General features: G+C 42.8%; 2 protein-coding genes and 1 non-coding gene across 6 annotated transcripts; 1 reads left to right on the forward strand and 2 right to left on the reverse strand.

Annotated features, from left to right (window-relative positions):
* The first annotated feature begins 12,231 nt into the window (after positions 1-12,231).
* Positions 12,232-20,417, forward strand: LOC110509503 (uridine-cytidine kinase 1). The gene is made up of 7 exons (XM_021590403.2): positions 12,232-12,544; positions 12,845-13,004; positions 13,266-13,362; positions 18,674-18,816; positions 18,961-19,055; positions 19,508-19,556; positions 19,649-20,417. The coding sequence occupies exons 1-7, from the start codon at positions 12,458-12,460 to the stop codon at positions 19,834-19,836; spliced, it is 819 nt and encodes a 272-aa protein (XP_021446078.1). The 5' UTR covers positions 12,232-12,457; the 3' UTR covers positions 19,837-20,417.
* On the reverse strand, positions 20,152-114,390 carry LOC110509502 (rap guanine nucleotide exchange factor 1). 4 transcript variants are annotated; one of them, XM_021590399.2, is made up of 28 exons: positions 114,097-114,390; positions 72,049-72,194; positions 58,626-58,804; positions 56,069-56,225; positions 55,523-55,611; positions 55,285-55,437; positions 52,425-52,484; positions 47,947-48,061; positions 47,429-47,615; positions 44,111-44,653; positions 40,956-41,173; positions 38,118-38,285; positions 34,004-34,195; positions 33,570-33,653; positions 31,737-31,822; positions 31,329-31,431; positions 29,916-29,991; positions 29,456-29,540; positions 29,214-29,306; positions 28,836-28,950; positions 28,669-28,739; positions 27,351-27,435; positions 27,133-27,227; positions 23,658-23,736; positions 23,442-23,543; positions 23,190-23,287; positions 22,935-23,063; positions 20,152-21,798 (listed from the first exon to the last, which is right to left on the reverse strand). In XM_021590399.2, the coding sequence occupies exons 1-28, from the start codon at positions 114,122-114,124 to the stop codon at positions 21,648-21,650; spliced, it is 3,687 nt and encodes a 1,228-aa protein (XP_021446074.2). In that variant the 5' UTR covers positions 114,125-114,390; the 3' UTR covers positions 20,152-21,647. The 4 variants fall into 4 exon arrangements, with proteins under 4 accessions (XP_021446074.2, XP_021446075.2, XP_021446076.2 ...); XM_021590400.2 differs by having other exon boundaries at positions 34,004-34,165; positions 114,097-114,389; XM_021590401.2 differs by lacking the exon at positions 52,425-52,484 and having other exon boundaries at positions 114,097-114,389.
* trnaa-ugc lies at positions 90,086-90,161 on the reverse strand. Its single transcript has one exon. It is a non-coding gene; the product is annotated as a tRNA-Ala (tRNA).
* Positions 114,391-144,179: the final 29,789 nt, after the last annotated feature.

Here is a 144,179-nt window from a genome sequence, read left to right on the forward strand (position 1 = left end):
ATATGAGTCTCCAGCTTCAGTGTTTTTTGCAATTCGTTCCAGTCATTGGCAGCAAAGAAGGAAAGGCGGCCAAAGGAGTAATTGGCTTTGGGTGTGACCAGTGAAATATACCTGCTGGAGCGCGTGCTACAGGTGGCTGCTACTATGGTGACCAGTGAGCTGAGATAAGGCGGGGCTTTACCTAGCAAAGACTTATAGATGACCTGGAGCCAGTGGGTTTGGCAACGAATATGAAGCGAGGGCCAGCCAACGAGAGCATACAGGTTGCCGTGGTGAGTAGTATATGGGGCTTTGGTGACAAAACGGATGGCACTGTGATAGACTGCTTCCAATTTGCTGAGTATAGTGTTGGAGGCTATTTTGTAAATGACATCACCGAAGTCGAGGATCAGCAGGATAGTCAGTTTTACGAGAGTATATTTGGCAGCATGAGATTTAATTTTGGAATGGAGATGCTTAATGTGATTCTGGAAGGAGAGTTTAGTCTAACCAGACACCTAGGTATTTGTCTACATATTCTAAGTCACAACTGTCCAGAGTGGTGATGCTGGATGGGCAGGCAGGTGCATGCATTTAGTTTTATTTGCATTTAAGAGCAGTTGGAGGCCACGGAAGGAGAGTTGCATGGCATTGAAGCTTGTCTGGAGGTTAGTTAACACAGTGTCCAAAGAAGCGCCAGAAGTATACAGAATGGTGTCGTCTGCGTAGAGGTGGATCAGAGAATCACCAGCAGCAAGAGCGACATCATTGATGTACACAGAGAAGAGAGTCGGCCTGAGATTTGAACCCTGTGGCACCCCCATGGAGACTGCCAGAGGTCCAGACAACAGGCCCTCCGGTTTGACACACTGAACTCTATCTGAGAAGTAGTTGGTGAACCAGGGGAGGCAGTCATTTGAGAAAACAAGGCTGTTGAGTTTGCTGTTAAGAATGTGGTGATTGACAGAGTCGAAAGCCTTGGCCAGGTCAATGAATACAGCTGCACAGTATTGTCTCTTATCGATGGCAGTTACAGTGCCTTGCGAAAGTATTCGGCCCCCTTGAACTTTGCGACCTTTTGCCACATTTCAGGCTTCAAACATAAAGATATAAAACTGTATTTTTTTGTGAAGAATCAACAACAAATCATGAAGTGGAACGACATTTATTGGATATTTCAAACTTTTTTAACAAATCAAAAACTGAAAAATTGGGCGTGCAAAATTATTCAGCCCCCTTAAGTTAATACTTTGTAGGGCCACCTTTTGCTGCGATTACAGCTGTAAGTCGCTTGGGGTATGTCTCTCAGTTTTGCACATCGAGAGACTGACATTTTTTCCCATTCCTCCTTGCAAAACAGCTCGAGCTCAGTGAGGTTGGATGGAGAGCATTTGTGAACAGCAGTTTTCAGTTCTTTCCACAGATTCTCGATTGGATTCAGGTCTGGACTTTGACTTGGCCATTCTAACACCTGGATATGTTTATTTTTGAACCATTCCATTGTAGATTTTGCTTTATGTTTTGGATCATTGTCTTGTTGGAAGACAAATCTCCGTCCCAGTCTCAGGTCTTTTGCAGACTCCATCAGGTTTTCTTCCAGAATGGTCCTGTATTTGGCTCCATCCATCTTCCCATCAATTTTAACCATCTTCCCTGTCCCTGCTGAAGAAAAGCAGGCCCAAATCATGATGCTGCCACCACCATGTTTGACAGTGGGGATGGTGTGTTCAAGGTGATGAGCTGTGTTGCTTTTACGCCAAACATAACGTTTTGCATTGTTGCCAAAAAGTTCAATTTTGGTTTCATCTGACCAGAGCACCTTCTTCCACATGTTTGGTGTGTCTCCCAGGTGGCTTGTGGCAAACTTTAAACAACACTTTTTATGGATATCTTTAAGAAATGGCTTTCTTCTTGCCACTCTTCCATAAAGGCCAGATTTGTGCAATATACGACTGATTGTTGTCCTATGGACAGAGTCTCCCACCTCAGCTGTAGATCTCTGCAGTTCATCCAGAGTGATCATGGGCCTCTTGGCTGCATCTCTGATCAGTCTTCTCCTTGTATGAGCTGAAAGTTTAGAGGGACGGCCAGGTCTTGGTAGATTTGCAGTGGTCTGATACTCCTTCCATTTCAATATTATCGCTTGCACAGTGCTCCTTGGGATGTTTAAAGCTTGGGAAATCTTTTTGTATCCAAATCCAGCTTTAAACTTCTTCACAACAGTATCTCGGACCTGCCTGGCGTGTTCCTTGTTCTTCATGATGCTCTCTGCGCTTTTAACGGACCTCTGAGACTATCACAGTGCAGGTGCATTTATACGGAGACTTGATTACACACAGGTGGATTGTATTCATCATCATTAGTCATTTAGGTCAACATTGGATCATTCAGAGATCTTCACTGAACTTCTGGAGAGAGTTTGCTGCACTGAAAGTAAAGGGGCTGAATAATTTTGCACGCCCAATTTTTCAGTTTTTGATTTGTTAAAAAAGTTTGAAATATCCAATAAATGTCATTCCACTTCATGATTGTGTCCCACTTGTTGTTGATTCTTCACAAAAAAATACAGTTTTATATCTTTATGTTTGAAGCCTGAAATGTGGCAAAAGGGGGCCGAATACTTTCGCAAGGCACTGTATGATATCGTTTAGGACCTTGAGCGTGGCTGAGGTGCACCCCATGACCAACTCGGGGTGGCCAGGTGGAAAGCATGGCCAGCCGTAGAAAAATGCTTATTGAAATTCTCAATTATAGTGGATTTATCGGTGGTGACAGTGTTTCCTAGCCTCATTGCAGTGGGCAGCTGGGAGGAGGTGCTTCATGGACTTTACAGTGTCCCAGAACTTTTTGGAGTTTGTGCTGCAGGATGCAAATTTCTGTTTGAAAAAGCTAGCCTTTGCTTTCCTAATTGCCTGTGTATATTGGTTCCTAACTTCCCTGAAAGTTGCATATTGTGGGGGCTATTTGATGCTAATGCCGTACGCCACAGGATGTGTTTGTGCTGGTCAAGGGCAGTCAGGTCTGGAGTGAACCACGGGCTATACCGGTTCCTGGTTCTAAATGTTTTCAATGTGGCATGCTTATTTAAGATTTAAAGCACTTTTAAAGAATAATCAGGCTTCTTCTACTGACTGAATGAGGTCAATATCCTTCCAGGATACCGGGGCCAGGTCGATTAGAAAGACCTGCTCACTGAAGTGTTTTAGGGAGCGTTTGACAGTGATGAGGGGTGGTCGTTTGACCGCAGACCCATTACGGATGCAGGCAATGAGGCAGTGATTGCTGAGGTCCTGGTTGAAGAGAGCAGAGGTGTATTTGGAGGGCAGGTTGGTTAAGAGGGTCATCTATGAGGGTGCCCGTGTTTACGGATTTGGGGTTGTACCTGGTGGGTTCATTGATAATTTGTGTGAGATTGAGGGCATCAAGCTTAGATTGTAGGATGGCTGGGGTGTTAAGCATGTTCCCAGTTTAGGTCACCTAACAGCACGAGGCTCTGAAGAAACGCTTGGACAACCCGGTTGGCAGAGTTTGCTAAAGCACTGAATAAAACAAACTTGGGGAAGAGGCTTCTAATGTTAACATGCATGAAACCAAGGCTTTTACAGTTACAGAAGTCAACAAATGAGAAGGCCTGGGGAATGGGAGTGGAGCAAGGCACTGCAGGGCCTGGATTAACCTCTACATCACCAGAGGAGGAGTAGGATAAGGGTACAGCTAAGGGCTATAAGAACTGGTTGTCTAGTACGTTTGGAACAGATAATAAAAGTAGCAGGTTTCTGGGCAAGGTAGAATAGATTCAATAAATAATGTACAGTCTTGGCCAAAAGTTTTAAAAATGACACAAATATTAATTTTCACAAAGTCTGCTGCCTCAGTTTGTATGATGGCAATTTGCATATACTCCAGAATGTTATGAAGAGTGATTAGATGAATTTCAATTAATTGCAAAGTCCATTTTTGCCATGCGAATGAACTGAATCCCCCCAAAATATTTCCACTGCATTTCAGCCCTGCCACAAAAAAGACCAGCTGACATCATGTCAGTGATTATCTCGTTAACACAGGTGTGAGTGTTGATGAGGACAAGGCTGGAGATCACTCTGTCATGCTGATTGAGTTTGAATAACAGACTGGAAGCTTCAAAAGGAGGGTGGTTGGAATCATTGTTCTTCCTCTGTCAACCATGGTTACCTGCAAGGAAACACATGCCGTCATCATTGCTTTGCTTTGCACAAAAAGGGCTTCACAGGCAAGGATATTGCTGCCAGTAAGATTGTACCTAAATCAACCATTTATCGGATCATCAAGAACTTCAAGGAGAGCGGTTCAATTGTTATGAAGAAGGCCTCAGGGCACCCAAGAAAGTCCAGCAAGCGCCAGGACCGTCTCCTAAAGTTGATTCAGCTGCGGGATCGGGGCACCACCAGTACAGAGCTTGATCAGAAATGGCAGCAGGCAGTAGGCGAAGACTTTTGGAGGATGGCCTGGTGTTAAGAAGGGCAGCAAAGAAGCCACTTCTCTCCAGGAAAAACATCAGGGACAGACTGATATTCTGCAAAAGGTACAGGGATTGGACTGCTGAGGATTGGGGTTAAAGTCATTTTCTCTGATGAATCTCCTTTCCGATTGTTTGGGGCAATCGGAAAAAAGCTTGTCCGGATAATACAAGGTGAGCTCTACCATCAGTCCTGTGTCATGCCAACAGTAAAGCATCCTGAGACCATTCATGTGTGGGGTTGCTTCTCAGCCAAGGGAGTGGGCTCACTCACAATTTTGCCTAAGAACACAGCCATGAATAAAATAAATAAATAAAGAATGGTACCAACACATCCTCCGAGAGCAACTTCTCCCAACCATCCAGGAACAGTTTAGTGACGAACAATGCCTTTTCCAGCATGATGGCGCACCTTGCCCTAAGCCAAAAGTGATAACTAAGTGGCTCTGGGAACAAAACATCGATATTTTGGGTCCATGGCCAGGAAACTCCCCAGACCATAATCCCATTGAGAACTTGTGGTCAATCCTCAAGAGGTGGGTGGACAAATTCTGACAAACTCCAAGCATTGATTATGCAAGAATGGGCTGCCATCAGTCAGGATGTGGACCAGATGTGAATTGACAGCATGACAGGGCGGAATGCAGAGGTCTTGAAAAAGGGTCAACACTGCAAATATTGACTGCATCAACTTCATATCATTGTCAATAAAAGCCTTTGACACTTGAAATGCTTGTAATTATACTTCACTATTCCACAGTAACATCTGACAAAAAATATCTAAAGACACTGAAGCAGAAAACTTTGTGGAAATTAATATTTGTGTCATTCAAAATGGCCTCAACTGTACAGGTGTTTAGTCTACATGACAGCTGCATCTCCACACACTGTTGTGGTCTGAGGAGAGGGGTAACTGTGTTTTGGGTTATTACAGCTGTTCACCCACCATTGAACCACAGAGCTAGTAGGTCATGTTCAATTGAAGTGTGTGTGTGTGTGTGTGTGTGTGTGTGTGTGTGTGTGTGTGTGTGTGTGTGTGTAATTACTTCAGTATTCCATAGTAACATCTGACAAAAATATCTAGACACTGAAACAGCAAACTTTGTGAAAATTAATATTTCTGTCATTCTCAAAACTTTTGGACACGACTGTACAGACAAATGTATGGTAGGATGTGAATACAGTTCAGGTAAACCTAGGCATTGAGTGACGATGAGACAGATATGGTATTGTCTCTAGAGACATCAATTTAACCAGGTGAGGTCACCGCATGTGTGGGAGGTGGGACAAGAGGGTTAGTTGAGGCATATTGAGCAGGGCTGGAGGCTCTACAGTGAAATAAGACAATAATCAATAACCAAAACAGCAATGAAGAAGGCATATTGACATTAGGGAGAGGCATGTGTAGCCGAGTGATCATAGGGTCCAATGAGTAGCTGGACGGGCAGGAGACACGGCGATTCAGACAGCTAGCGGGCCGGGGATAGCAGGCTAGCAGAAGGGCCTTAGAGGGACATCGCGACGGAAGAAGGTTGTTGTTGTAGCCCCCTCGTGCAGTTACGCCGGCAGACCAGACGTGATGGATCAGCAGGGGTCCATGTAGTAAAAGGGTCCAGGCCAATTGGCAGAATAGGTATTGTAGTCAGAGACCTGGCCGGGTGGTGCCAGAATAACAACCTATCTCTCAACGTAACCAAGACTACGGAGATTATTGTAGACTACAGGAAAAGGAGGACCGAGCACGCCCCCATTCTCATCGACGGGGCTGTAGTGGAGCAGGTTGAGAGCTGTCCACATCAACAACAAACTAGAATGGTCCAAACACACCAAGACAGTCGTGAAGAGGGCACCACAAAGCCTATTCCCCCACAGGAAACGAAAAAGATTTGGCATGGGTACAGAGATCCTCAAAAGGTTCTACAGCTGCACCATCGAGAGCATGGTTGCATCACTGCCTGGTACGGCAATTGCTCGGCCTCTGACCGCAAGGCACTACAGAGGGTAGTGCATACGGCCCAGTCCATCACTGGGGCTAAGCTGCCTGCCATCCAGGACCTCTACACCAGGCGGTGTCAGAGGAAGGCCCTAAAAATTGTCAAAGACCCCAGCCACCCCAGTCATAGACTGTTCTCTCTACTACCGCATGGCAAGCGGTACCGGAGTGCCAAGTCTAGGACAAAAAGGCTTCTCAACAGTTTTTACCCCCAAGCCATAAGACAGGTAATCAAATGGCTACCTGGACTATTTGCATTGTGTGCCCCCCCAACCCCTCTTTTTACGCTGCTGCTACTCTCTGTTGATCATATATGCATAGTCACTTTAACTATACATTCATGTACATACTACCTCAATAGGGCCGAGCAACCAGTGCTCCCGCACATTGGCTAACCGGGCTATTTGCATTGTGACCCACCCACCCCTCTTTTACGCTACTGCTACTCTCTGTTCATCATATATGCATATGTCACTTTAACCATACCTACATGTACATACTACCTCAATCAGCCTGACTAACCGGTGTCTGTATGTAGCCTTGCTACTTTTATAGCCTCGCTACTGTATAAAGCCTGTCTTTTTACTGTTGTTTATTTCTTTACCTACCTATTGTTCACGTAATACCTTTTTTGCACTATTGGTTAGAGCCTGTAAGTAAGCATTTCACTGTAAGGTCTACACCTGATGTATTCAACGCATGTGACAAATAAACTTTGATTTGATAGTATCCCAAGAAATTGACTGATGGACCACTTCAGCTAACAGTCCGGTATGCTCTAGACAGCTAGCAGACTAGCAGATGGGCATTCAGGGGTCATCGCGACGAAGGAAAAACCCCCTTGGGCAGATTACGTCGGTAGTCCAGGCGGGGCTCCGTATCGGCAATAAAAGGGGTCCAGGCCAATTGGCAAAATAGGTATTGTAGCCCAAGGAATAGCTGATTGACCTCTTCAGCTAGCCGGGAGATGGGCCTAGCATAGGCTAGCTCCAGGCTAATTGGTGCTTGCTTCGGGACAGAGACGTTAGCCAGGAGAAGCCAATCAGATAGTAGCTAGCTAGCTGCGATGATCCAGGTGAATAGGTTCAGAGCTTGCGGTAGGAATCCGGTGATATGGAGATAAAGGAGTCCGATAAGCTCTATACAGACAGAGAAGAGCTCCAACTTTATAATCATTTTGTCCCACACATTGAAATGTAGTTGCGGAGAGTCCCTGTTATCTTAGATTCAGATCATTCAGGTAAGAAAAAACATCACCCAGATAGGCCAGTTGTGTGAGAAACTCGTCATCATGCAAGCGGTCAGACAAGTGAAAATGGTCAATTTTTTAAAAAGTGTCAATACTTTGCCCCTTGATAACCAGTTGTAAAAGCGTTACATGGTCGCTGCCCATATCATTGCATAGTGCAGAAAATACACAAGAGTTCAGGGGCCTTGCTTTAACAACGTTAACTATTTTCACTGTAATGTCCAAAACGTCTTTCAAACTGTCACTAATTCCCTTGGCAGCAAGAGCCTCGGTGGATGCTGCAGTGTACCCAAGTGGCTTCGGGAGCAACTGCTTGCACTCGCTTTACCACTCCACTATGTCTCCCTGTCATGGCTTTTGCTCCATCAGTACAGATACCAACACATCTTGACCACCAAAGTCCATTTAATGTCACATAGCTGTCCAGTACTTTAAAAATATCCTCTCCTGTTGTCCAGTTTCCAGAAGAGGACGTCTTCCTTAATTGACCCCCCATAAACGTAATGGACATATACCAGGAGCTGTGCCAGGCTTGCCACGTCTGTTGACTCATCCAGCTGTTTAGCATAGAATTCACTGGCTTGTATGCGAAGCAGTAATTATTTCAAAACATATCCTGCCATGTCACTGATGCATCCGAGCTGACAAGGTAAAAATCTGTCGATCTGCCCCTGAACAAGGCAGTAACCCACTGTTCCTAGGCCTTCATTGAAATTAAGAATTTGTTCTTAAACTGACTTGCCTAGTTAAATAAAGATAAAATAAATAAAATTGTCTGTATAGTTTTTTTGGCCTTTTCCCTCAGCATTGTCCCAGCCATATCCGCAGCAGCAGGAAGAATTAAGTTCTCCATAATAGTATGGGGCTTGCCTGTCCTAGCCACTCAGTAGGTCACCATATAAGACGCTTCTAGCCCCTTCTTATTAATGGTATCTGTTGCTTTAGTACATCTTACTACTCGAAAGTAGTCTTAATTCTAGCTCAAAAACTCCCGTGGCTTATTTTCCAAATGGGCATGTTTTGTCTCTAAATGTCTGCGCATGAGTGAAGGTTTAATCAAGTTGTGAGATATATGTGCAAAAAGTACTAACACACTGTGGCTGAGGAAAGGCACTACTCCCAATATAAGTGAACCCCAAAACAATGTAGTTCTCATCATATTTATGCCTCTTCGATGGGCCAACATCTCTGTCTGTTGTTCGGTGCTTTCCGGGGTAAGGGGGCAGTAGCTTGGTGCTTTCCGGGGTAAGGGGGCAGTAACTTGGTGCTTTCCGGGGTAAGGGGGCAGTAGCTTGGTGCTTTCCGGGGTAAGGGGGCAGTAGCTCTTCGGCTGCAATCAGATTCACAACTGTCAGTGTCTATGCTAGCTGGGCTAACAACAAATGTAGAATTACTGATGCAAGCATTGGATGTGCTCGTGGAAGCAGAACAACCTGTGTCGTCGACAGGTGAAGGTGTAGTACTGCTAGTAGTAGCAGTACTACCAGTAGTGCTGGTATTTGTCTCTATGGACGTGTGCCTTACTTTTTAAAAAACATTTATACATTTTCGAGCAAACCGAATGAGCAGCAGCTACGTTTGGCTACATACGGACGTTAGTGAAATTCCCGCGAGAGAGTAACGGTTAATGGTTAACAGTTAGTAATGGTTAACGGTTAGTAAAGGTTAACAGATTGGATGTTAATTATTTGACTTTTTATTTGGTGTACCCCCGAGGGTATTGCGCATACCACTGGGGGTTTGGGAATACCTGATATAGAGTATCAAGAAGGTATAATGTTGACACTAGATCAAGCCATAGTTAGTTCAATTGACCATGAATTGTTAGACTGGACCACTTTAGAAAAGGAAGACATATTTAGCATACAGATTGGGACGTTGTGAGAAGTTGTGAGAAGTTGTGAGGCTGGGATGTTGTGAGCCTGGTGAGTTTGGGAATCGTCCCGTGCAGTCTGATTGGCTAGAAAATGAAAATAATGACAAATATGCAGTCAGTAATAAGAGGTTATCATGACACAAGCTGGTCATTTTCAGTCTTAGAAAAGCTCATGTCAAAATTCTGATTTTAAAGTTTTGACTTTATGAAGGTTGTGAGAAAGAAATTAGATTCTAACCATTCTTATGATGAACCTCGGGAAGGAGAACTTTCCCATAGTTCCCTTATTACTGTAATCCTGAAAAATAGACACTATGGCTTATAAATCTTCTTACATTATTTAAATTATCTCAATTAAATTGTTCCACTAAATAAGCCTACTCACACTAAATCACAAGTGGTCACAACTACTTACCACCAAACACTTCAAAATAACCATCCAAGATATAGCAATGATTTTGAACCCGAATTGAACTCTTAAGTGACAATTTGCAGTAAAGTGACAGTAATGCTATGGCCAACCACTTAGGCTGTCAACATCTCTAAACACAGTTTTTTTTATGACGTAAAGATTGTGATGTAATGTGTAGCTCACTTCAGTAACCACGAGCACAACCGTTCCTTGATTTTAACTGGCGGCTTTATTCTGTAGTTTTAGTCAGAATTATCACCTTCCGTGAGAACTATAAAGTAAATGAAAAATACAGTTAAGCACACTCTTACAACCTTATCTTACGAGTGACTTATTAGCTTGGTATAACTCTGAAGTGCTTACATACATAACAGTTTAACCAGCGTTATAACGGGTTCAGATTAAACACATGAATAAAGGAAAAATACCTCATTGGCTGCTTATTACAGAAGGGAGGAAATCAAACTTCACACTTATTATTCCTGGCATGAATTCACACTTCATCCTAACATACACTCTTCAACCTTTATGAACTACACCCGATGACATGAAAACTCAGCTAACGCAGCGCAGGATTGCCTTCCCTCCAAAAGTGTGTTGCTACAATAAGGATCCCCGTTACAACAGTATTAGCTATGTAGTTCCGCTTGTATTATCGTTTCCCCCGCACAGCGGACAGGTAAACAATTCAAACAAAAGACAACGACATAACCTATAAGTCTAACTGTCAGTTACATAATGTAATCATGACACACACCCACCCTGACAGACAACCAATCACCAGACCAGAGCGATATAAGCCTATTTTCATTTTGTTTTTTACAAAAACTATATTTTGTTATTTGTTTCATTAGTCCATTGCAAAATGCATCATACAGGTCAGTTCTGTGTTTTGAAAGTTAAACATCTTGAAAACTCGATTGCTGATGTGCAAAACATTTTGGGACTATATCAACAGTGGACTAATGAAACAGATACCAAAAGATAGTTTTGGGGTGTAGTTTTCCTTTAACCAATTAACCCACTTCTATGCTTGAAATACAATATATCTCATCAAAATAATACAAACCACACTGTAACAATGTGTATAACTGCACAGATACTGTCAATGATACTGTACATATTGAATTTGTGTTTTCTGATAGTCCAAGATACAGTCTGGGAATGTCCACAAAATGGCACCCTATTCCCTACATTATGTACTACTTTTGACCCGGGTCGATTGGGCTTTGGTCAAAAGTAGTGCACATTATGGGGAATAGTGTGCCATTTGGGATGCATTCTAGAACTATGTAAAAATCACTTCAGACCTCTTCCCCTACAGGCTATTTACTAGTGGGGTACCTGTAAAGAGTAGGCTATCTATGTGAATAGGCACTTAAAAAAAAAAAACATCGACCATTCAGTCTACCAGGATATCTTTGTAGGTCTATCTTGTGTTTTGAGGTAGGCTAATAGCCTAAGCTTCTCACAAGTATATTCCTATAGTTTGTCCACACAATCAATTTAGCCCCGATATTAAATCGTTTTTTCCAAGTGGAAATTAAGAAATGTCTATAGAAATTCTGGGACAACTGCAATTAGAAAGAAACATGTATTCATTAGAAAAAAATCTAGGCACCTAATTGGGTACCTATTAGGGCTCCTGAGTGGCACAGCGGTCTAAGGCAAGCGGTCTCAGTGCGAGGCGTCACTACAGACACCCTGGTTCAAATCCAGGCTGTGTCATAATTGTGAGGTCATATGGGGGACACCTGGTGCATTCAAAACAACTGGGAACTTGGAAATGTCAGTGCATTCAAGAAAACTGTGAAAAAACAAGCCCTGACTTTCCTACCTGAAGAGGTCATGATTTGACCCCATATATTTTTTTAAGAGGTCCCAGTTGTTTTGAAAGCACAAACTTTGCCTGAATTTGGAATTTTAGTAGATACTGTGCTGTGTGCAGTTCCCCCCCGCCCCCTTAGACATTTGAGTCTAAAATAGCCTACATGTAGAAAACGAACACTGGAACAACTGTTGAGTGGTTGTTAATCATCATTGTGCATCCCTCCACATAAGCATGGCATTTGATGCAGTTTATGATTGTTTCTATGAAAAGTATATTGGGCTCCTCCTGGTGGTCTCCTGTGTGTATTTTGTCCTTGCTATCTGGGATCCTTGGAACGTCGGTCCGCCCCCACCCCCTCAAGATAACCAGTAGACCTAAGCAATATAACATGATTATAACAGCTGAATGGTGGCCAATTGAATGGCAACATTACAGAGTAAACACATTTAAAGAGTTTCAAATGAGGACTCTTATTTTGACGTTTTTACAAACATTAGTTTTGCCCCAGGAAGTGCTTGGCCGTGTTCTCGCGTATTTACAAATATGAACGGGAACAGATTATTGTTTTGGAAGGCAGCTGACTAGCAACAGAAGCGTGCTGTTTTTCGACAATTGACCCGACATGACTGCTGCCAGACCGCTTGAGATGGAGCGGCCAAGGCACCGTCCGTTTCTGATCGGTGTTAGCGGAGGAACTGCCAGTGGCAAGGTAGGTAACGTTAACTAGCTACATAATAATAGCTATCTAGCTAGCTGTCTGGGTAGCTAGCTAGGTCGATTCAACAATCAGTAAAGTAGCTAGCTAGCGTTAGCTAGTTTTCGTTTTTCCTATGAACTGAAAGCAAAACACTGAAAGCAGACACATCAGGATGTCACTTGACACCAAGCCATCTATTAAATTATTGTCTTGTTTTCTGTCTGACAATTTTGAAATGTGCCAGCTACTTCACTCTGCTATGGCTATGCCCCAACTTTATCAACAAACTGAAATTATGTTTCTTATTTTTAGTCAACAGTATGTGCAAAAATCATGGAGTTGCTGGGCCAGAATAAGGTGGACCATCGTCAGAGGCAAGTGGCCATCATCAGCCAAGACAGCTTCTACAAAGTCTTGACACCTGACCAGAAGGCCAGGGCACTCAAGGGCCAGTACAATTTTGACCACCCAGGTACTACAGGCCTGTAGTATGGATATTGTAATAACATAAGTATAATTGTTGTAATTAACATACACTCTCAGGCACTTATCACTCACTAGATTACATTCATTCAATTAATTCATGCATTTACATCAAGCAATGGCAAATGTTCTTCTAACTAATAGCTACAATGTGAAAACTGTAGGTTAACTTAAGTAATCATTATTATAAACATAAAATAAATGCATATCTGGGTGGAAAAAGTGAATAACGTTGAAATGTTTATTACAGATGCTTTCGACAACGAGTTGATGTACCAAACCCTGAAGCATATTGTGGAGGGGACAGTGGTGGAGGTGCCGACATATGACTTTGTCACGCATTCGAGGTGAGGTAAACATTCCATACGGAAACATACCATTTCAGTTGGAAATGCCCTTTTTGAATTCAGACAGACCGGGTAAAAAGGCCCACCCTACACATTCCAGACCTCAGATTGTTGACTCTTGAACTAAGACATGACCTTTGACCTAAGATGTCTCTAACCCAGCTCATCTGCAAACACACCGAACAAAAATATAAATGCAACATGTAAAGTGTTGGTCCCATGTTTCATGAGCAGAAAAAATGAATTTAAAAAATGAATACGCACATCAAGCTTATTTTTCTAAAATGTTGTGCACAAATTGGTTTTACATCCCTGTTAGTGAGCATTTATCCTTTGTCAAGATAAAGAATCCACTTGACAGGTGTGGCATATCAAGAAGCTGATTAATCAGCATGATCATTACACAAGGGCACTCTAAAATGTGCAGTTTTGTCACACAACAAAATGCCACAGATGTCTCAAGTTGAGGGAGCATGCAATTGGCATGCTGAATGCAGGAATGTCCACCAGAGCTGTTTTTTTGTATTTATTTAACCTTTATTTAGCTAGGCAAGTCAGTTAAGAACAAATTCTTATTTACAATGACAGCCTACCAAAAGGCAAAATACCTCCTGCTGTAACAGGGGCTGGGATTAAAAATAAATAAATAACATATAAATATAGGACAAAACACACATCACAACAAGAGAGACAACACAACATTACAGAGAGAGAGACCTAAGAGAGAGAAAGACCTAAGATGACAACATAGCAAGGCAGCAACACATGAGAACAACAAGGCTTTACGGCAAAAGCACACCATGTGATTATCTGAGGACAGCGCCCCGCATACAAAACCATGAAAAACATACTTCCACCAGGCATCTGTGACACAGCGATATAATAAATGCCTTACCTTTGATGATATTCTTCTGTTGGCACTCCCAGTTACATCACAAATGGTCCTTTTTGTTCGATAATGTCCTTATATCCATAAAAACTCAGTTTAGCTGGCTCGCTTCAGTCAATAATCCACCCAGTTTCCCTCCATCAAAATGCATACAAAATGAATCCCAAACATTACTAATAAACTTTTCCAAACAAGTCAAACAACGTTTATAATCAAACCTTAGGGAATAGTGTGCTAAACACTGAAAACAGACACATCAGGATGTCACTTGACACCAAGCCATCTATTAAATTATTGTCTTGTTTTCTGTCTGTCTGACAATTTTGAAATGTGCCAGTTACTTCACTCTGCTATGGCTATGCCCCAACCTTATCAACAAACTGAAATTATGTTTCTTATTTTTAGTCAACAGTATGTGCAAAAATCATGGAGTTGCTGGGCCAGAACATTTACGTACCCTAATACGTAAATAAACAATCAAATTTAAGATGGAGAATCGTTATTGTCTTTAACCTCTAGTGACACCCCATCCCGTGGACCGTTGTCATCATCTGATACTAATTAGCATAACGCAACGGACATAAATCTTCCTAGAAAATATTCCTATTCATGAAAATCACAAGTGAAATATATTGGAACACAGTTTAGCCTTTTGTTAATCACCCTGTTATCTCAGATTTTCAAAATATGCTTTACAGCCAACGCTAGACAAGCATTTGTGTAAGTTTATCGATAGCCTAGCATAGCATTATGCCTTGCTAGCAGCAGGCAACCTTGTCACGAAAATCAGAAAAGCAATCAAATTAAATTGTTTACCTTTGATGAACTTCGGATGTTTTCACTCACGAGACTCCCAGGTAGATAGCCAAAGTTCATTTTTTCCCAAAATATTATTTTTGTAGGCGAAATAGCTCTGTTTGTTCTTCACGTTTGGCTGAGAAATCGACTGGAAATTGCGGTCACGACAACGCCGAAAAATATTCCAAATTAGCTCCATAATATCAACAGAAACATAGCAAACGTTGTTTATAATCAATCCTCAAGGTGTTTTTCAAATATCTATTAGATAATATATCAACCGGGACAATTGGTTTCTCAGTAGAAGCGATTGGAATAATGGCTACCTCTGTATTTTACGGGAGAATTTCTCTGGGAGCATCAGGTGACCACTTGCGCAATAAAGCCGCCTACGGGTATTCTTCAACGTAAAACTACGTCACAATGCTGTAGACACCTTGGGGAATACGTAGAAAGCGTAATCTGGTTGATAGGGCATTCACAGCTCAATAGGGACGCATCGGAACGCAGGGCTTTCAAAAGATGAGTCACTTCGGGATTGGATTTTTCTCAGGCTTTCGCCTGTAACATCAGTTCTGTTATACCCACAGACAATATTTTTACAGTTTTGGAAACTTTAGAGTGTTTTTTATCCTAAGCTGTCAATTATATGCATATTCTAGCATCTTGTCCTGACAAAATATCCCGTTTAATTTGGGAACGTTATTTTTCCAAAAATGAAAATACTGCCCCCTAGTACCAACAGGTTAACGGAGAAAAATACAGAAGAACGCGCTCTCATTCACGCGCTTGGAAACACTACAGCCAAAATGGGAGCCACCTAGAAAAACTGCAATTTCTGGCTCAGAGCTTCCTACTGCCTGAGCTGTTGTTGATGTAAATTGAGAAGAGCGTAGTGCTTAAGATTGAGCCTTGGAGTACTCCCCAAGGCAGATCCCCTGACTTTATACTTCCTACCTTCTTTGAGGTAGTTAGCAAACCAGGCCAAAGACCCCTCAGAGACACCATTACTCCTTAGCCGGCCCACAATAATGGAATGGTCTACTGTATCAAAAGCTTTGGCCAAGTCAATAAAAATAGCAACACAACATTGCTTATAATCAAGGGCAATGATGACATCGTTGAAGATCTTTAAGGTTTCAGTGACACATCCATACCTGAGCGGAAACCAGATTGCATACCAGAGAGAATACTGTAGACATCAAGAAAGCCAGTCAGTGGATTATTTACAAGTTTTTCAAACACTTTTGATAAACAGGGCAAAATAGAAATAGGCCTAAAACAGTTAGGATCAACTTGATCTCCCCTTTTAAATAAAGGACGAACTGTGGCTGCCTTCCAAGCAATGGGAACCTCCCCAGAAAGGAGAGAGGTTAAAAAGATCGGAGATAGGCTTGGCGATGATAGGGGCTGCAACCTTAAAGAAGAAAGGGTCTAAACCCTCTGACCCAGATGTTTTTTTGGGGTCAAGTTTCAGGAGCTCCTCTAGCACTTCGGACTCAGTGACTGCCTGCAGGGAGAAACTTTGTAGCGGGGCAGGGGAAAAATAGGGAGAAGCGTCGGGGATAGTCGCATTAGAAGGGGTGGGAGATGAGGAAATTTTGGGCGGGCAAGGATGCATGGCTGAGTCAAATAGGAATCCTGTCTTAATGAAGTGGTGATTGAAGAGCTCAGCCATTTGCTTCTTGTCGGTAACAACCACATCATCAACTTTAAGGGACATGGGCAGCTGTGAGGAGGAGGGTCTATTCTCCAGGTCTTTAACTGTTTTCCAGAACTCCTTGGGGTTAGACCCACAGAGAGAGAACTGCTTCTTAAAGTAACTAACTTTGGCCTTCCAGATAGCCCGAGTACACTTATTTCTCATTTGCTTGAACAAGAGCCAGTCAGCCTGAGTATGCGTGTGCCAAGCCTTTCGCCAAATGTAATTGTTGAGGTGGAGTAACTCTGCAAGATCACGGTCGAACCAGGGGCTGAACCTGTTTTTAATTCTCATTTTCTTTATGGGGGCGTGTTTAACAATATCACTCAAAATATCAATAAAGAATGTCCAAGCGTCTTCGACAAGCTGATTCTATACCATTTTACAGAGGTCAGTTCATGAAGGAATGCTTGCTCATTAAAGTTTTTTATCAAGCGTCTATGACAAATCAGGACAGGTCGTTTCACTGAGCAGCCATTACGAACACAGCCTGTAAAACAGTGATCACTAAGGTCATTACAGAAAACACCACACTGATACCTATATCAGGATTATTTGTTAGGATAACAGCAAGAAGAGTAGCCTTTCCTGGGTGTTTGGAGTCATACCTTGTGGGATGGTGCGGTAATAATCTGAGAAAGATTTAGGGAGTCCCATTGCTTTAGGACTTGGGCAGGTGGTTTAAGCAAGTCCCAGTTTAGTTTACCTAGCAGGACAAATTCAGACTTGGTGTAAGGGGCCAGGAAAGAGTTTAGGGCAGGTAGGGTACAGGCCGGTGCTGATGGAGGACGACAGCACCCAGCAGCAGTCAACAAAGAGCTATTTGAAAGTTTAATGCTTAAAACCAGCTAATCAAATGGTTTGGGGACAGACTAGGTGGAGACAACCGAGCACTGAAGGTGATCCTTGGTAAAGATTGACACTCCACCACCTTTGGAAGATCTGTCTTGCATCTCAGTAATGAGCAACACATCTGGATTGGAGCTGTGGACCTACACTTTCAATTGATCCATTTTAGATAATAAGCTTCTAGTGTTAACATGCAGAAAACCCAGGCTTTTACGGGAGCAGAAATCAGTGAGGCAGATATCAGAGCACAAGTCAGAATTGGGGCTAGCAGCTATAGATGGGCCAGGGTGTACATGCACATTTCCAGATATCATCAACAGTAATACAATACATCTGTTCCCAGAATTGAATGTTAATTTCTCTACCATAAGCTGCCTCCAACATTGTTTTAGAGAATTTGGTAGTATGTCCATCCAGCCTAACCCTAACAAATGCAGACCACGTGTATGGTGTCGTGTGGGCGAGCGGTTTACTATTGTCAACGTTGTGAATAGAATGCCCCATGGTGGGGGTGGGGTTATGCTATGGGCAGCCATAAGCTACGGACAACGAACACAATTGCATTTTATCGACTGCAATTTGAATGCACAGAGATACCGTGACGAGATCCTGAGGCCCATTGTTGAGCCCACTGCCGCAATCACCTCACGTTTCAGTATGATAATGCATGGCCCCATGTTGCAAGGAACTGTACACAGTTCATGGAAACTGAAAATGTCCCAGTTCTTCCATTCTTCTTATACTCTTCAGACACCAGTCACCCATTGAGCATGTTTGGGATGCTCTGGACCGATAACATGTTCCAGTTCCCGCCAATATCCAGCAACTTCACACTTCTTGAGGTGTATGGTGGTCACACCTACCTTTTAATTGAAGGTATATGTGACCAATGGCTGAATATCTGTATTCCCAGTCATGTGAAATCCATATATTAGGGCCTAATGAATTTAGCAAATTTTTGCATGTTGCGTTTATATTTTTGTTCAGTAAACATACCAATCATGAAAGTTTGTCTGTGTATAGATTGTGTCTTTGTGTGTACTAAATGTGTTTAGTTTATGTGTGTGTTCCAGGCTGCAGGACAGGATAACAGTGTACCCGGCTGACGTGGTGCTGTTTGAAGGGATCCTGGTTTTCTACTCTCAGGAAGTGAGGGATATGTTTCACATGAAGCTCTTTGTGGACACAGACTCTGATGTCAGACTGTCTCGCAGAGGTACTACTGACACACAAATTAAGAGGATGTACCATCTATAGATTGTCATATGCACTTCCATACCCATACTTCACTCTAGCGTCTTGGATATACATATTTGTCACGTCTTGGTCCTGATCTGCTTGTTGTGGACTTTACCTGCAGTTCTGCGGGATATGAAGAGAGGCAGAGACCTGGAGCAGATCCTCACCCAGTACACCACGTTCGTTAAGCCAGCCTTCGAGGAGTTCTGCCTGCCTGTAAATGTCCAGCGCTGCCACACTTACAATATACAAACAGATAATGGACACTAATTCATTATTAATAGGCCCAATTATGGACACAATATGACACATAACACATATTCAGTCAGCTGATTTACGTCAGTGAGACGTTTAAATGTGACTCAATTACAAGTGTGCGCAAAGCTGTCAAGGCAAAGGTTGGCTACTTTGAAGAATCTAAAATATATCATATATTTGGATTTGTTTAACGTTTTTGGTTACTACATGATTGATTCCATAGTTTTAATGTCTTCACTATTATTCTACAATGTAAAAAATAAAGAAAAACCCTTGAATGAGTAGGTGTGTCCAAACTTTTGACTGGTACTGTATGTATATATATATATATATGTATATTCTGCTCAAAATCCAGTCTTTTCAGAGCATTAGCTACCAAAATGAGATTGATAATGTTTGTTTTTTTCCAGACCAAGAAATATGCAGATGTCATTATTCCTCGAGGAGTTGACAACATGGGTAATAATAACGCTCATGTATCATGAAGAATCTCCATCCCTCTCTTCTTTTCCTTCCCACTCATATTAATCTGCCTTTCTTTCTCTCCGCAGTGGCCATCAACCTCATTGTGCAGCACATCCAGGACATCTTGAATGGGGACCTCTGTAAGTGGCACCGTGGAGGAGCGGTCAACGGGCACAGCCGGGGCTTCAAGCGGGCCGCCTCGGAGCAGGGGGACCTGGCCAACTTCCCCCCAGGGAAGAGGGTCCTACTAGAGCCCAGCAGTCGCCCCCACTGAGACAAAAATCAGTGTTTACTGTCTGTCAGTCTGTCTACTATATATGTGTGTGTGTGTTTTGTAGTATGTATTTAGAATTGAGGGTTGATGCTTTTACTGACTAGGTTTGGGATGGGGAGAGCTGGGGGGGGGGACTAGCTCCTGTAACTCACCTGCAGACTGCAGAGCATCCAATCGGATAGGGAAGCCTTGAGAATACATCCAAGATAATTCATTAATATATCACTGATTTTTTTTAATTACTCGTCTTCCATGTGTACATTTTTAGCCTGCAGTGGTTTGACTACCTCCGGCTGACATAGGAGTGAGATGGTGGAAAAAAAGCTTTTTTTTTTTTTTTTAAATGTCTGTTTTGATTTTGGCTTTGTTTGCTGCTTAAAATGTGTTATATTGTATCTGAACATGTGGAAATCAGATAAGTACAATATTTATCACCTTCTAATGTGTAGGCTGTTTGGATTGTGAAATATTTGCTGGATCATCCCTTGATGCCATGGTAAATTCATGCCTTGTGAGTTTATTTTTTTAAAGCATTTTCCTAATGACCATGATATTTAAGAAATAAAATACGTTCACTATCAGAGGCTTGTGGTTATTTCTTACCCTAATGTGCGAGCACAACAAGCCTCCCATTGACATCAATGCATGATAATGTAAAAGAGTGCAGATCTTGTTGGGATTTGGCCCATAACGAGGAAGTAAGTAGCATAGTATGACAAACCTCTTCCATTCAGCAGACGGTGATGTATAGAAACAGAGCAGTTTTATTGGAGTTGGAAAGCACAGTGTGATGAGTTGGATGACACCATTATTCCAAAGGAATAATGAATAACTACAGCACACAATGGACTGACAAACCCAGACACACACCCCCCCTTTACTGGGACACAGGCCTGGTTGCCTGACAGTTCTCTTACTCAAACATGGCACATGATGATTGAATATGTCAGACATAGATCACAGCATCTTTAGTACTTCTCTTTTTGTGGGTTTAGTTTTTTGCTTTGCTTTTTTGAGTGCACATTTGTATGGCACTTCTCTTAATAGACAATCCTTTTTAAGAACAAAAGGAGCACTGTATATAATAAATCATAACCATATATGATTCATAATATTAATAATAATACACTCTTGTTACAAGTCTAGTCCCTTTGTGGTCCTCCACCTCGCCTAACCCCTTAAATGACCATTTCCAAAACCACATTCCTGCCCAGTCGAGTCTGCATTGTGACAGAGTTCATGGCAGAATATAGTCCAGAATACTGAGGATTCCAAGGATACAAGGAAGTTAAGTCAGGAGAGGGAGCAGTAGGGACTGACCCCAGGATGGCCCACACTCTGTAGGGTGAGGGAGGAGGAGGAGCTTTCACCTCACACACTCGCTGACACACACATTTATACATTCAAATGGGAGAGGACAGGGAGCAGTCTCTTCCGTTGTTCAACATCTCCACCTCCTCTCCTTATATGAAGTTCTCCTCTTCTCCTTGGCACCAGTCTTTCTCCTACCGTTGGTTAGGAATTTGTCTCCTGCCAACTGCAGTTCTGGGTGGAGAGAATCCAATGTAACCCCAATCATAATCTCCCCATAATCTCCCAGTGTATCAGAGCAGCACAGAGTCACTGTAAACCATGGCAGTCTTTTCCCCCCTACTAGCCTACTGTATATCCTCTGGTCTGGTCCAGCCCTAGTCAGTCTTTCTTCCCCTGTTAGTGAGGTCCAGTTGATTGTGTCCATCTGTAGCACAGTGGAGGTCCCTCGGCAAGCCCTGGCTGTGGTCTCGGGGGCCACACCGCTAACCTCCCCCTTCCTAAGTCTTCTCCTCGCGCTCCGTCCGCCGCCGTGTGATGTTACGAGGCTTGATCTTCAGTGAGAGTTCCCACAACGCCTCCTCGGCCAGATGGTCGCTGAAGTCGTTGAAGAAGCAGACTATGTCGTCGTTGCGCTTCAGCTCGTAATGCCTGGGGTGGGTGGGAAAGACAGAACGAGTTGATCAAAGAGATGCCTATGTGTTTCCATGATAGACTGACTAGGTGAAAGCTATGATCCCATATTAATGTCACTTGTTAACTCCACATCAGTCGGTGTAGATGAAGGGGAGGTGACAGGTTAAAGAAGGATTTTAAAGCCTCGAGACAATGGAGACATGGATTGAGTATGTGTGCTATTCAGGTGTGTGCCATGGATGTGTACCATTCCTACGCTGCTGGGTTTTTCACGCTCAACAGTTTCTCGTGTATCAAGAATGGTCCACCACCCAAAGGACATCCAGCCAACTTGACACAACTGTGGGAAGCATTAGAGTCAACATGGGCCAGCATCCCTGTGGAATGCTTTTGACACCTTGTCGAGTCCATGCCCCGACGAATTGAGGCTGTTCTGAGGGCAAAAGGGATGGGGGGGGGGGGTGCAACTCAATATTAGGAAGGTGTTCCTCAGTGTACATGGTCAACCTTCTGTTGTATGGGGGTTAACATGGAGGTTGTAATGTACACTGTGGATCACTGCTTACCTCGTGGGATAATTATTGTAGTCTTATTGAATTACATTAAATATAACATATTCATCTATCATAAAATGAGGTTACCACACTCTCAATCTGTTTGGAGTTTTGTGGATGCTTTTCTCATGGGACAGTTCTACTCACACTTGTCCCCTCATATCAATGGGTCTCAATGGGACTTACCTGCTTAAATAAAGGTTAAATAATATAAATACTCACACTTGTCCCCTCATATCAATGGGTCTCAATGGGACTTACCTGCTTAAATAAAGGTTAAATAATATAAATACTCACACTTGTCCCCTCATATCAATGGGTCTCAATGGGACTTACCTGCTTAAATAAAGGTTAAATAATATAAATACTCACACTTGTCCCCTCATATCAATGGGTCTCAATGGGACTTACCTGCTTAAATAAAGGTTAAATAATATAAATACTCACACTTGTCCCCTCATATCAATGGGTCTCAATGGGACTTACCTGCTTACATAAAGGTTAAATAATATAAATACTCACACTTGTCCCCTCATATCAATGGGTCTCAATGGGACTTACCTGCTTAAATAAAGGTTAAATAATATAAATACTCACACTTGCTGGAAGCGCCTCATACTGTCCAGGATGTTGAACTGCTGCCAGCGCTTGGAGAAGTTGACCTTCCCGTCGATGAGGTCCGGGTTCCCCAGGTGGACGAAGGTCAGGTCCTGCAGGATCAAACCACTGGAAAAGGAGAGAAGAAGAGAAATGGAAGAGAGAGATTAGGCTAAATATAGACAAACAGTCCTAGGAAGAACAGGCAAAACACACAAACACTTTCATTGAACATTACATGAAACACAGACTTACAGGTATGGGATGCACGGAGGCTCCACGTCGGCCAGAGCCGCCCGGTACGCTCTGAAAGACGACGAGCTGTCAATCAACGTACAGTATTCCTCCAATCCCTGTGAGAGAACAAGTGTGTTACAATGTGTTATACCCATAGCACACCACGATACCTGAGTATATTAAAGTGAGACTCCATAGAAATAATTGAAACACAAGTATAAATATCTAGATCTCTCTATGTCAGACTTGATCCACTACTGTCTGACTCACCTCCGAGGTCTGTTTCTGCCACTCTAGCCTGCGGATGGGGGCCGAGTCCAGGGCAGACAGTATTGCCAAGTATGAGTTGAAATTGTTCAACTTCCGTAAGTGCTACATGGGAAAAAGAAAAACAGGACAAGAACAGTTGTCCAGAGAGTTAATCATCAACTAAATATACTAGTTAAGAGGAAGAGCTGTGGTTGTATAAATGCCGAGATTGGTTACCTTCATGATCTTGATGAACTTGAGGAGCAGCTTCTCTCGGTCCTGGCCTTTCTCCTGCTGAATGATTAGAGAGCGCACCCTAGAGGACAAACAAAGTGTTGCGTGTGAGAGAATTGGATCTGGCTGAAAATACTTGGAATCAGTTACAGAACTCATTGCCCTTAACTTCTTGGATATAGGGGGCACTATTTTAATTTTTGGATGAAAAACGTTCCCGTTTTAAACAAGATATTTTGTCACGAAAAGATGCTCGACTATGCATATAATTGACAGCTTTGGAAAGAAAACACTCTGACGTTTCCAGATGTTGTCTGTGAGTGCCACAGAACTGATGTTACAGAAAAAAACCCAGATAAAAATACAATCAGGAAGTGACGCATTTTTTGAAACCGCCTCATGGCAATGACTCCTTATATGGCTGTGAAGGAGCTAGGAGTCAGCTTACCTTTTCCACGTTTTCCCCAAGGTGTCTGCAGCATTGTGACGTATTTGTAGGCATATCATTGGAAGATTGACCATAAGAGACTACATCTACCAGGTGGTCGCTTGGTGTCCTCCGTCGCAATTATTGCGTAATCTCCAGCTGCAGTATTTTTCGTTTTCTTCTGATGAGAAGGCAACTGCCACCACTGATAGATTATCGAATAGATATGTGAAAAACACCTCTGGTTTTTGTGAAAATGTTGCCTGCTGAATGCTAGGCTTAATGCTATGCTAGGATATCAATACTCTTACACAAATGTGTTGTTAACAGAAGGCTAAGCTTGTGTTTGAATATATTTATTTCATTTCATTTGCGATTTTCATGAATAGGAAATGTTGCGTTATGGTAATGAGTTTGAGGCTATGATTACGCTCCTGGATACGTGATTGCTCGACGCTAGAGGGTAATGGTTGTGAGGTCTAGGGTCCGCTCACCAACCAAGAATTCACAAAATGGGACAAACACCAAATTGAGACTCTGCATACAAAATTCTGCAAAAACATTGTGTACAACGCAAAACACCAAATAATGCAGAGCAGAATTAGGCCGATACCCGCTAATTATCCAAATCCAGAACAGAACTGTTAAATTCTACAACCACCTAAAAGGAAGCGATTCCCAAACCTTCCATAACAAAGCCATCACCTACAGAGAAATTAACCTGGAGAAGAGTCCCCTTAGCAAGCTGGTCCTGGGGCTCTGATCACAAACACAAAACAGACCCCACAGAGCAGCAACAGCAACACAATTAGACCCAACCAAATCATGCAAAAACAAAAAGATAATTACTTGACACATTGGAAAGAATTGACCAAAAAACAGAGATAACTGGAATGCTATTTGGCCCTTAACAGAGAGTACACAGTGGCAGAATACCTGACCACTGTGACTGACCCAAAATTAATGAAAGCTTTGACTATGTAAAGACTCAGTGAGCATAGCCTTGCTTTTGAGAAAGGCCACCATAGGCAGACCTGGCTATCAAGAGAATACAGATTATGTGCACACTGCCCACAAAATGAGGTGGAAACTGAGTTGCACTTCCTAACCTCCTGCCAAATGTATGACCATATTAGAGACATATATTTCCCTCAGATTAAACAGACCCCCAAAGAATTTGAAAACAAATCACATTTTGATAAAACTCCCATCTGTTGGGTGAAATTCCACAGTGTGCCATCACAGCAGCAAGATTTGTGACCTGTTGCCACAAGAAAAGGGCAACCAGTGAAGAACAAACACCATTGTAAATACCTATATTTCTGTTTATTTATTTTCCCTTTTGTACTTTAACTATTTGCACATCATTACAACACTGCATATAGACATATGACATTTGAAATGCCTCTAATCCTTTGAAACTTTTGTGAGTGTAATGTTTACTGTTAATTTTTTAATGTTTATTTCAGTTATGTTTATTATCTATTTCACTTGCTTTGGCAAACATACAGTACAGGTCAAAAGTTTGGACACACGTAATTTTTCTTTATTCTCATTTTTAAAAAAAATATATTTTCTACATTGTAGAATAATAGTGAAGACATCAAAACTATGCAATAACACATATGGAATCATGAAGGAGTTCCCATATATCTGCAACTCATCCCAAACCATCTCAATTGGGTTGAGGTCGGGCGATTTTGGAGGCCAGGTCATCTGATGCAACACTCCATCCCTCTCCTTGGTAAAATAGCCCTTACACAGCCTGGAGGTGTGTTGGGTCATTGTCCTGTGGAAAATGAATAAAAGTCCCACTAAGCGCAAACCAGATGGGATGGCGTATCGCTGCAGAATGCTCTGGTAGCCATGCTGGTTAAGTGTGCCTTGAATTCTAAACAAATCACAGACAGTGTCACCAGCAAAGCACCCCCACACCACCACCTCCATGCTTCACGGTGGGAACCACACACATCATCTGTTCACCTACTCTGCGTCTCACAAAGACACAGCGGTTGGAACCAAAAATCTCAAATTTGGACTCGTCAGACCAAAGGACAGATTTCCACCGGTCTAATTTCCATTGCTTTTGTTTCTTGGCCCAAGCAAGTCTCTTCTTATTATTGGTGTCCTTTAGTAGTGGCTTCTTTGCAGTAATTCAACAATGAAGGCCTGATTCCCACAGTCTCCTCTGAACAGTTGATGTTGAGATGTGTCTGTTACTTAAACACTGTGAAGCATTTATTTGGGCTGCAATCTAAGGTGCACTTAACTAATGCACTTATCCTCTGCAGCAGGGGTACCTCTGGGTCTTCCTTTCCTTGTGGCGGTCCTCATGAGAGCTAGTTTCATCATAGTGCTTGGTGGTTTTTGCAAATGCACTAGAATAAACTTTTAACGTTTTTTTTACATTTTCCGGATTGACTGACCTTCATGTCTTAAAGTAATGATGGACTGTCGTTTCTCTTTGCTTATTTGAGCTGTTCCTGCCATAATATGGACTTGGTCTTTTACCAAATAGGGCTATCTTTTGTATTCAACCCCTACCATGTCACAACACAACTGATTGTCTCAAACGCATTAAGAAGTAAATAAATTCCATAAATTAACTGTTAATTGAAATGTGCATTCCAGGTGACTACCTCATAAAGCTGGTTGAGAGAATGCCAAGCGTGTGCAAAGCTGTCATCAAGGCAAAAGGTGGCTACTTTGAAGAATCTAAAATGTATTTTGATTTGTTTAACACTTTTTTGGTTACTACATGATTCTGTGTGTTATTTCATTGTGTTGATGTCTTCACTATTATTCTACAATGTAGAAAATACTAAAAATAAAGAAAAACCCTAGAAGAGTAGGCGTGTTCAAACCTTTGACTGGTACTGTATGTTTCCCATGCGAATAAAGCCCTTTGAATTGAACTGAAAGCGAGATGGTGTGTGTGTGAGAAAGTGAAAATGTGCCATTGTGAGATGTTGAATGGTCATTACAAAGCTAGGTGATTTATATGGTAATGCATAGACAGGCTGTATGTATAGGCTCAGGTCCAGCTCTCACCAATAGCTCATGTTGTTAAAGTGCTCTGTGAACTGAGTCAGATTCGGACTCTTCTCCTCATTCTGCTCCTTGGCCCAAAGCAACACCTCAGGAATCTATCAAAATAGAAAAAATAAGGAGAGAGGAGAGATTGAGTTAAATCCGTCACTGGAGCAGAATGTCAATTTCTCTGCAGCGAAGGTGAAGAAAAGCAGAGATAGTTAGGGGCTCTCTGGTACCTCAATTTTGTAGAACAGTTCTGCATCCAGTAGTGTGAGCTGATCGGCAATCTCATGGCTGCGGAAGTCATGCAGCGTTCCGGGCCTGGAGAAACACACACAAGTTATGTCCTTCTATTCTCGTGGGGACCTAAAATCAATTTCCATTCAAAATCCTATTTTCCCTAACCCCTTACCCTAATTCTAACCCTAAACACTAAGCTTAGAATAGACAATAAAATACAAAAAAACATGGACAACCCTTCAAATTAGTGAATTCGGCTATTTCAGCCACACCCGTTGCTGACAGGTGTATAAAATTGAGCACACCACCATGCAATCTCCATAGACAAACATTGGCAGCAGAATGGCCTTACTGAAGAGCTCAATGACTTTCAACGTGGCACCGTCAGAGGATGCCACCTTTCAAACAAGTCAGTTCGTCAAATTTCTGCCCTGCTCAACTGTAAATGCTGTTATTGAGAAGTGGAAACGTCTAGGAGCAACAACGGCTCAGCCTTCAAGTGGTAGGCCACACAAGCTCACAAAACAGGACTGCCGGGTGCTGAAGCGCGTAAAAATGGTCTTTCCTCGATTGCAACACTCACTACCGAGTTCCAAACTGCCTCTGGAAGGAACATCAGCACAATAACTGTATGTAGGGAGCTTCACAAAATGGGTTTCCATGACTGGGTAGACGCACACAAGCCTAAGATCACAATGTACAATGCCAAGTGTCGACCGGAGTGGTGCAAAGCTAAGGCTCCTTAGTTCCAGGGAAGGGATATCTTAACAATACCCCGTACAATGACATTCTAGACGATTCTGTGCTTCCAATTTTGTGGCAAATAATTGGAAGCACAGAACATTACGAACACCTTTGGGATAAATTAGAACGCCAGGCCTAATAGCCCAACATCAGGACACGACCTCACTAATGCTCTTGTGGCTGAATGGAAGCAAGTCCCTGCAGCAATGTTCCAACATGTAGTGGAAAGCCTTCCCAGAAGAGTGGAGGCTGTTATAGCAGCAAAGGGGGGACCAACTCCATATTAATGCCCATGATTTTGCAAAGAGATGTTCGACAAGCAGGTGTCCACACATATTTTTAGTCATGTAGTATAGCTCTCGTCCTCCATGAGACGTGGGAAATGTCCCCCACGAGGGAGAATGTTCCTTGATTTCCTGTCCTTGTGGATAGCATAACCAACCCACCCACCCACACAAATGCTTCATGATAGAGAAAGCAAACAAATCAATAGCACAAGCAAATGCAAGAAGAGGTTGCTCTAGCCCCCTCCCATACTCTACTGACCCTTGACCCCGTGTTGACCCCTACCTGGCGGACACGCCCCGGGCGGCCAACGGCTTGAGAGAGTTGGTGCAGCGTAGCAGCTTCTTCTGCTCCACCTGGACAACAATATGTTTAGAATGACATTGTATTTGACCTGCAGTAGATAGTACGGTGCCTTTCATGTCCAAAGTAATGTGAAACAGAAAACAGACCTTGTCCAGGATGTTCTTGCGGAGCACGCGGGCCAGGCTCAGCTCGCCGTTACACACCAGCCTGAACACCAGGTCCATCAGCTGCTTCAGGATGTCCTCCGTCAACTCCACCAGACTGGGAGGGAAGAACGAGAGGGAGGAAAAGAGCAGGGGACAAGTGAGTCATCGCCTCCACATCTGGCCATCACCATCAATCACTGTAATATATATGCGTTTAATAATGTGTCAACTAATCCTGTAAGACCAACTTGACAATAAATAAATCATTCAAAATGTCTTCAATCTACAGCTACAGGCCAGAAAAACTGTTGGAGACCCTTGTTGGAGTAAAAAGCCATTTGTGTGGCTCTATGGAGAGAGTGGGTCATCCATACTCACCACAGCTCATCCACCACTCGAACCAGCACAAAGAAGGTGTTCTTGCTGACCCGCTTCTTAAATATGTCTGGACTGTGACAGAACCTGGTATATGTGCTTGGTGGTGAAGGAGAATACGTATTCTCAACTCTTTCTCCTCATAGTAAATGCACACATTTTCCACTGTCTTTCCAACACACACAGTATCTAGCCATCGAGACACTGGTGGCGACCAACACGTCCGGTGAGTTTCAAAAGGATATCTGTAGTGCAGCTTCTTAATGAGGTCCTCTGGGCTAATGAATGTCCTGTATGTGGTCAGGAAGGCTTCACAGTACAACACCAGATCTGTCGGGGAGCAGAGGAGAACACCACCCCTTTAAGTCTGAGGTCCAGAACTAATGATGGATCCTATGAACTTTAGAAAGCATGGAGAGGGGGCATGAATAGATAGGTAATAGGTCATCTCCATTCTGACAGAACGATCTGGAAAACAGGAATGTTCTATCTATCGCGAGATATATCTATTCTAGAACTGTTCACATGTCAGAGTGAAAAGGGAGAATATACTGACATCACAATATACTGACATACAATTTAACAGACAGAAAGTGTAATCGGATCCCGTCCAGTATGAAAACACACATACATAGTCTGTGCCACTGACCCAGAACCACACATTCTAATGGGGGCTGCTGTCAAACGGTGATAAACGCGACCTACCTTTGCGTTCCGTCTCTGTGGCGTGGACTAACAGAATATCCCCTGATCCAGCACGCACGTCAGGACCATCATCATTCTGAGAGAGAGAATGAGAAAGACAGATGGAGGGAGAGATGAATAGATGGAGAAAAAGAGCACGGGGGGCATAGAGGGATAGAGAGGGGGGGTGGGGTAGAGAGAGAGAGAGGGTTAGGTAGAGAATTGATCAGGATTAGGGCAAAAATGCAGTCTAGCCCAAAATGCAGCTCTCTCCTCTCTGTCCATGCTCACCCTCCCTCCCTTCCAGCCCTGCACCAGCTCCACTGACGAGTGAGAGAGGGGGAGAGAGAGAGAGAGAGGGCTGGCATACGCAGGACACAGGCTGATCACACAAGCTGACAGATCCCCAACAAAAATACCCTTGTTTACCGCTACAGCTGTCCTTTGTTGTTTAATCAGACCTCCCTTCTCTTATCCCCTTTCCTCCCTCCCTCCTTTTCTCCCTCCCTTTCCTCCCTCCCTCCCACCCTTTCCTCCCTCCCTCCCTCCCTCCCAACCTTTCCTCCCTCCCTCCTACCCTTTCCTCCCTCCCTCCCACCCTTTCCTCCCTCCCTCCCACCCTTTCCTCCCTCCCTCCCACCCTTTCCTCCCTCCCTCCCTCCCTCCCAACCTTTCCTCCCTCCCTCCCTCCCTCCCAACCTTTCCTCCCTCCCTCCCTCCCAACCTTTCCTCCCTCCCTCCCTCCCAACCTTTCCTCCCTCCCTCCCTCCCAACCTTTCCTCCCTCCCTCCCTCCCAACCTTTCCTCCCTCCCTCCCTCCCAACCTTTCCTCCCTCCCTCCCTCCCAACCTTTCCTCCCTCCCTCTCAACCTTTCCTCCCTCCCTCTCAACCTTTCCTCCCTCCCTCTCAACCTTTCCTCCCTCCCTCTCAACCTTTCCTCCCTCCCTCCCAACCTTTCCTCCCTTTTCTCTCTCCTTCCCTCTTGCTACATCTGACCTTGCAGAGTGGGGACCACCATTTCACACAAATCACACACACACAGACTCTCCTGCCTGTCAGACTGCACCAAACAGAAAAAAGGAAAATACATTTTAATGGAGAAACGTGCCCTGCAGTTCCTGAGAATTTCTTCTAGAGGTCAGTAGTGGACTGAGTTTTCTTATTTGTAGTCTTTGGTTTCAGCGTCTCACTAACATTATGTATCATGAATACCTGGGACCACGCATTTTTAAAAGGCTTAAAACGGATGACGAACTAGTTTTGAATAAAAGTGTCCGCTAAATGGACTATATTATATTGTTATTATGAATAGAATCCCATTGAAAGAAAGCACAGTAGCCAAAGACAACCACATAATTTTCTCTATACAATACTTAGCCAATAGACAGTGGTGGGAATACTGTTAGTGCCGTAGTGAATGAGGGATACGTTACCTCTTGTTTTAGTGTAATCCTGGACATGATCTCTTTGTGGTCAATGAGAGAGAGCTCATCCACTTCCTCGTCACAAGGCGCAGAGTCTGTTGACTTCTGCCTCCTAGACAGACAGACAGACGCGCCATTAGATCAGTGTACCTGGATTTATATACATAGAAATAGAATGACTACCTATAATAGAATAGTCACCCATGAAAAATGTTCCATTCAAATTGATATATGGACTTTGTCTCTTCTAATACCGCAATTCTCTCTATGCTTACATATATAATTGGTCATTAATCAGTATCCATTTAATTCAATTGGCCTTTAATCTTCTAGGATTACCGGATCAAGTAATGCCGTAACGGCTGAACGGGGAGAGTGTTTATGCAATGTAACCCTAGTGGCCACTCAATCCCTTACCTGTCCTTGTCCAGAGCCTCCTTGCTATTGGAAGAGGGCATCTGTGGAGAGGGGTGTTCAAGGACGTCGTCAGCAGAGTTGGGCTCCTGTTGGGGAAGAGTAAGCTCTGTCAAGGTAGGATGAGGAGCAGGACACATGGAACACCAACACATCATGTACACAAATGCAGTCTTCATAAAGTAACTGTTGGCACAGGTAGAATGGAACAGGTAGAGGATATTAACCACTGATACAGGATCAGATCTTTGATCTTCCCCCTAATGGTTACTGTTAGGATTGTGGGTAGAATGATTTGATCCTAGATCTGTGGTGAGGACATAAACTCAGCAAAAAAGGAAACGTCCTCTCGCTATCAACTGTGTTTATTTTCAGCAAACTTAACATGTGTAAATATTTGTATGAACCTAAGATTCAACAACTGAGACATAAACTGAACAAGTTCCACAGACATGTGACTAACAGAAATGCAATAATGTGTCCCTGAACAAAGGGGGGGTCAAAAGTAACAGTCAGTATCTGGTGTGGCCACCAGCTGCATTAAGTACTGCAGTGCATCTCCTCCTCATGGACTGCACCAGATTTGCTAGTTCTTGCTGTGAGATGTTACCCCACTCTTCCACCAAGGCACTGGCAAGTTCCCGGACATTTCTGGGGGGAATGGCCCTAGCCCTCACCTTCTGATCCAACAGGTCCCAGATGTGCTCAATGGGATTGAGGTCTGGGCTCTTCGCTGGCCATGGCAGAACACTGACATTCATGTCCTGCAGGAAATCACGCACAGAACGAGCAGTATGGCTGGTGGCATTGTCATGCTGGAGGGTCATGTCAGGATGAGCCTGCAGGAAGGGTACCACATGAGGGAGGAGGATGTCTTCCCTGTAACGCACAGTGTTGAGATTGCCTGCAATGACAACAAGCTCAGTCCGATGATACTGTGACACATCTCCCCAGACCATGACAGACCCTCCACCTCCAAATCGATCCCGCTCCAGAGTACAAGCCTTGGTGTAACGCTCATTCCTTCGACGATAAATGCGAATCCGACCATCACCCCTGGTGAGACAAAACCCAGACTCGTCAGTGAAGAGCACTTTTTGCCAGTCCTGTCTGGTCCAGCAACGGTGGGTTTGTGCCCATAGGCGACATTGTTGCCGGTGATGTCTGGTGAGGACCTGCCTTACAACATGCCTACAAGCCCTCAGTCCAGCCTCTCTCAGCCTATTGCGGACAGTCTGAGCAGTGACGGAGGGATTGTGTGTTTCTGGTGTAACTCGGGCAGTTGTTGTTGCCATCCTGTAGCTGTCCCGCAGGTGTGATGTTTGGATGTACCAATCCTGTGCAGGTGTTTTTACACGAGGTCTGCCACTGTGAGGACGATCAGCTGTCTGTCCTGTCACCCTGTAGCGCTATCTTAGGCATCTCACAGTACGGACATTGCAATTTATTGCCCTGGCCACATCTGCAGACCTCATGCCTCCTTGCAGCATGCCTAAGGCACGTTCACGCAGATGAGCGGGGGACCCTGGGCACAATTCTTTTGGCGTTTTTCAGAGTCAGTGGAAAGGCCTCTTTAGTGTCCTAGGTTGTCATAACTGTGACCTTAATTGCCTACCGTCTGTAAGCTGTTAGTGTCTTAACGACTGTTCCACAGCTGCATGTTCATTCATTGTTTATGTTTCATTGAACAAGCATGGGAAACAGTGTTTAAACCCTTTACAATGAAGATCTGTGAAGGTATTTGGATTTTTACGAATTACCTTTGAAAGACAGGATCCTGAAAAAGGGCCGTTTCTTTTACTGCTGAGTTTATGATCTAGGTTGAGTGTTACTTACTCTGAGGCAGAGTGGCAGCTCCCCGTTGGCCTGGCTGGATGAGTACAGGTTGACATACTCACCCTCGCCACCCTCGTCCACACTCTACGTGAAGAGAAGAGGGACGACCATGGAATTAAATAGAACACATTTTATCTCTATGGGGACAGCAAGCTCAGAGGTAAGATGAGGCATGGAGAAGCACTTCCACTCAACTACATTGTGTTGTATGGTTTCTACTGGACGTAACTGTCAATAATTGGCCACCAGGTGGCACTGGTGATTAGTGTTTAGTCTGTACAGTATTTCAGTAAAATTTGTGTCTGTTACACATGATAGTGAATAGGAGAATAGTCACACAAGATAGGGTAATAAAATAGCCAAAATATAAGGTCTGGGAGTTATATTTGTCTGTCTGTCTGTCTGTCTGTCTGCCTGCCTGCCTGCAAGCTCACCACTGTCGAGGTGTGGAGGAGAGAGTCAGAGAGAAGAGAAGTGGTCTCAGAGGAAGGAAGACAGACGGCCACAGAGCCCAATAGGTCGGCCAGGGAACAGTCGGGCCCATCCCCGCTGCCAGCCAATAGGGTGGCATTGGCCAAGGCGACCTGGTCCGAGCTCTGCGATTGGTCGAGAGTAGGAAGGGAAACCAGGAAGAAGGAGAAAAGAACAAGGTAAAGACAGCAGATAGGATCAGGTCAAAGCTGAAAAGGAAGTGAAGTTGAAAGTCTCCAGCACCTCCTAAGCTCCTACTAACTTGGACTAATGTAATTCAACATACTATAACAATAAATGGAATGATATCAACCTTTCTATGCCTTTCACATAGCCAAGAACACACCTGAACATACAACACACCTAAAGCAATTATTTCACCACAAACACCACCAGATAAAGGTAGATTTACAATGCACAAATGTGTGTCTGAGATTGTGTGTGTTCGTGTTTGTCTGAGAATGTGTGTGTGTAAAACGTTGTGCATATCAACCCCGTCATGTTCCTGCATACATACCAGCACACAGAGCAGCCAGCACATAGATCACTGATAAACACCACACACACACACACACTGGCATGCATGCTCCCCCCCACACACTAAACCTACAGCACCTAGGAGGGAGAACGAACTATGATGTTTCCACTGAAAACTTAAGGACAGCTTATTTTCTTTCCATCCAACAAATGTTCTCCATACTATTCTCCACAAACGTACAACCATAAAATATACTTGACAACACAGGTCTGCGCGCACACACAGACAGACACAGCAGAGAGACACAGACAGAGAGACACAGACAGAGAGACAGACATACAGAGACACAGACAGACAGAGACACAGACAGACAGATACACAGACAGACAGATACACAGACAGACAGATACACAGACAGACAGAGACACAGACAGACAGAGACACAGACAGACAGAGACACAGACCGAGACACAGACAGACCGAGACACAGACAGACCGAAACACAAACAGACAGACAGAACGAAACACAGACAGACAGACAGACCGAAACACAGACAGACCGAAACACACACAGACAGACCGACCGAGACACAGACAGACCGACAGACCGAAACACAGACAGACAGACCGAAACGCAGACAGACAGACAGACCGAAACGCAGACAGACAGACCGAAACGCAGACAGACAGACCGAAACGCAGACAGACAGACCGAAACGCAGACAGACAGACCGAAACACAGACAGACAGACCGAAACACACACAGACAGACCGACCGAGACAGACAGACAGACAGACCGACCGAGACACAGACAGACAGACACAGCAGAGAGACACAGACAGAGAGACAGCCAGACATACAGAGAGACAGACATACAGTGACACAGACATACAGAGACACACAGAGACAGACAAATAGACAGAGACACAGACAGAGACAGACAGAGACACAGACAGACAGAGACACAGACAGACAGACAGACCGAAACAGACAGACAGACCGAAACACACACAGACAGACCGACCGAGACACAGACAGACCGACCGAGACACAGACAGAGACCGACCGACCGAAACACAGAGACCGACCGACCAACCGAAACACAGACACACACACACACACACACAGACAGACCGACCGAGAGACAGACAGACAGACCGACCGAGAGACAGACCGACCGACCGAGAGACAGACCGACCGACCGAGAGACAGACCGACCGAGAGACAGACCGACCGAGAGACAGACAGACCGAGAGACAGACAGACCGAGAGACAGACAGACCGAGAGACAGACAGACCGAGAGACAGATAAAGACACAGACAGACAGAGATAGACAGGTAGAGACAGACAGGCAGAGACAGACAGGCAGGCAGAGACAGACAGAGACACAGACAGACAGGCAGAGACAGAGAAACAGACAGAGACAGAGAGACAGTGACAGACAGGCAGAGACCGACAGAGACCGACACAGACAGGCAGAGACTGACAGAGACAGTGATCGACAGTGACAGACAGAAATAGACAGAGACAGAGAGAAAAAGAGACAGACAGAGAGAGAGAAAGAAACAGAGAGACAGACAAAGAGACAGAAAGAAACAGAGAGACAGACAGAGACACAGAGACAGACAGAGACACAGAGACAGACGGACAGAGAGACAGGCAGAGACAGACAGTGACAGGCAGGCAGACAGCGACCGACAGAGACAGACAGAAAGAGACAGTGACCGTCAGTGACCGTCAGTGACCGTCAGTGACCGTCAGTGACAGTCCGTGACAGTCCGTGACAGTCCGTGACAGTCCGTGACAGTCCGTGACAGTCCGTGACCGACAGTGATCGACAGTGACCGACAGAAATAGACACAGACAGACAGAAATACACAGACAGACAGAGAGACAGAGAGAAAGAGACAGAGAGAAAAAGAGAGACAGAGACACATAAAGAGACAGGCAGAGACAGGCAGAGACAGGCAGAGACAGGCAGAGACAGGCAGAGACAGAAAGAGACAGAAAGAGACAGAAAGACAGGCAGAGACAGACAGTGACAGGCAGTGACAGACAGAACGACAGACACAGATACAGACACAGACACAGAGACAGGCAGACACAGAGACAGGCAGACACAGAGACAGGCAGACACAGAGACAGGCAGACACAGAGACAGGCAGACACAGAGACAGGCAGACACAGAGACAGGCAGACACAGAGACAGGCAGACACAGAGACAGGCAGACACAGAGACAGGCAGACACAGAGACAGGCAGACACAGAGACAGGCAGACACAGAGACAGACAGACACAGACAGAGACAGACACAGACAGGCAGACACAGAGACAGGCAGACACAGAGACAGGCAGACACAGACACAGGCAGACACAGACACAGGCAGACACAGGCAGACACAGGCAGACACAGAGACAGACACATAGACAGACAGAGAGACAGACAGAGAGACAGACAGAGAGACAGACAGCGAGACAGACAGCGAGACAGACAGCGAGACAGACAGAGAGACAGACAGAGAGACAGACAGAGAGACAGACAGAGAGACAGAGACAGAGTGTAGAATAACAATTTTCCACTGAAATTACATTGTTGGCAATAAATCAATTCCTTTAAATGACTCCCATCTCCATGACATCGCCTCAAAAAATCATGCCCCGAGGACTTGAGGAATGTGAACATTCCACTGGCAAACACACAGGGTGGGGGGAGGCAAGATATGTGTATCAGAGAAAGGAGGAGGGAGATGCTGTGATGTTGAAATTAAACTAGAAATAATGTTGGATTTGATTTAAGGGGCAGAAGAGGGTAGAGGTCAGCAGGAAGGAGAAAGGGGTAGAGTAGGAGGTGGTAGAAGAACGAGAGAGGACGAAGAAGAGAAAGAAGAGTAGGACAGGAGGAGGAATCTGTTTTATATCAGGCCAGGTCCAAATGGCATTGCATTCCTCTAGATTCCACAGGAAGATACACACCACTCCCCCCCCCCCCCCCCCTCCTCAGTGTGCCCCTCACACCCAGGGGTCACACGGGGTCAGGCCACACCCTTAAAACCAACATCATCCGCCTCCTATCGAATAGAGGTTTGAGGTTATGAAATGGAAAACCGTGTCAAGTGTTAACTCAGTCATGAGCTCAGCTACCCACCACAACCCCATTCATCACCAGGTTTCTATCTGCTATAGAGGTCCCTGCTTTTGTAAGATTGTCATTTGCGACTCCTCTTTTGACTCCACTTGTTCCACATAACCACTTTTGTGCCGGTTGTTTTCAGGAAAAATAAAAACATCAGAAATGCATTACTTTGCATCTTATGATGCTAAACTGAAGTATTACAACACACGGCATTAAATGCACACGTCAGTGTGACGATAGCACACCCCTATCGTCATCAATGTCGGAACCATGCCAGAGACGAACAACAAAACACAGGGACCATGTGCCATTCAGGACAATCAGAACCACACCACGTGGATCCAGGGAAATCATACAGGCAGTTCCACACAACACACAAGATCACAGCACCAAACGGAACCAGAACACACAGCACACGGGAGGCCCAGCCTTTGGGCCACAGGGGGCCAATCAGGTAGACTCACCATGGGCGTGGTCAGCGAGGAGTGTCCACTAAGGTAGGAGGAGCTAGAGACCGATAGGCTGAGCCCCAGGCCAGAGCCCACCTCCTCTGCTGCCGCCACCAATGAAGGGTGGAGGTGGCACGGCAGAGAGGAGGATGAGGAAGAAGAGGGGGAGGAAGAGTGGGAGGCCTGAGGAAGAGAGAACGAATGAAAAAAAGGAGAGGGGAGGGGCAGTGAGAATAGAGGGAGAAAAATAAGAATTAAAGAGAAGATGAGAGAAAGGTAGAAGACACAGAAAAAATAAAGACAGAACTTTATCACACTAAGAAGAGAAAGCAGTGTAAGATCAAATCCTGTTTCAGAATCAGAGCGATGAGAAAGAAGAAGGAACCCCCACACTGCTCTCACAGCCTTCGTCAGAGCTATAAAAGACAGAGTTAAAGAGAGTTAAGTTGATAGCATTAGTACAAAATTAAGTCTTGTGAATGGAGACGTGCAGAAACCACAGAAGAAGAAACACACAGAAGACTCCTTGTTGCGGACACTGAACATGAAGCCAGCCACAGGGTCAGAAAAGGTCATTGCTAAGCGTCATCTCTAGGGGTTGGAATAACACAAAAGAGTCGAGACCTGTTTAGCCCATCGCTCAAACAGTGTTTGGATCTGACCATCTTAAACCTGACCAGACGTCTTGCTCTCTGAACTGTGTTGCTTCAAAGAAACCAGGTCAAACTACACACCTCGAAACAGGAGAAATGTGATTTTTGCTTTCTCTCTTGCCATCTTAGATTCCGACTGGCAGACCATCTAAATTGCTTTTATTTTCCCAAAGCCGTGTAAAGTCAGAGTTTTTAAAGCCTGTAACATGTTGGCTTATTGGAAGGCAGGAGGAGGACTAGGAGATAGAAACAGGCTTATCCTACCCTCTTCAAGCCCCCTACACCACCAGCCCAGATTACCAGGAGAGACGGAGGAGGAGGAACAAGGAGAGAAATACAGTTGAACTGTACAGTACAGTAAAGTGTACAACAGAAATCCTCAAACTAAAAGGCTGGGAGTCTTCCAATAGACAGTGGTTGGTGGTTTGCAGAAGGAGAACAGCGGACCAGAGGATTATGACCCCTCTGTCGCTCAGTGGTAGGTTATATATAGTATTGTACTGTAGTGAGGTCTGCAGGAGTGCAATCTCAACGTGAAATCCAGGCATGGAATTGGAATACATACACAAATCTCCCACAGACATCCATGCATGATTTACATAAATATACTCCAGCAGGCTATTTTCATTTTCTGGGTTTCTAGTTGTGGATAAATTTGGCACTAAGCGCAAAATCCACTCAAGGGAGCAGTCCAGTAGCCATCTAGTTTCTACCCATGTGTAGTCTTTAGTAAAATGGCTGACAAACCACATGACACCAGTGTGTAGAATCTAACCTCTTTTATACCTCAAACCACAGCCAAGTTGAACCAATCTCCATTAACCTGAAGAAGGTTGGGCCAATCAAATCTATCTGACCACCCCTGACCTCCTTAGCCCCTCTCCCTGGGTTCCCACCTCCATTGACTGATTGACCGACCGGACTGTCATTCAGACAGACGTCTCAACTAACCTAGGGCAACCAGGACTAAGATAAAATGACTGGATTTGATAGAGAGAATGATATTGAGAAAGGCAAGTCTCAACTTGTCTGGTAGGGGTTACCACCGACATACACCACTTAGAGCGAGAAAGAGAGAGACTGGGCAGACTGAAGAGGACTGGGGGTAGATGGAGAGATAGAACGAGAGACTGATCTGAACAGAAGAGGGGAGAGATAAAGAGAACATTGACGAGGAATGGATTCCTGGAAGCAGGGAGCTCTGGAATACTGTCCTTCCCAGCCAACAACCACTACACTAGCACAAGTTACCTCAGAGTTCTTCTTCTGGGTCGTGTTCATCAGGCCTCAAACTGATGAACAAGGACTGAAACAGGAGAGGGACTACCTAGAATTGTCCAATAAGAAATGCTCTATTTAATTTCACTGTTATATGTTGCGTGCCCTCATGAACACAACCCTGCTTCACATTCACCTCCATAGGGGGTAGTTTTGTTTTATTAGTTGTACGGGATACACATGGTATACACCGTACAACTAGAGGCTTACTTGCAGGTTCCTTCTCAGTGATACAACAACAATAAGAAATGAAACATAAGAATATGAACATAAAAGTAAATGGCTCAGTAGAATAGAATAAACATTTTGGCCTAAATATAACACAGGAAGGCACAATTTGTAGTCCAACATTTACATGTTTTGGGGTAGGGGGATTTGGGGGCAAGTGTTTAAATAGTTTATAGTTGACACATGTTCCACACCACTGGTTGCCAATGACATATAGACAGGGGTCAACTGTCCTCTGGGGTGTTATACAGCATATGACCACCGTGGGAATCGGACCTCTCACCTTTGACCTCCAGGCAATATCTACTGTTGTGATTTCTACAGCATGCAGCACCATGACCTCAATGTTTCACCACAGGGGGCTTAAACTGTCACCTTTTACATTTCCTCATTTAATTGTTGATGTAAAACTAAGTTAAGTGTTAAATCACCTTAAACTCCTACAAGTAAAATATGTCATCATTCAGCACTCAACCATGACTGGATGTCCACCTGGAAAGGAGACCTTTGGATCCAAATTCTCCACGCTTTCCCAGTGTGCTCGCTCCACCATCATAACCAGTGCATCAATCTCTACGGAGGATTGTGAAATTCCACTGGTGAGGTCTGAGGCGGGGTGGTCAGTAAGGGTGAAATAATGTGTGATTGGGTGGTGAGGACTTCAGGAGGAACACACACACAGACAGACACTCACCAGTTGCCTCTGCTTGGGGGGCAAGGCGGGAGGCGGGAAGAGGGGTACGGGCAGGGGCTCGTGGACCGAGTCAGTGCTGCTGAAGGAGTCGTTGAGGCCGTAGACGTCCTGGAAGCGCTTGTTCCTCTGCTCGTAGATGCTCTCGCTCTGCGGCGTCTGGTAGAACACGGAGGGCTGGGGCTCCGAGTAGTCCTCCACAAACTGCATGTACGCCAGGACTGAAGGGGGGGGGGGGGGGGGGGGCACGGCGACACATTAAAAGTTATTTCAAGCGAAATGTTAATATGCACACTACCATGCATCAATCTTATGTGATGCAGGGAATTATAACTGCAAGAATTAGCGTAATCATAGACACGATAACGCCCTTAAACACAATATTAGCTCTGGATGTTCCTAAGATAGGAGTGAGGTCATGTAATGTTAAAAGGGGTCAGTTTGACAAGGAATGGCATAGCTTGACAGGAAGTGGCATCATAGTTCAACAGTCCCGAGTGGATCCGTTGGTAGAGCATGTAGCTTGCAATGCCAGGCTTGTGGGCAATGTTCCCTCAAAAAAAAATTGGGCACTGAGCAAATTTCAGGTTTGCTGAGCGCAAAAACCATCAAAAACTATGGAGAAAATGCCTCCCATAACATTTTAACATGGACATAGCTGTTCTATCATTCCGCCTACAGTAGCAGCCAATGTGTGGTGTTCAATGTAGGCCTACATTCCATGAGACCTTTGGAAAAAACATGTCGGGCTTGGTTTATCCACTTCACCTTCAGACAATGAGGTGACTGAACATGTTATTGCGTTGTTTGATGCAAGAAACTAATTTTACAAAATAAAATGCATTATTATTCCCATATCATTATTACAGAGAATCAGACAAATTATGCTACCCTCTGCCTATTGGCCACTTAGCTTATTGAAGCCTGTCTCAAAATGCAACACTGTCCCTTTAAGGCAAAAAATAAGCTCTTTACCTGATTCGCTTTTCAAATATGTCTAGAATTTTGCGCTTTTGTAAAAACAATCACTCCTCTATTGCTGACTACAAATTATCTATAACTGGACTAATAACTCACTAACTAGCAAAGGATATGAACAAAATGCACACTTGGCTGCATGCAGCTTTCGCTTTGACCTCAAAACAAGCTAATCTACTCACGACCGCTCATGCTGTTAACACAGTCCAGTTCAAAGTAAACGGCAGAGATCCATAATAGATTTTTTATACCACACCGGTCTGTGTAGAGTATGGGCTGAGTAGAGCATGTCAATGCAATAGAATCCTACTCCGATGCATTTTGCAACAAAATCTCTTGCATAGTTAGTTTTGTTTCGGTATGTTGCATTGAAAGTGACTAACATTGCGTTGATTTGATCACAATACCCACAGTAAAGGGAAACGTTAACAGGGAAAACTTTAGAACAGTGGTCACCAACCTTTTCTGGGTCAAGATCACTTGGGATTCAAAATGCAAACAGAGATCTACAGCTCAGATGTATTTTTTTACACGACTTAAACATGTAAACCTATGCAACATTAACCAACTAAAAACAGCAATGAGGTTTGTGCAGTGAGCTATAGGCCCACATTGGCTTTGCTTGAATTGCCCTACCAATGCATTCTTGTTCGGGGACATTTTTAAAAAATGATTTCAAAATTTGACGTATGATCGCACTGGTAATTGATTGGTTCTATTACTTGTGAAGCACAGCTGAGTGAGCATACATTTAAAGAATTTGCTTTTTATTTTATTGGGCTGATGGTGCCTGCATCGAAATGGTCCGTCTCAGAGGAGGGAGAGAGCAGCAGACTGAGGGTCCACCTCTCAACATCCCTCCGCTATACCTTACCAATAAGGGACAGAGTCTTCCAGATGATGGCAAAACTAGAGCATTATTTCTGCCTCATGCACAAATTCATGTTGTTACTCCAATGAACTGAGAAAGTGAAATATTCCTCAGTTTTAAAAAAGACCCTGGCCGCTAATCAAATCAAATGTATTTATATAGCTCTTCGTACATCAGCTGAAATCTCAAAGTGCTGTACAGAAACCCAGCCTAAAACCCCAAACAGCAAGCAATGCAGGTGTAGAATAATAATAACACCACAAGCCTATAGATACACTTTCCTACTCATTCATTACTGCTGCAGTGCTTGTTGTAGCGCTGAGTGGAAATAGGAAGAATACGCATTTTATGGCTTAGAACTGTCAACACTTTTCTGAGTAACAACTTAAACATGAACTCACACATAAAAACAGCATCTCTTTGCTGTATTCGTTGACAGTCTCTCTCCAGCCATGGTTTTAAACGTTTTGAAATATCAGAGTATCAACTTTGCTGTAGCTTTCTTTGATGCCTGCTACATTACTGCAGACATGGTCATCTAAGCCATCTGATTGGCCAGCGGTAGGCCTATAGCGCAGTTGATTTGTACTCTGGGCACGCTAGGAAGGCGGTACGTTCGCCTACCTGGAGTGCAGGGCAGTGGAATCGGGTGCAGAAATCAGCCAACAGAAATCGGATGCATCTACCGTTGTTTACAGAAATGTTTTGCGATCGACTGGAGATCGACCCGTTGGTGACCACTGCTCCAGAAAGTTGAGTGAAACTCAATCTCGTGCTTCTCTCTGTGGGCTAATATTTATGCGGGGCTACTGCGCCCAAACAGCTTAGAGGGAACAATGGTTGTGGGTTCGATTTCCGCTCTGGAGCGTCCACTAAATGACAAAAATGTAAATATAAAAAATGTCAACAGGAAATGACATCATAGCTTGGCAGGAAGTTACATATTTGCGACCTCTGTACCCAACTGCCAGTGGACCAGGAGTCCATTGTGCTTGTCCTGGAGTTACACTTCCTCCCTCTATTCTCTGTGGCAGATTTCTTAAACATGAGTCATGAATGAATGACACTGCAGCTAAGTTAGCACTCTAACCACCTCTCTCCCTCAGTCTCTATCCTTTCCTCCTTCAATCTTCCTCGTTTCATTTCTCTCTCTCTGTGTTTTGCTCAATTATCTCCCTAAACCATCTCCTTCCCTTCCTCAATCATCCTCCTGCTCTTTTTCTTTCCTTCTCTCTCAATTTTCCTGTAATTCTCTCTCTCCACTCCTTCTATCCTTTTCTCCCCCACACCCCATCTCTCCATCACTCACCGTGCTTGTTCCTCTTCTCGGGCAACGGCGGTGGACTAGACGGAACGTCTGCGTTCTCGCTGGCCAGGTACTGGGCCACAAACACTCCCCCATTGCTCTGGGGCATGGGTGAGATGGGCGTGAAGAGGGGGAAGGGGGGCGTGGGGTGCAGCAGCTCCTCTTCCGACAGGTTATCGTACTGCGAGGGGAACCTCTCGTAGAGGGGCCCCCGCGAGGAACCACCCCAGCACCCGTCCGGATAGGGCGACACCTGGGCGCTGCGCCGCTTCTTCTGGGGTAACGCTGGAGGCGCGCTGAGGCGGCAAGGGTGCAAGGGGCTGATGTGAGAACCGGGCTGGGGGGTCCAGTATTCGGAGTGGTGAGGGTGGGGGGCGGGTGGGGAGCTAAAGCGGGTGGGAGGAGGGACGGGGGAGGATGACTCGCTGTGGGACTCAGGGAGGGGCGACAGAGAGGTGACCCCTGAGGGGGCGAGAGGTTCCCCAGTGAAGACTGAGAGGTCCTGGTGGAGGAAGTCATAGTCCGGGTCGTAACTCTCAGTGTTGTCTGAAGAGAAACAGAGGAGAGATCGAGAGAAAGAGAGAGGGGGAAACAGTCTTTGAAATGCAGTATTGGTGGTTACGGTTAAGCTGTTGACATTCGAAGTGAGTATTTTAAAAATAGAGTGCTCTCATGTGTGAGAGAATATGCCTCTGGGTATGATAAGTGTACACGTAAAAAAAATGCCCCGCCCCCAGAATTTGGGCCAACCAATCACAGCTCTCCGTTGGATAATAACTGTCTCTAACCAAGCTCGTGTCCGTCATCCTCAGACAAGCTCTCATTTCAAATGCATGGAAGCCAATGAGGGCTATGGCAAAAACATGATTTTCATGAAAAAATGTATTGTTTAAATGGCTAAATAACTTAAATAAATAACTTAACAGTGCACCAGGGGTACTTGCCATTGATTCCTGAAATGCAGAACCTGTTGACGGAGCATTTATTTTAACCCAAAATGATACTTTTGTTGGCTTGTTTGCTATCCCCGCCCCCTCGGGGGTCACCACCCTGTCTCCCCTCCCTGAGTCCCACAGCGAGTCATCCTCTCCCTCCACCTCACTGAGAGCTAGTCAGCTAGCTCGGTCTCATTGGCAACCATTGAAAACGTTACTAAAGCTAGCTAGTTAGCTAGCAAACATATTAACTGGCTAAGTTAGTTATATAATGAATATAACATCTGCTGTCAACATCAGAATATGATGAGCGCACTAGTTAGCTCCAAAAGGGGTTTGTAGCTTTGACGCCATGCTGACAGTGCATAATTAGAGCCATCCATACTAGCCACGCTACACATTTCATTTTACCAGGTTCCTGTGAACCAATTGTAATGACCACAACATACCCAAGAGTCTCCTGATTAGCAAGGGGTAGTCTGTGTTGAATTTTATTGTGTAGTAAAAAAAACAGTTTGATATCATTGTGAGGGGTTTTCTCCAGTGGTATGAATGGGGAATTGGGCTTCCCGGTTGCAACATTAACCAAGGGGGTGTGGCTTAGTGAAGGGTACATTTTAGTGGGGTGGGGGGGGGGGGTATTTATCTTTCTTGCTACAAAATGTGTGTAAAGGGAGTGACTGAATATAATGAGTATATGAGCATATGTTAACAGTTTGTGTGTGTGTTTACATGGGTGTTTTATATATCTCTATATATATATCAGAAGTTTGCATACACCTTAGACAAGTACATTTAAACTCAGTTTTTCACAATTCCTGACATTTAATCCTAGTAAAAATTCCCTGTCTTTGGTCAGTTAGGATCACCACTTTATGTTAAGAATGTGAAATGTCAGAATAATAGTAGAGAGAGTAATTTATTTCAGCTTTTATTTCTTTCATCACATTCCCAGTGGGTCAGAAGTTTACATACACTCAATTAGGATTTGGTAGCATTGCCTTTTTTTTTTACTTGGGTCAAATGTTTTGAGTAGCCTTCCACAAGCTTCCCACAATAAGTTGGGTGAATTTTGGCCCATTCCTCCTGACAGAGCTGGTGTAACTGAGTCAGGTTTGTAGGCCTCCTTGCTCGCACAAGCGTTTTCAGTTCTGCCCACACATTTTCTATAGGATTGAGGTCAGGGCTTTGTGATGGCTACTCCAATACCTTGACTTGGTTGTCCTTAAGCCATTTTTCCACAACTTTGGAAGTATGCTTGGGGTCATTGTCCATTTGGAAGACCCATTTGTTATCAAGCTTTAACTTCCTGACTGATGTCTTGAGAAGTTGCTTCAATATATCCACATAATTGTCCTCCCTCATGATGCCATCTATTTTGTGAAGTGCACCAGACCCTCCTGCAGCAAAGCACCCCCACAACATGATGCTGCCTCCCCCGTGCTTCACAGTTGGGATGGTGTCTTCGGGTTGCAAGCCTCCCCCTTTTTCCTCCAAACATAACGATGGTCATTCTGGCCAAACAGTACTATTTTTGTTTCATCAGACCAGAGGACATTTCTCCAAAAAGTACGATCTTTGTCCCCATGTGCAATTGCAAACCGTAGTCTGGCTTTTTTATGGCGGTTTTGGAGCAGTGGCTTCTTCCTTGCATATCGGCCTTTCAGGTTACGTCGATATAGGACTCGTTTTACTGTGACTATAGATACTTTTGTACCTGTTTCCTCCAGCATCTTCACAATGTCCTTTGCTGTTGTTCTGGGATTGTTTTGCACTTTTCGCACCAAAGTACGTTCATCTCTAGGAGACAAAATGCGTCTCTTTCCTGAGCGGTATGGCGGCTGTGTGGTCCCATGGTGTTTAAACTTGCGGACTATTGTTTGTACAGATGAACGTGGTACCTTTAGGTGTCTAGAAATTGCTCCCAAGGAAGAACCAGACTTGTGGAGGTCTACAATTTTTTTTCTGAGGTCTTGGCTGATTTCTTTTGATTTTCCCATGATGTCAAGCAAAGAGGCACTGAGATTTACAGTAGGCCTTGAAATACATCCAAAGGTACACCTCCAATTGACTCAAATGATGTCAATTAGCCTATCAGAAGCTTCTAAAGCCATGACATCATTGTCTGGATTTTCCAAGCTGTTTAAAGGCACAGTCAAGTTTGTAAACTTCTGACCAACTGGAATTGTGATACAGTGAATTTGTGGGGTGGTTGAAAAATGAGTTTTAATGAATCCAACCTATGTGTATGTAAACTTCCAACTTCAACTGCATGCATGTGTGTGTATATATATATATATATATATATATATATATATATATATATATATATATATATATATATATATATATCTCTATCTATATATGCGTGTGTGTGCATCCCTACCCAGCGTCTCACAACTAGTATTTTGGGAGCACTGTCCGCTGTCCTGTTCCATGGAGCAGAGATGCTCGTCAGACTTGCTGAGCTTTCCCATGCTGCTGCAGGGCGAGAGGCGCGGGGAGTTGCCCCTGTACGACTGGCTACCGCCTGAGAAACGCCTCTGGAGGAACTCCTGCTCATAGTCCTGCTGCTGCAAAGACACAGAGACAAACAGGCAGGTGGACAGACAAACACAATGAAAAACAGACACAGATGTCAGCAACACAGTTTCAGGAAATAAGAGATACCTTTGTGGAGCTTAGGATCTGTTAATGGCTGGCCTAATCAAGTTTGATCACTAGTCTGTATCGGCCCATTATAATCGCCTGGTAATCCACCCTATTCAACACCATACTCTGACAAAGTTTCTCTAGACCACTGTACTACCATTACCATTGGACAAGTGGAATATGTGGGTGTTACTCAACAATAACCTTACAAAGTACTGGTATGTGTCTCTGGTGAGGTGTGTGTGTTGGTACCCGTCTATGGACGCTGCAGGGCAGGCTGGAGCCACGGCTCATTGGGCTCACCACTGCCACCCGGGTGGGCGACGGGGCCGACTGGCGCTTCTTTGGGGGCAGGGCCGGAGGAGGACTGGAGAGAGCGAAGTAGGATGTAGGACCATCAGTGAGAAAGGACATTTTTCGGCAATGTATGGGGTCAATTTGAATGTCAGTTTACTTTATGAATTGACTGACTTCAATTCAAATTGACCCCAACCCTGTTTTTCGGGCTTCTGATGCCCAACCAGGCTCACAAATACAAGTAGGGGCATTGGTATACACACAAACAGTTTACTGCTCCTTGAGCTGGATGACAGTAGCTACATTTCCATCCAATTGGCGACAGATTTTCATGTGACGATACTACAATCCGCATAAAAACAATATGCACATTTCCCCACCAGAGATGAGTTTCCATTAAATTGACCTGTTGCAGATGAAATGACCTAGTGCACATAAACATTTGAATGGGTTTCCATCGTGTTTTCAACTCCACTGATAGTTTTGTCAAAAATAAATGTTGTGTATATGCCCACTCTGGTCTTGGCTCGTGTGCTCTAGCCAACAGCTGGCAGATACAGTGCAGGTGGGATAGCCTACACGATGACATTATTATGGACAAAAGAGAGAGATTATTTTTATTTGTCTAAAGGCAGCCAAAGCATCGATCATCATTGACACTAGAATAAGACCCTAGATATTTATTGGAAAGCAGCATTAATCACTCCATGCACTTTCACCACCGTGAAGTTCATCATAACTTATTCAATCTATAGCCTAATAAACTGCATTCTTTATCGAGTTGTAGTGGGAGGACCACACAACATATCATCGCGTGAATATAATTTGACTTCTATATGATGGTTATTATATCAATATTGGCGCATAAAGGCATTTCCATTGCCATCTCTCGCGTAATACATTTTACAGACCTTGTCTAGCGTATTTTGTTTTGTCGACATATGGAAAGTTGTGCTGTTTCCAACATGTACTTTGCTCGCATAAAAAGGTTGGATGGAAACCTGGTTACTGAGGGGTTATTATGGTCAAATCCAGAGGTGGGACCAATTCACTATTATTCGAGTCACAAGCAAGTCTCAAGGTCCAAGTCTCAAATCAAGTCCCAAGTCCAGTCTTGAGTAAAGTCCAAGTCTTCCATACAAAGAGCAAGTCAAATTGAGTCAAGTTTTTTCAAGTAAAAAAAAATAATTAAAAAAATTAATACAAAAATATTATATATATATATATATATATACACACACACACACACACAGACAAGGACTTGTTCAACTACCAATCTTTGTTTATTTATTGAGGCTACCAGACAGCCCTTTCATTATTTTGTCTACAACACATTGATTTTTCATTTAAACATATTCCAATTGCAAGTCAATTATACATTTCAAGCAATTTTGACGTACCAGAAGCCCAGTCGGCCGATGCTAGTAATTGTTGCTTGATGCCCCATTGCTGGTTAGCTTGCAAAGTAATGGGTTCATATTCTTGAGCACCTCGTTTATGTGGGGCTGAATATTAATGTATGGCAAGTCTCTCTCCCTACAATTTTACGTTTCCGCCGTACCCGATCCTATAGACAGCTGTACAGAAAATCAGCCATCTGTTCGGTAGTTCAGTGGTTTCCAAACCTTTTGACCTGGGACCCCCAAAAAGCAGTGGTTCAAAGCTTGCGACACCCGCGCATGCACATTGCGCATGCGCGCAATCACTGCCAAATGTAGCCTGTCATTACAGCCATAAACGCAGATGCATATTCAAAATGCAAGACACAGAAATAAACTGCGTTTTACACCTGCATTTTGAGCTTAAAGCCATTCATGTTAGCAGTCAATATCAACTAGGGATATTATGTCACATTGTCACTTCTCTGGAGTCCAGAGTAAGCAAGATGATATGGCCTACCTACATGCGGCAGAGTTTGCAGGACTGAATGGAAAGCATGATCTGTCTGTAGCCTTTTTCTTCCCCACAAAAATGTATTTTCCAGAATATGTTACATCTTCATCCCATAAGTATCGAAGGTAGTGCAATGTTAAAGCTATCTTTAGACTTATAGCCAGTACCACCACTGAGGGATATCATTATAACCCACCCAAATTAGGCCTATCTGAAATATGAAATCACCAGGTAGCCTTTTGTTTTAAGATACATCCGTCTATATGTAGCCGATTAAAATAACCTTCTCAATACGCTAGCTTGTTGATTGACAATTTGCTGGTCAAATTAGAGAGCCAAGTAAGCGTTTCACTAGCCAACACATTTTTCCCCCCCAAGTGTGATACGGTCTCTGGCTGCATGGAGAGTAATCCACGGAGACTCTGTGCACACAAAAAGAGTGACAAACCTGGCCAGATCATTTAAAGCCATCAGTCTCAAGTCAAAGTTGAGTCCCGTGTCTTGTCAAGTCTCAAGTTAGAAAATAAACTATCAGGTCAAGTCATCAAATGTAACTCGAGTCAGACTTGAGTCCAAGTCATGTGACTCGAATCCACACCTCTGGTAAAAATCAGCATTACGTGCTTAATGCCTCGTTTTCAATGACATCCGGAAGTTGGTCCTTCCAGGTTATCACACTGCAATCACCACAAGCCAATGTCAGGTTAAAGGCACAGCATAAAATCAGCAAGCCATGGAGACCATGACAAGGAAAGTAACAGGGTTGGGGTCAGCTTCATTTCAATTCCAGTCAATTCAGGAAGTACACTGAAATTCCATTTGGTGTACCTTTTTAATGTTACACATAGGATTTGTTTGAATTTTTGTATAATAATGTCAGAAAATGTCCAATATACATCTTGTGCCAATTGTGAAATGATAGTGTTTCACAGTATTATTTCCCCACTAGTATTATGGACAATCTCTGAAATGAAGAAAATCCTGTGTTGAACACTTTTAAATGGAATTGACCCCAACCCTAGAAATGGATGACATTCAAGATACCATAGACACATAGATACAGTTGAAGTCGAAAGTTTACATACACTTAGGTAGGAGTCATTAAAACTTGTTTTCAACCACTCCACAAATTTCTTGTTAATAAACTATAGTTTTGGCAAGTTGGGTAGGACATCTACTTGTGCATGACACAAGTCATTTTTCCAACTATTGTTTACAGATTATTTCACTTATTATTCACTGTATCACAATTCCAGTGGGTCAGAAGTTTACATACACTAAGTTGACTGTGCCTTTAAACAGCTTGGACATTTCCAGAAAATGATGTCATGGCTTTAGAAGCTTCTCATAGGCTAATAGTGCATAGTGCAAATCAATATATCGACGTAACCTGAAAGGCCGCTCAGCAAGGAAGAAGCCACTGCTCCAAAACCGCCATAAAAAAATCCAGACTACGGTTTGCAACTGCACATGGGGACAAAGATCGTACTTTTTGGAGAAATGTCCCCTGGTCTGATGAAACAAAAATAGGACTGTTTGGCCAGAATGACCACCGTTATGTTTGGAGGAAAAAGGGGAAGGCTTGTAGGCCGAAGGACACCATCCCAACCGTGAAGCACGGGGGTGGCAGCATCATGTTGTGGGGGTGCTTTGCTGCAGGATGGACTGGTGCACTTCACAAAATAGATGGCATCATGAGGGAGGACAATTATGTGGATATATTGAAGCAATATCTCAAGACATCATTCAGGAAGTTAAAGCTTGGTCGCAAATGGGTCTTCCAAATGGACAATGACCCCAAGCATACTTCCAAAGTTGTGGCAAAATGACTTAAGGACAACAAAGTCAAGGTATTAGAGTAGCCATCACAAAGCCCTGACCTCAATCCTATAGAAAATGTGTGGGCAGAACTGAAAACGCGTGTGCGAGCAAGGAGGCCTACAAACCTGACTCAGTTACACCAGCTCTGTCAGGAGGAATGGGCCAAAATTCACCCAAGTGGGAAGCTTGTGGAAGGCTACCTGAAACATTTGACCCAAGTAAAAAATGTAAAGGCAATGCTACCAAATCCTAATTGAGTGTATGTAAACTTCTGACCCACTGGGAATGTGATGAAAGAAATAAAAGCTGAAATAAATCACTCTCTACTATTATTCTGACACTTCACATTCTTAAAATAAAGTGGTGATCCTAACTGACCTAAGACAGGGATTTTTACTAGGATTAAATGTCAGGAATTGTGAAAGACTGAGTTTAAACGTATTCAGCTAAGGTGTATGTAAACTTCAGACTTCCACTGTATGTATGATTACATAACATCATTGGTACACAATCATGCACCAAGCTTTCCCCTGATTGGACGTGGGCTTCATTGTGCGCCATGAGGCAATGACGCATAATTAGGAACTCAAACGTGCAAGATACAGCACTCCACTAATCAGTTCCTCTAGCAATCAAGACACTTCTGGGATCCGGATTGGATAGTTATAAAGGGGGCAGGATTTCATGATGCAGGGGAATGACCCTATAGGCTAACATACGTGTCAGTCTTTGTGGATCTCCTTTGGGCAGCTACAAAGTGGTCAGTAGCCAAGTGTGCTCTGTTTCCCAACAGACATGGAGAGAGGGATAGAAAGCACAGAAAAAAATATGAAGTGAGAGAGCGGGAGGAAGAGGGAGAAAAAGAGAGACAGCAGTGCAATTCAAAATCCTAGTTGTCATATTATCTGATCTACTGGCTAAGCCCAAGGTCTATGGATTTGTCAAAGCTCTGCTTCCTTAAGCACACAGTGACTGAATAAGTGACTGCCTGCCTATAACCCTCAGTTTCCAACCTCTTATGACTATCCTTTTCAATTTAAGAGAGGAAGATCTTCTAGGCTTAAAAATTCTAGATTATTAGAATTCCCCTTTGAGATGAAATGTTTTAAAAGTCTGAACATTGTCAATGTGGAAAAACCAGACTGTGGATGTCCCAAATGGCACCATATTCCCTAAATAGTGCACTACTTTTAACTAAATCCCTATGGGCACTGTTAAAAAAATATATACTGTACTACATAGCGAATACCTTATATAATGCTCTGATTTTAACTAGAACACTATGGGGCACTGGTCAAAAGTAGTGCACTACATAGGGATTAGGGTGCTATTTGAGACACATCCTTAGTAGCAGATGAGATACTATGAAAGTGAGTTTCACAGACTCAATTAGGCTTAGTTCATAAATAAACCCTCACCTCAAGTCAATAAAAAATGATTCATGTTGACTTAGTCAACGTTTTCAGTTGTATCTTCGCTTCACTTCCTCTTTGGTAGAATTCTATACTGAATAAAAATATAAACGCAACATGCAACAATTTACTGAGTTACAGTTCATATAAGAAAATCAGTCAATTGAAATAAATTCATTAGGCCCTAATCTATGGATTTCACATGACTGGGAATACAGATATGCATCTGTTGGTCACAGAAACCTTTAAAAAAAGTAGGGGCGCGGATCAAAAAACCAGTCAGTATCTGGTGTGACCACCATTTGCCTCGTGCAGCGTGACACATCTCCTTTGCATAGAGTTGATCAGGCTGTCTGTGGCCTGTGGAATGTTGTCCCACTCCTCTTCAATGGCTGTGCGAAGTTGCTGGATATTGGCATGAACTGGAACACGCTGTCGTACATGTCGACCCAGAGCATCCCAAACATGCTCAATGGGTGACATGTCTGGTGAGTATGCAGGCCACGGAAGAACTGGGACATTTTCAGCTTCCAGGAATTTTGTACAGATCCTTGCGACATGGGGCTGTGCATTATCGTGCTGAAACATGAGGTGATGGTGGTGGATGAATGGCACGACAATGGGCCTAAGGATCTCGTCACAGTATCTCTGTGCATTCAAATTGCAAATCGAAAAAATGCAATAGTGTTCGTTGTCAGTAGTTTGGGTTTGGTCTGCCACCATGGGACACTATGTTTACATCAGCAAACCGCTCGCCCACACAACGCCATATACGCTGTCTGCCATCTGCCCGGTACAGTTGAAACCGGGATTCATCTGTGGAGAGCATACTTCTCCAGCGTGTCAGTGGCCATCGACGGTGAGCATTTTCCCACTGAAGTCGGTTACGACGCTGAAACATAGTCAGGACGACGAGCAAGCAGGTAAGCTTCCCTGAGACGGTCTCTGACAGTTTATGCAGAAATTCTTTGGTTGTGCAAACCCACAGTTTCATCAGCTGTCCGGGGTGGTTGGTCTTAAATGATCCCGCAGGTGAAGAAACCGGATGTGGAGGTCCTGGACTGGCGTGGTTACACGTGGTCTGCAGTTGTGAGGTCGGTTGGAAGTAAATTCACTAAAACGACGGAGGTGGCTTATTTCCATTTTCTGGCAACAGTTCTGGTGGACATTCCTGCAGTCAGCATTCCAATTGCACGCTGCCTTAAAACTTAAGACATCTGTGAAGTTGTGTGAATTATATTGTCCCCAGCTCAAGGTGCACCTGTGTAATGATCATGCTATTTAATTAGCTTCTCGATATGCCCCACCTGTCAGGTGGATGGATTATCTTGGCAAAGGAGAAATGCTCACTAACAGGGATGTAAACAAATTTGTACAGAAAATTTGAGAGAAACACTTTTTGTGCGTATGGAAATTTGTTGGGATCTTTTGTTTAAGTTCATGAAACATGGGACTAACACGTTATATTCTTGTTCAGTTTAAAAACAGATTTGCCTACACTGAAGAACAAGTTCAGAAGTTCTAATGCTACAGGATCACAGAAGCAGTCGCTGACACAATGCGGTCTGCAGACCCGCTTCTGCTTTTTCTGACCGCAGACAGTCCAGATTGCAGGACCATGTCCGGTTCCTTCTTATAGACTGTGGGAAGGGGGGGGAACTTCTCTTTCTACATAAGACCGTGGTGGGGGAGGTTGCATGGGTCTACAGTACGCCGATAGATGGCATTATCCAGCCGGACGTTCGAAGGGGGGCGGAATGTTCCGTAATGATGAAAAGTTTTTCATGAGTGAAAAAGTTGATCTACATGAACGCTTAAAGACGAACAGACCACTCTCAAATGGGTGCATCTCAATAGTCTAAAGTAGCTTCCTCGCCTCCAATGTTTTTTTAAATATTTTTTTATATCTCAAAGCAAATTCAATTAATTGCAGATGAAGACAGGTGGATGAGAAGATGAAGCCCTATAAGTTTATTTTAACATTTTGAATACACCATAAATAAGACCCTGAGTTTCTTCTCACCACCTGACTTGACCAGGAAAACTGTGGGCCCTAGCGTTAAAACTAGGCCATAAAAGCAAAAGGCCCAAAGATTCGGTCTAGTGGGACCTGCTGCATACTATTGATGTCGATAACATCTAAAGATGGCCTCCCAATGTTCCTAACCTGAGCGCATCCATCTTCAGGCCAGGGAGGGGGGGTTTGGGCGGGGCTATGTCCTCCTCTGCCATGTCCGTCATAGCCTCGGTGGGCGGGACAGTGGGCGTAGTCTTACTCAGGATCTCCCGCTCCCGTTCCGTCAGGGGCAACTCAGATGTGCTGGAGACATAACAGGAGAATGTGTGAGTGAGAGAAATGGTCAAGTCTGGTGTGTATGTAGGGGTGTTTGTGCACGTCCACTTACCTCTCAGGTGTGGCAATAGGTGGTGGTGGTTTGTTGAGAGTGGTGGGCGAGGGCTGCTCCTGTTTCTCTATGGTGAGTTTGACCAGTTCCTTTAAGAAAAGCACACAACTCCAATCAACAACTATTGATATTCATGTAATGTACATTACACACTACAACTACTGTTGTAAGTGGTGTCAATTTATTATAAGGGACAGAGGTTAAAATAGTGTCCAATACACTATCATATTGAATGACTTGTTAAAGAATTTGACCAGGTTTCACATGGGAAAGAGGTCTTCTGACCTCAATGGGACTACCTGGTTAAACAAAATTACATTTGAGATGCACTTGATTCAGCTTGGCATTTGTACTTTTGGGACTTAAACAATGGTTCCTTTGTACCAGGCAAACTAAATCAACTACAGCTTAAGTATTTGAAAGTAGGCATATTTGACAAATGTATTCAACCCAGGTCTGCAAGGGGGAAACAGGGAATATGACCCTCTGTGAGCCCCGGAGAGCTGAAAACTATCGTTTCACATTCCCACGACCGTCTCTTCTCACCTTGACCCCGTCTAGCACAGCCTTGATAACGGTGGTGACCGCGACCACGTTGTCCTTGTCGTCCAGGTCGATGTCATCCAGCATGACCTGGTCGGACCAGCGGATCAGGTTGGCCAGGCTCTGGTACACACGGTTGTGACACGACGACACCGCCGAACTAAGGAGAGAGAAGGGGGAAGTCACGAGTGATAGGTGGGATAGGGGGTGGGAGGGCGTGGACGACGACATTTCATGTCAGACTCCATAGATTGATAACACAGACAACTAGACTAAAGGACTACTAGGGTCTTTTCAACAGCCAGATGTATCCACACATGGGGTTAACTCAATATTTCCCCTGTGGTGGTATTAAATGCAGAATGTGTTTGTGTGCTGGAGGGAATTGTCTGGTTGGTAACTACAGTATAGTGTCTGTGCTGAATTGAGCATTGAGAAACAGTAGGGTGTGGTGAAGGTTCAGACCAGTTCCAACACGTTGCAGCTGATTCACAACTCTGGAATATCCCTCCACTGCCTCTACAGGAATCAGCTCATAGAAATATAATCTATAGAACGAGCCTCCCCGTGAGTTTACTAGTCAAATTGTCAGGGTTAGTGGTTCCAAGCCCCATCTATAGATTATATTTCTATGACACAGCTACATTTGGGCTGGGGGCTGTATGGGCAAAGTGGAGCCAAAGACTATGGCTAGTAGCCAGGATGAACTAACTACACAGGCAAGAGGAGAATCAAGTAAATAACTCAGCAATAACAACTGGGGTTGTATTCATAAGCATCTCAATCACTTTTTCCTTTTAAATCACAATAATTAAGATTACATGGACAGTGGGGACTTGATCCTAGATCTGACTCTTTATGAAAATGGGCACTGGACCCAGGTTCTTCCAGAAGCAGAGGCGTAGGACTTGAGTCCCTGAGGCTGGGGTGTGATCGGTGATCTAGACCTGTATGGTTATTACGATAGGCATGTTAACTTGGGGAGTGTGAGTTTGACCTGAGGGGCCTGAGAAGTATTATCGGGTTTGGGGTCTGCGGCTGGAAAAGCACAAGGAGGCTGATGTGTGTGTATGTGTGTGTGAGTTGAGGAGGTCAGGCCCCCAGAGACCCATTCCTCAACCACTGTAAGCACTATCTGTCACTCAGCACTAAAAACAGGGTCCGGATACAAAACCTGTCACATCTGACCCCCTTCAACAATGACTGATGGCGCTGTGCTAGCAGTACGCTAGTTCTGGCAAGCACAGCCATTCCAGGGGGGAGAACTACAAGTCTCTCTTTCAAAGAAAGACTGTTCTATAAAATATACTGTTAAGTGAAGGATTTGTTCTTGGCCATATTCATTTGGCACCAAACAGAAGAAAAAGGACTGAAACAGGGGGAGGGACTACCTGAACTTTGTTTTCTGTTACAAAACATTTTGTTACGGTGTGCACTAATGAATGCGACCCGGTTGTCTTTCTAACCAGCTGTAAGTGTTCTGAACAGCTACGGTCGAGTACATTTTTCCACCACAGGGAGTCACATCCCAGATGAAAAGATTAATAGGGACAACATGAACACGATGGTATGAAATACCTGACCGGTCAAGATGTACACTGAATAGTCCAGGAAGGTGATTATGCCTCACTATTAGGCTCGGGCAATATACCATACACCACGATATCTATACATACCTTTGGTATGATTTTCAATACGGGGGTGCATACTATGCCACTGTTTAACTATAAGTTAGCTATCTAAGATGTGCCAAATAAATTAGATTTGCTCAGGGCTCCAGCTATGTATTTGGTTTGCTAACTTGCTAGACGGCAAGATCAAGCTTCTCGCTTACAGCAGAGACAATCAATCTCCTCCTGGAATCAAGACCCTAAATTGTTTTGTGTGCCCAAATGCAGTTTTATTTTTAAAGAAATAGCGCTCCATGTGTGCACTTGAAATACCATATGCCCCGGTATGGTACACATATATGTCAAGTGTAGATCCTGATCATTTTGCAACATCCGTACCTTTTTTAGAGAAATGTTACAACAGGACACATTACTTCTAGCAGCCACAAGCAGCTAGCTAGCAGTTAGCGATCACACCATTGGATTTGTGCCACAAATGCTAAAAATGTTGAATTTGAAACAGTGGCCAGGTAAACAAAACCAAAGCACGGATCGCTGTCATACCTTGTCCATAGACTGCTTACAGGGTAAGGAATCTAATAGATAAAGGGATATCTCACCCAAATCTCAAAATGAAGTTACATCTTGGGGCCACCATTTGTTTCTGTTATTTTGTGGCAAATCTGCAAGAATGCTTTGTGATGTAGCACAAAGCCCATATCACTAAGTTGCAACATGCCTGGGCTACAATATATGAGAAATGACAGACTAAGATCCCACTAACCTATGTTAAATACTCACCTAAGCCCATCTACTTTTACCTGCATACTATTTTGCATGCTAGCCCCCTATACATTGAAGACACGTTGAAAATGCATCTTTTTGATTGAAAAGACATTTTAAACATCTTGTGCTCACTATAAGGCCTTCTACATTCTCAGCCCACATACCTGTGTGTTATCCGGGCCTCCACCTGCACCAGGGGTAGAATGGCCTCCAGGACCTTGCTGGCCGAGCCAGGCAACATCTCCAGCACCTTCTTCTCCACCATAATCTTGTCTACTATGGTCTTGAAGTAACGCAGAGCGCTCACCACCTCCTTCTCCTGCTCCTCCAGCCGACTCACCTTCTACAGAACAGAATGAATGAAAATCATGGCCAAGCTTAGAGGAAATCTAAGTCGTTTTCAGTAGGCAACAAAAGGATGGAAACAGTGAATCGGGGAGGTACTATTCGAACCGGTTGTCATTTTCTATCGCAATAATCTATCGCCATTCGCATCGACTAATAGGGATCCTAATAAATCAAATCAAATAATGGCCCCAATGAACACAATGAAACATGGTAACTTGGAGGAAACTCTCTTCATATGATATAATAATTGATGGATGGAAAAATGAGCATTTTCAAAAGAAGCTTAATCCAGCCCTTAAAGCAGGGGTGTCTAAACTAATTATGCCCAGGGACCGCAGTCGGTATTCAACGAGGTCAGGAGGGCCGCAATGAAAATTAGTTATATTTCCTTGACGTCAAAATTTGCAGAAAATACACAGTTTTGATTTGGTTTTACTCAAACCACCTAGCGGGCCGGATTGGGCAGTAAGTCTGTCACTCCAGCCTTAAAGGGATGGTTTGGGATTTTGGAGTCGGATGAACTCATGGATACCATTTTTATGTACCTGTGTCCAGTATGAAGGACATATTAGGTAGTTTTGCAAGCCCCTGCTAACTAGCATTAGTGCAATGACTGGAATTCTACAGGTACTGCTAGCTGTTCCCATAGACTTGGTGTTATTGCGTTAACGCTGGTAATCAATTGCTCTAACGCAAGTTAGCAAATTCCTTCAAACTGAATGCAGACATAAAAATGGTATCCGTGAGTTCATCTGACTCTGGGGAAGTAGAGAAGGACTTTTTTTGCCCAAATCCCAATCTCTCTCTTTAAAAATGACAGCACACATTGACAAAAACAATATGAAATGTAGCATTGTCCAAAGAGACAGATTCCACACATACACAGTGTTTCCTCCTTTAAAAGTTGTGTCATACTGCAGACACTGCATGCTGCTGCCTGCATTCTGTGGCACGTCATTTAATTCTCTGCCATTTCTTATGTTTCTGCAAGTTATTTCTAGTTTGACCACCAGAGGGCATCTTTGAGAAGCATTTGATAGTATTCCCTATTGGCATTACCAGAGAATTTAAAACCTTTTTTGTAATAACATAGTATATGGGATTGATTTGAAGAAATGTGGCTTAATTCATTTTATTAATATTATGGTGTTTCCATTCAGAGAAAAAATTAAACCCTCAGGGTTTCCGTTAGGATGGAGTGGAAAATATGGCGCTGTACAACGTGACAGTCGGGAGTAGGCTACAGGATTGGAGGATTCTAAATTGTTTGCCTTATTGAGACAACTTTGTTCCAATATTTCTGTAAATCAGCGATATTTATTCCCATAGTAATTCGTTATGGATACATAACTAAATCAACATCTGCATTTTCACCATGCCAGCTCCTATTAGTTCTATTGAGCACTGTAGCACCAACTCGCTTTCCGAACGTTCTATTCCCAGCTTATCGTCAACGTCACAATGCCTGCTTCACTATTGTTGGCAATGAGACCTGCTCACGTTGTTTTATAGTTAAAATGTACACTAAATTAATATTGGAACTCTGTGGTCTTCCCATTGTTGCCTATGGGGGAAATATAGGCATGTCTGTCTATTTTGCCAAATATCTTGAAAAATATCTAAGTCGGATGCCATTTCAAATCATGAGAATATCCTCTTTCTCATTATGTAAGTCTGGGCAGCTAGCTCGGTTGTCATCAAATGCTAACCCCAAAATACTTTTTGCCCTTGGAACGGTGAGCTCCCCCCATTGTTTTCCTATGGAGAGGCATGCCGGTCTATTTCGCCAAATATCTCACTGTGTAGATTTTTTTTCTTTTTTCGAGTCGGGTGTAACCGGTGTGAAATGGCTAACTAGTTAGCGGGATGTGTGCTAATAGCGGTTCGAATCGGTGACGTCACTCGCTCTGAGACCTTGAAGTAGTTGTTCCCCTTGCTCTGCAAGGGCCGTGGCTTTTGTGGAGCGATGGGTAATGATTCTTTGAGGATGGCTGCTGTCTATGTGTGCAGAGGGTCCCTGGTTCGTGCCCAGGTAGGGGCTAGGAGAGGAACGGAAGCAAAACTGTTACATGGGCACCATTTTAAAATCAGGAGAATCTCCTCTTTGTAATTATGTAAATCTGGGCAGCGAGCTCGTTTGTCATTGATCGCTAGACCAGTCAGGTTTTATTTTTTTTATTACGCAGACATAAGCACAGTTGACACCATCGAGGTGCGAATGTTTACTTTCTACACAAGTTATTTTTTTCCAGTTTCGCCCGACGAACATATTGTAGTGGTAAAATAAAGAGATAGAGATTTTTTTAATGGATTTCTAAGCATCACTCCAGTCAAAACAGGCTCTGCAAACGTTTGATTCCATTAATTTGTTCCAGTTTAGCCAACGTTCTTAAGCCGCTTCTCAGCTTTGGGTGAATTTTGACTCATTCTATTGTCGTAAGGACAGCGTAGCTAACAAATTGTCAGCCAACATAACATGTAAGGTAACTTATTTGAAAAGTCATGACTTTATTAAAGTCATTACTTTGGTCGTTAGGGCAAATCTGGTCTGTGATAGGAGGGGGGGGTTCACACCTAGCTCGGCTTCTTTAGTAAAGGTTGAATAGTCTATTGTTCAGCTATTAGCCCTCCTTCCCAACCCATCTAATTTCTTTCCCTCTTCCATGCATCATCATTCTGCACCTGAGTGGCTCACTTGTGGGCGTGCTGGCAGGATTTGGCAGCATCTTCAGTTGTGCGTGAAGAATTCTGCATACAGTAGCAGGTTTGTATGAAGGTGTGGTTATTCACAGGCAAACTGTTATATGCTATGGGGGTACATTTGTGTCTTTTTGTCGAGAGCAAAACTTTATTTTCAAATCAAAAATAATTGTTCTGAAAGCAACTTTTTTCCGACACAAAGGAAGTCAAAGCAGACACCTATGAAGATGGCATCTCAGATAAGCAGCACTGGGCTGTATTGACGTAACCTGAAAATGACATCTGCTGCTTTAGATTGAACGGTCATATTTCAGTTATTGTTTTCATATCTATAAAAAATAAGTTGTTTTCTTTACCTTCAGAGAGCGAGCTGATCAAGGGGTCGAAAATGTAGATATTTCCAGATGTTCACTGTCCGAGGAACAGGCCGGGGAAGCTTTACTTTGGCAAAAGTGTCCATAACCAGAGGTAATTAAAATGTTCTTTGTTATTTTTCTCCATCTCTGCCTGTCTTGTTGTACATGAACCTGTCTCACATGCATTTATTAAAAAAACCTAAAGATGTCAGCTGCTCATTTTCAGATTCACACCACATGAACACAGCCATTTTCACTGGACTATCTGTTACTGCCAAGTCATGATTTCCCTGGGGGTTAGCCTTGCAATAACCAAGTGGTGAGACACATAGCCCTCTATATTTAAATGTTTCAGATACACTCCGATAGGTGTCTGCGTCACATACAGTATCTTCTATTAACATCATCTTCTATTGTTTGTCCTCATGTGTCTGTTTTTCAGCATAACACCAGGTGAGACCACACACACACACAATAAGTCTCTCTTCTTCACTTCATCCCTCTCCGTAAATCCTCTAAATCATATCAGCTGTTTTGGTGAACCCCTCCCGCATCTGAACTGGCTGACAGAGGGCACAGCATGATCATAGTTGAGATGTCACTTGGTTGGGTCAACAGGAAGTATTATTGAAGAGATTCTTTACATTGAAAAAACAAGGCATAATTATGCTCTCTATCCAGCTGTCACTCGTCTGCAGGTATGTTTTGATGTGAGAGAGGAAGCCAGTCCCATCATCGCCACCTCACCCGCACTTAAGATGGCCCGGAGATGGCCCCCCAGTTGGCCCGGAGGTTAGGAGACACAGCAAATGTGATGAACTGAGAGAATATTAGGGTAGCACTGTAATTCAAGAATCATATGCTGTCTGCTACTGTTCTTACCTCTTTCCCTTTCTGTCTTTTACACCTCACCTCGTCATTCTTCCTCATTTTATAAAGTACACCATATGTGCATTGTACAGATTGAACTTGTATTTATAATACAATATTACAATGATCATAATTATAATGCATTTGTAACACCTGGATAATGAACTTCTTTCAATAAAGCATTTCACATTCTCCACTGGTTGAAATTAAGTATTTAATTGAAATACTATCCTGTGTCCTCAGATCAATGAGGATGGAGGGAGTTAGATATGCATAGTTTTTCTTCTTTATATATGAATTACAAATCAATCATGTTTCTAGTCTATTGCATAGTTACAATGTGTAATAATTGATGTCCCAGGAGCAGGAGTGGTAACATGGTTGAAGTGTATAATTGTAATACATACAGTGAGGCAAAAAAGTATTTAGTCAGCTGCCAATTGTGCAAGTTCTCCCGCTTAAAAAGATGAGGCCTGTAATTTTCATCATAGGTACACTTCAACTATGACAGAAACTGAGAGAAAAAAAAATCCAGAAAATAACATTGTAGGATTTTTAATGAATTTATTTTCAAATTATGGTGGAAAATAAGTATTTGGTCACCTACAAACAAGCAAGATTTGTCTCTCACAGACCTGTAACTTCTTCTTTAAGAGGCTCCTCTGTCCTCCACTCGTTACCTGTATTAAATGGCACCTGTTTGAACTTGTTATCAGTATAAAAGACACCTGTCCACAACCTCAAACAGTCACACTCCAAACTCCACTATGGCCAAGACCAAAGAGCTGTCAAAGGACACCAGAAACAAAATTGTAGACCTGCACCAGGCTGGGAAGACTGAATCTGCAATAGGTAAGCAGCTTGGTTTGAAGAAATCAACTGTGGGAGCAATTATTAGGAAATGGAAGACATACAAGACCACTGATAATCTCCCTCGATCTGGAGCTCCACGCAAGATCTCACCCCGTGGGGTCAAAATGATCACAAGAACGGTGAGTAAAACATCATGCTTTGGGGCTGTTTTTCTGCAAAGGGACCAGGACGACTGGTCCGTGTAAAGGAAAGAATGAATGGGGCCATGTATCGTGAGATTTTGAGTGAAAACCTCCTTCCATCAGCAAGGGCATTGAAGATGAAACGTGGCTGGGTCTTTCAGCATGACAATGATCCCAAACACACCGCCCGGGCAACGAAGGAGTTACTTCGTAAGAAGCATTTCAAGGTCCTGGAGTGGCCTAGCCAGTCTCCAGATCTCAACACCATAGAAAATCTTTGGAGGGAGTTGAAAGTCCATGTTGCCCAGCAACAGCCCCAAAACATCACTGCTCTAGAGGAGATCTGCATGGAGGAATGGGCCAAAATACCAGCAACAGTGTGTGAAACCCTTGTGAAAACTTACAGAAAACGTTTGCCATCTGTCGTTGCCAACAAAGGGTACAGTGCCTTGCGAAAGTATTCGGCCCCCTTGAACTTTGCGACCTTTTGCCACATTTCAGGCTTCAAACATAAAGATATACAACTGTATTTTTTTGTGAAGAATCAACAACAAGTGGGACACAATCATGAAGTGGAACATTTATTGGATATTTCAAACTTAACAAAACAAAAACTGAAAAATTGGGCGTGCAAAATTATTCAGCCCCTTTACTTTCAGTGCAGCAAACTCTCTCCAGAAGTTCAGTGAGGATCTCTGAATGATCCAATGTTGACCTAAATGACTAATGATGATAAATACAATCCACCTGTGTGTAATCAAGTCTCCGTATAAATGCACCTGCACTGTGATAGTCTCAGAGGTCCGTTAAAAGCGCAGAGAGCATCATGAAGAACAAGGAACACACCAGGCAGGTCCGAGATACTGTTGTGAAGAAGTTTAAAGCCGGATTTGGATACAAAAAGATTTCCCAAGCTTTAAACATCCCAAGGAGCACTGTGCAAGCGATAATATTGAAATGGAAGGAGTATCAGACCACTGCAAATCTACCAAGACCTGGCCGTCCCTCTAAACTTTCAGCTCATACAAGGAGAAGACTGATCAGAGATGCAGCCAAGAGGCCCATGATCACTCTGGATGAACTGCAGAGATCTACAGCTGAGGTGGGAGACTCTGTCCATAGGACAACAATCAGTCGTATATTGCACAAATCTGGCCTTTATGGAAGAGTGGCAAGAAGAAAGCCATTTCTTAAAGATATCCATAAAAGATAAAAGATTGCCACAAGCCACCTGGGAGACACACCAAACATGTGGAAGAAGGTGCTCTGGTCAGATGATACCAAAATTGAACTTTTTGGCAACAATGCAAAACGTTATGTTTGGCGTAAAAGCAACACAGCTCATCACCCTGAACACACCATCCCCACTGTCAAACATGGTGGTGGCAGCATCATGGTTTGGGCCTGCTTTTCTTCAGCAGGGACAGGGAAGATGGTTAAAATTGATGGGAAGATGGATGGAGCCAAATACAGGACCATTCTGGAAGAGAACCTGATGGAGTCTGCAAAAGACCTGAGACTGGGACGGAGATTTGTCTTCCAACAAGACAATGATCCAAAACATAAAGAAAAATCTACAATGGAATGGTTCAAAAATAAACACATCCAGGTGTTAGAATGGCCAAGTCAAAGTCCAGACCTGAATCCAATCGAGAATCTGTGGAAAGAACTGAAAACTGCTGTTCACAAATGCTCTCCATCCAACCTCACTGAGCTCGAGCTGTTTTGCAAGGAGGAATGGGAAAAAATGTCAGTCTCTCGATGTGCAAAACTGATAGAGACATACCCCAAGCGACTTACAGCTGTAATCGCAGCAAAAGGTGGCGCTACAAAGTATTAACTTAAGGGGGCTGAATAATTTTGCACGCCCAATTTTTCAGTTTTTGATTTGTTAAAAAGTTTGAAATATCCAATAAATGTCGTTCCACTTCATGAGTGTGTCCCACTTGTTGTTGATTCTTCACAAAAAAATACAGTTTTATATCTTTATGTTTGAAGCCTGAAATGTGGCAAAAGGTCGCAAAGTTCAAGGGGGCCGAACACTTTCGCAAGGCACTGTATATAACAAAGTATTGAGATAAACTTTTGTTATTGACCAAATACTTATTTTCCACCATAATTTTAAAATAAATTCATTAAAAATCCTACAATGTGATTTTCTGGATTTTTTTTCTTCTAATTTTGTCTGCCATAGTTGAAGTGTACCTATGATGAAAATTACAGCCCTCTCATCTTAAGTGGGAGAACTTGCACAATTGGTGGCTGACTAAATACTTTTTTGCCCCACTGTACATGCAGACACAGCATCATTCAAATAATGGAGTTTGAAATGACTGAAAAAGAATGTCTCAGATTTATATCTGAACCGCACCTTTATTTGCCAAGGAAAAGTACATGATCAGTGAATATATTCAATGTACAGGCTACAATATGGGAATGTCAAGCATGCGTGGTAATAACTGCAGTACATGTGTAATTAAGGACTTGCATCCTTGGCACAATAAAGCTATTATATTATACTCTATCCATATGTAACAGTATAGCTTCCATCCCTCTCCTCGCCCCTACCTGGGTTCAAACCAGGGACCCTCTGCACACATCGACAACAGCCACCCTCGAATAATAGTTACCCATCGCTCCACAAAAGCCGCTGCTTTTGCAGAGCAAGGGGAACAACTACTTCAAGGTCTCAGAGGGAGTGACGTCATTGATTGAACCGCTATTAGCGCGCACCCCGCTAACTAGCTAACCATTTCACACCTGTTACACATAGGCTTCATTAATGCCATTCAGACTTGAAGTTGATACAACAACTATGATAGCTGAGGTTTACAGATTGGTATTAATATTAGTTCAGAACCTAAAGTTTTAGGTTACATACACAGATTGGCTACATACGTAGCTAGCTACACATCCATAGGCATACAGTTATTTTCATCCTCAAATACACAATAAGCAAGTAAATAGTTAGCTAGCTATGTTACTTCAGCTGCATTGCAAGGCAAGCTTACACAATTGTACATTCAATTTGCAGTAAATGAAGAAGTAGTCCTCCATAGGAACGTATGAAATGCTACAGCATTTAAATTAGAATGATTCAAGGACAAAATTACATGTATACAAGTCTTTTTTTGTTGTAGTGGGAATAGTAATATATGAATGTTAAAAAAAATGATACCTAAAGGAAAATGTTTTATTTGATTTGTTATGAATGGGGTGGCAGGTAGCCTAGTGGTTAGAGCGTTGGGCCAGTAACCGAAAGGATGCTAGATCGAATACCCGAGCTGACAAGGCCGTCATTGTAAATAAGAATTTGTTCTTAATCGACTTCTCGTTAAACAAAGGTAAACATTTTTTTTCTTAAATTAATGTTTATGTTTAGCTCAAATAACATTACTTTAAAGTATGCATTAAGGTGTCTGTAATAGAATAAACCAAAAAAACAATGTAAACATTAATAAATGCATTTCTATAGTTTCCTAAATAAAATAAAAATTACAATGGAGAGGGAATGCCAAGATGGAGACCCGGTGGCTTTAAAACAGCACCTTGTCAGTCAACAAGTGTATATAAATCATTGATTATTGGCCATTTGGTTTTCAACCTCGCAAGGAGGGATTTTCCTTGTTCTCTCTTATTACTAGGGACTGTACATTGTTTATAATGAGGGATATCTGGAGAAATTGGACCCTGGAAATGAAAATGGATGGCCCTTCCTTCAGTAAAAATATATTTTTCCTGAACCGCCCTGAACGCTTGAAAAACATAATGACCCTCCCCTATACCCAAAATAATATTTAAAACATAATGACCCTCCCCTATACCCAAAATAATATTTAAAACATAATGACCCTCCCCTATACCCAAAATAATATTTAAAACATAATGACCCTCCCCTATACCCAAAATAATATTTAACACATAATGACCCTCCCCTATACCCAAAATAATATTTAAAACATAATGACCCTCCCCTATACCCAAAATAATATTTAAAACATAATGACCCTCCCCTATACCCAAAATAATATTTAAAACATAATGACCCTCCCCTATACCCAAAATAATATTTAAAACATAATGACCCTCCCCTATACCCAAAATAATATTTAAAACATAATGACCCTCCCCTATACCCAAAATAATATTTAAAACATAATGACCCTCCCCTATACCCAAAATAATATTTAAAACATAATGACCCTCCCCTATACCCAAAATAATATTTAAAACATAATGACCCTCCCCTATACCCAAAATAATATTTAAAACATAATGACCCTCCCCTATACCCAAAATAATATTTAAAACATAATGACCCTCCCCTATACCCAAAATAATATTTAAAACATAATGACCCTCCCCTATACCCAAAATAATATTTAAAACATAATGACCCTCCCCTATACCCAAAATAATATTTAAAACATAATGACCCTCCCCTATACCCAAAATAATATTTAAAACATAATGACCCTCCCCTATACCCAAAATAATATTTAAAACATAATGACCCTCCCCTATACCCAAAATAATATTTAAAACATAATGACCCTCCCCTATACCCAAAATAATATTTAAAACATAATGACCCTCCCCTATACCCAAAATAATATTTAAAACATAATGACCCTCCCCTATACCCAAAATAATATTTAAAACATAATGTGGATAGCAGAGAACATGATTAAGCTTTTTGTGCTAATTGAACATTTCTGGGATGTTTAATTTTAGCGTATGAAACATGTATATTTTTGTTCAGTGTAGTTGATTTCCTACTAATTACATTTTTTGGGGGATTATTGTTGAATTCCGTTTTAATCTCTGGATTCCGTCCGTATACAAAGCAGATTTTATAGGGCCCTACATTCATTGTTTGATGGTGTGAAACCATGCATAAAACGATGAAGCGCGACTTTCAGTCATATTCATGGACTATAGAATGGCGAGAAGGGAATATAGGCTGTTTTTTTTAATCTTTTTTTTTTAACCTTTATTTAACTTGGCAAGTCAGTTAAGAACAAATTCTTATTTACAATGACGACCTACCCCGGCCAAACCCGGACGATGCTGGGCCAATTGTGCGCCGCCCTATGGGACTCCCAATCCCGGCTGGATGTGATACAGCCTGGGTTCAAACTAGGGACTGTAGTGACGCCTCTTGAACTGAGATGCAGTGCCTTAGACCGCTGCGCCACTCGGGAGCCCAAATGATATAGTCTAATGCTCGACAGAGAGCGAAACAATATTTTCTGACTGGACATCTCGTGCTGCTTTGAAGGAATTCTCTGCTCTGTCTGGCCTACATTCCTCTCTTGCGTTCTGTAGGCTATATAATATATTTATTGAAATAGGATATAGCAAATAGGAACAGGCAAATTACTCAGAATGTCACTTGCTCCCCTGCTGCGAGCTGCAAGACTCAGCTATTCTATGCACTGCGCCAGTCAACCTCAAATAGGCTAAACAATTGTCTGGCACATCACAATGTCGTCACCATCAACGATCGCAGTCAATCATCGTTGATAGACGTTGCTATCGTAATATCACCCAACCCTAAATCAAACCCACAACTCCAGTGTTACAAGCACCACCATGAGAATCCCTCTCTCATATGGCACTAAGCCATATACAACACTGTTGGGGAAGTCAAGTCATTATCCTAATAGCCTTGGGAATGAGTGTTCATTCATGAAACTGGCCAGCTTCAGCTCCATTCATGTCTGTATGGGTACTCCACAACCCTATCCCCTATTTAGTGCACTAGTTTTGACCAGGGCTTTATGGGTAATAGTGCACTATATAGGGTATTGGGTGCCATTTGGGAAGCAGCCTGGGTCTCACGCTTGAGGCTAGCACCAATACCCCAAACAGCCCAGAAACAGAGAACCCACGGGAACCTCTCACACACAAACACACAATATGGCAGAGCAATAGAAAGGCACAGGATGGAAAACGACACACACACACACACACACACACACACACACAGGTAAACAAGAGCATGGGATAGGCGGGAGAGCTTGGTTTCCCACGACATGCGAGTACACACACTAGCACCCCTCCCACTAGAGCTGGAACCATAAACCAAAAATGAAAGACTCCGACATTGCCCTCCACTTACCACAATGTCCTCTTCCTGAAGCAATCTGTAATTTCGGTGATTAGGCTACACAATGTCCTGATGATTATTTGGTTATAAAACAATTATTTGGTCAACAGCAACGTGCATGAACCTGTGTGAAGGGAGAGATGCATTCTGATAAGCGCAAGCATACCATGCTTTCAGAAAGTATTCACACCTCGACTTTTTCCAAATGTTGTTGTGTTACAGCCTGAATTTAAAATGTATTAAAACAATTTTTAAATGTCACTGGCCTACACTACCCATGATGTCAAAGTGGAATTATGTTTTCAGAATTTTTACAAATTCTCAAATGTCTTGAGTCAATAGGTATTCAACCCCTTTGTTATAGCAAGCAAAGTTCAGAAGTAAACATTTGCTTAACACGTAACATAATGAGTTGCATTGACTCACTGTGTGTGCAATAATAGTGTTTAACATGAATTTTTTAATGACTACCTCATCTCTGTACTCCACACATGCAATTATCTGTAAAGTCGCTCAATGCCTCACAAACAAGGATACCTATTGGTAGATGGGTAAACATACAAAACACAGACATTGAATATCCCTTTGAGTATGGTGAAGTCACTAATTACACTTTGTATGGTGATTCAATACACCAAGTCACTACAAAGATGCAGGCGTCCTTCCTAACTCAGTTGCCCGAGAGGAACGAAACCGCTCAGGGATTTCACCATTAGGCCAATGGTGACTTTAAAACAGTTCAAGAGTTTTAATAGCTGTGACAGGAGAAAACTGAGGATGATTCAAAAACATTGTAATTACACCACAATACTAACCTAATTGACAGAGTGAAAAGAAGGAAGCCTGTACAGAATAAAAATATTCCAAAACATGCATCTTGTTTGCAACAAGGCACTTAAGTAAAACTGCAAAAATGTGGCAAAGCAATTGACTTTTGTTCCTGAATAAAAAGTGTTATGTCTGGGGCAAATCAAATACAACACATTACTGAGTAACACACTCCATATTTTCAAGCATAGTGGTGGCAGCATCATGTTATGGGTAGGCTTGTAATTGTTAAGGACTGGGGAGTTTTTCAGGATAAAAATACACGGAATTTAGAAAATTACAGGAAAAATCCTATAGGAAAAACCTGGTTCAGTCTGCTTTCCAGCAGATACTGGGAGATCAATTCACCTTTCAGCAGGCCAAGAAGACAGTGAATGTCCCTGAGTGGTCAGGTTACAGTTTTGACCTAAATCCAATTGAAAATCTATGGCAAGACCTGAAAATGGTTGTCTAGCAATGATCAACAACCAATTTGAAAGAGCTTAAGTAATTTTGAAAGGATAAATGGGCAAATGTTGCAAAATCCAGGTGTGGAAAGCTCTTCGAGACTTACCCAGAAAGACTCACAGTTGTAATCGCTGCCAAAGGTGTTTCTATAAAAGTATTGACTCTGGTATGAATACTTATGTAAATCAGCCATCTGCATTTAATTTTCAATAAATTTGCAAACATTTCTTAAAACACCTTGTCATTATGTGGTATTGTGTGTAGATGGGTGACAAAACATATATTTAATGCATTTAGAATTCAGGCTGTAACAATATAAAGTGGAATTAGTCAAGGGGTATGAGTACTTTCTGAAGGCATTGTAGGTCAGTTGAGCAACATTTCAAAATTGAATTGCTACTGTAACTTCTGTTAAAACATTTGGATAGACTCAGCTTTATGCGAGTATAACAATTGTAAAAAAATTCTCAACTCTCAATATTTAGGAAATAACGGAGTATGTAATTCTGATGACGCGCTGGCGGAACAGAGCAGAGTGTGCCATTTGCGGTGAAATTACTGTTCGATCAATTGCATGACTATCTAGCAACAATATCATACTTAGCCAATGTGTTTTGAGCTCCTACTTCCTCAGGTGGTGAATAATGTAGCATAGCCTAGGCCAAAATGCACTAAAGAGATGCTGGCAAACTCATCCAGAAAGAGCCAAAAAGATCTGATTATTCTGGATCCTATTTTGACATGTTTGCACATCAAAATAGCCATCATGCATTCCCTGATCATGTCAGATGAAATAGTCAACTCCTTTTATGTCCTACTTCGCACTGGAAAAAATCAGTCTAGAGCCCTAATGGAAAGTAACTGTGCCTAAAAAAAGGTCAATTTATCACAATATAATTTTTAGTATTGCCTAGCTCTACCTCCCACCCACCTTGTTGACAGGTTTCTCTTGGCTCTTGACGGCTGGCTCGACCTGCAGCTGCTTGCCCTTCTTCGATGGGGTCCTCTTGATCTTTGGAGAGTGGAACCTGTCCTTCAGCTTCATGGTGAAGGAGGAAAGGTGGGAGCGCTGCGAGTCTGAGGAGGAGGAGAGGAAGACAGGAAAGATACATCAGTCAGAGGAGAAGGAATGGCAGAGAGGGAAGATTGAAGTAGCCTATTAGATATGTAGGACTTCGGAACCATAGTAAATGTCAGAGAAGTAGGCTAAAGCACAGACCAGGGTCGTGTTCAGCAGGCACAAAACTGTCTGAAACTGGGAGTTACGATCTGAACTTGTCCAAGAGAAAACACACCGTTTTTTTTTCTGTTGCAAAGTTTTTTGCTACGGTGCCTTAATGAACACCACCCAGGCTAAAATATAAGGCAGAGAGAAATAATATAATTAGAAGCAGATAAGTGATAGCGCCAATCAATGATCATAGCCTTGACAAAATACCACTGCAGTAGATGTGTATTTGTATCAGTGCAGGGCCCAACAGTAGCAGCAGCCAGGCTGGTGTAGTCCTGTCTGTCTGTGTCCAGCTGAGGGTACAACAGAGATGCTATCAGGTCTAATCATGTTCACATTTCCACGCTGTCCTCAGCGTCCCCTGGTCGATAACACTGCTGCTGGTCGCAGTCTAGTCGACTCACTGCCAGGCTCTGCTCCTATCTTGGAGAAGCCAGGCTGATAGTGAGTGCGCGGACACACGCAGCCACGCACGCATACAGCAGCTCACAGACACACAGGCGCTCAAGCATCTGCACGCACACATGGAAAAAATATGTTGTCCTAGACCAAATGTATGAATAATTGTTAAGCACGAGGCAGGTAATATTATAATAAAATTATGGCTTTTTATCTAGGTTTAGCAAAATTACTGTGAATCTTACTAAAAATATAATAGTGAGACAATTGGTTATAATCATCATTATACAAGGAAATTTATGTTTTTCATTTGAAATGACAGAATATGATTACTGATTTAAAGACAGAATAATGAGTAAAAATGTGGGTATCATTAAAGCTAGACTCAGCGAGTCTCATTTATTCCAAATGGCTATACTAGACCCAATTCAGGAAACTAGGCATATGCCACAAGTCACGACAACACAGGAGAGCCTTTTGAACGTAATTTTTTTTAAATCAAAATGCGTTTGTCAGAAATGCCTTCTCGAACTTTCATGTGCCTTAAAATCAAACTCAAGCATGTTATCTGTAAATACGAATAAAATTGTTAAAATAACGAGCCTAGTTGGTTTAGCCACAAAAAAGTCAGCAACCTTCTGGCTAGCCATGATTGGCTGAGATAATGAGTGGGCTGGACATGCCGAAAGATGAGTTTGGATTGGTCTGCGGTGTTGCATCGTGTCTATAAAATGAGCTGCTGCGTAGATAACTTGACTGCAGTTTTCAAAATATATTTTATCCATGGAGAACTGCAAATATGTTGCTACTGCTCTCAATAACATTGCTGCCCTGAATTTATCAGGAGGTATCGACAAAGGTCAGTGGGAAAAAAGATGTGATGAACTACTTTTCTGGACGATCATCGTGCCATGCAATACGGACTCTCTCATTTAATAACACGTTTTGAAATCAGTGGAACACAACGGGCAAAACAAGCTATGCAAACTAAACGGAAACACAGGATGTCTTATAAAAAGGGGTTGCAGTTGCCGTGAAGCTTTCATCCATGTATACAGGCAAGAATCTAGCTACAGATATCATACATTTCTAATTTGGTCAGAAAGTTGTTTTCATTGCAAGCTAAAGCTTGCTGCCAGCTTTACGTTATTTGGTTAGCAAGCTAGAGTTATGACAATCGGTTTGTATTGCTAGTAACGTTACTCTATGGATTGGGATTATAGTTCATTTTTTAGCTAGCTAGCTAACGTAACGTGACATGTCTAAACAAAAGATCCCAAGTTAAAGCTTGCTGTTAGCTAGCTAATGTTAGCTGAGGTTAGGGGCTGGCTTGCTAGCTAACATTAACGTGTGTGTAACGTTAGTGATGTTCTCAGAATGCCATTTCACATCTATTGTATAATAATGCTAAAATATTTGTATCTGGAATTTGTCTTTCAGCATCAGTAGAACACGCCTGACACTCCTCCACCAGTCACACAAGGAGAATGGTCTAATGCCTCCCTTCAAAAAGAGAGCTGGCCCAAGCAAGCAAAGGCAGCAGCGATGTTATCAACTACATGCACCATTTCTTCACCAACTACGGAGCTGGGAAAACACGTGTGGACCTGAATTGTGATAACTGCAGTGGCCAAAACAAGAAAGAGTTTGTGCTCTGGTATTGTGCCTGGTGGACCATGCACAAACTCGACCACAATCTTGACCTTCACTTCCTGATCACAGACCACACCAAGTTTGGTGCTTCGGGCTCATCAAGCAGCGCTTCAGAAAGACCAGAGTGAACACTTTGTCTGAGATTGCTGGTGTTGTAAAGGACAGCACTGTGACAGGGATCAACATCCCACAGCTGGTTGGACTGGAGGATGGAACGGTGCTGGTGGAAAGCTATGGCTGGCAACAACACCTGACTCCGTACTTCAGGCCGCTGCCAAAGATCAAGCAGTACCAGCACTTTAGGTTAAAAAAAAAAACATTTTCTTTGTATGTGGTTATTCTTATCTAAACTTGGGAGGTGAATTGATGTTGTGCAGGGTTGTAATGTCTTCTGATTTTTTGTTATTCCCTGTTTTACAGCTTCAATGCTCTGGAGCCAGCTCAAGACTAATACAATCATTTTAAAGCCTGCTTACATTTGTATCATATCATGTGTCTTCTATTATGTGTTGGAATACTTGGGAACAGATTTCCAAAATTATAAATCATTGGAGCTGATTTCTTGGTGTTTTACAGTCTTATGTTCAACAATGAAAATGTAACCAAAAAAATGTAATATAGAGCAGGTACTAGGCAGTTGCTGAAATGGGTGCAAGAGGGAAGTTCGTAAGGTGGCTCCAAGAATTTCACGAAGTGCTGAAATCCCCTATTCTCAACCACTGAGAATGGGCGCATATCCGTGGCTATAAACCAAAGCCTGTAAAACATAGCCTACATATTGCTCTTGTAATTTCTTTGGCCCAACCAGAATCAGCAAACAAGGACTGCACCCCCCCCTCCCCCTCCGTGGCGGACGCGAGTAAAACATTTAAATGTGATAACCCTTGCAAGGCTGCTGGCCCAGACAGACGGCATCCCTAGCTGCGCCCTCAGAGCATGTGCAGACCAGCTGGCTGGTGTGTTTACGGACATATTCAATCGCTCCCTATTCCAGTCTGTTGTCCCCACATGCTTCAAGATGGCCACCATTGTTCCTGTACCCAAGAAGGCAAAGAAAACAGAACTAAATGACTACTGCCCCGTAGCACTCACTTCTGTGGTCATGAAGTGCTTAGAGAGGCTAGTCAAGGATTATAAATCACCTCCACCTTACAGGTCACGCTAGACCCACTTCAGTTTGTATACCGCCCCAACAGGTCCCCAAACGAATACCTATGTAAGAATGCTGTTCACTGACTACAGCTCAGCATTCAACACCATAGTACCCTCTAAGCTCATCATCAAGATGGAGGCCCTGAGTCTCAACCCAGCTCTGTGCAATTGGAGTTGAAGGTAGGAAACAACATCCCTTCACTGACCCTCAACACTGGGGCCCCACAAGGGTGCGTGCTCAGCCCTTTCCTGTACTCCCACGACTGCGTGGCCATGTACACCTCCAGCTCAATCATCAAGTTTGCAGAAGACACAACAGTAGTGGGCTTGATTACCAACAACGACGAGACAGCCTACAGGGAGGAGGTGAGGGAGTGTGGTGTCAGGAAAACAACCTCTCACTCGACATCAACAAAACAAAGGAGATGACTGTGGACTTCAGGAAACAGCAGAGGGAGCCCCCTATCCACATCAAAGGGACAGCAGTGGAAAAGGTGGAAAGTTTTAAGTTCCTCTGCATACACATCACAGACAAACTGAAATGGTCCACCCATACAGACAGCATTGTGAAGAAGGCGCAACAGCGCCTCGTCAACCTCAGAAGGCTGAAGAAATTTGGCTTGTCACCCAAAACCCTGAAGGACTTTTACAGATGCACAATCAAGAGCATCCTATCGGGCTGTATCACCGCCTGGTACGGTAACTGCATCGCCCTCAACCGCAAGGCTCTCCAGAGGGTGGTGCGGTCTGCACAATGCATCACCGGGGGCAAACTACCTGCCCTCCAGGACACCTACACCACCCGATGTCACAGGAAGGCCAAAAAGATCATCAAGGACAACAACCACCCGAGCCACTGCCTGTTCACACCGCTACCATCCGAAAGGCGAGGTCAGTACAGGTGCATCAAAGCTGGGACAGAGAGATAGAAGCCATTTTTCATTCTCAAAGCCATCAGACTGCTAAACAGAAATCACTAACTCAGAAAGGCTGCTGCCTACATTGAGGGCCAATCACTGGCCACTTTAATAAATGGATCACTAGTCACTTTAACAATGCCACTTTATTAATGTTTACATGTGATATGAATAATGTAAGACATGTATATACTGTATTTATACCATCCACTGCATCTTGCCTGTGCCGCTCAGCCATCGCTCATCCATATACTTGTATGTACATATTCTCATTCACACCTACAGATTTGTGTGTCTTAGGTAGTTGTTGGGAATTGTTAGATTACTTGTTAGATATTACTGCACCTGTTGGAACTAGAAGCACAAGAATTCCGCTACACTCACATTAACATCTGCTAACTATGTCTATGTGACTAATACATTTTATTTGATATTTTGTTTATTTGCGTTTCGGTCTTCCTCCGGGTATACTAGGGGGATGCCGGTGTAAATGTGCCAACATATTTTAGATGTTGGCAGCTGCATAGGCTATTTTTGTTGAGCGTGGCGATATACCGTTTTATCCACTATGGTCTGTCCATTGCCGTTGTAACCTACAAGGAAGCCAAAATGCTCCCAACCTGGAGAATTAAACAACTATGGCAGATCCTCCAATTCTGGTTTATCGACCCCACCATTCGCCATCGTACAGAACTAGTTCTTGGCTGCACCTCAAAAGGACAGTTTGAAATGAGCCAATTAAGATTTGAATTTTGATTACAACATGCACATAGGCTCTAACAGAATAGCATGACATATTTTTTACAATAAAAAAAAAAACAGTGTAGGAATAGCCTAGTGATATCTTTTTATTTTTTATGTATCCATTTGGGTTCACAGTGCAGACCAAACAGAGGTCCCCTTACGAACGGTCATTACACCCTTACCTTGAAGTGACCCAAATGGCAAATTAATCTTCTGTCTATACATTTTTAGATGATTTAAACCAGAAAAAAAAAGAGAATTTATTTGGGACTGAGTCTGGCTTTAAACCTTTATATTAACATGAATTATGTCATCACACCTGAGGACACATTCAAAGTGTTAATTAATTGGATATCAAATCAAAATTGAAGGTAGCCATATAACATTGATATCAAATCAAAATTGAAGGTAGCCATATAACATTGATATCAAATCAAAATTGAAGGTAGCCATATAACATTGATATCAAATCAAAATTGAAGGTAGCCATATAACATTGATATCAAATCAAAATTGAAGGTAGCCATATAACATTGATATCAAATCAAAATTGAAGGTAGCCATATAACATTGATATCAAATCAAAATTGAAGGTAGCCATATAACATTGATATCAAATCAAAATTGAAGGTAGCCATATAACATTGATATCAAATCAAAATTGAAGGTAGCCATATAACATTGATATCAAATCAAAATTGAAGGTAGCCATATAACATTGATATCAAATCAAAATTGAAGGTAGCCATATAACATTGATATCAAATCAAAATTGAAGGTAGCCATATAACATTGATATCAAATCAAAATTGAAGGTAGCCATATAACATTGATATCAAATCAAAATTGAAGGTAGCCATATAACATTGATATCAAATCAAAATTGAAGGTAGCCATATAACATTGATATCAAATCAAAATTGAAGGTAGCCATATAACATTGATATCAAATCAAAATTGAAGGTAGCCATATAACATTGATATCAAATCAAAATTGAAGGTAGCCATATAACATTGATATCAAATCAAAATTGAAGGTAGCCATATAACATTGATATCAAATCAAAATTGAAGGTAGCCATATAACATTGATATCAAATCAAAATTGAAGGTAGCCATATAACATTGATATCAAATCAAAATTGAAGGTAGCCATATAACATTGATATCAAATCAAAATTGAAGGTAGCCATATAACATTGATATCAAATCAAAATTGAAGGTAGCCATATAACATTGATATCAAATCAAAATTGAAGGTAGCCATATAACATTGATATCAAATCAAAATTGAAGGTAGCCATATAACATTGATATCAAATCAAAATTGAAGGTAGCCATATAACATTGATATCAAATCAAAATTGAAGGTAGCCATATAACATTGATATCAAATCAAAATTGAAGGTAGCCATATAACATTGATATCAAATCAAAATTGAAGGTAGCCATATAACATTGATATCAAATCAAAATTGAAGGTAGCCATATAACATTGATATCAAATCAAAATTGAAGGTAGCCATATAACATTGAGTTGTTTAGACAGTTAATTGCAACTATGTTTTTTTACTTTAATTTTAGCATTAATAATTTTTTGTGTCATAATTTAGCTGAGTTTCCCCAAGCCGCTGAAGTTTGTTAGAGATTTGGGCGAGAGGGGAGTGATCCATGCTCCCCCCCCGGCTGAATTGCCCCCCTCCCCCACAACACACACAGACTGACAGAGGCAGGAGATAAATACTAAACAGCACTATTATAAGCCATCAGGAAAGAGAGGTTAAAGAGAAAGCCAGATACAAATAGATGTCCCCCCTCTTCACAGTATTTATCTGGCCAATATGTCGGTGTATTATGTATGTTTCTAACATTGTGTTATATGTGAAAATGTGATTGTATTATAAATTGTATTTTAATGTTAAAGGACTCTTGGAAGATTAGTCCAAATGGGGACTAAAAGAGATCCTAATAAAATCAAATCCCTCTCTTCCTCCATCTCCTCATTACCAGCACATGAATGCAGCCATAGATCAGCAGGCTTCTAAGTAGAACAAGTAGCACGTGTTTGGTGTGGTTATGAGACATCCATCCAGTATGACTCCTGGACATACCTTCATTACAGTGAGATGACGTCACTCACCCCTAGGAGGAGAGCTAGTAATAATATTGCGATATCCATCCAGTTATAGCCAAACGTGACCTGTATCATCAAAACATTTACATAATGTACTGACAAATCATATTTAAAAAAAAATCCCTAATTTTAACCTTTAATTCAGTCTTTTTCTCAGAATTATGATTGAACAGTGTATTATTATTTGATCCAACATTTAGCCTCAACATGATTGGCTGCCCCCAAACTACAATGCTCAGATAATGTCGGACTCATTTTCACACAGAATCATACTGACTATTTGGATTAGACATTCTTCAATGACTTGACATTCATTCAAGAGATAAAAATTGCATCACTTGTTATCAATTCTAAGGGCAACGAAATTATCTAAAGAATGTTCTATTGCCTGCTCTTTTTGCTTTCTTATACTTGTGGTACCTAATACACATGCAATGGCCTAAAATCACAATGGCTGAAAGACCGTAGAGCTTCAGATAGGCAGCTATGAGCTAGTAGCTAGTGTTCTCTTTAGAGGGGATAGCCTATAAATAGTGTGCGTGTTCGGTCTGTCTGTCCCTTTTAGTGCCAGCAGCAGTAAGTGGAACAGAGAGAGAGGGGGGGGGGGGGGGGGGGGGGGGGCACTGTCTAGACACATGCAGTACAAATCCTGGGGGAAGAGAGACAATGCAACACATTGCTGTTCCTGTCTCTCTCTCTGGCTCGATCAATAGTCTCTTAGACTAGGTGCTCCTTTTAGAGCAGTGGTCACCAACCTTTTTTGAGTCAAGATCACTTTCTGAGTCAAAACGCAAGCTGAGATCTACCATTCAGATTGTATATATATTTTTTAAACATAAGCCTATGTAACATTAACATATTTAAAAACCGTACGGTAGTAATGAAGTTGGTACAGTAGGCTTTAGGCTTAAATCATTATCACTGCATATTGGCTTTGCTTGAATTGCCCTGCCAATGCATTGCTGTTCTTCTCAGACCATTTAAAAAAAATGGTATTTCAACATCTGAGGTAGGCTAAATGATCACACTGGTAACAGATCAGTTTTTGTATTACTTGTGAGGCACAGCAGAGTGAGCATAGCTTTTTATAATTTGCTTTTTATTTTACTGGGCTGATGGAGCCTGGTCAGTCTTAACTTAATATAAAACATCAATAAAATAAATTTAGCCTCAAATAAATAATGAAACGTGTTCAATTTGGATTAAATAATGCAAAAACAAAGTGTTGGAGAAGAAAGTAAAAGTGCAATATGTGCTATGTAAGAAAGCTAACGTTTAAGTTTCTTGCTCAGAACATGAGAACATATGAAAGCTGGAGGTTCATTTTAACATGAGTCTTCAATATTCCCAGGTAAGAAGTTTTGGGTTGTAGTTATTATAGGAATTATAGGACTATTTCCCTCTATACCATTTGTATTTCATTAACCTTTGACTATTGGATGTTCTTATAGGCACTTTAGTATTGCCAGTGTAACAGTATAGCTTCCGTCCCTCTCCTCGCTCCTCCCTGGGCTCGAACCAGGAACACAACAACAACAGCCATCCTCGAAGCAGCGTTACCCATGCAGAGAGTGACGTTTGAAACGCTATTAGCGCGCGCTAACTAGCTAGCCATTTCACTTCGGTTACACCAGCCTAATCTCAGGAGTTGATAGGCTTGAAGTCATAAACAGCGCAATGCTTGACACACAACAAAGAGCTGCTGGCAAAACGCCCAAAAGTGCTGTTTGAATGAATGTTTACGCGCCTGCTTCTGCCTACCACCGCTCAGTCAGATACTTAGGTACTTGTATGCTCAGTCAGATTATATGCAATGCAGGACACGCTAGAGAATATCTAGTAATATCATCAACCATGTGTAGTTAACTAGTGATTATGATTGATTGTTTTTATAAGATAAGTTTAATGCTAGCTAGCAATTTACCTTGGCTTACTGCACTCCTTGTGGAGTGCAACGAGAGAGAGGCAGGTCGTTATTGCGTTGGACTAGTTAACTGTAAGGTTGCAAGATTGGTTCCCCGAGCTGACACGGTGAAAATCTGTCATTCTGCCCTTGAACAAGGCAGTTAACCCACCGTTCCTAGGCCGTCATTGAAAATAAGAATGTGTTCTTAACTGACTTGCCTAGTTAAATAAAAAGGTATACAATTTTTTGATTATTTTTTATTAAAAAAAATGTTTTTTCACTTAGCTAGTGAATGCAGCTAACTAGTTTAGCTTACTCATACACCCGGTTCAAACTGAGAGGGATGTTATGTTCGCTAGCAGGCTATGGATATCCAACACTGGAACTCTTACAAGTCAAGGTAAGCTTTTGGTTTTATGAAATGTATTGCCACAGGGGCCCGCCTGTGTAACTGCTACACTGCTTGCTTATTGAACTGCATGATTGTTGCGGGTTTACTAATGTGTTAGTTCTGGTCGCTATGTCCACAGATACACAGTTGGTGTTTACACTCACTACCAAATATGGTGAAGAGAGGAAGCCCAGTGGCCGGCAGTGGGAGAAGATGGAGCGAGATTATTTTGTCAGACATTATGCAAATTTAGTCATTGGTTAAACATTTTATTTCCATACAGTTTTCTGTTTCCAAAGCTAGAATCTGTAATGTTTTGTAGAGTTCACCCTTTGTTTCTAAAAACTGCATTGTTTAGGAGGGCAAATTGAGTTGTGGCATACGCACACTAAACAGAGTAAGCGTTTCCTAGAGGAAATCGGCAAATAAATATTAGAACGTGCCAATAGGATCTTACAGTCATACTGAATGTACAGTCGTGGCCAAAAGTTGAGAATGACACAAATATACATTTTCACATAGTCTCCTGCCTCAGTTTGTATGATAGCAATTTGCATATACTCCAGAATGTTATGAAGAGTGTTCAGATGAACTGCAATTAATTGCAAAGTCCCTCTGCCATGCAAATGAACTGAATCCCCCAAAAACATTTCCATTGCATTGTAGCCCTGCCACAAAAGGACCAGCTAACATCATGTCAGTGATTCTCTCGTTAACACAGGTGTGAGTGTTGATGAGGACAAGGCTGGACATCACTCTGTCATGCTGATTGGGTTCAAATAACAGAATGTAAGCTTCAAAAGGAGGGTGGTGCTTGGAATCATTGTTCTTCCTCTGTCAAACATGGTTACCTGCAAGGAAACACGTGCCGTCATCATTGCTTTGCACAAAAAGGGCTTCGCAGGCAAGGATATTGCGGCCAGTAAGATTGCACCTAAATCAACCAGCTGCCATCAGTCAGGATGTGGCCCAGAAGTGAATTGACAGCATGACAGGGCAGATTGCAGAGGTCTTGAAAAAGAAGGGTCAACACTGCAAATATTGACTCTTTGCATCAACTTCATGTCATTGTCAATAAAAGCCTTTGACACTTATGAAATGCTTGTAATTTTACTTCAGTATTCCATAGTAAGATCTGACAAAATTATCTAGACACTGAAGCAGCAAACTTTGTGGAAATTAATATTTGTGTCATTCAAAACTTTTGGCCTCAACTGCACAGGTGTTTACTCTACATGACAGCTGCATCTCCACCCACTGGTGTGGTCTGAGGAGAGGGGTCACTGTGTTTTGGGTTATTACAGCTGTTCACCCACCATTGGACCACAGAGCTAGTAGGTCATGTTCAATTGAAGTGTGTGTGTGTGTGTGTGTAATTGGAGGCTGCTAGGCTAAATGATGACAGAGGGAGAAACACAGGTCCCGGTGCCAGATGTTAAGTAATGGGAAGAGTTCAATGTGACCGCCAGTGAGAGCGGGAGAGAGAAAGGGGAACAGAAAGAGGGTGAGAGACACAGATAGAAGAGAGATAGCGAGAGAATATCAGCTAAAAGTAGCGCAGGGATGATTAAATGAGTGAATCATACTCTGAACAAAGCAAGACTCCCCCCATTTCATCAAAGCACATTATCAGAAATTGGTGTGTGGAGAATGACTAAATTAGAGTTAGCAATCACTTCCCTATTCTGTTCTCTTCTCTCCGTAGTGAGATACAGTACAATGGGAGGCTGGGAGCTACGGACTGTGTGTGTGTGTGTGTGTGTGTGCGCGTGCGACACTATGAAAACACCAGTGATGTAGAAACATGTATAGTTAAATGCCCATAATAAGAAGCATTAAAAACAGCTTCACTAAGTGGCTGACATGAAGAGACTAGACACACACCACGCTCACCAGTGCACACAGTCTCAATAGTCTAAAATAACTCAGCTGTTGCAATCGTACCCCCAGATCTGAAACGTTGCATTCGTGACGCCGAAGGAGAGAAAGTTAGTCAGCTGCAAAAAAAACAAGCTAGATGTAATGTGGTTAGGAGAGCAGCTTCTGCAATTACCACAACCATGGTACATACACACGCTAGTCTTCGCATAAATGAATACTTCTATACTGGAATGCTCCACCATCGTGGGTGTACTACATAATGGCAAAATGAATTATAATATAGGATATATATAGTGTATCACTGAAATAGTGCCGTGAGACCTCGTAGAACAGAGGCTAGTGCTAGCAGGGCTCTAAAGTGCAACCAATTAGTTTTTTTCTGTGTGACTAGTTGTTTTATTTTGGTAGCACTGTGCGACTAGGAAAGACATCTCCTAGATAATAATAGCAGTAATAATGAGGCTTCGCTGTACCATAGTTTCCGTTACTACAGCAAAAACGGCTTCCTTATAGCCCAAACAGGTCAAAATATCTGACCCATATTACCAGTGGAACATTTTTATCTTCCTATAGCGGATTGCAGGAACCGCATTTTACATTCATAAACCATTCTAAAACTACTTGCGCATCATTAACCATTTGTTACACTTTGTTCAGTCATGTTACCTCATTGGCTAGCTAACAATGTGGTAACTTTACCAGTATATCCAAACACTTGGGGGCAAAGAAAGGAAAAGGCAGTTTCTTCAGAAGATCAATGATCATAGCAATGAATGAATGACTGCTCTCTTGTATGTTGTCATCACAAACCTGACGTTTTTAAAAGAGACAGTGTACAATTTAATGTAATGCATCTCAATAGGAAAATTGTGCTTTTACACAATGTAGTTAACCTAATATTCCACAAATTACCTTGTAAATACAATGACAGGTATTCGAATCAACATTTAAGCCTTTATAATAAACAAATGTCTTTAGTGTTACATATTAGTTACTAGGGCACAACATTCTAAAGCATCTAGAATTCATATAGCTTAGATGACAATCAATAAAAAAAATACTCATTTTCTGGTGCTCCTAAATTTGATGTTGTTCTCCAAACATTTACAAAAAAAAATTGGGAGCACCATTTAGAGCCCTGAGTGCTAGACTACCTGCAATGCATCTCAAGCAGTCTCAGTCACTTATGAAGACCCCACTAAGTAACAGCTGTTAGCCTTCGTTTTAAACGAAGACCACAGAAACCTGTGAGGCTAAACTAGGTTCAACCACAATGAGGCCGCAACCAAGTATAATCTCTAAGCAAGAGCATGGCTAACGCTGACGTTTTTTACAAGTAGCAAAAAAGAAGGAGCACAATTAAAGTATTTAATTAAGGAATAGTTTTTATGATAAGAAATTACTAAAAGTTCATAAATAAAACATTTCTTGGAGTGTTCCATGCTCAAATCAAGCACTATCTACACTCAAATATTTGAGTCACTTAGGTGAGACCAAAATGTTCTGCTGCCCCTTTAAGGGTGGGATGTAACCATGGTAAAGGGGGAACTCACATGTCTGTCTGTGAGACATGAGATTCTCTTACATCTGTTTACTAGCAGTTGAGCAAGCGCAAACTAAAATGGAAAAAAACTAATCTAGTGTGTGAAAAAAAGTAAATAGCCAAGAAAACACGAGGACAAAGTCACAGACTTCCAGGTCAACTCGACCAAAACTTTAAAAATATATATATATTTCAACACTTCACAAAATGCGCAAGCACTAACGATTAGGGTTCTGGACGATACAGCAGATTTTGAAGGACCAAAGAGTTTGGTCTGCTTCGTGTTTTCATTATTGCCATGGAAATTTTTTTGCGATACTGGTATCATCACAGACTAGGTGGGATTTATGGGACTCTACGTAGTTTGAATGATAAATTACCAGCTCTGAAAACATGGCAGAAATACTTTTGAAAATAGCTACAGCAACAAATTTTTCAAAATCACAACTCGCACATGTGCTCATACTAGGCTTAAGTGTTATACAGTGTATACCAGGGTATTTGGAAATAGCCACGGTATGATTTTAAATACTGTCAATACCAAAATAAATATATATATATACTTATTTTTGAATAAATACCTGCAGACAACTTGTGCACTAGGCTAATAGATACAGAAGATTGTGTTCTTAATTTCACCTATTGCATTATTTTTTCATTACAGGGCCGTTCCTCAAAGCAACTGATTAAGCTAGTCACATGGTATGTTTGTTTACAAAGAGCTCATGGAGAAAACGTAAGCTTTCGTAATGTGCCTATCCACTGTTGTGCAGCGCAAGAGACAAAGTTATACTTGAATTTCACTGCTAATGCTTGATAAACTCAGCAAAAAAATACATGTCCTCTCACTGTCAACTGCGTTTATTTTCAGCAAACTGAAACGTGTAAATATTTGTATGAACATAAGATTCAAAAACAGACATAAACTGAACAAGTTCCACAGACATGGAATGGAATAATGTGTCCCTGAACAAAAAGGGGGGGTTTAAAATCAAAAGTAACAGACAGGTCTCTGGTGTGGCCACCAGCTGCATTAAGTACTGCAGTGCATCTCCTCCTCATGGACTGCACCAGACTTGCTAGTTCTTGCTGTGAGATGTTACCCCACTCTTCCACCAAGGCACCTGCAAGTTCCCAGACATTTCAGGGGGGGGGGATGGCCCTATCCCTCACACTCCGATCCAACAGGTTCCAGATGTGCTCAATGGGATTGAGATCCGGGCTCTTCACTTGCCATGGCAGAACACTGACATTCCTGTCTTGCAGGAAATCAGCAATACTGCTCATTCTGTGCGTGGTGGCATTGTCATGCTGGAGGGTCATGTCAGGATGCGATGGAAGGGTACTACATAAGGGAGGGGGATGTCTTCCCTGTAATGCACAGCGTTGAGATGGCCTGCAATGACAACAAGCTCAGTCCGATGATGCTGTGGACACACCTCAGACAGACCCTCCACCTCCAAATCGATCCCGCTCCGGAGTACAGGCCTCGGTGTAACGCCCATTCCTTCGACGATAAACGCAAATCTGACCATCACCCCTGGTGAGACAAAACCACAACTCGTCAGTGAAGAGCACTTTTTGCCAGTCCTATCTGGTCCAGCAACGATGTTGCCGGTGATGTCTGGTGAGGACCTGCCTTACAACAGGCCTACAAGCCCTCAGTCCAGCCTCTCTCAGCCTATTGCGGACAGTCGGAGCACTGATGTAGGGATTGTGCGTTCCAAGTGTAACTCGGGCAGTTGTTGTTGCCATCCTGTACCTGTCCCGCAGGTGACGTTCGGATGTACCGATCCTGTGCAGGTGTTGTTACACGTGGTCTGCCACTGCGAGGACGATCAGCTGTCCGTCCTGTCTCCCTGTAGCGCTGTCTTAGGCGTCTCACAGTACGGACATTGCAATTTATTGGCCTGGTCACATCTGCAGTCCTCATGCCTCCTTGCAGCATGCCTAAGGCACATTCACACAGATGTTCCGCAGAGGTCTTTTGGTGTTTTTCAGAGTCAGTAGAAAGGCCTCTTTAGTGTCCTAAGTTTTCATAACTGTGACCTTAATTGCCTACTGTCTGTAAGCTGTTAGTGTCTTAACGACTGTTCCACAGCTGCATGTTCATTCATTGTTTATGGTTCATTGAACAAGCATGGGAAACAGTGTTTAAACCCTTTACAATGAAGATCTGTGAAGTTTTGGATTTTTACGAATTATCTTTGAAAGACAGGGTCCTGAAAAGGGGACGTTTCTTTTTTTGCTGAGTTTAGTTACACATCTTAGACCTATAAAAGTTGAACCCTCTAAGATGGGCCGAATAGTTTCTCTCCAGCTCAGGGCTCCAGCTATGCATTTGGTTTGCTAACTTTCATGCTAATTTCGTACTTTGTTAGCCTTATTTAGCATATCCCTAGCTCATAATTTACTTTTTCAGTTCGCACATCTATTTTTAGATGCAAATGTGAGTAAATGGTCACACTGTAGAACACTGAGCAAGAGGCCCACAGAGAAATGGAACGGAGGAATGGAATGCTAGACTACTCTAGGCACGTGAGGTGAGTCATGGAGTCATGGAGGACTGGGTACAGTCCAGCGATTGATGGGGTTGTTCCTGGTGGGTTTCCGGTCTGAGCCGTGCTCCAGAACAATGAGCCACAGGAAGGAGTGCTGGGGCGGAGAGGAAGTCAGACTGTGTAAAGGGGAGCGGTGTCGGTGCACACCCCCTGTGGGACTCCAGTGACCAACCACTCTCCATCTACTCCCATATAGAAGGGTTGACTAGTGTGACTACGCCACATGTTAAGTCAATGACTTGTAGGCATGGGGGGAAGCTTCCTTCCTCTGGTGTGTCTACCCATTCTTCTAGGAAGGAACAGCTCTTTTAGGTGAAAGGGACCAAATCGCATCATTGAGAGTCAATAATTTGGCTCCCTAATGAGCATACTGCTTTTTGGCGATTATATGCAGATAAATTATAAACATTTGATGAAGGTGTTGAATCCTCACTGCAGGAACAATAGGTAGTGGAGAAAGGGTCCAAAATATGCTAAAAGAAAACAGATTGAAGGTTATTAAAGCTAAAAATATGTATATGCTATTATTAAAAGATAGATATAAGCCTACTGATTTGATTAAAGTGTTGACAATGGAGTAGTCAACTGCTGCTTTCTGTGTAGTAAAGCCCACGTTTAACAACTGCTTCATTCTTCAATCATACCTGTAGGACTACTCATGGGCGCATGACTTTGTATAAAAGTGGGGGTGCACAATCTGGCGGGGGGGATTATCTTTATTTTTTTATTTTTTTTGCCACAATAAACTAAAATTGAAAGAGTAGATTAGACTCATTTTTCTGACTAGATTACTAATCTACCGCCTAGGGCTGGGTGATGTCACCATATTTTTGTAATTGCTTATGGTATGACGGTGATGTTTTTTGATGTTTTTTTTTTTAAATAAAAGTTTTAAATATGCTTTATGAGTAGTTAATGACCATAGGGTGGCAACATAAATAAGTGATTTCAATAGGGCTTTCTCCATTTATACTGTTCAATCCAACTCCAAACAAAATTGATCAATTTCCTGCAGTTTTATCACTTCCACACTGTGCCAAGCAGCATGATATGGGCAAAAAATATAGGCCTAGTTAATTGGTGAACTATTGGAATTATGTAAATATAATGATTATTCTAATTCTATAGTTGGAATATAGTGGGCAGCACCTTGAATACATTGTTGTTTGACATGACAACGAATGAATAAACCAAAGTATTACTGACAGGGTAGGAATCAGTGTTTGTCAGTGTTTCCAGGCGACCCTAATTTAGTTGTCACATTACATGTTTTTTTATATCATGTTGCTAGCTAGACAACATATTCATTACTTGTCTATTCCCCTCTGATAACATACCGTTGCAAAAATATGCTTATCTAGGCCTACACCAGCACCAGGCAGTATTAGCTAGCTAACTACGTTTGCTCAGACTCTTAGTACATTAGCTAGCCAGCTAACTAGCGATTAGCATTAGCAGCTAACACAAATTATTTTATCAACACCTTGCTAAGAAAAGACAAAGCAGATAGTAGATAGTAAGACGCAAACTAATAGTGTATAAAACGGTTATGGAAAGCAGCATGTCACCAACAGTTGCATTCACCTGACCATGTAGAGTTAACAGCAAGAAAGTGCGTGTGACTCCGTGGTCAAGCAACTGCTTTCTACTTGAGTGACAGGGGGCAGGGCTTGGTGTGCTTAGCAGTATGCTTGCATTTCACCAGGTTCATATATTAATATGTCGTGTTGATTTGTTATTATGCATGCCTGCATCCTGGGAGTAGGGGAGTGGGTACTTACGTTTTGCCCTGCGTGCTCATGCTCAAATCATTTTGATGCACTGAGAGAGGTAGGCACGCTTTTTCTGTCTTCAGAAAAGTTTGATTCTTTTAAGCACAAAGTTGTACACACAGTGTTCTGTTCATGAATAATGTTGTATATTTAGAGGTTACTAATACGTGGTTTGTCTTGTTAAGATGCAGTTGTAACTGTACTTTTTAGGATGATATCAACATTCTGAATTCAACATGTGGTTAATAGGTATTAGCAGGCTATTGCATGTGTGAACGATGGCTAGCTCCTCGAATGATCCCAGTCCCTCCTATTGTGCATCTGTTGTAGAAAGAGGAGACGATTCTCAGAACATATGTGCTCTACAAATGTTGTGTTTCCTTTTGAATGCAGGTATGTGATTTTATCTATGTTATGTGTTGATGCATAATGAGGAGAGGCTGTACTAATTTTTGTATTCTAAAATCATTTTGATGCACTATGAGGGAAAGAGGCGACGATTCTCAGAACATAATGTGGCTCTATAAATGTTTTATTTCCTTTTGGATGCAGATGCAGAATGCAGAGAGTCAGTTCTGCTTGATTAAAACTACCTGATCTCCAAAGTCCACGTCTATAGTCTCAATCAACCACACACACAACGCAGAGCTACAGCACCGGTTACAAGTGCGAAGATTTTCGGACTGGTCCCCCATGGGAATCAAACCCACAACCCTGGCGTTGCAAGCACCATGCTCTACCAACTGAGCTACACAGGACCCTAGGCCTAGACAATATCTAAAACTACTAACACACTGAATTCATAAATGTTCAGTCCTTTTAATTGTAATGTCTTCCTACTCAATACCACAGCTAACTTTACTTTAAAGTATTCAATCATTTAGCTGTGTATTTTTGGGATGGAAAAATAGCATTTAGATATGTATTAGAGGCCACCAAAATAAAGCTCGTTCTGCATGCCCCCTGGACAAACTCCCAGCCCGGAACTCCCTGCATTTACGGAAAACACTGGAGTTAATGGGAACTGACGGACTGGTGGACCATGTCTAACAGAGCATAGTGAGAATGCAATGCACAGAGGGATCCATATTAGGACTCTATAATAGACAGTACTAGTAGATCTATATTACTATTATAACACACACCCTGGAATGTGTTTTGATTTCCCTCTATGGGTGTGACACCACTATAAAATCTATTTTTGACAAACGTGATATTCGCATAGGCTCTAAACTATTATGTCTACATCTAAGTCTGATGAGGAAGTATGCCTATCATGCCACTATCTGGGGGAAGTCGTATTTATCACTGCCAAATTAGTCAAGATCACACCTTTAGAAAGAGAAGAAAACTAGTCAAAATAACGGCAGCCGTGATGTGGTATACAGCAATCACTGACACAAACTGCGACTCTAAACAGGAAATTAGTAGCTCTTTGGTGAGGAGATGTAAAGATAACTATATGTGGGGGGTATTAAAGCTTATAAAAAGGTAGCCTAACTTAAGACACATGCTGTTGAAACAATACTGAATGAGCCATAGCCCATTAATACCATTCCAATACACTGCGCCAGGACTACAATGATACCACTTAGTCAAAGTCTTCCTTCGAAGAATAGAACTACGAGAAACATGCTCCAACACCTACTCAGAGAAGCCATTGTGTCAAATGTAAGACAGTAGCACTTTGACAGTAAGGAAATGGCTGGGTTAAGGGTTTGTGTGTACATTGTGTGGAGCACACAAACACTGGCCGAGTCTCGTCTCAATGCCCCGCTGTTCAACTAAGTATGGAGCCAAAAAGTCACCATCACACCCTCTCTCATTCTGCCTTGGGGAGTGACATTTCTCACTAATGGCGTGTTGATTATATGGGTGAGTGGTGCAAGGCACAAGCCGTATTAGGCCCGGCGCTAAAACACAATGCTACACCATAAGGGGCCTGAGGAGAGGAAAAAACCAAACACACAAAACCCATTAAATCTATGAGTCTCTCCTGTCACACACACGCTGCATCAAAGAGAATAGCCTAGTGGTACAAACTAAAGGCCTGTGTGTGTCCGATATAGCCTATCCAGCATATTCAAACAGCCCAGCAACTAGCAGAAAGCCTCCTGGGCTTATAACTAATCCATATGCAAAAGGCTGGAAAAAGGCTAGGTCAACTATTTCGATTCCATAGTAAGGCTGAAACTGAAGTACTCCCTCTCCCCTTTCCAGCGTGTTCCCAATAAAGTCTAGTTATTGGATTGAATGTTTCCAAGTGCAGTGGGCGTACCAGGCATGCACATGTGTACACCAACATAAAATTCATGTAAAAACGTTATTTTGACGACGATCTTTTTGAGGGCATGTCACCAGCTCAGGTCAGCCAGTAGGGTAAGATGAGCTCAGGTCAGCCAGTAGGGTAAGATGAGCTCAGGTCAGTCAGTAGGGTAAGATGAGCTCAGGTCAGCCAGTAGGGTAAGATGAGCTCAGGTCAGCCAGTAGGGTAAGATGAGCTCAGGTCAGCCAGTAGGGTAAGATGAGCTCAGGTCAGCCAGTAGGGTAAGATGAGCTCAGGTCAGCCAGTAGGGTAAGATGAGCTCAGGTCAGCCAGTAGGGTAAGATGAGCTCAGGTCAGCCAGTAGGGTAAGATGAGCTCAGGTCAGCCAGTAGGGTAAGATGAGCTCAGGTCAGCCAGGATGAGCGATTTTGTACATTCAGCATCACTCCATCAAGGGAAATATGGTATTCTTTCTAACAAAGATATCTACATGTATTTCAGGATGTTGCTTATCCCTGGAATTTTATCAGAATTCATGTAATCATATATATATTTTTTTTTAAGTGGTTGCCACTACTGTTTTAAAACTATGTCCATCTTCATTTCCCAAACACAATTCAACACAACCACAATCTCTTTTTTTGTATTTTAAGAATCTTTTAACACAGACTTAACACAGAATAAAAACTGTTTGACCCCCCCAAAATGAACCGTTTTTACATAGGGCAGGCCCTGCTGTTACCCCATATCCCAGCGATAATGCCTTGCATTACATTTTGACTATATTAGCCCACACAGCTATACTGATGCACTTCATGTTAGGTTCAGGACCTTATATTGAAGCTTATAGGAGACCCCAACTGATGTATAGAACAGAATAATAAATATAAACTTTGGTTTAGATACAAGCGTCATGAATCCTCTAACATAATAGATTTGTTAGACTTGGTGAAAAAACTTTGGGGATCTGTTTCTTCTTTCCATGAAATGACGACCTCTTCCTAAATATTTGGTCAAATTATTGATTTTGTGTATGTTTTCCTAAAAACAAGGGTGGCTCAAATTACCCCACTCTCCCCTATGGGTGTCCATGGGGGGCAGCACGGTGCCTGGGGGCTGGGTCATTCAATTGTCCTGTATATGCACACACTCATGGAACAAAAACGCAGGCACACACTCATGGAACACACACAGACACGAAGCTTGGGCAGTACCCAGATTGTCATACTGACCTTGTGCCATACCGGGATATTCGGTAACACAGACACTGAACACATGGGACACTACTTTCAAATCCCACTGAGCATGTGCAATCTGTAGGTTAGCAATGCTAATGATCTTTTGTAATCCTTAGGTTAGCAATGCTAACAAGGTAATGTCAAATCCCATAGAGAATGCTCACTAAATGCTGACGAGTGCATTAAGAAAATGTTACAGTCCCTGACCTAAAGCATTTGCAGGAAAGACATATCCTTCCTGTTTGGCCCTGTCCAGGGGTGTCCTCGGATGGGGCCACAGTGTCTCCTGACCCCTCCTGTCTCAGCCTCCAGTATTTATACTGCAGTAGTTTATGTGTCGGGGGGATAGGGTCAGTTTGTTATATCTGGAGGCTCATATCAAACATCTCCAATCTAAAATCAAATCTAGAGTCAGCTTTCTATTCCGCAACAAAGCCTCCTTCACTCACGCCGCCAAACTTACCCTAGTAAAACTGACTATCCTACCGATCCTCGACGTCGGCGATGTCACCTACAAAATAGCTTCCAATACTCTACTCAGCAAACTGGATGCAGTTTATCACAGTGACATCCGTTTTGTTATTAAAGCACCTTATACCACCCACCACTGCAACCTCTATGCTCTAGTCGGCTGGCCCTCGCTACATATTCGTCACCAGACCCACTGGCTCCAGGTCATCTACAAGTCCATGCTAGGTAAAGCTCCGCCTTATCTCAGTTCACTGGTCACGATGGCAACACCCACCCGTAGCACGCACTCCAGCAGGTGTATCTCACTGATCATCCCTAAAGCCAACACCTAATTTGGCCGCCTTTCGTTCCAGTTCTCTGCTGCCTGTGACTGGAACGAATTGCAAAAATCGCTGAAGTTTGAGACTTTTATCTCCCTCACCAACTTCAAACATCTGCTATCTGAGCAGCTAACCGATCGCTGCAGCTGTACATTGTCCATCGGTAAATAGCCCACTCAATTTTACTTACCTCATCCCCATACTGTTTATATTTATTTACTTTTCTGCTCTTTTGCACACCAGTATCTCTACCTGTACATGACCATCTGATCATTTATCACTCCAGTGTTAATCTGCAAAATTGTAATTATTCGCCTACCTCCTCATGCCTTTTGCACACAATGTATATAGACTCTTTTTTGTCTACTGTGTTATTGACTTGTTAATTGTTTACTCCATGTGTAACTCTGTGTTGTCTGTTCACACTGCTATGCTTTATCTTGGCCAGGTCGCAGTTGCAAATGAGAACTTGTTCTCAACTAGCCTACCTGGTTAAATAAAGGTGAAATAAAATAAAAAATATATGCCTTCATTTCTCCCCCCAAAAATACAACTATGTGCTTTCATTTGACGCCAGACTTGACATGCTCCTATGAACTTCACAGTTAGTGCTCATTGGCAAGAATGAACCAACTGCTCTGAATTCAAATGGCTTTTGCCATTGATGCTGTGATCCAAATACTAGTGTAACACTCAATTCACACAGCCTACAGACAGAAACTAAATACGTTCACAAGCAATACAGTGCATTCGAGGTATTCAGACCCCTTGACTTTTTCCACGTTACGTTCCAGCCCAATTCTAAAATGTATAAAAATAAAATCAATTTTAGAATAAGGCTTTCCTCAAATGTACACACAATTCTGTCAAAGCGAAAACAGGTTATACATTTTTGCCCATTTAAAAAAAAATGTTTTTATGAAAGAGATTATTTACTTATTTACGTTAGTACTCAGACCCTTTGCTATGAGACTCGAAATTGAGCTCAGCTGCATCCGGTTTCCATTGACCATCCTTGAGATGTTTCTACAATTCGATGGGAGTCCACTTTTGGTAAATTCAACTGATTGGACATGATTTGGAAAGGCACCAACCTGTCTATATAAAAGGTCCCACAGTTGACAGTGCATGTCAGAGCAAAAACCAAGCCATGAGGTCGAAGGAATTGTCCATAAAGCGCAGAGAGAGGATTGTGTCTAGGCACAGATCTGGGGAAGGGTGCCAAAAATGTTCTGCAGCATTGATGGTCCCCAAGAACACAGTGGCCTCCATCATTCTTAAATGGAAGAAGTTTGGAACCACCAAGACTCTTCCTAGAGCTGGCTGCCCGGCCAAACTAAGCAATCGGGGAGAATGGTGTTCATTTTGCAGAGCTCTAGAATTCGTCTGTGGAGATGGGAGAACCTTCCAGAAGGACAACCATCTCTGCAGCACTCCACCAATCAGGCCTTTATGGAAGTGCCAGATGGAAGCCACTCTTCTGTAAAAGGCACATGACAGCCCACTTGGAGTTTGCCTAAAGGTGCCCATAGGATTCTCAGACCATGAGAAACAATAGTCTCTGGTCTGATGAAACCAAGATTGAACTCTTTGGCATGAATGCCAAACATTACATCTGGAGGAAACCTGGCACCCTCCCTACGATGAGGTGTTTTGGTGGCAGCATCATACTGTGGGGATGTTTTTCAGCGGCAGAGACTGGGAGACTAGTCAGGATCGAGGGAAAGATGAACGGAGCAAAGTACAGAAAGATCCTTGATGAAAACCTGCTCCAGAGTGTTCAGGACCTCAGACTGAGCCGAAGGTTCACCTTCCAACAGGACAACGACCCTAAGCACACAGCCAAGACAACGCAGGAGTGGCTTTGGAACAGGTCTCTGAATGTCCTTGAGTGGCCCAGCCAGAGCCAAGACTTGTGAAGTCAATCGAACAGCTCTGGAGAGACCTGAAAATAGCTGTGCAGCAACGCTCACCATCCCACCCGACAGAGCTTGAGAGGATCTGCAGAGAAGAATGAGATAAACGCCCCAAATACAGGTTTACCAAGCTTGTAGCATCATACCAAAGAAGACTTGATGCTGTAATCGCTGGCAAAGTTGCTTCAACAAAGTACTGACTAAAGGATCTGAATACTTATGTAAATGTGATATTTCCATTTGTTTTGTTTTAATACATTTGCAAAAATGTCTGTTTTAGAATAAGGCTGTAATGTAACAAAATGTGGAAAACGTCAAGGGGTCTGAATACTTTCCGAATGCACTACATCTAGACCTATACACCATTGTGTCCAAACAGCCTATCCTACTACACTATGGATAATGATTTTAAGGGTATTTCTGTCACATCCCCTCCAGTCAGTAAGACCTAAACCTGGTCACAGTAGTCATGTTTTCTACTGTTCTGTGGGAGAGCTAGATGTGCACGCCAGGCTGACAACACACACACACACACCAGCCAGGCCTTTCAAGTGACCTTTTGTGTACAGTTATTGTAGTTTGGTGCATTTCTCAGCATGTATTTTGACCGCCAGCCCTGCTGTGTGTTTCAGCGTATTGTTGTGAGAGGCTGGGCTGGCTGGCTGGCGTGAAACAAGCAGGCTAACTAAATAATCACAAACTGAAATTTGCATCAGTCAGCTACATGCAGTGACAATGAGATGAACTCTGGTCTTTGTCTCTTATACACTGAAATTGTGCAAATTGTTTTGCCATCTTTCCTCCAGTCTTGTCTAGGGCCTTTTCTGTATTGATATAAACACAGTCAATTGCTCAAACACCAGCTGACAGCAGCGAGCCACATAAAATCTGATCCAGGGAGACAAACACTATGGGTCATTTCCATGTAAAAGGACCCATGAGCACCAACGTGAAGTTTATAGGACCATGTCAAATTGGTTGTGACATAAAAGCTGAGAGTCTATATATTTTTTTAGTTAAGGGATGGCTACATGCAAAAGTATGCGGATACCTGCTCCTCGAACATCTCTTTCCAAAATCATGGGTATTAATATGGAGTTGGTTCCCCCCTTTGCGGCTTCAACTGTTCTGAGAAGGCTTTCCACTAAATGTTGGAACGCTGCTGCAGGGACTTGCTTTCATTCAGGCACAAGGGCATTAGTGAGGTCGGACTCTGATGTTGGGCGATTAGGCCTGCATTGCAGTCAGCATTCCAATTCATCCCAAAGGTGTTAGATGGGGTTGAGGTCAGCGCTCTGTGCAGACCAGTCAAGTTCTTCCACACCAATCTCAAACCATTTCTGCATGGACCTCGCTTTCTGCACAGGAGCATTGTCATGCTGAAATAGGAAAGGGCTTCCCCAAACTGTTGCCACAAAGTTGGAAGCACAGAATCGTCTAGAATGTCATTGTCTGCTGTAGCATCAAGATGTCCTTTCACTGGAAAAACACCTTGAGGATTGATTATAAAAAACGTTTGCCATGTTTCTGTCGATATTGTGGATATAATTTGGAATTTCGGCGTTGTCGTGACCGCTATTTCCGGTGGATTTCTCAACATTACGTTAACAACAAACAGAGGTATTTTGGGTATAAAATGATCTTTATGGAACAAAAGGAACATTTGCTGTCTAACTGGGAGTCTCGTGAGTGAAAACATCAGAAGCTCAAAGGTAAACAAATAATTTGTTTGCTTTTCTGATTTGTGTGACCTAGCTTGCTGCTGCTAGCTGGACATAATGCTATGCTAGGGTATCGATAAACTTACAAACGCTTGTCTTGCTTTGACTGTAAAGCATAATTTCAAAATCTGAGATGACAGGGTGATTAACAAAAGGCTAAGCTGTGTTTCACTATATTTCACTTGTGATTTCATGAATCTGAATATTTTCTAGTAATATTTTTTGACCGTTCCGCTATGCTAATTAGTGTAGTTGATGACAATTCTCCCGGATCCGGGATGGGTAGTTCCAAGAGGTTTTAAAAGACTCCTCTATGCAAGTAACCATTTCAATGGAATGTCACTGCAAAACTGTTAATAGACAGCTGGTAAATTCGCTCTGGCTATCTACTCTGATTCCATAACGCTCTCGTCGGAATGCGCAGAATAACTGACAAATTTACGAACGCTCAACACCTGTTGAATATGGCCGGTGTCAGTAAACATTGGCAAAAAAGCATAAAATTGTTGCAAGCAGCACATTTGCATCCGCCAATGCTCTGGATAACATAAAAACAGCCTAAATAGCTCTGCTAGGGTGAGTAAAATGATCAGTGAGCTGTCCTCATGTGTGTCTGGAAGTAGCTAGCAAGCTTGGGTACTTGACTGCTGTTAGAACAGAACGCTGAGATCAATCCTAAAAGAGATGGGTGGGTCTAAAGCTTAAGAGGGTGGGAATGATGCTGAATGGGTGTAGACAAAGAAGAGCTCTCCAGTAGGTACCAAATACATTCAAAGGCCAATTTCTCAAAATTGGAGGATACAAGTTTCTCAACTTTCAAAGCAGAAATACTTTCAAAATTTGCTACATAAGGCCGAATCGAGCCGGTCGGTCACCTATGAACATCCTTTTCTGTCTCAAATAAGATTCCCTCAAGATTTCAACATCAGAACAAAGACTCCAAATTCGAAATGTGATATGTAAATTAAGTTACAAGTATTTGAAACTATCTACAATGGTCAGGAAAAAAAACCCATTTTTTATTCGGTCATGGAAATAAATTAATTTCGTGTTACCAAGTCATTTACTCTATGCCTTTAGTTTTCCATGTGGACCAATTTAAATTTAAAAAAAAGAAATCGGTGAATTCTGAAAAGCTATCCAAGGATTGTTCCATAAGGTTGTTTAAACAAATTCTAATAATAATTGAATTGGCTCCAATCGAAAATCATAGTCACAAACCACAATTGGGTCACCTGCTACTGTCCTCCCTTCCACTGGCATAGTGTTATATTCAGCTGATAACTGTTTTCTTTCACTTTCTGTAGTCTGACCACGACTGCATTTTGTTGCTCCCTGCCTATAGACAGAAACTAAAAGAGGAAACGCCCGTGCTCAGGTCTGTTCAACGCTGGTCCGACCAATCTGATTCCACCCTTCAAGATTGCTTCGATCACGTGGACTGGGATATGTTCCAGAAAGCATCGGACAATAACATTGATGAATACGCTGATTCGGTGAGCGAGTTCATTAGCAAGTGCATCGGTGATGTGGTACCCATGGTGAATATTAAAATCTTCCCCAACCAGAAACCATCGATAGATGGCAGCATTCGTGCAAAACTGAAAGCGCGAACCACTGCTTTTAATCATGGCAAGGTGACCGGAAACATAACCGAATACAAACAGTGTAGCTATTCGCTCCACAAGGCAATCAAACAAGCTAAGCGTCAGTATAGAGACAAAGTAGAGTCGCAATTCAACGGCTCAGACATGAGACGTATGTGGCAGGGTCTACAGTCAATCACGGACTACAAAAAGAAAACCAGCCCTGTCACGGATAGCGATGTCTTGCTCCCAGACCAACTAAACAACTTCTTTGCTCGCTTTGAGGACAATACAGTGCCACTGACACGGCCCGCGTCCTGAGAGCATGCACAGACCAGCTGGCTGGTGTGTTTACGGACATATTCAATCAATCCCTATCCCAGCCTGCTGTTCCCACATGTTTCAAGAGGGCCACTATTGTTCCTGTTCCCAAGAAAGCTAAGGTAACAGAGCTAAACGACTATCGCCCTGTAGCACTCACTTCAGTCATCATGAAGTGCTCCTGGACTTTCTGACAGGCTGTCCCCAGGTGGTGAGGGTAGGAAACATCTCCACCCCGCTGATCCTCAATTGGGTGATGGGGTCCCACAAGGGTGCATTCTCAGCCCTTTCCTGTACTCCCTGTTCACCCATGACTGCGTGGCCATGCACGCCTCAAACTCAATCATCAAGTTTGCAGATGACACTACTGTGGTAGGTTTGATTACCGACAATGACGAGACTTCCTACAGGAAGGAGGTGAGGACCCTCGGAGTATGGTGTCAGGAAAATAACCTCGCACTTAACGTCAACAAAAGGAGATGATCGTGGACTTCAGGAAACAGCAGAGGGAGCACCTACCTATCCACATCGATGGGAGAGTAGTGGAGAAGGTGCAAAGCTAAGTTCCCCGGTGTACACATCACGGACAAACTGAAATGGTCCACCCACACAGACAGCATGGTGAAAAACGCACAACAGAATCTTTTCAACCTCAGGAGGCTGAAGAAATGTGGCTTGTCACCTAAAAACACTCACACTTTTACAGATGCACAATCGAGAGCATCCTATTGGGCTGTATCACCTCCTGGTACGGCAACTGCTCCGCCCAACAACCGTAAGGCTCTCCAGAGGGTAGTGAGGTCTGCACAACGCATCACCGGGGGCATAGTACCTGCCCTCCAGGACACCTACAGCACCCGATGTCACAGGAATGCCAAAAAGATCATCAAGGACAACACCCACCCGAGCCACTGCCTGTTCACCCCGCTATCATCCAGAAGGCGAGGTCAGTACAGGTGCATCAAAGCTGGGACCGAGAGACTGAAAAACAGCTTCTCTCGCTCTATCTCATATGTATATACTGTACTCTATATCATCTACTGTATCTTGCGTATGCCGTTCGGCCATCGCACATCCATATATTTATATGTACATATTCTTATTCATTTCTTTACACTTGTGTGTATAAGGTAGTTGTTGTGAAATTGTTAGATTACTTGTTAGATATTACTGCACAGTCGGAACTAGAAGCACAAGCATTTAGCTACACTCGCATTAACATCTGCTAACCATGTGTATGTAACCAATAAAATGTGATTTGATCAAAGCACGTCTGGACAACCCCTCCCTCTCTCTCTCCAATTAATGTCACCTCTCCTGGCTCTTACTGATACCTACCCATAATCCCCAGCTTTCTATTTACTGTAACCACCCTCCTCACATTGAAAAGTAGCCAAAATTTGGTCAGGCCACCCTGGCCTTGATTTCAATGTCAACATGTCGTTTTTTGGGTCTGCTCCGGACCAGCCTTGATTTCAATGTACACAGACATCTGGACCGGTCTTCATTTGGCCTAAACATAGATGTCCATGATTGGTTAAGATTTAGTCCAGACAAAACCGAACCAATAATGGATGTCTACGTTTCACAAGTTTGGACAGTACAGTAAAGGTAGAGAATAGTACTCTACTGTAGAGCGGAATATAGTTCAGCACAGTACAACACACGAGTTGAGTACACTAATCTCCTGTACTGGGGGGTGGCAGATAGCCTAGACGTTAGAGCATTGGGCCAGTAACCGAACGGTCACTAGTTCAAATCCCTGAGCCGACAAAGTGGGGAAAAAAACAATAATCTATGTGCCCTCGAGCAAGACACACCAGGTGTGAATCCACTTCACTTACTGAGGTTAAATAACCAAAATAGATTTTTGGAAACTGCTCCACAAACAGAGGAGACAGACCAGCTAGAGATAGATGGCTAGAGAAAGGCCGCCAGCCACTGTAAAGCTCTTCAGTCAGACACTCTTGAGCACAAAGTCCCCAGAAGAGCCAATTACACTTAAGCAGTGCTGAAGTGAGCAAGCACTGATGACTATGAGTAAATGGCTTTTAGCACATTAGCGAGAAGAGAGTACCACTCGCCTCTTTCTCGCTCTGCCTCTTTCTCGCTCTGCCTCTCCCTCACGCGCCACACAATCCTCCTGTTCATTCAGCTCTCTCTCTGTGTCAGTGCTGAAAATGATCTCTCATTGCTGGCACTAGGTGAGAACGATGGCGGGAAACATTTCACACACAGGAAAGGCTCTGAGTGGGGCAGGACTTGCAAGGTTAGGTCCCTACCTCGGTCTTGCTTCCAGATGGCCTGTTGCAGGGGGAGAGGAGGGGGAACGTTTTGGGCAATATTACAATAGCATCACCTATCAATGATGATTGACAGCCATCGTCAATGGTGACGACATTGTGATGCGACAATGACAAAAAGCAGTGGAACTGGCTTTGAGGTACAGAGTTGAGTGAGGAGTTTAGCCTATTTGAACTTGATTGGCATGGAGTCTCGCAGCGCACAACAGGGCAGCAAGTGACATTCCGAGTAATTTAACTACTCGCTATAGCCTATTTCAAGAAATATGTGATACAGAATGCAAGAGAGGAATATAGGCCAGACAGAGCGGAAAATTAGACCAAAGCAGCACAAAATGTTCAGTCAGAAAATCTTGTTCTCTGTCGGATGCATGGGCCTGTTCATTTTTTTAATAGAAACAGATATTCCTTAAATATCTTGTGTTTAGCCATTTAAAAAAGACATTGCCTATATTCCCATTTCTCCACATTCGATAGGCTATATAAATATGAAAGCTACGCTTTGTCGTTTTATGCATGACTTTATTTGAATAGGCTAAAAACGTAAAGTAGTCAGAGACTAATAATGAGAGAGAGCAAACAATACCAATAGCCTATAGAAAAATAAAATGACAAGTTTAATCAAGTTTAAGCTTATTAAGAAATGATGCATACAGGCTGGGAAAATCCCTCCAAGCGAGGTTGAAAGTCCAATAACATATCATAAAAGTTATGAACAATAGCTTATTTGCTAAATATTCTAGCCTACGAAGGTGCTGTCCTAAAGTTGGGTCTTTCAAAAATAACAAGAATGAAAGCCTATAGCCTAAGCCTAGGCTATTGTCAATCACAGCTTTATGATAAATGGTTTGTTCTTTCCCCTATAATTTTATGAGGCAAAAAAAGAAATGAGCCAGTTCCTAAGACAGTAGAGTGCTTCTATTTAGCCCATGACGTCACTATGGTATAAGACCGTTTCTCATTAGACAATCACTGCTCCATCACAGCGCGCCACACACATGCTGAATCTCCACCAGAAAGGAATATTAGAAAAGACTTGCATGCACTTCACCTCTGCCCAGGCTTTCAACAACTGTATATTTCACCATGATTTGTCCAATTTCATTCTATTGGAGGGGGGGGAGGGGCAATAGCATTAAATCGAATGCAACTGGGCGAATCATGAGGAAAGATACGGTTTGGATAGCAGGGCTGGGAATTGCCATGGACCTCACGATACTATTATTATTTTATTTTACCTATATTTAACTAGGCAAGTCAGTTAAGAACAAATTCTTATTTTCAATGACGGCCTAGGAACAGTGGGTTAACTGCCTTGTTCAGGGGCAGAACGACAGATTTGTACCTTGTCAGCTCGGGGGTTCCGGTTACTAGTCCAACGCTCTAATCACTAGGCTACCCTGCCGCCACGATGCTTTGGTGCCAATACGCAGAAGTATTGCGATATTGTCAAAATAATATCCAGATATGTAACTATTAGTGGTGCAACAGATCACAAAACTCATGGTTCGGATCACAGTTTTGAGTCAGATGTCTAAGGGATTGGTGAGAGGGCAAACCCTGCCATGGGGTTGGGAAGAGAGGGAATGAGGTATCACACCCCCCTCTCTGCTTCCTATTTCAACTGGGTTCAGAAATGGGAAAATGGTCATGTGATATACTCAGCTGCCATGGAGTGAAGGAATATCCCCCTTCTTTCAAATTCTGTCTTTTGACACAGCTCTGCCCCGCCCGTTTCCCAGCGCGCGCTCTCTCTCTCACATTTACACACCTAAAAAGGGAGCCCTGGAGTTCCACATTCCCCACATGCCTCGTCCCATCCCCTAGTCAGCCTGGGCTGCTGCCATTTATGCTGCCCTGCTCTGCTGAGGCTACAGAAACATAATATTACGCAATACAGCAGAGGTTGAGTCCACATTACATACACAAACTGCTGCAGGACAGACAGTGTGTGTTTCTGTGATGGACCCATATTAAGTATATTATTGATTACCCAATATCCAGAGTGTGCATTTGTGTTGGAGAAGGTCAAGAGTTGGTTCTGTCACGGCACGAAGCAAATAAGTGGACATGACATATCAGCATGACATTTTTAGGCAGGGACCCGCCTCCACTGCCGCGTGGCTCAGCTGTGGTTGCAGTGGCTAACTACTATAGCTAGCTGGCCTTTAGATCTCCCACCAGTCTGCTGCTTGTCGGACACAGAGTCTATTACTCACACACACTGCTCAGCTAAAGTGACGGAACAGGCCACGGTGGACTCACACACACACACACTAGAGGACAACAGATTAATCGGAATGGCCGATTAATTAGGGCTGATTTTAAGTTTTAATAACAATCGGAAATCTGTATTTTTGGATGCCAATTATTAACAAATTGCTGTTACATTGCACAACCTTCAATGTTATGTCATAATTACCTAAAAATCTGGCAAATTATTTCGCAATGAGCCAGGCGGCCCAAACTGTTGCATATGCCCTGACTCTGCGTGCAATGAACGCAAGAGAAGTGACACAATTTCACCTGGTTAATATTGCCTTCTAACCTGGATTTCTTTTAGTTATATATGCAGGTTTAAAAATATATACACTTCTGTGTATTGATTTTAAGAAAAGCATTGATGTTAATGGTTAGGTACACGTTGGGGCAACGACAGTCCTTTTTCGCGAATGCGCACCGCATGAATTATATGCAACGCAGGACACATTAGATAAACTAGTAATATCATCATCCATGTGTAACTAGCGATAATGATTGATCGATTGTTTTTTATAAGATAAGTTTAATGCTAGCTAGCAACTTACCTTGGCTTCTTACTGCATTCGCGTAACAGGCAGGCTCCTCATGAGGCAGGTGGTTAGAGCGTTGTACTAGTTAAACGTAAGGTTGAATTGAATCCCTGAGCTGACAAGGTGAAAATCCCACCGTTCCTGGGCCGTCATTAAAAATAAGAATGTGTTCTTAACTGACTTGCCTAGTTAGACTTAAGGATGCCATCTGTTAGATAAAATACGGAACGGTTCCGTATTTCACTGAAAGAATAAACGTTTTGTTTTCGAAATGATAGTTTCCGTATTCGACCATATTAATGACCTATGGCTCATATTTCTGTGTGTTATGTTATAATTAAGTCTATGATTTGATAGAGCAGTCTGAGCGATAGTAGGCACCAGCAGGCTCGTAAGCATTCATTCAAACAGCACTTTCGTGCGTTTTGCCAGCAGCTCTTCGCTGTGCTTCAAGCATTGCGCTGTTTATGACTTCAAGCATATCAACTCCCGAGATTAGGCTGGTGTAACCGATGTGAAATGGCTAGCTAGTTAGCGTTTCAAACGTCACTCGCTCTGAGACTTGGAGTAGTTGTTCCCCTTGCTCTGCATGGGTAACGCTGCTTCGAGGGTGGCTGTTGTCGATGTGTTCCTGGTTCGAGCCCAGGTAGCGGCGAGGAGAGGGATGGAAGCTATACTGTTACACTGGCAATACTAAAGTGCCTATAAGAACTTCCAATTGTCAAAGGTTAATGAAATACAAATGGTATAGAGAGAAATAGTCCTATAATAACTACAAACTAAAATTCCTTCTTGGAATATTGAAGTCTCATGTTAAAAGGAACCACCAGCTTTCATATGTTCTCATGTTCTGAGCAAGGAACTTAAAGTGTTGGAGAAGAAAGCTAACGTTTGTTTTTGCACTATTTAAACCAAATTGAACATGTTTCATCATTTATTTGAGGCTAAATTGATTTTATTGATGTATTATATTAAGTTAAAATAAGTGTTCATTCAGTATTGTTTTAAATTGTCATTATAAAAAATATATTTTTTAATTTTTATAAAATCGGCCGATTAATCGGTATCTGCTTTTTTTGGTCCTCTAATAATCGGAATCGAAAAATCATAAAATCGGTCAACCTCTAACACACACACACAAAAACAAGGCATTAACCCCATTCTGCGCTGTGTAATTACACAATGATGGACTCAACCACCTCAATTATGGAGCCTCTCTCTCTATGCGAAGCTAGCAGCACACCAGGGTATCTCGGTTCACACACTGCTAACTGGCTGAGCCAAAGAGGCAGTTATTACGAAGTTACAAATTAACAGGGCTAATGAGGCTAATGCTAAATATCGCAAGTAAATGTTGCCGCTACTTTTCACATGGCACAGACAATCAAAGCCACTAACTAGTTTGAAACAAAACTGACCTAGAATGAGTGGAATCAATGTTTTTTCAATTATTTTCTATAATTGAGAATAGCCTGACCAAAGTTAAAGCCTTAACATGCAAACCTCACCGGCCATATTGCACGAACATCTACGTAGTCAAGAGCTAAAATAGAACTTGGTTCTATTTGAGACGCTCCATGCGCTGCAAGTCCCCTCCTTATTGGATATCAGGATGATACAAACCCACGTGGATGCTTGAAGGACAAACGAGGAGAGATTAACTAAAGATAAGAAATTAGATATACAGCACATTTTCAAATCAAACTTTATTTGCCACATGCACCAAATGCAACAAGTGTAGACTTTACTGTGAAATGCTTACTGAAAAGCCCTTAACCAACAGTGTAGACTTTACTGTGAAATGCTGACTTACAAGCCCTTAACCAACAGTGTAGACTTTACTGTGAAATGCTTACTTACAAACAAGCCCTTAACCAACAGTGCAGTTCAAGAAGAAGAAAATATTTACCAAGTAGGCTAAAATAAAAAGTAATAATAGAAAGTAACACAATAAGAATAACGAGGCTATATACTGGGGGCACCGGTACCGAGTCAGTGTGCAGGGGTACAGGCTAGTTGAGATCATTTCTACATGTAGGTGGGGGCGAAGTGACTATGCATAAGTAACAAACAAACAGCGAGTACTAGCAGTGTACAAGAGAGGGGGTGGTCAATGTAAATTGTCCGGTGGCGATTTTTATGAATTGTTCAGAAGTCTAATGGCTTGGGGGTAGAAGTTGTTTAGGAGCCTTTTGGTCCTAGACTTGGCGCTCCAGTACAGCTTGCCGGGTGGTAGCAAAGAAACAGTCTATAACTTGGGTGACTGGAGTCTCTAACAACTGTATGGGCTTTCCTCTGACACCGCCTATTATATAGGTCCTGGATGGCAGGAAGCTTGGCCACAGTGATATACTAGGCCATTTGCACTACCCTCTGTAGTGTCGAGCAGTTGCCATACCAGGCGGTGATGCAACCGGTCAGGATGCTCTTGATGGTGAAGCTGTAGAACTCTGATGATCTGAGGACCCATGTCAAATCTTTTCAGTCTCCTGAGTCTCGTGCCCTCTTCACAACTGTCTTGGTGTGTTTGGACCATGATAGTTCGTTGGTGATGTGGACACCAAGGAACTTGAAACTCTCAACCCACTCCACTACCTGTCGATGTTAATGGGGGCCTGTTTGGCCGCCTTTTCCTGTGGTCCATGATCAGCTCCTTTGTCTTGCTCAAATTAAGGGAGAGGTTGTTGTCCTGGCACCACACTGGCAATTCTCTGACCACCTCCCAATAGGCCGTCTCATCGTTGTCGGTGATCAGGCCTACCACTGTTGTGTCGTCAAACTTAATGATGGTGTTGGAGACGTCGTTTGGCAGTCGTGGGTGAACAAGGAATACAGGAGGGGACAAAGTACACACCCCTGTGGTGCCCCAGTGTTAAGGATCAGCGTGGCAGACGTGTTGTTGCCTACTTTTACCACCTGGGGGCGGTCTGTCAGGAAGTCCAGGATCCAGTTGCAGAGGGACGTGTTTAGTCCCAGAGTCCTTAGCTCAGTGATGAGCTGTGGGCACTGTGGTGTTGAACACTGAGCTGTAGTCAAGGAACAGCATTCTCACATAGATGTTCCCTTTGTCCAGGTGGGAAATTGCCTCATCTGTGGATCTGTTGGGGCGGTATGCAAATTGGAGTGGGTCTAGGGTGTCCAGGAGGATGCTGTTGATGTGAGCCATGACCAGCCTTTCAAAGCACTTCATGGCTACCGACGTAAGTGTCACGGGGCGGTAATCATTTAGGCAGGTTACCTTCGCTTCCTTGGGCACAGGGACTATGGTGGTCTGCTTGAAACATGTAGGTATTACAGACCCGGACAGGGAGAGATTGAATATGTCAGTGAAGCTTTGAGCTTTGAGGACACGTCCTGGTAATCCGTCTGGCCCAGCGTCTTTGTGAATGCTAACCTGTTTAAAGGTCTTGTTCACATCAACTACAGAGAGCGTTATCACAGTCATCCAGAACAGCTGGCGCTCTCGTGCATGCTTCAGTGTTGCTTGCCTCAAAGCAAGCATAAAAAGCATTTAGCTCGTCTGGTAGGCTCGTATCTGGGTTTCCCTTTGTAGTCTAATGGTTTTCAAGCCCTGACACATCCGACGAGCGTCAGTGCTGGTGTAATCTTAATCCTGTATTGACGCTTTGCTTGTTTGATGGTTCGTCTGAGGGCATAGCGGGATTTCTTATAAGTGTCCGGATTAGTCTCCCACTCCTTGAAAGCGGCCAGCTCTAGCCTTTCGCTCGATGTGGATGTTGCCTGTAATCCATGGCTTCTGTTTGGGATATGTACGTACAGTCACTGTGAGGACGTCATCACTTATTGATGAAGCCGATGACTGAGGTGGCGTATTCCTCAATGCCATTGGATGAACCCTGGAACATATTCCAGTCTTTGCTAGCAAAACAGTCCAGTAGAGTAGCATCCGTGTCATCTGATCACTTCCGTATTGAGCGAGTCACTGGTACTTCCTGCTTCAGTTTTTGCTTTCAAGTGGGAATCTGGAGGATAGAATTATGGTCAGATTTGCCAAATGGAGGGCGGGGGAGAGCTTTGTATGAATCTCCGTGTGTGGAGTAAGTGTGGTCCAGGATTTTTTTTTTCTGGTTGCACATGTGACAGGCTGTTAATTTGGTAAAACTGATTTAAGTTTGACTGCATTAAAGTCCCCGGCCACTAGGAGCGCCGCTTCTGGGTGAGCATTTTCTTCTTTGCCTATGGCCTTATAGAGTTGGTTGAGAGCAGTCTTAGTGCCAGCTTCACTTTGTGGTGGTAAATAGACGGCTATGAATAATACAGATGAGAACTCTCTTGGTAGATAGTGTGGTCGACAGCTTATCATAAGGTACTCTACCTCAGGCGAGCAACACCTCGAGAGTTTAATATTAGACATCGCGCACCAGCTGTTAATGACAAAAGACACACACACACACACACACACACCCCTTGTCTTACCAGATGTAGCGTCTCTGTAGGATAATCTTAATAGTAGGTCTTCAATTTTATTTTCCAATGATTGCACGTAAGCAAGGAGAACGGAAGGCATTGGGAGTTTGCGCCTCCGGATTCTCAGAAGGATCCCCGATCTGCAACCCCTTTCCCGGCGTCTTTTCTTCACACATAAGTGATGGATCTGGGCCTGTTCCAATGAAAGCAGGATATCCTTCTCATCAAACTCGTTCAAGGAAAAAAAAATCCAGTCCGCGGTGAGTACTCTCTTTTCTGATGTCCAGAAGTTATTTTGGGTGATAAGATACGGTAGCATCAACATTATGTACACAATAAGTTAAAAAATAAGTTACACAAAAGGCAAAAAAAACCAAACAAAATGTAACAATTGTTTGGGAGAAAACGTCAGCCATGTTCTTCAGCGCCATCTTTTCAGTTGGTCAATTATAATAACAATGTGCAAACACATTTCCTCATTGAGGCTAATAATACTGTTTTCAATCTATCTGAAGCTGGTGGATGAAACGAGATAGATCAGATGGATGAAACAGTGAGACGACTCAGGGTTGAGAGCCCAGGCCCATGCAGTCTACTCTGCACAGGCCAGGCTGTGGAGAGCTGTTGCTAGTGTACTCCTCTGGCTGGCTGGGTCCACCCTAAACTGCAGTACAGCAAATGAGCACCTTTACAAATGCCACAATACACAAAAAGCCCAGGGAGGAATGTCCCCGGTGCTGCATTCCGGCCAGCACTTCTATTTTTCTTTACATAACAGCTATAAAAACAGGATGGCTTTGAATGGCTTGACTTTGAGAAGAAAATAAGGTTTTTCCATCTATCCCAAAAGAAGAACATATTCAAGTGTGGAGGCATTTAGCGCAATAAAAAAATAGGCCTACTGGGGTGCAAGAGTGAAACAAACTAACAAATACTTCCATTGGTCTTCATCTAATCAACAGATCAAGTAAAATAAAACTGTTCAACTAACGACCACTGTAAATAGAAATGCTTCAATATGAAACATGATCAGTGTTTGGGGATCACTATACATCCCCATAGTTGTGCAATTACTGTTGATGTGACCAGGTGTGTGTTGGTTTAAACCACCTGATTGTTCCTCATCTAGTTCTCCGTGTAAAGAATCTGCATCTTCAGAAGAGCCTTGGCTCCTCCAGCTTGTGTTTCCTATCTAGGAGTCCTGCAGTCCTCCATTCAGACACTTGGTCCAGGTTGTCCAATTTGACTCAACCTTTAGTTACTGTCCAACAACTGTTTACAGGGGAATGTAAGCTAGGCTACCTAGATGATCACCAACAAATTCACAGAGAAGAAGTCATTTCACAACTGTTGTTGACAGTCAAGCTGCTGCTGTAAGTGTGATGAACGCCACACTTCACGTAGACAGAAGATTGGCCAATTCAGAGTCTACGTGTGTCCATGTTAGTCACTCACTAAACTGCCGTTCTTAGACCACAAAACATGGGTAGAAAGATCATAGGAATAGAATATCCTTAACGATGAGCTGGCTCAAAACTTTCCCTGAATCACGAGAGGTTGAAGAAGAATCCTGTATAAGTATTGAGAAATGGGCTTCAGGAGTAACATACTCCAGTCTCCTTTAGCAGAGGTTCTTAGTAAACAAGTCCAGGCCAGTCATCAAGGGAAGCAAGTCCATGGCTGTCTGTATCAGTGACATCCAGAGAAGGATTCATTGAATATTGATTGGCATTTAGATCTAAGGGGTGGGAGGTCAGACCCATGATGTAAATACAGGGATCAAATCACTTGGTCCTACTGCATCAAATGACCGAACACCACAGATAACCAGGAATTCATTGGAACCGGGGTGGATGCTGCACAACCCCTGAGAGAATCACTTCAGTGCTAAATGGATCTGTACAAGAGGGGTTTCATAAAAGAGTACAGGGTTGCAACTCCTAGCACAATTTTTACTGGCCTCCCCAACTGATGCCAACAGTGTCCTCAGTAGCTACTGTAAAGCACTCTGACCATGAAAATCTTCTGTTGGAAGAAGATTGCGTTCCTCCAATGTAGTATTCAGCTCTGCATTGCTCTCCTCCATCTATTTGTTTATCCCATCCTTGCTTGGTTCCTCCAGATAGGACAGTACTCCGTCAGTAACTCCATTCCAACCAAGCCTCCAGTCGGTTTCCGCCCTCTCTGGCTCCCCCTCACACTTGTGTGCTCCCAAACACAATTAAAGCACATCTAAGGTCTACAGAGTAAGTGAAAGTCTCTCATTCCAAGGGACCGCTAAAATACTTAAAATTGCAGCACCACGGCTTATAGCTGAGCACTCTTTCAGTCACCAAAACCTACATGAACCCTGTGAGACACCCTGTTGTCATAATAAAAGCTACTTGGTATTGTTTGTTTGTAGCACACTGGAGAAGGGAGACTCTCTAGTCTATACAGTGCAGCAGAGGCAAAATATATTTTTTTTATGCCGCCAGTGTCGCTGTGCTGCCTGCTCATCCAGAAGACTTGTGGTCTGGTCTGTAAGGTGTGTGCACGCATGCACACACAGCTAGGGGTAGGGCAGGCAGAGAGGCTAAAATAAGGAAATGGATGGATCAGTTACGCTGTGACCGGCTGCTCCATTGGCTCTGTCTGGTCAGACAGAAGTCACTGAGCTAATTATAAAGCCTGTGTTTCTACACGGACAATATTACTAACAGTGACATGACATACCACCACTGCCCGCTTACATCAGCTCTCTCTATTAGAGGTCGACCGATTAATCGGAATGGCCGATTAATTAAAATATTATGTAATCCATTTTAGAATAAGGCTGTAACGTAACAAAATGTGGAAAACGTCAAGGGGTCTGAATACTTTCCAAATGCACTGTACATACACAATCCCCCTTTAGTTCAAGTATTGCCCGGTGTCAAGGAATTGGACAAATTCTCTCTTCCTGACCATAAGACCAAGCTCTCTGAAGATTCCTCTTACAGCCCAGACACCCTTTTATCTTTCCTTCATTCCCTCTATTCTCTCTGGGGAACAAAACATGTGCTTTTCTCCAGCTCTCCTACAGTAGCTACACATCCAGTCCTTGTGCCACTGGTGTGCCTCAGCTTAGTTTGTTTCCATGGCGCCCAGGCCGGGCCTAGTCCCTCTTTCCAGCTTACTTGCATCCAACATAGTGTGTCTGTTTGCCCTGCCCTGGGGGGACAGATCTGGAATTGATGGACACATATAGAACAGAGCGGCGAAGACAGCAGACTGAACAGGTGACCTGGTAAACATGCGCAGGCGGACAAACCCCAAGGGACCAGCCAGGCAGCCACACATGGAATTCAGTCGTTCTCATAGCGCAGAAAACATTTACTATATTCGGAAAGTATTCAGACTCCTTGACTTTTTCCACATTTTTCCAACCTTATTCTAAAAAGTGTATTAAATCGTTTTTTTCTCAATCTAAACACAATACCCCACAATGACAAAGTGAAAACAGGTGTTTAGAAACTTTCGCAAATGTATTATAAATAAAAACTGAAATACCTTATTTACATAAGTATTCAGACCCTTTACTATGACACTGAAAACTGAGCTTAGGTGCATTCTGTTTCCATTGATCATCCTTGATGTTTCTAAAACTTGGGAGTCCACCAGTGATAAATGTAATTGATTGGACATGATTTGGAAAGGCACACACCTGTCTATATAAGGTTGACAGTGCATGTCAGCACAAAACCAACCATGAGGTCAAATGAATTGTCTGTAGAGCTCAGAGACAGGATTGGGTGAATCTTTATATGTGGACAAAGTGCAGCCTTTAATGTCATATCACTCTGTCATACCTAGGGCAGCTCGAGCAATCAACCTGGTCTCAGAGCATTTAGTATTATTCTGTACGTAAATCTGTGATGCTCCATTTAGTATGATGTTTTTTCATCGAACGGTATGTTATTTTTTGGATGTCCATCACCCATTTCGAATGATATGTTACAAATTACAATTTGTATTATGTTACGAATTTGCTAAATGTAAATGTCTCGAATTCTAGCTAGGTGGCCACTGTTAGCTAGCTTCCTGACATTAGCGAGGCTAGGGGTTAAGTTTAGGAGTTTTGGAGTTTAAGGTTAGCTAACATGCTAAGTAGTTGCTAAAAAGTAGTATGAAGTTAGGGGCTAAAAAGCTAAAGCTGTTCATAATGAGATTCGAACTGCTACCTTTGGGTTGCTAGATGTTTGTGTTATACACCCACCCAGCCTCAAGTAACCATACCAAACATAACATAGTAAATTCTGTCTTGGATTTACGTACAGAATAATAAGAAATGATCTTAGACCAGGTTGCAACAATCCAATGGCTCTGCTACTGCCATAAGAACTAATAGACATACAGTCGGGAAATGTACGTCTGTTTGGTGGGCCGTCTCTCTGTGGACAACGCACTCCCACCACTGCCCAATGTGTAGTGTGTGCAACCGTGAGCTGCAGGCATCACCGCGGGGGTCAAGAGACGAAACAGAGAGACAGCTGGAGGGGTGGGCTACTAGCGGAGATAGTTCCCTTCACCAGGCGATGAAGTCAGGACTCCCATTGTACTGAACGCCATATTCCTAGATAAGGATGCCTTCACTTTGTATTACACATAGTTCACTTTTGCATCACAGCGTGGACACTGTAAATATTGTATCAGACACTGCTGCAACACATGTCATTGCAAAGCAGATATGCCACGTGCACAATGGAAAGTCAATTTGACAACACAGGGAGGGCGGGTGTGATACATTAGTCCGGTGTGATTGCAACCCCAGTTAAAGCTGGAGGTCAAATTGAGTTACTTAGCCTGCAAATAAGTTGTCTAGCACAGAAGATATGCTTGTTGCTGTGTGGCGTTGCCCCACTGGTTTAAAACTTAGCCAGCACAGCTGATTAAGCTAACATTAACTAGAAAACATCTGCAAAGGAGAAAGGTATCTAGATGAAGTTGAGCGACCTAATACTTAGTTATTTCTTCGAGTACTAGCACCATTTGAACGTTAGTAACGGTACTATCTTACAAGCTAAGGAAAAGTGCTAACGTTAGTTAGCTAGAATGTTGTTGGTCAACATACGCCAACTGGCGAACATTTCTACACCGTTACCCCGACACAGCCATGGTGTGGAAAACCCGTTTACTCTACTGGGTAAGAGAGAAACACGGCTGGCAAAAAAAACGTGTCCTATGGAAAATATGTGAAGAGTCCCGGACGCAACGAGACCCCCAAGCCGGGCCTACCCGTCCCCAATGTGTGTGATATCCCAGTCCCCAGGATAGAGCAGTGGTATGAGGCGCCAGTCGGCTGGACTGCTTACCTTGCTTGCTCTCTATTTTCCCCGACATTTCGTCGCCAGCAGTGATTTCACTCGCAATAAAAACAACAAGAAACTGTCGCGCCGTGTCTCCCTCAATTATCTCCGCATTGTTGTTTCACACGTGTCCGTGAGATGAATTCGCTGGAGGTACGAGACCAGATTTGTGGCACACACATGTACATGAAACGATGTATTAAACTGTTTCTTCTCGGTCTCCAAGCAATTTTCACTGAGTGGAGGAGCTGAGACCAACACAGCACTACTGTGAACCGTGTGTCCTCGACATGGACAGCAGCGCCTCCTTGCGCCTGGAGTTAGCTACGTAATTTGGTCAGCAAGCGGGTGGGTTTCAATTTCAGTGGAAAGTGCCCCCTGTGGCTACGATCTGTGAAGACTTTTGGGCTGCTCAGAGGTAGAGGGAGCAATACAATTAAACCATTTATATAACAATACTCTGACCAAATACTATAGGCCTATATAATTGTTGACAGATATATACTGGATATTTTACAAACTAAGTATTGTATAAGTATTTTATATTATAAGCCGTATAAAGTATAATTCTGTACTAGGTCTCTGTCTGTCAACCCCGGTGGGCCTAACAAACCAGGCTAGCCTACATTATCTTGCTTTAGTGCCAAAATAAATTAACTCACAAAGCAGCATGTCTAGCATGAAAAAGTCAGTGTGTGAGAATGCCCTTATCTTCTTGTTCTGAATAATTGATCTGACTGGCAGAGTGGATCTGCATTCCCTTCTGTCAGTGTTTAGTGATCTGGATCATCCTTTATCCACCCACAGCTATCCAGAGAGGCCAATAATTAGGAATTATAATACCAATACTAGTCATTTAAGAGAAGCATGGGGTGGAATCTTGGACCTCAAGTGAAGAGGTTGACATTGACCTGACTCACACTTTTCTCAAAAATCTAAGCATACCTTTGTTGTATAGTACCTTGTCCTTCAATGTGTGGAGTCAATCTTAATTGCAGCAGAAATATTCATAGTGTGAGTGAGTGTGTAACATGTCACAGGAAGCAGGTCTGCCCTCTGACTTTAGGGAATGTATGTCTCGAGGCTATGGTGAGTGTTGGTGCATGTATGTGTGTGGGTGTGTACACTGTGTGTGTGGAATGCATTTGCTGAGGCTATGGTGAAATCACAGAGAGGAAACACAGAACAATGAGTTCCTGAGCAGAGACAGGCCTGTCAGGACAGGCTAGAGCTCTGCTCACTGACAGAATAACTGGCCTCTAGTTGTAGTTCCTTCTCTATGGGTGCCTCAACATACAGCAAAGCCAATGCCTCTGTCAGTTTCTTCACTGTAGCTGTAAGCTCCGCTGTTTACTCCATATCACTGATTAGGCAATGCAATTTCATAAAAATGTTTCATTGGCTGCACGCTAGTTTTGTTTGATAGTGTCAACCACAATATCCCAAAGCCTAGGACCAAGAGGCATTGAGAGGTAGCCTTTAGTTACTATGCTCCCAGCCTCTGGAATAGCCTGACAGAGAACCTGACGGGGGTCGAAACAGTGGACATATTTAAAAGAGATCTTAAAACACACCTTTTTAGCTCTGCTTTTCCTTGGGGTGGTTTATAGTCTTTCAGTTTTTATTGTTATTCTTTAGTTTTTTTATCCTCTGATGTTTGTTGTCTAGTAGATATTTCTGTTTTAATTTATATTGTTTTTAATGTTTTTTTTCCAGCGCATTGCATCTATGTCTGAATTGTGCTATATAAATAAAGCTTGATTTGAATGTGATGTAGAGAACTTAGTGTACTTTGTACAGTGGTGAGTAAAATGACCAACTTTGCCCAGGGAAAGTTTAGTTGGAAAGTGAGAAAAAAGGAAGAGAAAGTGGAATGTTGATAATGTTGATGCAGCTATCTATTTCTATGAGGGTAGTCAACTCAAGGGTTGGTCACTTTATTGATATGTTACATAGAGCATCCCAATCTTAGTCCTGGGGACCCAAAGGAGTGCATATTTTTGTTTTTGCCCTAGCACTACCACAATTGAACTAATCAACCCATCAGTCCTTTGATTATTTGAATCAGGTGTGTTAGTGCTAGGGCAAAAACAAAAATGTGCACCCCTTTCGGTCCCCAGAACCAGTATTGGGAGGATTGGGAAGAATTTCTCATAGTGCTACAGCCACTGCTCATATTTAATCCAAACAATGACAATGTAACCTATTTCATAATCTTTCTACTATAGTGATTACCTGGAAGTTGTGTTGTTTTGTCACCATTCTTGGTAGAATCCAAGATTGTGCAGTCAGTTTTCCAGTTTCCACTCCTCTGCTCGAATCAGAACCAGGCTAGAATAGCTACTGGCTGACACCTAGAGGCCATACGTTGACAACACACCCTGAGTGCCGAAAAAGAAAAGACAGTGCTGCCATTCATTTCTTTTTCCACCAAGCGTCGCTCACGTGCTGCGTTAGAAATGTTTAGAGCCAAACTGCACTGTCTCCATTGAACAAAATGTGGAATTGGATTGAGTATAAAGGAAGGGAAAGGGGGATACCTAGTCAGTTGTACAACTGAATGTGACTCCGGGATGCTGGCCTTCTAGGCAGAGTTCCTCAGTCCAGTGTCTGTGTTCTATTGCCCATCTTAATCTTAATTATTTTTATTGGCCAATCTGAGATATGTCTTTTTCTTTGCAACTCTGCCTAGAAGGACAGCATCCCGGAGTTGCCTCTTCACTGTTGACATTGAGACGGGTGTTTTGCGGGCACTATTTGATGAAGCTGCCAGTTGAGGACTTGTGAGGCGTCTGTACCTTCACTTTCTCGGTCCCTGTGCCCAAGAAAGTAACCTGCCTAAAATGACTACCGCCCAGTAGCACTCACGTAGGTAGCCACGAAGTGCTTTGAAAGGCTGGTCATGGCTTATATCAACAACATCATCCCGGAAACACTAGACCCACTCCAATTCGCATACCGCCCCAACAGATCCACAGATGATGCAATCTCAAACGCATTCCACACTGCCCTTTCCCACCTGGACAAAAGGAACACCTATGTGAGAATGCTGTTGATTGACTACAGCTCAGCGTTCAACACCATAGTTCCCTCAAAGCTCATCACTAAGCAACTGGATCCTGGACCTCCTGATGGGCCGCCTCCAGTTGGTAAGGGTAGGCAATAACACATCTGCCACGCTGATCCTCAACACGGGAGCCCCTCAGGGATTCGCGCTTAGTCCTCTCCTGTAATCCCTGTTCACCCATGACAGTATGGCCAAGAACGACTAAAAAACCATTGTTAAGTTTGCTAGCAACACAACGGTGGTAGGCCTGATCACTGACAATGATGAGACAGCCTAGAGGGAGGAGGTCAGAAACCTGTCAGTGTGGTGCCAGGTCAACAACCTCTCCCTCAACGTGAGCAAGACAAAGGAGATGATCGTGGACTAAAGAAGAAGTAGGGCCAAATACGCCCCCCATTCACATTGATGGGGCTGTAGTGGAGCGGGTCGAGAGTTTCAAGTTCCTTGGTGTCCACATCACCACCAAAATATCATGGTCCAAACACACCAAGACAGTTGTGAAGACGGCACGACAATGCCTTTTCCCCCTCAGGAGACTTGAGATTTGGCATGGGTCCTCAGATGCTCAAAAAGTTCTACAGCTGCACCATCGAGAGCATCCTGACCGGTTGCATCACCACCAAAATATCATGGTCCAAACACACCAAGACAGTTGTGAAGACGGCACGACAATGCCTTTTCCCCCTCAGGAGACTTGAGATTTGGCATGGGTCCTCAGATGCTCAAAAAGTTCTACAGCTGCACCATCGAGAGCATCCTGACCGGTTGCATCACCACCCAAATATCATGGTCCAAACACACCAAGAAAGTTGTGAAGACGGCACGACAATGCCTTTTCCCCCTCAGGAGACTTGAGATTTGGCATGGGTCCTCAGATGCTCAAAAAGTTCTACAGCTGCACCATCGAGAGCATCCTGACCGGTTGCATCACCACCTGATGTGGCAACTGCTCAGCATCCGAGCGAAAGGCGTTGCAGAGGTTAATGCGTAAAGCCCAGTACATCACTGGGGCCAAGCTTCCTGCCATCTAGGACCTACAGTACCAGTCAAAAGTTTGGAGACACCTACTCATTCAAGCGTTCTTCATTATTTTTTAAAACTATTTTCTACATTGTAGAATAATAGTGAAGACTTCAAAACTATGAAAATATCAGGTTTGAAGGTAAGACCCAGAGGCAGAATGTGTCAAAGTAACAATGTTTATTACAGCAACAGAGGCAGGCAAACAACAGGTCAAGGCAGGCAGGGGTTGATAATCCAGAGGTGGGGCAACGGTACAGGACGGCAGGCAGGGTCAGATCAGGCAGAGGTCATTACTCCAGAGGTTGGTCAAAGGTACAGGACGGCAGGCAGGCTCAGGGTCAGCGGCAGGCAGAGTGGTCAGGCAGGTGGGCTCAGAGACAGGACAGGTAAGGGTCAAAACCAGGAGAGCGAGAAAAAGAGAGACTGGGGAAAAGCAGGAGCTGAGACAAAACGCTTGTTGACTTGTCAAACTGGCAACAGGCAAACAGAGAGCACAGGTATAACTACACAGGGGTAATGGGGAAGATGGGTGACACCTGGAGGGGACTGGAGACAATCCCAAAGACAGGTGAAACAGATCAGGGTGTGACAGAAATAACACATATGGAATCATGTAGTAACCAAAACAGTGTTAAACAAATCAAAATATATTTTATATGTGAGATTCTTCAAAGTAATCACCCTTTACCTTGATGACAACTTTGCACACTCTTGGGATTCTCTCAACCAGCTTCACCTGGAATGCTTTTCCCACAGTCTTGAAGGAGTTCCCACATATGCTGAGCATTTTTTGGCTGCTTTTCCATCACTCTGTGGTCCAAATCAACCCAAACCATTTCAATTGGGCTGAGGCTGGGAGGATTGTGTAGGCCAGGTCATCTGATGCAGGACTCCATCACCCTCCTTCTTGGTCAAACAGCCCTTACGCCTGGAGGTGTGTTGGGTCATTGTACTGTTGAAAAACAAATTATAGTCCCACTAAACGCAAACCAGATGGGATGGCGTATACCCGCAGAATGCTGTGGTGGCCATGCTGGTTAAGTGTGCCTTGAATTCTAAATAAATCACTGACAGTGTCACCAGCAAAGCAGCCCCACACCATCACACCTCCTCCTCCATGCTTCACATTGGGAACCACACATGCGGAGATCATCCGTTCACCTTCTCTGCATCTCACAAAGACATGGCGATTGGAACCAAAAATCCAAAAATTGGACTCATCAGACCAAAGGACATATTTTCACCGGTCTAATGTCCATTGCTCGTGTTTCTTGGCCCATGCTATTCTCTTCTTATTATTGGTGTCCTTTAGTATTGTTTTTTGCAGCAATTCGACCATGAAAGCCTGATTCATGCAGTCTCATCTGAACAGTTGAAATGTGTCTGTTAAGCATTTATTTGGGCTGCAATTTCTGAGGCTGGTAACTCTAATGAGTCCACTCCAGCAGAGGTAACCCTGCATTTTCCTTTCCTGTGGCGGTCCTCATGAGAGCCAGTTTCATCACAGTGCTTGATGATTTTTGCGACTGCACTTGAAGAAACTTTCAAACTCTGAAATGTTCCGTATTGACTGACCTTCATGTCTTAAAGTAATGAAACACTAATTTCTCTTTGCATATTTTGAGCTGTTCTTGCCATAATATGGACTTTGTCTTTTACCAAATAGGGCTATATTCTGTATACCACCCTTACCATGTCACAACACAACTTACTTTTTTGGTTACTACATGATTCATGTGTTATTTCATAGTTTGGATGTCTTCACTATTATTCTGCAATGTAGAAAATATATTTTTTTAAATAATAAAACCCTTAAATGGGTAGGTGTGTCCAAACCTTTGGTCCTCCCTGGTTTTTACACTGTTGCTACTCACTGTTTATTATCTATGCATAGTCACTTTACTCCTACCTACATGTACAAATGACCTTGACTAACCCGTACCCCGCACATTGACTTGGTACCGGTACACCCTATATTTAGCCTCAATGTTGTTATTTTATTGTGTTACTTTCCATTTTATTTTTTACTTTAGTTTATTTAGTAAATATTTTCTTAACTTGATTTCTTAAAACTGCATTGTTGGTTAAGGGCTTGTAAGTAAGCTTTTCACAGTAAGGTCTACTACACCTGTTGTATTCGGCGCATGTGACAAATTAAATTTGATTTGATGATTCCAGAATTTTTCCATACACCAAAAAAAATATTTCTTTCAAATTTTGTACACACATTTGTTTACATCACTGTTACTAAACATGTATCCTTTGCCAATATAATCCATCCACCTGACAGGTGTGGCATATCAAGAAGCTGATTAAACAGCATGTTCATTACACAGGGACATCTTGTGCTGGGGACAATAAAAGGCCACTTTAAAATGTGCAGTTTTGTCACACAACACAATGTCACAGATGTCTCAAGTTTTGAAGGAGCTTGCAATTGGCATGCTGACTGCAAGAATGTCAACCAGAGCTGTTGCCAGATAATTTAATGTTAATTTCTCTACAATAAGCTGCCTCCAATGTCATTTTAAAGAATTTGGCAGTACGTCTAACCAGCCTCACAACCGTAGACCACGTGTAACCACGCCAGCCCAGGACCTCCACACCCGGCTTCTTCACCTGTGGGATTGTCTGAGACCAGCCGATGAAACTAAGGAGTATTTATGTCTGTATTAAAAGCCCTTTTGTGGGGAAAAACTCATTCTGATTGGCTGGGCATGGTTCCCTAGTGGGTAGGCCTATACACTCCCAGGCCCACCTATGGATGCACCCCTGCCTAGTCATGTGAAATACATAGATTAGGGCCTAAAGAATTCATTTCAATTGACTGATTTTCTTATATAAACTGAAACTCTTTAAAATCATTGAAATTGTTGCTTGTTACGTTTATATTTTTGTTCAGTATATTTGACATTTGTGTAATTGAGAAATAATGAATCATTTTTTGTGCTTAAAAGCTACATTTGATGTCATATGACTCTTTACCATTTGCTCTGTAATACGAGTAGTATTTTGATTTCAAAAACCATTTTCTTACCTTCATTTATTCATATTGAAAAATATTGACTAAATAAAAAGTTGATTTGGCTAATGTTATGTCAAACATAATATACCCAATGGGCATATCAAAGTTCCGGAATGGGATCTCTGCTACTTTTAGAGTCATGATCCAATTCAATGAAATGTATAAAAAATGGTCGCCCTCTGCTGGTGATTTGCAGGATAGTTACATTGATGACTACACTAACTTTAATTATGCTTTAAGGTACAATTGTCAAATTTATGTCAACAATCCTTCCTCCAAATGACTCTTCTAAGGATTACATTTCGTGAAAATCACCCAAATCATTTCTTTATTTATTTATTTCACCTTTATTTAACCAGGTAGGCAAGTTGAGAAAAAACAAACATACAGTCAATAATACAGTAGAAAAATAAGTCTATATACAATGTGAGCAAATGGTCTTTTTTAGCTCTCGTTTTGTGAGGAATCACCTGTATGAATCAAATAATCAGCTATAGAGTTGAACTGATTCTGACTGCTGGACTCTGATCTGGTTTAACTTACAGCCTTATTTTAAAATAGATTAAATAGTTTTTTCCCTCATCAATCTACTCAGTACAGAGGGAGCAGAGAGACAACGCCTGTGTTTGATTTCCATAATGGTGGGCTCAGAGCGGAGAGTTCAAACCCAGGCTTCCTTTAACCTTGCGCCGGCCACCGGGCTTCTCTGTCCCTCACACACGTCAGAGAGCCGAGGAGAGAGGGAGGGATCAATGGGGCTTGAATACACTGAATACATTTTAGGAGGACAAAAAAATAGAACAGCCAACAACAAATGAAGTCCTCTGTCTTTGGCCCCCCTGCAATGACACAATCATGGACTGCATTTCTCAGAAGCGTTTTGTTCAATGCCGGAATTAAGATGTGCGGCCCGAGATAGAGTCGAGGTGGGGGTTTGAATCGCGGGCGATAGATTCTGGAGGTCTTAATTCAACGTCTCAGACACAAGAAGTGTGTGGCAGGGACTCCATAAAATCATGGATTATAAAGGGAAAACCAGCCATGTCTTGCTACCTGACAAGATAAACACCTTCTTCGCCCGCTACAAGGAAAACACAGCCCCCGCCGCTCCCGAAGACTGTGAGCTCTCGTGAGTAAGACATTTAAGCAAAGGTAGGCAACAACACCACTACGCTGATCTTCAACACAGGAGATCCACAAGGGTGTGTGCTCAGCCTTCTCCTGTACTCCCTGTTCACGCATGACTGTGGCCACACATGTCTCCGACTTAATCATCAAGTTTGCAGACGACACAACAGTGGTAGGCCTGATTACCAACAACGATGAGACAGCCCACAGAGAGGAAGTGAGGGTCCTAGCAGAGTGGTGCCAGGAAAATAGCCTCTCCCTCAACATCAACAAAATGAAGGAGCTGATCGTGGACTTCAGGAGTCAGCAGAGGGAGCACACCCCCATCCACATCGACAGGGCAGCAGTGGAGAAGGTGAAAAGCTTAAAGTTCCTCGGCGTACACATCACTGACAATCTGAAATGGTCCACCTACACAGGCAATGTGGTGAAGAAGGCGCAACAGCTTCTTCAGGAGGCTGAAGAAATTTGCCATGGATACTCACAAACTTTTACAGATGCACCATTAAGCACATCTTCCTGGGCTGTATTACGTATAACCAACTGATATGGCAACTGCAACGTCCGCAACTGTAGGGCTCTCAAGAGGGTGGTGTGGTCCCAATACATCACTGGGGGCACACTGCCTGCCCTCCAGGACATCTACAGCACCCAGTGTCACAGGAACACCAAGAAAATCATCAAGGACCTCAGCCACCCCAGCCACGGCCTGTTCTCCCATCCAAAAGGTATGGCCAGTACATGTGCATCAAAGGTGGTACCGAGAGACTGAAAAACAGCTTCTATGTCAAGGCCATCAACCTGTTAAATAGTCACCACTAGCCGGCCTCCACCCAGTACCTTGCACTGAACTTTAGTCACTGTCACTAGCCGGCTACCAGCCGGTTACTCAACCTTGCACCTTAGAGGCTAATGCCTATGTACATAGTGTAGACATGCAACACTGGTCAGTTTAATCATGTTTACATCTTGTTTTACCCACTTAATATGTATATACTATAATCTAGTCAAGGCCTAACCTATTTAACTATTGCTGTACATATACATACATTCACAGATACACACGGAGACAAGATCAGGGGACAAGGCGAGCCATAGAACGACACTTACTCAGACCCACACGTATCCACACCCTGTTTCCAATCTAAAATTGTGTTATGTTGTATCTGTCGTTTTTTTTTCAATATTTAGATCATAAAACATTTGATTCTTCCGTTCTCTTAACGTTGGAGTATGATTCTACTTCCAGTATTAAAGTAACAGCTTCGTCAATATAAGTGACAAAAATAATATTGTCCAACCCATTGGGTATCTCACCACACCCCCATATACTATGTCTTCAAATATGCAGATATCCAGATTAAAAGTACATTAACATTGTACAATTTCTGATAGCCAGCTTTCGAACCCTGCCATCACTTTTGGACTTTATAGCACTCCCAGAAGGCATGAATTATTGAGTGTGTAGTATATAATATATACCAGGTTTGCCCCTGGGTGGATATACAGTAGATGGCAGCATAGGCCTCTCTAACCCAGCTACTCTTTAAATATTCTATTTCTCCTTTTGTGAAGTGTAGCTCTTGAAGGAAAACCACATCTGCTGACGATCTCTTTAAATATTCAAGAGCCTTATGCTTATTTTTTTGTCATCATGAAGCACATTCTTTTTGTCTGAATATTTTTGTATTGTTTGAAAAAAAAATCCACACTCCAGATACAAATTTATATCAACAACAATTTACAGACGCACACAAACAACGACTAAATATGTCATAAGGAAGTAGACATCCCATGGATATGGAAGAGTCATAGTATGAATACATAGTTGTCCGTGGCTGTTGGTGCCGTTTAAGATGAGTAAGGACAATTGTTTCATGAGCATGGCCTTATTTCTATTACAGTATATTGGATGATTATCATTCATATTCCATTCAGGTTCAATGTAACAGCGATAGGTTTAGGTTACTACACGATACAAACATTTTCCCTACACCCATCATGAGGTTGCTACAACCTATGAATAAAAGTCTACAACGTACATTAAGTGCACATAGGTTGAGAGAAACATTTGACGTGACAGACAGTAACACATGGACAGAGAGTAACACATTCTATACCACTTTGCACACTCTTGCCTGCATCTAGCTGGTCTAAGCTGTAATCATTAGTCCAACAGTTGCAAATGAGTGTTTCTATGGGACATATTCAGGTATGTTTATCCCCGTTTCGTTACATTTGCTTCCGTTCAAGAAACATTTTCCAACAGAATAGGTGGAATGAATACACCCCTGATCACGCGTAAACACAGTTCACTTTCATAGCAGCCACGTTGTATTCCTTCTCGCATCTATGTACTCTCCTTGACTCACATTTTCCCTTTGCTTGTGGACTTCAATGCACAGTACATCAGCTGTATGTGACCAGGTGAAAAAAATATTCCAAGCCAAACCATATCATAACCACTACACACAGCCTACATCGTTGTCACCATATTAGCTAAAGTAATGTCATAGTCAACATAGAGAATAGAACTAAGGCGTTAGTACACATACAATCATGCAGTAACTTACACCAGCGGGCCCCGGGTGGCAATAAATGTGTAAAACCAAAAGCTTACCTTGACTTGAAATAGTTCCAGTGGTATGTTGGATAGTCAGAGCCAGCTACAATGCATTGCAGAAGTATTCATCCCCCTTGGCATTTTTCCTATTTTGTTGAATTACAACCTGAAATTTAAATGGATTTTTATTTGGATTTCATGTAATGGTCAAAATTGTTGAAGTGAAATTACATTTTTTTATTTTTTCATAAAATTCAAACAAATATAAAATGGAAACGTGGTGCGTGCATATGTATTCCCCCCTTTGCTATGAAGCCCCTAAATAAGATCTGGTGCAACCAATTACCTCCAGAAGACACATAATTAGTTAAATAAAGTCCACCTGTGTGCAATCTAGTTGTCACATGATCTGAGTATATATACACCTATTCTGAAAGGCCCCAGAGTCTGTAACACCACTAAGCAAGCAGCACTATGAAGACCAAGGAGCTCTCCAAACAGGTCAGGGACAAAGTTGTACAGATCAAGAAGTACAGATCAGGGTTGGGTTATAAAAAAATATTAGAAACTTTGAACATCCCACGGAGCACCATTAAATCTATTATTAAAAAATGGAAAGAATATAGCACCACAACAAACCTGCAAAGAGAGGGCCGCTCACCAAAACTCACGGACCAGGCAAGGAGGGAATTAATCAGAGAGGCAACAAAGAGACCAAAGATAACCCTGAAGGAGCTGCAAAGCTCCAGAGTGGAGATTGGAGTATCTGTCCATAAGACCACTTTAAGCCGTACACTCCACAGAGCTGGGGTTTATGGAAGAGTGGCCAGAAAAAAGCCATTGCTTAAAGAAAAAAATGTGCAAACTCGTTTGGTGTTCGCCAAAAGGCATGTGGGAGACTCCCCAAACATATGGAAGAAGGTACTCAAGTCAGATGAGACTAAAATTGAGCTTTTTGGCCATAAAGAAAAACGCTATGCTAGCATAAACCCAACACCTCTCATCAAACCGAGAACACCATCCCAACACCATGTTTTTCATCAGCAGGGACTGGGAAACTGGTCAGAATTGAAGAAATGATGGATAGCGCTAAAAACAGGGAAATTCTTGAGGGAAATCTGTTCCTCTTCCAGAGATTTAAGACTGGGACTTCCAGCAGGACAATGACCCTAAGCATACTGCTAAAGCAACACTCGAGTGGTTCAAATGTCTTGGAATGGCCTAGTCAAAGCCCAGACCTCAATCTGTGGTATGACTTAAAGATTGCTGTACACCAGGGGAAGCCATCCAACTTGAAGGAGCTGGAGCAGTTTTGCCTTGAAGAATGGGAAAAATCCCAGTGGCTAGATGTGCCAAGCTACAGAGACATACCCCAAGAGACTTGCAGCTGTAATTGCTGCAAAAGGTGGCTCTACAAAGTATTAACTTTGGGGGGGTGAATAGTTATGCACGCTCAAGTTTTCAGTTTTTTGTCTTATTTCTTATTTGCTTCACAATAAAACATATTTTGCATCTTCAAAGTGGTAGGCATGTTGTGTAAATCAAATGATACAACCCCACCCAAAATCTATTTTAATTCCCGGTTGTAAGGCAACAAAATAGGAAAAATGCCAAGGGGGGTGAATACTTTCGTAAGCCACTGTAGCTAACATAGCATCCCTCTGTTTGAGCCTGGTATTTGAGTAGGCTAAGCCAGCTAGTTGTCTTTCTTCTCTTTGAGTCAACTACTCACCACATTTTATGCACTGCAGTGGTAGCTAGCTGTAGCTTATGGTTTCAGTACTATATTCATTCTCTGATCCTTTGATTGGGTGGACAACATGTCAGTTCATGCTGCAAGAGCTCTGATAAGTTAGAACATGCTGTCATAATTACTGTATTTTTTTGTGAAGAATCAACAACAAGTGGGACACAATCATGAAGTGGAACGACATTTATTGGATATTTCAAACTTTTTTAACAAATGCTAAATTATTCAGCCCCTTTACTTTCAGTGCAGCAAACTCTCTCCAGAAGTTCAGTGAGGATCTCTGAATGATCCAATGTTGACCTAAATGACTAATGATGTTAAATACAATCCACCTGTGTGTAATCAAGTCTCAGTATAAATGCACCTGTACTGTGATAGTCTCAGAGGTCCGTTAAAAGCGCAGAGAGCATCATGAAGAACAAGGAACACACCAGGCAGGTCCGAGATACTGTTGTGAAGAAGTTTAAAGCCGGATTTGGATACAAAAAGATTTCCCAAGCTTTAAACATCCCAAGGAGCACTGTGCAAGCGATAATATTGAAATGGAAGGAGTATCAGACCACTGCAAATCTACCAAGACCTGGCCGTCCCTCTAAACTTTCAGCTCAAACAAGGAGAAGACTGATCAGAGATGCAGCCAAGAGGCCCATGATCATTCTGGATGAACTGCAGAGATCTACAGCTGAGGTGGGAGACTCTGTCCATAGGACAACAATCAGTCGTATATTGCACAAATCTGGCCTTTATGGAAGAGTGGCAAGAAGAAAGCCATTTCTTAAAGATATCCATAAAAGATAAAAGATTGCCACAAGCCACCTGGGAGACACACCAAACATGTGGAAGAAGGTGCTCTGGTCAGATGATACCAAAATTGAACTTTTTGGCAACAATGCAAAACGTTATGTTTGGCGTAAAAGCAACACAACTGAACACACCATCCCCACTGTCAAACATGGTGGTGGCAGCATCATGGTTTGGGCCTGCTTTTCTTCAGCAGGGACAGGGAAGATGGTTAAAATTGATGGGAAGATGGATGGAGCCAAATACAGGACCATTCTGGAAGAAAACCTGATGGAGTCTGCAAAAGACCTGAGACTGGGACGGAGATTTGTCTTCCAACAAGACAATGATCCAAAACATAAAGCAAAATCTACAATGGAATGGTTCAAAAATAAACATATCCAGGTGTTAGAAGGGCCAAGTCAAAGTCCAGACCTGAATCCAATCGAGAATCTGTGGAAAGAACTGAAAACTGCTGTTCACAAATGCTCTCCATCCAACCTCACTGAGCTCGAGCTGTTTTGCAAGGAGGAATGGGAAAAACTTTTCAGTCTCTCGATGTGCAAAACTGATAGAGACATACCCCAAGCGACTTACAGCTGTAATCGCAGCAAAAGGTGGCGCTACAAAGTATTACCTTAAGGGGGCTGAATAATTTTGCACGCCCAATTTTTCAGTTTTTGATTTGTTAAAAAAGTTTGAAATATCCAATAAATGTCGTTCCACTTTATGATTGTGTCCCACTTGTTGTTGATTTTTCACAAAAAAATACAGTTTTATATCTTTATGTTTGAAGCCTGAAATGTGGCAAAAGGTCGCAAAGTTCAAGGGGGCCGAACACTTTCGCAAGGCACTGTATACACACACACACACACACACACAGGAATGATTTATGTGCTCAGCCAGGCATTATTGTGCTGCTAATCTTTACAGCGCTACGGGGCGGTGGCCCTGGCTGGCTTTTGGAGAGCAGAGTTGTCTTTTCAGGATCTCTCTGTCCTATCGCTTTGTCAGTGGGGGATTCTCTCCCTCCCTCCCTCCCTTCCCAACTCTTTTTTCAAGAAGGGTTCAAACAGAGGGGTTCACCTGCACTCTTTATCTCTCTGTCTTTCTCTCTCTGTGGAAGGTTCAAATGGTGGGGTCAACCTCACCAGAGACCTGACCATCTCACATCTTCAGCCAGGCCAAGCCCCTGGGCCCCATGGGAACCCTCAGTCTCAGAGGGTAATAGGGTGGGATACAGACAAAGAGGCAGAGGTGAATAGGCCATGGCAAAAGAATGGCAATGGCCCCAAGACACATCCCTGTGTTACACCCCCACTTACAGTGGGGCAAAACAGTATTTAGTCAGCCACCAATTGTGCAAGTTCTCCCACTTAAAAAGATGAGAGAGGCCTGTAATTTTCATCATAGGTACACTTCAAATATGACAGACAAAATGAGAAGAAAAAAATCCAGAAAATCACATTGTAGGATTTTTTATTAATTTATTTGCAAATTCTAATGGAAAATAAGTATTTGGTCAATAACAAAAGTTTATCTCAATACTTTGTTAAATACCCTTTGTTGGCAATGACAGAGGTCAAACGTTTTCTGTAAGTCTTCACAAGGTTTTCACACACTGTTGCTGGTATTTTGGCCCATTCCTCCATGCAGATCTCCTCTAGGGCAGTGATGTTTTGGGGCTGTTGCTGGGCAACACGGACTTTCAACTCCCTCCAAAGATTTTCTATGGGGTTGAGATCTGGAGACTGGCTAGGCCACTCCAGGACCTTGAAATGCTTCTTACGAAGCCACTCCTTCGTTGCCCGGGCGGTGTGTTTGGGATCATTGTCATGCTGAAAGACTCAGCCACATTTCATCTTCAATGCCCTTGCTGATGGAAGGAGGTTTTCACTCAAAATCTCACGATACATGGCCCCATTCATTCTTTTCTTTACATGGATCAGTCGACCTGGTCCCTTTGCAGAAAAACAGTTTCCACCCCCATGCTTCACAGTAGGTATGGTGTTCTTTGGATGCAACTCAGCATTCTTTGTCCTCCAAACACGACGAGTTGAGTTTTTACCAAAAAGTGATATTTTGGTTTGATATGACCATATGACATTCTCCCAATCTTCTTCTGGATCATCCAAATGCTCTCTAACAAACTTCAGACGGGCCTGGACATGTACTGGCTTAAGCAGGGGGACACGTTTGGCCCTGCAGGATTTGAGTCCCTGGCGGCGTAGTGTGTTATTAATGGTAGGCTTTGTTACTTTGGTCCCAGCTCTCTGCAGGTCATTCACTAGGTCCCCCGTGTGGTTCTGGGATTTTTGCTCACCGTTCTTGTGATCATTTTGACCCCACGGGGTGAGATCTTGCGTGGAGCCCCAGATCGAGGGAGATTATCAGTGGTCTTGTATGTCTTCCATTTCCTAATAATTGCTCCCACAGTTGATTTCTTCAAACCAAGCTGCTTACCTATTGCAGATTCAGTCTTCCCATTCTGGTGCAGGTCTACAATTTTGTTTCTGGTGTCCTTTGACAGCTCTTTGGTCTTGGCCATAGTGGAGTTTGGAGTGTGACTGTTTGAGGTTGTGGACAGGTGTATTTTATACTGATAACAAGTTCAAACAGGTGCCATTAATACAGGTGGCACCTGTACGAGTGGAGGACAGAGGAGCCTCTTAAAGAAGAAGTTACAGGTTTGTGTTGCTTGTTTGTAGGTAAATGTTGTAAATGTTGCTTGTTTGTAGGTGACCAAATACTTATTTTCCACCATAATTTGCAAATAAATTCATAAAAAATCCTACAATGTGATTTTCTGGATTTTTTTCTCCTAATTTTGTCTGTCATAGTTGAGGTGTACCTATGATGAAAATTACAGGCCTCTCTCATCTTTTTAAGTAGGAGAACTTGCACAATTGGTGGCTGACTAAATACTTTTTTGCCCCACTGTAACTCTGTCCACTTGTTTAGTAAATGTCATCCATTCATCCTGTCCTCTATTTAACTCTGCAGAACGGAAGCATTCGGGCTGTCCCCAGGTGGTGAAGGTAGGCAACATTACCTCCTCCACACTAATCCACAAAGGTGCATTCTCAGTCCACTCCTGTACTCCCTGTATGCTCACGACTGCGTGGCCTCACACAGTTTCAACTCCATCAAGTTCACTGACAACACGACAGTAGTAGGCCTGATTACCAACAGCAACAAGACGGCCTACAGAGACGAGGTAGACACTCTGAAGGCGTGGTGTCAGGTCAACAACCTTTCCCTCAACGTCAGCAAAAAAAAGGAGCTGATTGTGGACTTCAGGAGGAACCAGGCTGGAGGACCCCCCCCCCCCCCCCCCATTGTCACGGTTGAATATAGGTATATGTTATTATTTTTGTTATTGTTTTATTCCCTTCTCTCTTCCCCGTCTGCTGCGCCTCCTCACCCCCCCAGTTGTAAATATGTAAATATAATTATTATTATTGTGATGATTTTTGTTATTGTTTCATTCAATTCTCGTTTTGACCTGCACTGTTGGAGCTCGCTTAAGAATTTCACTGTACTCTGCAATTACATCTGCAACCCTGTGCAAGTGACTAATAAACTCATCTAATCTAAAAGCAACCTCTGCCCTACTGTACACCCCCCTAGGTGACCACAGCTCCTGCAGTATCAGATTCATGGTAATAATGTAACATCCATTGGTATTAATTAACACAACATGTAGAGCTGTATTATTCATACAACAGAGAGAGTTGTTGTTTGGAACTCAATGAAACGATATGCTTTGGGTGAGTGACAATGGTATAAAACAGCTAGCACACCAGGTTGCATTGCTTTCCAAAAACAGTGTTTTCTTTTACAGGGGCAGGTGGTGAAACTACAGTCTGTAGGGAAGGGGGGTCTGTGAGTCTGGGGAAGGTGGTGGTTTATTCAACGATTTTGCAAAAGGTGAAGATCCTAAGCTAAGCGATGGTCCTGCTGTGGATGAGTGCATTTATGAGTGAATTACGTGTTACGGTGGAAAAATGGTCCTGCTGTGGATGAGTGCATTTATGAGTGAATTACGTGTTACGGTGGAAAAATGGTCCTGCTGTGGATGAGTGCATTTATGAGTGAATTAAGTGTTACGGTGGAAAAATGGTCCTGCTGTGGATGAGTGCATTTATGAGTGAATTAAGTGTTACGGTGGGAAAATGGTCCTGCTGTGGATGAGTGCATTTATGAGTGAATTAAGTGTTACGGTGGAAAAATGGTCCTGCTGTGGATGAGTGCATTTATGAGTGAATTAAGTGTTACGGTGGAAAAATGGTCCTGCTGTGGATGAGTGCATTTATGAGTGAATTAAGTGTTACGGTGGGAAAATGGTCCTGCTGTGGATGAGTGCATTTATGAGTGAATTACGTGTTACGGTGGAAAAATGGTCCTGCTGTGGATGAGTGCATTTATGAGTGAATTAAGTGTTACGGTGGGAAAATGGTCCTGCTGTGGATGAGTGCATTTATGAGTGAATTAAGTGTTACGGTGGGAAAATGGTCCTGCTGTGGATGAGTGCATTTATGAGTGAATTAAGTGTTACGGTGGGAAAATGGTCCTGCTGTGGATGAGTGCATTTATGAGTGAATTAAGTGTTACGGTGGGAAAATGGTCCTGCTGTGGATGAGTGCATTTATGAGTGAATTAAGTGTTACGGTGGGAAAATGGTCCTGCTGTGGATGAGTGCATTTATGAGTGAATTAAGTGTTACGGTGGAAAAATGGTCCTGCTGTGGATGAGTGCATTTATGAGTGAATTAAGTGTTACGGTGGAAAAATGGTCCTGCTGTGGATGAGTGCATTTATGAGTGAATTAAGTGTTACGGTGGAAAAATGGTCCTGCTGTGGATGAGTGCATTTATGAGTGAATTAAGTGTTACGGTGGAAAAATGGTCCTGCTGTGGATGAGTGCATTTATGAGTGAATTAAGTGTTACGGTGGAAAAATGGTCCTGCTGTGGATGAGTGCATTTATGAGTGAATTACGTGTTACGGTGGAAAAATGGTCCTGCTGTGGATGAGTGCATTTATGAGTGAATTAAGTGTTACGGTGGAAAAATGGTCCTGCTGTGGATGAGTGCATTTATGAGTGAATTAAGTGTTACGGTGGGAAAATGGTCCTGCTGTGGATGAGTGCATTTATGAGTGAATTAAGTGTTACGGTGGGAAAATGGTCCTGCTGTGGATGAGTGCATTTATGAGTGAATTAAGTGTTACGGTGGGAAAATGGTCCTGCTGTGGATGAGTGCATTTATGAGTGAATTAAGTGTTACGGTGGAAAAATGGTCCTGCTGTGGATGAGTGCATTTATGAGTGAATTAAGTGTTACGGTGGAAAAATGGTCCTGCTGTGGATGAGTGCATTTATGAGTGAATTAAGTGTTACGGTGGAAAAATGGTCCTGCTGTGGATGAGTGCATTTATGAGTGAATTAAGTGTTACGGTGGAAAAATGGTCCTGCTGTGGATGAGTGCATTTATGAGTGAATTAAGTGTTACGGTGGAAAAATGGTCCTGCTGTGGATGAGTGCATTTATGAGTGAATTAAGTGTTACGGTGGAAAAATGGTCCTGCTGTGGATGAGTGCATTTATGAGTGAATTAAGTGTTACGGTGGGAAAATGGTCCTGCTGTGGATGAGTGCATTTATGAGTGAATTACGTGTTACGGTGGAAAAATGGTCCTGCTGTGGATGAGTGCATTTATGAGTGAATTAAGTGTTACGGTGGAAAAATGGTCCTGCTGTGGATGAGTGCATTTATGAGTGAATTAAGTGTTACGGTGGGAAAATGGTCCTGCTGTGGATGAGTGCATTTATGAGTGAATTAAGTGTTACGGTGGGAAAATGGTCCTGCTGTGGATGAGTGCATTTATGAGTGAATTAAGTGTTACGGTGGGAAAATGGTCCTGCTGTGGATGAGTGCATTTATGAGTGAATTAAGTGTTACGGTGGGAAAATGGTCCTGCTGTGGATGAGTGCATTTATGAGTGAATTAAGTGTTACGGTGGAAAAATGGTCCTGCTGTGGATGAGTGCATTTATGAGTGAATTAAGTGTTACGGTGGAAAAATGGTCCTGCTGTGGATGAGTGCATTTATGAGTGAATTAAGTGTTACGGTGGAAAAATGGTCCTGCTGTGGATGAGTGCATTTATGAGTGAATTAAGTGTTACGGTGGAAAAATGGTCCTGCTGTGGATGAGTGCATTTATGAGTGAATTAAGTGTTACGGTGGAAAAATGGTCCTGCTGTGGATGAGTGCATTTATGAGTGAATTACGTGTTACGGTGGAAAAATGGTCCTGCTGTGGATGAGTGCATTTATGAGTGAATTAAGTGTTACGGTGGAAAAATGGTCCTGCTGTGGATGAGTGCATTTATGAGTGAATTAAGTGTTACGGTGGGAAAATGGTCCTGCTGTGGATGAGTGCATTTATGAGTGAATTAAGTGTTACGGTGGGAAAATGGTCCTGCTGTGGATGAGTGCATTTATGAGTGAATTAAGTGTTACGGTGGGAAAATGGTCCTGCTGTGGATGAGTGCATTTATGAGTGAATTAAGTGTTACGGTGGAAAAATGGTCCTGCTGTGGATGAGTGCATTTATGAGTGAATTAAGTGTTACGGTGGAAAAATGGTCCTGCTGTGGATGAGTGCATTTATGAGTGAATTAAGTGTTACGGTGGAAAAATGGTCCTGCTGTGGATGAGTGCATTTATGAGTGAATTAAGTGTTACGGTGGAAAAATGGTCCTGCTGTGGATGAGTGCATTTATGAGTGAATTAAGTGTTACGGTGGAAAAATGGTCCTGCTGTGGATGAGTGCATTTATGAGTGAATTAAGTGTTACGGTGGAAAAATGGTCCTGCTGTGGATGAGTGCATTTATGAGTGAATTAAGTGTTACGGTGGGAAAATGGTCCTGCTGTGGATGAGTGCATTTATGAGTGAATTAAGTGTTACGGTGGAAAAATGGTCCTGCTGTGGATGAGTGCATTTATGAGTGAATTAAGTGTTACGGTGGAAAAATGGTCCTGCTGTGGATGAGTGCATTTATGAGTGAATTACGTGTTACGGTGGAAAAATGGTCCTGCTGTGGATGAGTGCATTTATGAGTGAATTAAGTGTTACGGTGGAAAAATGGTCCTGCTGTGGATGAGTGCATTTATGAGTGAATTACGTGTTACGGTGGAAAAATGGTCCTGCTGTGGATGAGTGCATTTATGAGTGAATTACGTGTTACGGTGGAAAAATGGTCCTGCTGTGGATGAGTGCATTTATGAGTGAATTAAGTGTTACGGTGGAAAAATGGTCCTGCTGTGGATGAGTGCATTTATGAGTGAATTAAGTGTTACGGTGGAAAAATGGTCCTGCTGTGGATGAGTGCATTTATGAGTGAATTACGTGTTACGGTGGAAAAATGGTCCTGCTGTGGATGAGTGCATTTATGAGTGAATTAAGTGTTACGGTGGAAAAATGGTCCTGCTGTGGATGAGTGCATTTATGAGTGAATTAAGTGTTACGGTGGAAAAATGGTCCTGCTGTGGATGAGTGCATTTATGAGTGAATTACGTGTTACGGTGGAAAAATGGTCCTGCTGTGGATGAGTGCATTTATGAGTGAATTAAGTGTTACGGTGGAAAAATGGTCCTGCTGTGGATGAGTGCATTTATGAGTGAATTAAGTGTTACGGTGGGAAAATGAAAGCAGAGCCTTTTCTTTGACGTATATCATGTGTTGCTCAGACTGTCACATGCAGAGCAAGTCAGACCTAATCGCTCTCACTGCCGGGCAAAAACACACACTGGCAGGCCATTATTAATGTCGAGCTGACACACACACACACCCACCAGAGACACCAAACTCCAGGGGACACAAACAGTACATTTGTTTTTGTTAAACTTTTTTAAAAACTAGAAAAGTCAGTTAAGAGCAAATTCGTATTTACAATGACGTTCTACTTGTAATGCCCCCCCGGCCAAACCCTCCTCTAACCCGGACGACACTGGGCCAATTGTGTGCCACCATATGGGACTCCCGATCACGGCCGGTTGTGATACAGCCCAGAATCAAACCCAGGTCTGTAATGACACCTATAGCTCTGTGATGCAGTGCTTTAGACCTCTGCTCCACTCAGGAGGCCTTTGTCACTCTGGAACAGTAGGAGTCAGTCTGGCAGGCAGCGCTGTGTTGACAACTTTCCAGGAGCGGATTTTGCAATGGAAGGTACATCTGTTGAGCCATGACAGACTGTGACAACCACGGTGTCATTTGGGCAGCTTTTTCACTGTGATGTTCTAGTGTGAACCCCCCAGGTTTTTTGTATGCACACTGAGTAACCCAGTTCACACTCTGTAGGAGAAAGGCCCCAATGTTTCACGTAACAGCCAAGGTATTGAACTGGATACTGTTGTTTGTAAAACTGTCAAAAACAAATCCTGCTATAAGAAACATGAAACAGGGGATCCAACCAAAGCGATACTCATGGACAAACACACACATACTGGTAGACATCAGAGGCTCTGTCTCTTTCTGTCTCCGTCTCTAAAAAAACTGTCATAAATAGCCCAAAGTCCAGGGCTGAAGACAGATCTGTGCTAGCTTGTGTGTGTATGTTTGCGGTTTACTTAGATTGAGGTCACAGCCCTGGGACATTGTGTGTGTTGTTGACACATTTAAAAAAACATGACCTGTTGCTTCATGCCTGCATTCCTGTGGTCATACGAATGCTCTCATGTACTCTTCACACTACTGAGTCAAGCCGAGCTGGGCTGCGCTGGCCTGGTTCTTTATGTCAAGATAAATGATCCGAGCCAGCACAGTATGGTTCAGGTCAACACAATAGTGTGAAAAGGGTATTACAGAATGAGTCGAAACTAGATAGTAGCAGAGGTTAAAAGTAATCTAGCATTAATCCGATGAACACTCCATCCACCCACTGGAACAAAGGCAGATTATCACCAGGAGTGATAGAAAACAGGAATAGAGAAGGATGAACAGCTGGAATATAAATGTGCAGTAATCGTAATGCCGGTATTTTGAATCATCTTGGTAAGTCTACAAATAATACAGTGGGAGTTGTGATATTTCTGGGGTGTTCAGCAAAGGAGACAACAGGGTGACAGTTACTGTATGTACATACAGTACATGCATAGACTATATCAGTAGTACTCAACACAAAGCGTATGTTTCTGAGTTGGTCATGATTTGTTTTAGACCAGGGGCTCTAGTGTAGTTTAGTTATTCTCTGATATTGATTTATTCCTGAAACTGGTTGGAACTTACGGCAGAAACACTCTAGGACCACAGTTGCTTCACAGTGGGAGCATCCATATTTTCATCTTTTAACACACTTCACTGTAAGTCAACCCAACTTTACAGCAATATACAAATAACCCACCACAGTCAATACCCACTACGGTTTCACCAGTCTCACCCAGTCAGGATGGTGAGTGCCAGCAACTGAGTTTTTTGTGGCCCCAAAAGGTGGGTCAACTCTTAATGTCCAGCCCAGCATCCCATCAAATTGGACATTGAATCAATGAAAACACTCACTGCAACCAGACAGTGCCACTACTGCAGGCATTCCCCAAAATGGCAGCCTCACAGAGAGAGCAGGGGGGATTAAATATGGAGCCAAAATGGTAGCCGTAAGTGATAAATAAACGTAAATGGCCCCACAGTTTCCCAATTCACAGGCCAAACTGTCCTAGTCTTTAATCTCTGCGACTGCTCCAAATGAACATTCAAAGTCCTTGTGTACAGCACATTGAGTTAAATGTAGCAAAGCAAAATCCCTCTATCTGAAAATATGTGGCTGGAGTTCCACTCAAAAGGAATATTTAATGCGTTCCCCTTTGTTCAGATTCCGAGACACGTCCCAACTGAGCCACACAGGACCTCAAATCCTCCTTCAAACACTCCATACACTCATTCAAATATATTTTTTCTTGGTCTTCAAATGACTCAGGCAGTTTGTGTGTGTGTGTGTGTGTGTGTGTGTGTGTGTGTGTGTGTGTGTGTGTAGCCTGGACAGAAAGTGTCATTAGAGGAAGGAGTCGTGTATGTGCATGTGTCAGCGTGTGTGTGTGTGTGTGTGCATGTGTGTGAGTGTATGAAAACTCCCTTTTTCAGGACAATGTCTTTCAAAGATAATTTATATAAATCCAAATAACTTCACAGATCTTCATTGTAAAGGGTTTAAACACTGTTTCCCATGCTTGTTCAATGAAACATAAACAATGAATGAACATGCACCTGTGGAATGGTCGTTAAGACACTAACAGCTTACAGACGGTAGGCAATTAAGGTCACAGTTATGAAAACTTAGGACACTAAAGAGGCCTTTCTACTGACTCTGAAAAACACCAAAAGAAAGATGCCCAGAGTCCCTGCTCATCTGCGTGAACGTGCCTTAGGCATGCTGCACGGAGGCATGAGGACTGCAGATGTGGCCAGGGCAATAAATTGCAATGTCCGTCCTGTGAGAGACGCCTAAGACAGTGCTACAGGGAGACAGGATGGACAGCTGATTGTCCTCGCAGTGGCAGACCACATGTATCAACACCTACACACCTCCTTCGTCGAAGGAATGAGCGTTACACCGAGGCCTGTACTCTGGAGCGGGATCGATTTGGAGGTGGAGGGTCCGTCATGGTCTGGGGCATCATCGGACTGAGCTTGTTGTCATTGCAGGCCATCTCAACGCTGTGTGTTACAGGGAAGACATCCTCCTCCCTCATGTGGTACTCTTCCTGCAGGCTCATCCTGACATGACCCTCCAGCAAGACACTGCCACCAGCCATACTGCTCGTTCTGTGCGTGATTTCGTGCAAGACAGAAATGTCAGTGTTCTGCCACGGCCAGCGAAAAGCCCGGATCTCAATCCCATTGAGCACATCTGGTACCTGTTGGATCGGAGGGTGAGGGCTAGGGTAATTTCCCCCAGAAATGTCCGGGAACTTGCAGGTGCCTTGGTGGAAGAGCGGGGTAACATCTCACCGCAAGAACTGGCAAATCTGGTACAGTCCATGAGAAGATGCACTGCAGCACTTAATGCAGCTGGTGGCCACACCAGATACTGACTGTTACTTTTACTTTTAACCCCCCCCTTTGTTCAGGGACACATTTTTCAATTTCTGTTAGTCTGTGGAACTTGTTCAGTTTTTGTCTGTTGTTGAATCTTGTTATGTTAACGTTTCTTTTTTTTACTGAGTTTATGTATCCTGACGTGTGTCAGTGTGTGCGCTTTTATCCTGGTGTGTCAGAATGTGTGTGTGAGTGTGTTTGTGTGCGTGCGTGCGTGTGTGTATGCCTGTGTGTGTGTGTATGGACATTTGTTAATGGTTAGGCAGGCTCTCTCTCTTTCTCCAAAACACCCCAGAGCTTGGCTCCTTTAGTACTTCACACAGCCGTCAGTCCCTCATTAACGATGTTCTCTCATCAGATGTTCTTAACACAAATAGAGTGTTTGATATTTTAATCAGGCAGGGCTTAGTTAGAGACAATGGACATGACAAATGTCACAACATTATGTGGTGTTATGTGAGGAAATGATTAAAGATCCATAGTGTGAAATGATTAAAGATCCAAATGATGATAGACTGGTGTGAGTGTTTATTTAGGGGTTCTGTGTGTATGTGATATATGTTTAATGAGTAACAAATTGACATTGCAGCATTGACGGCTATGAGTTAATAGTTTTATTGTCATTCATGATTCACAATGGACACACAGAAACACACAGAAACACACACACACACACACACACACACACACACACACACACACACACACACACACACACACACACACACACACTGGCCACCAACCCCACCCACAGCTTTTGCTCTCCACCATCACTCCAGGTCATCTCCAATTAAGCAGGGGAGATCGAGGTACCAAATAATGGATTCCATTACAAATGTATCAATGTTGAACCACTCACCTTCATTAAGGTGATTACAGTTTTTTACAATCACCTTGGCACTCATTTTGGAACCTTGATGTCATTTTTCAAAACTCTAGACACAAAACTCACAACCAGTGATCAAAACGCCATTTTTTCCAAACTCTAACACTTTCCAATTGCTTGGATACAATACACATAAAGCTAAGATCATTTGTTCATTGAACTAAAATCACCTGTTCAAAATGACACAACTTAACATCCAAGTATTATCATTTCAAAATGCAATTCACACTTTACATCTGAGATGACTGTCTATTCAATTCATTACAATGAACTAACTATCAATTGAAACAACTGCTCAAAATGATAAGAAACTGTTGCGTTACTCTTAATGCATAGTTTTATGGTAACTGACAAAGAATATTTCAGATCATGAAAGTTTCAGGATAATAAGATCCATTGACACCAATTACCGTGGAACATGAACCAATTGGACTACATTATCTATGGATGTAATATTTCATCATCATTCTTTATCAGACACTGTTTTCTATGGTCCCATGTACCACTTTTCCAGACCATGTTTTCAGATTTGACATTACTGTACACACTTTATTAGGTACACCTATCTAGTACTGGGTAGGACCGCCTTTTGCCTCAACAACAGCCTGAATTATTCACGGTGTTGTACGTTAAGATATGCCCTTCTGCACACCACTGTTTTAAACAGCTGTTATTTGAGCATGTGTGGCCTTTCTGTTATCTTGAATGAGTCTGGACATTCTCCTCTGACCTCTCTCATTAACAAGGTGTTTTTGCCCACAGAACTGCCGCTCACTGAATGTGTTTTGTTTATCGCACCATTCTCTGTAAACTCTAGAGACTGTAGTGCGTAAAAATCCCAGGAGGGCAGCTGTTTCTGAGATGCTCGAATCACCATGTGTGGCATCAACAATCAGACCACGGTCAAAGTTGCTTAGACTACTCATCTTGCCCGTTCTAATGTTTGGTCGAACAACATCTAAAGCTCTTCTACTCTATATACTCTATATATTGAGTTGGAGGCAGCCACATGATTCGCTGTTCGAATGTAACCTTCCTTGATGAGCTAAATCATGTCTGTAGAGCTGATAGCATGACCTATGTCATTTCGTGGGATAATGTCAGGTTCCACCATGCTCAATTGGTGCAAGCATGGTTTCAGGCCCAACCACAATTTACCACCCTATATTTACCCCCATTCCTTCCTTTCCTTAACCCGATTGAGGAATTTTTCTCCACGTGGAGGTGGAAGGTATATGAAAGGCGCCCTCACGAACAAGCCGCCCTTCTCGAGGCCATGGATGATGCATGCAATGACATCACGGCAGACCAGTTTCGGGCCTGGATTCGCCATGCAATGACATCACGGCAGACCAGTGTCGGGCCTGGATTCGCCATGCCCAAAGATTCTTCCCAAGATGTTTGGCTAATGAAAACATCCATTGTGATGCGGATGAGAAGCTGTGGCCAAATCCACATGACAGGGTTGAGGGAAATATAGAAGTACAGTAATCAATCCTTTGTTTTGCTTTTTACAGTAAGCCAGGTGCGGAACACTGCAGTGATGTTTTACAGTAAGCCAGGTGAGGAACACTGCAGTGATGTTTTACAGTAAGCCAGGTGCGGAACACTGCAGTGATGTTTTACAGTAAGCCAGGTGAGGAACACTGCAGTGATGTTTTACAGTAAGCCAGGTGAGGAACACTGCAGTGATGTTTTACAGTAAGCCAGGTGAGGAACACTGCAGTGATGTTTTACAGTAAGCCAGGTGAGGAACACTGCAGTGATGTTTTACAGTAAGCCAGGTGAGGAACACTGCAGTGATGTTTTACAGTAAGCCAGGTGAGGAACACTGCAGTGATGTTTTACAGTAAGCCAGGTGAGGAACACTGCAGTGATGTTTTACAGTAAGCCAGGTGAGGAACACTGCAGTGATGTTTTACAGTAAACCAGGTGAGGAACACTGCAGTGATGTTTTACAGTAAGCCAGGTGAGGAACACTGCAGTGATGTTTTACAGTAAGCCAGGTGAGGAACACTGCAGTGATGTTTTACAGTAAGCCAGGTGAGGAACACTGCAGTGATGTTTTACAGTAAGCCAGGTGCGGAACACTGCAGTTGAAGTTTTACTGTAGTTTTTTTCTTTTTTTGTGGCTAATTATTTTTGCTTTGATTCAAAGAAACCTGTTGTGATTTTATTGAATTTCATCAATACATTTAATATTTTGTTCAATGATTCCACTGTGTCTGTAGTATTCTCTCTACTAGTCCTTTTACAGTGATGTATTTACATGTAGTGGCATAATGAAACATGTGTCACATATTTTGTACTACAATATTTACAGTTTTCTCCAACTGCTTACACACAAAATCTTTTCATGTCACACCATTTTTGAAACCTCTCACTCAAAGTGCAAAACTACACACCAAATATCCAAAACCATAAGCTATTTCTCAGCCTTTGACTCAGTTGTCAATTGCATAAAACACTTTTTTCAAAACACTATTCAAAACACTATTCAGTGTCTGACAATTCTCTACCTAAAACACAAAAATCTAACAGGAAGTGACTTGCTTTCCTTTTCCAAACACAACTAATCAAAATGCTACACTTATTCACCAGGTCACACACACACTCCTCACATGTGCAAACACTAATGGCTTAACTGATCACTAACCAATCACTGCTTTGCTGTAGTATAGGCCTATAAATAGGTCCAATGTCAGATTACATGTTTTGTACAATGGATTCCAACAATGGACAGAGAGCAAGGGGAGTAGGAGGGAGAGGAAGAGGAAGAAGAGGATGAGGGCAAAGAAGAAAAGGAAGGAGAGCCATCTCTGATGAGATTAGGGCAACACTTGTTGATCATGTGATCAACCACGGTTTGACCATGAGAGAGGCCAGCCCAACTTGTGTAGATTTACAGTGGCGTCCATATTTCGAACCTTCAGAAATGAGAAAGGTATGCAACTATCTAATGACTCTTTTAGCATTACAGTAAAGTACTGTAAAATACGAATGAGTGCATAGTATTGCATAAAGATTTGTAACTCTAAGCCATCCATTTACTGCACTGCATTGAATGAATGAGGTTGGTTATCATGCTGTACTACATTTTTTTGTACATTGTTTACAGTTCCTATGCTGAACACATACTGTGTTTGAATTCTGTACAGAGTGGAAAGGCAAAGACATCATGGAGGACGAGGACGCTTGTTTACAGATGTACAAGAGACTGCAATTATAAATATGGTTTTGGCCAACAATGCAATTAGGATTCGAGAGATAAGAGAGCATATCATGAATAATGACACCATATTTAACAACATCAATGCTGTAAGCCTGTCGACCACACAACACATCCTCCAACGGCACCGAGTGACGATGAAACAACTTTACAAGGTGTCATTTGAGAGAAACTCTGACAGTCAAGAATATGCGACATGACTTTGTAGAGGTATGTATGCAACACTACTTCCAGTACTTCAGACATACCATACATCTGTATATCCTTTTGTCTGTTACAGAGAGTATTGGAGCTGGATGCCCATGTAATTCGCCATTAATGTATTTATGTGGAAGAGGTTGACTTCAACCTCACCAAAACCAGGCGCAGCGGAAGAAATGTAATAGGACAGAGGGCCATTACCAATGTCCCTGGACAGCATGGGGGTAATATAACTGTGTGCTGCCATCACTCAAAACGGGGTCCTCCATCACAATGCCACACTGGGTCCGTACAACACCGGCCATATGCTCACTTTTCTGGATGCAATTTACACAATGCTTGTCCCTGATCCAGATCAGGAGCCTGCTGGATTAGTGGTTTTATGGGACAATGTTAGTTTTCACCGGGCTGTTCTGGTCCAAAACTGGTTTTCCACCCATCCACAATTTGTAGTTTTGTACCTACCCCCATATTCACCTTTTCTAAAGCCCATAGAGGAATTATTCTCAGCCTGGCGCTGGAAAGTGTATGATCGCCAACCCTATGCCCGCATGCCGCTTCTCCAGGCAATGGAGGACGCATGTGGACGCATGTGGGGACATAGAGGTTGCCTCTGTCCAAGGTTGGATACACCATGCTAGGAGATACTTCCCTCCATGTGGGGACACAGAGGTTGCCTCTGCCCAAGGTTGGATACGCCATGCTAGGAGATACTTTCCTCGATGTTTGGCAAGAGAAAACGTATCTTGTGATGTAGACAAAGTATTGTGGCCAGACCCAGGCCGGAGAAGAGATGAAGCGTAGCTTAGCACTGGTGATTGCCCCTGCCCCCCCGGGACCTCCCACACACAATTGTGTTCTTTACTGTATTCTAAAGAATGTACTTTTGGTTTACATATATTTATGGTTTTTGTTGTATGCTACTGTATACAACAGTAATGTTTGGCCTAATAAATATTTTCTCTTTCTACATTGCATTGTGTTTACAGTGTACTTATTACCCCTCTCAGCAGATGACTTTCACTGTAGAACATTGTATTGGTGTTTACAGTGTACTTGTTACCCCTCTCAGCAGATTACTTTCACTGTAGAACATTGTATTGGTGTTTACAGTGTACTTGTTACCCCTCTCAGCAGATTACTTTCACTGTAGAACATTGTATTGGTGTTTACAGTGTACTTATTAGCCCTCTCAGCAGATTACTTTCACTGTAGAACATTGTATTGGTGTTTACAGTGTACTTGTTACCCCTCTCAGCAGATTACTTTCACTGTAGAACATTGTATTGAAATGTAGATATAAGCCTATGAAAGACCAAAGAGCTTTAGATTTAGAACAACAGTGT

The sequence above is a fragment of the Oncorhynchus mykiss genome, chromosome Y (assembly GCF_013265735.2).
Source record: "Oncorhynchus mykiss isolate Arlee chromosome Y, USDA_OmykA_1.1, whole genome shotgun sequence".
Taxonomy (NCBI): domain Eukaryota; kingdom Metazoa; phylum Chordata; class Actinopteri; order Salmoniformes; family Salmonidae; genus Oncorhynchus; species Oncorhynchus mykiss.

Coding starts and splice junctions, on each gene's coding strand:
- LOC110509503 (XM_021590403.2), top strand. CDS start 12,458: ATGACTGCTGCCAGACCGCTTGAGATGGAGCGGCCAAGGCACCGTCCG. Junction 18,817..18,960: donor TGTCAGACTGTCTCGCAGAG/GTACTACTGACA, acceptor CTTTACCTGCAG/TTCTGCGGGATATGAAGAGA. Junction 19,056..19,507: donor TCGAGGAGTTCTGCCTGCCT/GTAAATGTCCAG, acceptor GTTTTTTTCCAG/ACCAAGAAATATGCAGATGT.
- LOC110509502 (XM_021590399.2), bottom strand. CDS start 114,124: ATGTCGGGGAAAATAGAGAGCAAGCAAG. Junction 58,805..72,048: donor AAGAGAAACCTGTCAACAAG/GTGGGTGGGAGG, acceptor TCTGTTCTGTAG/AAGGTGAGTCGGCTGGAGGA. Junction 23,737..27,132: donor TTTAACAACATGAGCTATTG/GTGAGAGCTGGA, acceptor TTTGTCCTCTAG/GGTGCGCTCTCTAATCATTC.